This window comes from Heptranchias perlo, chromosome 11 (genome assembly GCF_035084215.1).
Source record: "Heptranchias perlo isolate sHepPer1 chromosome 11, sHepPer1.hap1, whole genome shotgun sequence".
Taxonomy (NCBI): Eukaryota; Metazoa; Chordata; class Chondrichthyes; order Hexanchiformes; family Hexanchidae; genus Heptranchias; species Heptranchias perlo.
Genome location: NC_090335.1, coordinates 2,714,786 through 2,858,964, shown reverse-complemented (window position 1 = coordinate 2,858,964; position 144,179 = coordinate 2,714,786). Strand labels below are relative to the sequence as shown.

Below are 144,179 nucleotides of genomic sequence, written 5' to 3'. Positions count from 1 at the left end.
CAGTCCATAAACCAGCACCGAGCCCAGCACAGTCCATAAACCAGCACAGGGCCCAACACAGTCTGTAAACCAGCACCGAGCCCAACACAGACCATAAACCAGCACCGAGCCCAACACAGTCTGTAAACCAGCACCGAGCCCAACACGGTCCATAAACCAGCAACGAGCCCAACACAGTCTGTTAACCAGCACCGAGCCCAGCACGGTCCATAAACCAGCACCGAGCCCAACACAGTCCATAAACCAGCACAGTCCATAAACCAGCACCGAGCCCAGCACAGTCCATAAACCAGCACCGAGCCCGACACAGTCCATAAACCAGCACCGAGCCCAGCACAGTCCATAAACCAGCACCGAGCCCAACACAGTCTGTAAACCAGCACCGAGCCCAAAACAGTCTGTAAACCAGCAACGAGCCCAACACAGTCTGTTAACCAGCACCGAGCCCAGCACGGTCCATAAACCAGCACCGAGCCCAACACAGTCCATAAACCAGCACAGTCCATAAACCAGCACCGAGCCCAGCACAGTCCATAAACCAGCACCGAGCCCAACACAGTCCATAAACCAGCACAGTCCATAAACCAGCACCGAGCCCAGCACAGTCCATAAACCAGCACAGTCCATAAACCAGCACCGAGCCCAGCTCAGTCCATAAACCAGCACAGTCCATAAACCAGCACCGAGCCCAGCACAGTCCATAAACCAGCACAGTCCATAAACCAGCACCGAGCCCGACACAGTCCATAAACCAGCACCGAGCCCAGCACAGTCCATAAACCAGCACCGGGCCCAACACAGTCTGTAAAACCAGCACCGAGCCCAACACAGACCATAAACCAGCATCGAGCCCAACACAGTCTGTAAACCAGCACCGAGCCCAACACGGTCCATAAACCAGCAACGAGCCCAACACAGTTTGTTAACCAGCACCGAGCCCAGCACGGTCCATAAACCAGCACCGAGCCCAACACAGTCCATAAACCAGCACAGTCCATAAACCAGCACCGAGCCCAGCACAGTCCATAAACCAGCACCGAGCCCGACACAGTCCATAAACCAGCACCGAGCCCAGCACAGTCCATGAACCAGCACCGAGCCCAACACAGTCTGTAAACCAGCACCGAGCCCAACACAGTCCATAAACCAGCACCGAGCCCAGCACAGTCCATAAACCAGCACCGAGCCCAACACAGTCTGTAAACCAGCACCGAGCCCAACACGGTCCATAAACCAGCACCGAGCCCAGCACAGTCTGTAAACCAGCACCGAGCCCAACACGGTCCATAAACCAGCACCGAGCCCAGCACAGTCTGTAAACCAGCACCGAGCCCAACACAGTCCATAAACCAGCACCGAGCCCAGCACAGTCCGTAAACCAGCACCGAGCCCAACAAAGTCCATAAACCAGCACCGAGCCCAGCACAATCCATAAACCAGCACCGAGCCCAACACAGTCCTTAAACCAGCACCGAGCCCAACACGGTCCATAAACCAGCACCAAGCCCGGCACAGTCCGTAAACCAGCACCGAGCCCAGCACAGTCCGTAAACCAGCACCGAGCCCAGCACAGTCCAGAAACCAGCACCGAGCCCGACACACTCCATAAAACAGCACCGAGCCCGACACAGTCCATAAACCAGCACCGAGCCCAACACGGTCCATAAACCAGCACCGAGCCCGACACAGTCCATAAACCAGCACCGAGCCCAGCACAGTCCATAAGCCAGCACCGAGCCCAACACAGTCTGTAAACCAGCACCAAGCCCGGCACAGTCCGTAAACCAGCACCGAGCCCAGCACAGTCCGTAAACCAGCACCGAGCCCAGCACAGTCCATAAACCAGCACCGAGCCCGACACAGTCCATAAAACAGCACCGAGCCCGACACAGTCCATAAACCAGCAACGAGCCCAACACGGTCCATAAACCAGCACCGAGCCCGACACAGTCCATAAACCAGCACCGAGCCCAACACAGTCCATAAACCAGCACCGAGCCCAGCACAGTCCGTAAACCAGCACCGAGCCCAACACAGTCCATAAACCAGCACAGTCCATAAACCAGCACCGAGCCCAGCAAAGTCCATAAACCAGCACAGTCCATAAACCAGCACCGAGCCCAGCTCAGTCCATAAACCAGCACAGTCCATAAACCAGCACCGAGCCCAGCACAGTCCATAAACCAGCACAGTCCATAAACCAGCACCGAGCCCGACACAGTCCATAAACCAGCACCGAGCCCAGCACAGTCCATAAACCAGCACAGGGCCCAACACAGTCTGTAAACCAGCACCGAGCCCAACACAGACCATAAACCAGCACCGAGCCCAACACAGTCTGTAAACCAGCACCGAGCCCAACACGGTCCATAAACCAGCAACGAGCCCAACACAGTCTGTTAACCAGCACCGAGCCCAGCACGGTCCATAAACCAGCACCGAGCCCAACACAGTCCATAAACCAGCACAGTCCATAAACCAGCACCGAGCCCAGCACAGTCCATAAACCAGCACCGAGCCCGACACAGTCCATAAACCAGCACCGAGCCCAGCACAGTCCATAAACCAGCACCGAGCCCAACACAGTCTGTAAACCAGCACCGAGCCCAACACAGTCCATAAACCAGCACCGAGCCCAGCACAGTCCATAAACCAGCACCGAGCCCAACACAGTCTGTAAACCAGCACCGAGCCCAACACGGTCCATAAACCAGCACCGAGCCCAGCACAGTCTGTAAACCAGCACCGAGCCCAACACGGTCCATAAACCAGCACCGAGCCCAGCACAGTCTGTAAACCAGCACCGAGCCCAACACAGTCCATAAACCAGCACCGAGCCCAGCACAGTCCGTAAACCAGCACCGAGCCCAACACAGTCCATAAACCAGCACCGAGCCCAGCACAATCCATAAACCAGCACCGAGCCCAGCACGGTCCATAAACCAGCACGGAGCCCAACACAGTCCATAAACCAGCAACGAGCCCAACACAGTCTGTTAACCAGCACCGAGCCCAGTACGGTCCATAAACCAGCACCGAGCCCAGCACGGTCCATAAACCAGCAACGAGCCCAGCACAGTCCATAAACCAGCACCGAGCCCAGCACGGTCCATAAATCAGCACCGAGCCCAGCACGGTCCATAAACCAGCAACGAGCCCAACACAGTCTGTTAACCAGCACCGAGCCCAGCACGGTCCATAAACCAGCACCGAGCCCAACACAGTCCTTAAACCAGCACCGAGCCCAACACAGTCCATAAACCAGCACCGAGCCCAGCACAGTCCTCAAACCAGCACCGAACCCAGCACAGTCCATAAACCAGCACCGAGCCCAACACAGTCCATAAACCAGCACCGAGCCCGACACAGTCCATAAACCAGCACCGAGCCCAACACAGTCCATAAACCAGCACCGAGCCCAGCACAGTCCGTAAACCAGCACCGAGCCCAACACAGTCCATAAACCAGCACAGTCCATAAACCAGCACCGAGCCCAGCTCAGTCCATAAACCAGCACAGTCCATAAACCAGCACCGAGCCCAGCACAGTCCATAAACCAGCACAGTCCATAAACCAGCACCGAGCCCGACACAGTCCATAAACCAGCACCGAGCCCAGCACAGTCCATAAACCAGCACAGGGCCCAACACAGTCTGTAAACCAGCACCGAGCCCAACACAGACCATAAACCAGCACCGAGCCCAACACAGTCTGTAAACCAGCACCGAGCCCAACACGGTCCATAAACCAGCAACGAGCCCAACACAGTCTGTTAACCAGCACCGAGCCCAGCACGGTCCATAAACCAGCACCGAGCCCAACACAGTCCATAAACCAGCACAGTCCATAAACCAGCACCGAGCCCAGCACAGTCCATAAACCAGCACCGAGCCCAGCACAGTCCATAAACCAGCACCGAGCCCAACACAGTCTGTAAACCAGCACCGAGCCCAACAGAGTCCATAAACCAGCACCGAGCCCAGCACAGTCCATAAACCAGCACCGAGCCCAACACAGTCTGTAAACCAGCACCGAGCCCAACACGGTCCATAAACCAGCACCGAGCCCAGCACAGTCTGTAAACCAGCACCGAGCCCAACACGGTCCATAAACCAGCACCGAGCCCAGCACAGTCTGTAAACCAGCACCGAGCCCAACACAGTCCATAAACCAGCACCGAGCCCAGCACAGTCCGTAAACCAGCACCGAGCCCAACACAGTCCAAAAACCAGCACCGAGCCCAGCACAATCCATAAACCAGCACCGAGCCCAACACAGTCCTTAAACCAGAACCGAGCCCAACACGGTCCATAAACCAGCACCAAGCCCGGCACAGTCCGTAAACCAGCACCGAGCCCAGCACAGTCCGTAAACCAGCACCGAGCCCAGCACAGTCCATAAACCAGCACCGAGCCCGACACAGTCCATAAAACAGCACCGAGCCCGACACAGTCCATAAACCAGCACCGAGCCCAACACGGTCCATAAAACAGCACCGAGCCCGACACAGTCCATAAACCAGCACCGAGCCCAACACGGTCCATAAACCAGCACAGTCATTAAACCAGCACCGAGCCCAGCTCAGTCCATAAACCAGCACAGTCCATAAACCAGCACCGAGCCCAGCACAGTCCATAAACCAGCACAGTCCATAAACCAGCACCGAGCCCAGCACAGTCCATAAACCAGCACAGTCCATAAACCAGCACCGAGCCCAGCTCAGTCCATAAACCAGCACAGTCCATAAACCAGCACCGAGCCCAGCACAGTCCATAAACCAGCACAGTCCATAAACCAGCACCGAGCCCGACACAGTCCATAAACCAGCACCGAGCCCAGCACAGTCCATAAACCAGCACAGGGCCCAACACAGTCTGTAAACCAGCACCGAGCCCAACACAGACCATAAACCAGCACCGAGCCCAACACAGTCTGTAAACCAGCACCGAGCCCAACACGGTCCATAAACCAGCAACGAGCCCAACACAGTCTGTTAACCAGCACCGAGCCCAGCACGGTCCATAAACCAGCACCGAGCCCAACACAGTCCATAAACCAGCACAGTCCATAAACCAGCACCGAGCCCAGCACAGTCCATAAACCAGCACCGAGCCCGACACAGTCCATAAACCAGCACCGAGCCCAGCACAGTCCATAAACCAGCACCGAGCCCAACACAGTCTGTAAACCAGCACCGAGCCCAACACAGTCCATAAACCAGCACCGAGCCCAGCACAGTCCATAAACCAGCACCGAGCCCAACACAGTCTGTAAACCAGCACCGAGCCCAACACGGTCCATAAACCAGCACCGAGCCCAGCACAGTCTGTAAACCAGCACCGAGCCCAACACGGTCCATAAACCAGCACCGAGCCCAGCACAGTCTGTAAACCAGCACCGAGCCCAACACAGTCCATAAACCAGCACCGAGCCCAGCACAGTCCGTAAACCAGCACCGAGCCCAACACAGTCCATAAACCAGCACCGAGCCCAGCACAATCCATAAACCAGCACCGAGCCCAACACAGTCCTTAAACCAGCACCGAGCCCAACACGGTCCATAAACCAGCACCAAGCCCGGCACAGTCCGTAAACCAGCACCGAGCCCAGCACAGTCCGTAAACCAGCACCGAGCCCAACACAGTCCATAAACCAGCACCGAGCCCGACACAGTCCATAAAACAGCACCGAGCCCGACACAGTCCATAAACCAGCACCGAGCCCAACACGGTCCATAAACCAGCACCGAGCCCGACACAGTCCATAAACCAGCACCGAGCCCAACACAGTCCATAAACCAGCACCGAGCCCAGCACAGTCCGTAAACCAGCACCGAGCCCGGCACAGTCCATAAACCAGCACCGAGCCCAACACAGTCCATAAACCTGCACCGAGCCCGGCACAGTCCATAAACCAGCACCGAACCCAACACAGTCCATAAACCAGCACCAAGCCCAACACAGTCCATAAACCAGCACCGAGCCCAGGACGGTACATAAACCAGCACCGAGCCCAGCACGGTCCAAAAACCAGCACCGAGCCCAACACAGTCCATAAACCAGCACCGAGCTCAACACAGTCCGTAAACCAGAACCGAGCCCAGGACGGTCCATAAACCAGCACCGAGCCCAGGACGGTCCATAAACCAGCACCGAGCCCAACACGGTCCATGAACCAGCACCGAGCGCAACACGGTCCATAAACCAGCACCGAGCCCAACACGGTCCATAAACCAGCACCGAGCCCAACACAGTCCATAAACCAGCACCGAGCCCAACACAGTCCATAAACCAGCACCGAGCCCAACACAGTCCATAAACCAGCATTGAGCCCAACACAGTCCATAAACCAGCACCGAGCTCAACACAGTCCATAAACCAGCACCGAGCCCAACACAGTCCATAAACCAGCACGGAGCCCAACACAGTCCATAAACCAGCACCGAGCCCAGCACGGTCCATAAACCAGCACGGAGCCCAACACAGTCCATAAACCAGCAACGAGCCCAACACAGTCTGTTAACCAGCACCGAGCCCAGCACGGTCCATAAACCAGCACCGAGCCCAGCACGGTCCATAAACCAGCAACGAGCCCAGCACAGTCCATAAACCAGCACCGAGCCCAGCACGGTCCATAAATCAGCACTGAGCCCAGCACGGTCCATAAACCAGCAACGAGCCCAACACAGTCTGTTTACCAGCACCGAGCCCAGCACGGTCCATAAACCAGCACCGAGCCCAACACAGTCCTTAAACCAGCACCGAGCCCAACTCAGTCCATAAACCAGCACCGAGCCCAGCACAGTCCATAAACCAGCACCGAGCCCAACACAGTCCATAAACCAGCACCGAGCCCAGCACAGTCCATAAACCAGCACCGAGCCCAGCACAGTCCATCAACCAGCACCGAGCCCAACACAGTCCATAAACCAGCACCGAGCCCAACACAGTCCATAAACCAGCACCGAGCCCAGCACAGTCCATAAACCAGCACCGAGCCCAGCACAGTCCGTAAACCAGCACCGAGCCCAACACAGTCCGTAAACCAGCACCGAGCCCAACACAGTCCGTAAACCAGCACCGAGCCCAACACATTCCATAAACCAGCACCGAGCCCATCACAGTCCATAAACCAGCACCGAGCCCATCACAGTCCGTAAACCAGCACCGAGCCCGACACAGTCCATAAACCAGCACCGAGCCTAACACAGTCCGTAAACCAGCACCGAGCCCAACACGGTCCGTAAACCAGCACCGAGCCCAACACGGTCCATAAACCAGCACCGAGCCCAACACAGTCCATAAACCAGCACCGAGCCCAGCACAGTCCATAAACCAGCACCGAGCCCAGCACAGTCCATAAACCAGCACCGAGCCCAACACATTCCGTAAACCAGCACCGAGCCCAACACAGTCCGTAAACCAGCACCGAGCCCAGCACAGTCCGTAAACCAGCACCGAGCCCAGCACAGTCCATACACCAGCACTGAGCCCAACACAGTCCATAAACCAGCACCGAGCCCAACACAGACCTTAATCCAGCACCGAGCCCAGCACAGTCCGTAAACCAGCACCGAGCCCAACACAGTCCGTAAACCAGCACCGAGCCCAACACAGTCCGCAAACCAGCACCGAGCCCAGCACAGTCCATAAACCAGCACCGAGCCCAGCACGGTCCATCAACCAGCACCGAGCCCAGCACGGTCCATAAACCAGCACCGAGCCCAACACAGTCCGTAAACCAGCACCGAGCCAAACACAGTCCATAAACCAGCACCGAGCCCAGCACAGTCCGCAAACCAGCACCGAGCCCAGCACAGTCCATAAACCAGCACCGAGCCCAACACGGTCCATAAACCAGCACCGAGCCAAACACAGTCCATAAACGAGCACCGAGCCCAACACAGTCCATAAACCAGCACCGAGCCCAACACGGTCCATAAACCAGCACCGAGCCAAACACAGTCCATAAACCAGCACCGAGCCCAACACAGTCCATAAACCAGCACCGAGCCCAACACAGTCCATAAACCAGCACCGAGCCCAACACGGTCCATAAACCAGCACCGAGCCCAACACAGTCCATAAACCAACACCGAGCCCAACACACTGTTTACCAGCACTCAGCCCAACACACTGTTTACCAGCACTTAGCCCAACACACTGTTTACCAGCACCGAGCCCAACACACTGTTTACCAGCACTCAGCCCAACACATTGTTTACCAGCACCGAGCCCAACACACTGTTTACCAGCACTCAGCCCAACACATTGTTTACCAGCACTCAGCCCAACACATTGTTTACCAGCACCGAGCCCAACACACTGTTTACCAGCACTCAGCCCAACACATTGTTTACCAGCACCGAGCCCAACACATTGTTTACCAGCACTCAGCCCAACACACTGTTTACCAGCACCGAGCCCAACACACTGTTTACCAGCACTCAGCCCAACACATTGTTTACCAGCACTCAGCCCAACACACTGTTTACCAGCACCGAGCCCAACACACTGTTTACCAGCACCGAGCCCAACACATTGTTTACCAGCACCGAGCCCAACACACTGTTTACCAGCACCGAGCCCAACACACTGTTTACCAGCACTCAGCCCAACACACTGTTTACCAGCACCGAGCCCAACACATTGTTTACCAGCACCGAGCCCAACACATTGTTTACCAGCACTCAGCCCAACACATTGTTTACCAGCACTCAGCCCAACACACTGTTTACCAGCACCGAGCCCAACACATTGTTTACCAGCACTCAGCCCAACACATTGTTTACCAGCACTCAGCCCAACACACTGTTTACCAGCACCGAGCCCAACACATTGTTTACCAGCACCGAGCCCAACACACTGTTTACCAGCACCGAGCCCAACACACTGTTTACCAGCACCGAGCCCAACACACTGTTTACCAGCACTGAGCCCAACACATTGTTTACCAGCACCAAGCCCAACACATTGTTTACCAGCACCGAGCCCAACACATTGTTTACCAGCACCAAGCCCAACACATTGTTTACCAGCACCAAGCCCAACACATTGTTTACCAGCACTGAGCCCAACACACTGTTTACCAGCACCAAGCCCAACACATTGTTTACCAGCACCAAGCCCAACACATTGTTTACCAGCACCGAGCCCAACACACTGTTTACCAGCACTGAGCCCAACACATTGTTTAACAGCACCGAGCCCAACACATTGTTTACCAGCACTGAGCCCAACACATTGTTTAACAGCACCGAGCCCAACACACTGTTTACCAGCACCGAGCCCAACACATTGTTTACCAGCACCGAGCCCAACACATTGTTTAACAGCACCGAGCCCAACACACTGTTTACCAGCACCGAGCCCAACACATTGTTTACCAGCACCGAGCCCAACACACTGTTTACCAGCACCGAGCCCAACACACTGTTTACCAGCACCGAGCCCAACACATTGTTTACCAGCACTGAGCCCAACACATTGTTTAACAGCACCGAGCCCAACACACTGTTTACCAGCACCGAGCCCAACACATTGTTTACCAGCACCAAGCCCAACACATTGTTTACCAGCACCGAGCCCAACACACTGTTTACCAGCACTGAGCCCAACACATTGTTTAACAGCATCGAGCACAACACATTGTTTACCAGCACCAAGCCCAACACATTGTTTAACAGCATGACTCTCCGTGTCACTTGCCCAGTTCAATCCCATCTCAGCCTTGCAAGTACAACCCCTATCTCTGTGTCAGATGCTCACAGGCATGTCACTTAACAGCAGTCAGTGTTCACCTGGCTCACTACCCCAATGATCTGAGAAATTTAAAATAAACTGCAAATGCTGCAAAACTGAAGCAATAACAGAAATTGTTGCAAAGTGTATCTACCTAAAAATGTATTTATTAGCTATCATTTTGAGCACCTATTTAGGCTGACCTGCCCAATCAATTTTCACACACTCTCTCTCTGGACAAAGAGAAAGAGAGCCATTAATACGTTTCAAATTGACCCACCTAAATTATAACACTTTTTCTGGAATTTACACCTGTGTTTTGCAAATATATACAAATCTGTAAATCCACTGCGGTGCCCTTCAGTTGCAAAAGGCATTGAGCGATCCGGTGGACAATGCATGTTTATGGTTAATGGCCACCCTGGCACGAACGAGCTCGTAACATGGCTAAGCAGACAGAGTGATTTCCAAAGAATCATCCACCCAACAGTACAGGGTGCAGGGGTGAGAATAAGCAGCCTCAAATTCTGAAATTCTGCTCTGTAGCTCAGGAACCTTTGAATTAATTCCACAACATTTGAAATGTTGGTTGTTACACATATTATGGCAGTTGCATTTTAATATAATTTTTGGAACTAGATGAATTATTTTAAAACTGTGTATTCAGTGTAATCTGGTCCACCTGCATAATTTTAGCTTTTACACATCAATAACAACAATTTGCGTTTATATAGCGCCTTTAATGTAGTAAAACATCCCAAGGGGCTTGACAAGACTGTAATCAGACAAAATTTGACACCAAGCCACATAAGGAGATATTAGGACAGGTGACCAAAAGCTTGGTCAAAAAGACAGGTTTTAAGGAGTGTCTTAAAGGAGGAGAGAGAGGGGGAGAGGTTTAGGGAGGGAATTCCAGAGCTTAGGATCTAGGCAGCTGAAGGCATGGCCACCAATGGTGGAGCGATGAAAAGCGGGGATGTGCAAGAAGTCAGAATTGGAGGAGCACAGAGATCTCGGAGGGTTGTAGGGCTGGAGGAGGTTACAGAGATAGGGAGGGGCGAGGCCATGGAGGGATTTGAACGCAAGGATGAGAATTTTAAAATCGAGGCGTTCCCGGACCGGGAGCCAATGTAGGTCAGTGAGCACAGGGGTGATGGGTGAACGGGACTTGGTGCGAGTTGGGATACAGGCAGCAGAGTTTTGGATGAGCTTAAGTTTATGGAGGGTGGGAGATGGGAGGCCGGCCAGGAGAGCATTGGAATAGTCGAGTCCAGAGGTAACAAAGGCACGGATGAGGGTTTCAGCAGCAGATGGGCTGAGGCAGGAGTGGAGACAGGTGATATTACGGAGGTGGAAGTAGGCGGTCTTGTTGATGGAGAGGATATGTGGTCAGAAGCTCAGCTCAGGGTCAAAAGGACACCAAGGTTGCAAGCAGTCTCAGATAGTGGCCGGGGAGAGGGATGAAGTTGGTGGCTAGGGAACAGAATTTGTGACGGGGATGGAAGATAATGGCAAAAAAAGACAATGACAAAGACACGTAAATTATAATGACTTAAGTTCTCCCTATTGGGGCTATTTTAGTGCCTGTAGTAACCTATTTATTTTAAATAGTTCCTGCCAGCATTAAAATAGTGCTGATTGGAAAATCTAGATGTCTCTAGTTGTTTATGCCTGGGTGACGATGTAGAGATTAGTTTCTGTTCACAGGTATGAAACCAGGTTATGTTCCGTGATTACTTTAGCTGCCTTAACTGTGTAAAGCTTGTTGTATATACTGGCCCCATGCTCTGGAACTAAACCTCTTCCCCTTGTCATTGCTCTTCTAACCTTGCAAAAGCGCCCACAAACCTTCCCTTTTTGGTAATACCTTGGGCCAATTTTCCTAAATCACCTACCGCTCAGTCAATATTTCCCCTATTTGAAGTGCCCAATAGGCTCATCGAATGTTACAGTACAGAAACAGAAACAGGCCATTTGGCTCATCAATGCTGGGTTGGTGTTTTTCTCCACGAGTGACATAGGCCTTGATTTTAAACCCCGCCACCCCCCCCACCACCCCCAATGGGTAGGAAAGGTCAGTGAGGGGTTAAAATCCCGCAAATGGCGATCCCGCCCCCAACCCGCTGCATTCCCGGGCGCTGCGATATTAACGATGAAGTGTATCGAGGTCGAGGAATCTCGAGATGGGAGGCTCCTGGATATCTGTAAATCGGGGTCCTGTGATGCTATTAGGACGACCCCAGTGTGATTTTAACGAGCGCAGCAAGGGATTCACGCGGGTCACCAGGGGAACGCTGGGGAATTAGATGGTCAGAGAGCTGATAGTAAAGGGGCCATGATGTGAATAAAGCTTCTGCCCTCACAGGGACTCTTTCACTTCACTGAGGGCTGTGATTCTTGGATCTCTGTTTGCTTTGGGTTGTGCTTTTGATATTCTTTTATAAAAATAATGAGAATCTGATAATGGGAGCTGCTTTAGCTACACTCTATTGGAGTGAGGAAGAGGAGGTGGATGAGGAGCAGCAGCAGCGGGGGGCGGGGGGCGGTGAGGAAGGAGCTTCGGCTGGGCCACAGAGAAGGTAGCAACAGAGGGGGCATGCTCACAGAAGGCCTGACCCACCTCACCGTGTACAGCCCGAGTCTCAGCGTCCGGGACCTGTGTGAGGAGCAGTGCCTCAGGAGGCTCCGATTGTCAAGGCAGATGGTCACCGATCTCTGCAGCCTCCTGGAGGAAGACCTCCTGGTGCTGCACTGGGCGGCCGTGCCAGTGACAGTCACCACCACCCTCAACTTTTACACCTCTGGATCCTTCCAGGCTGCCACGGGGGACCGATCGAGGGAGTCTCAGTCAGTCACCCACAAATGCATCAGGCAGGTGACCGGTGCTTTATTTTGCAAGGGTCAGTCAATACATCTCATTCCCAGCTGATGATAACAGTCAGACGGAGAGAGCATTGGGGTTTGCAACTCTGGCTGGCTTTCCACAAGTGCACACACATATCAGGGCACCTCCGACCAGCCAGCAGCCTTTGTGAACTACAATGGATTCCACTCCATTAACGTTCAGCTCGTGTGCAACCACAAGAAGAGGTTCATGCAGGTATCTGCCCGACACCCAGGGAGCTGCCATGACCTCAGTCTTATATCCCCCCATGTTTTGCCCTGGGACCAGTCTTACAGGATGGCTGCTTGGGGACAAGGGATACCCCCTTATACCATGGCTGATGACACCTCTTTGGAACCCCATCACTCCACTCCAGGACGACAGCAGCCACATCACCACAAGGTCCGTCATAGAGCAGGCCATTGGGATGGTAAAGTTGAGGTTCAGGTGCCTGGACAGGTCTGGAGACACCCTGCAATCCTCACCAGCCAGAGTCTCCAGAATCACTGTGACGTGCTGCGTCCTGCGTAACATCACTCAACAGAGAGGACTGGGGGTGGAGGAGGAAGGAGGCCTGCAGGACTCATCATCTGATGAGGAAGAGGATGGTGATGAGAATGCTGGAGGACATGACGCAGGGCGTGAGGAGCATCTTGCGGCCCCAGATGCTAGGGATGCTCACATAGTTTTATTTAAATGAGGCCCTGCCATTAAGATTGGCTGGGCCTCCATGTCCCCAACCGTGCCGGGTTCTTCGCCCACTACCAGGCTCCCCCGCACCCACCCAATAAAAATCAAGGCCTCAGGATCTTACAGCACAGAAGGAGGCCATTCGGCCCATCGTGTCTGTGCCGGCTCTTTGAAAGAGCTATCCAATTAATCCCACTCCCCTGCTCTTTCCCCATAGCCCTGCAATTTTTTCCCTTCAAGTATTTATCCAATTCCCTTTTGAAAGTTACTATTGTATCTGCTTCCATCACCCTTTCAGGCAGTGCATTCCAGATCAGAACAACTCGCTGCATAAAAAAATGTTTCCACATCTCACCTCTGGCTCTTTTGCCGATCACCTTAAATCTGTGTCCTCTGGTTACCGACCCTCCTGCCACTGGAAACAGTTTCTCCATATTTACTCTATCAAAACTATTCATCATTTTGAACACCTCTATCAAATCTCCCCTTAACCTTCTCTGTTCTAAGGAGAACAACCCCAGCTTCTCCACATAACTGAAGTCCCTCATCCCTGGAACCATTCTAGTAAATCTCCTCTGCACCCTCTCTAAGGCTTTGACATCCTTCCTAAAGTGTGGTGCCCAGAATTGAACACAATACTCCAGCTGAGGCCTGACCAGTGTTTTATAAAGGTTTAGCATAACACCTCCTTGCTTTTGTACTCAATGGGGTTAAATTGCGTAGAGCGGGAACGGGAATGGCTGTCCGTGATTAACCCACGCCCGTTGATTGCGATGCAGACACACGGTAAATCTGTCCTGCCTGCTGATTAACTGATTGCTGCCTGCAGCCAGCACCAAACACACTGCTCATTGGCTGCACACCTGAGGAGGGGGCCCGAGATCGGGAGGAACCCACACTATTTAAAGGCATCTCTTAAAGGGGAGGTGGATTGTGGCTGGGAATGCTGTGAGAAACTGAACTGAGAAACTTATCACATAAATGGCTGAACCTGGGAGAGAACCTGCACTGGAGGCCTTGGTGCAGGAGGGGGAGAGGAGGAGGGACAGCCTCTCTCCCCGGGGGGGGGTGGGCAGGAGGGGGAGAGGAGGAGGGACAGCCTCTCTCCCCGGGGTCGGTGGGGGGAGAGGAGGAGGGACAGCCTCTATCCCCCGGTGCGGGGTGAGTAGGAGGGGGAGAGGAGGAGAGACAGCTCTATCTCCGCAGGGGAGGGGGGGCAGGAGAGGGAGAGGAGGAGGGACAGCCTCTATCTCCGCAGGGGAGGGGGGGGCAGGAGAGGGAGAGGAGGAGGGACAGCCTCTACCCCTGGGGGGGGGCAGGAGGGGGAGTGGAGGAGGGTCTGCCTCTATCCCCCGGGGGGGGGGGGGGGAGGCAGGAGGGGGAGAGGAGGAGGGTCAGCCTGGGTCCCCAGGGGCAGGAAGCTTTCACAACACATGATGAGGAGGCAGAGGGAGGAGGTCACAGAGGGGGTGAATGCCAGGAGTGTGGCTCCACGCACCTGCATGCAGTGCAGGAAGAAGTTCAATGATCTGACAAGTGTTGTCAAGGTAAGATCAATCTACAAATAGCGTCTCATAACAGTTGCACCACTCATAGCCTCATCACCTGCTGAATTCTCCCCACCCCAACCCCCACCCGCCTACAATCTCTGTCAATTGACATCAGCCTCTCACATTCAGCATTGTAGAAAACCTCACACCCACAACCCACATCTCACACCCACAACTCACAGCTATTCAACCAGGACAGTCACATCACTCAGACACATCGTAGGACTCTCACTGACACACAGTCCTCTCTTGCAGGAGAAGGTGGAGCATTACAGGAGGCAGCGGACTGTAACTGGTGGAGGAGCAGTGCGGCTTCAAGTACTCTCCCCCCTGGAGGAGACCCTCCTGGCCATCATGGGGAGGGGCAGAGCGGACGTCATGGCCACTGGTGGCGGTGGAGGGATCTCTGATCAGGGTCTCTACAAACCTAATCCCCCTTCTCTCCTCTCCCTCAGCCCACACACTCTGAATGAGAAGCTGCAGATGGTGTGAGCACAGATTTCTTTCTCTCTCCTCTCCCCACAACACAACCCAACTCTTGTCCCTGTTTCATTTCACACCCCAAGAAGTGAAAGCTCCTCAGCCAGTGGAGGAAGAAGAAGAGAGCAATGATGGAGAGACGCCATCACTCGATCTTACACTCACAGCCACCAGCTCAGGGACTGACACTGTGCGTACTTTAGAGGCTGGGATAGAGGAGGGATCTACATGTGGTGAGACACCGAGCACAAGTGCACAGGAGCCGGGGCAGAGGGAAAGGTCACCACAGGTACCAGCTCGTCAGAGGGTGAGGTCACTCACTCGTTCTGCTGCAGAGGACTCAGATGATGACTTCGATGGGCCAGGCTACAGGAGAAGGCTGATGGGCGAACACCCAGAAAGCCTTGGTGCACTGGGAAGCCTGCCGGAGAGCTTGGGCACAATGTCAAGGGGCTTGGAGGAGTCCAGCTGCAACTTGGTGCAGGGCTTTGCTCAGAGTTTGGAGCTCATCCCTTCTCACATGGAACAGGTGGTCACCTCCATCAGCACACCTGTGGAACCCACCATGATGGAGAGTCTGATGATGGATCTGACAGCGTCCACTGCAGCACAAAATGTTGCCTTGAATCTCAGACTGCTGCTATCGTGGCTCTGGGGGCCACTGTTGAAAGGAGCTTCCAGGGCATCAGAGCACTCCAGTAATCCAATTCTCCAGCAGATCACCAGGATTACTGAGACATTCCCCAGGAGAGTGACAGTGGCCCCATAGAACATGAACCTGCTGTCCTCTCTCAGCCTTTCTGCTCCCACCCTGCCACTCCGCCAGTGCCCTTGCTGTTTCCTGTCAGCCCACCAGGCCTGACTGCTGCAGCCCAGGCCGAGATGGTGCAGTCTGAAGGCCGGGCCCTCCCAGCCCAGAGCTGCTCGAGGTCGTCCTCCAAGGCCATCTGCAGTCTCCTCAATTGAAGGCCAGCAGCCTCCCACCACCCAGGCTGCAGCCACTGGGGAAACATCTCATAAGAGCACCAGGATAGGGGAAGGAACGGGGAAGACAGGCTCTAAAGGATTGCACAACGGTGTCTAGTTTCATTTTGTTTGCATAATGCGATGATTATTTTGATAAATTTTGATTGGAATGTGCTTTTGGTGTTGGTCTTTATGTCTGCAGTCAAGTGAGGGAGGAACCAATAAGTGTTGCCAGAGAGAGGACGATGTGATGGTTATTGAGAGAGGAAAGGTAAGGAGGGTGGGACTGCTGGTCAATGGGGAGCTGTGGTTCAGGTCAGTGGAAGCACCCCTCAATCAGCTGGTCTCTTAGACCCCTGGCAGGAAGGGGCTGTCGAGGCTGCTGCCTCTCCTCCTCCTCTTCCACCTCCTCCTCCTCCTCTTCTACCTCCTCCTCCTCCACCTCCCCCTCCCCTCCTACTCCTCCTTCTCTTCCTCCTCCTCCTCCTCCTCCACCTCCTCCTCCTCCTCTTCCTGCTCCTGCTCCTCCTCCTCTTCCACCTCCTCCTCCACCTCCCCCTCCCCTCCTGCTCCTCCTCCTCTTCCACCTCTTCCTCCTCCTCTTCTACCTCCTCCTCCTCCACCTCCCCCTCCCCTCCTGCTCCTCCTTCTCTTCCACCTCCTCCTCCTCCTCCACCTCCTCCTCCTCCTCTTCCTGCTCCTCCTCCATCTCCTCCTCCTTCTCTTCCTGCTCCTCCTCTTCCACCTCCTCCACTTCCTCCTCCTCCTCCTCCACCTCCTCCTCCTCCTCTTCCTGCTCCTCCTCCATTTCCTCCTCCTTCTCTTCCTGCTGCTCCTCTTCCTCCTCCTCCTCTTCCTCCTTCTCCTCCTCAGTTTGTGGGTTTGCAGGTGGCGGTAAGGGCTGCTCCCTCATGATGGCAAAGTTATGAAGCATGCAGCAGATGATCAGTAATCTGGATACCTGCTCAGGAGTGTACTGCAGGGCTCCTTCTGAACGGTCCAGGCAGCGGATGCTTTGTTTGAGGACACTGATTGTCTGCTCGATGATGTTCCTTGTGCAGCATGGCTCTCATTGTAGGCCTGCTGTGCAGGTGTGTGTGGGTTCCTGACCGGAGTCATGGGCTATGTCAGGAGGGGATTACCCTTGTTGCCAGTCGCCAGCCTGTGACTAGGAGAGCTGGTTGGAATATAGGGGGCACAGAGGACTGACGCAGAATGACCGAGCCGAGACTGCTGCCAGGATAGTGGGCACAGACCTGCATGATGCGCTGCCTGTGGCCGCAAACCAGCTGTACGTCGAGGGAGTGGAATCCCTTTCTGTTCATAAAGATTCCCATGGGGAGCTCGCAAGGCAACGTGCGTTCAGTCACCAGCACCTTGCACCCCGGGGAAGCCTGCCATGTGGGTTAAACCTCGTGCTCTCTCCTCCTGCTTCTCGCTGGCAATAGGGAAGGAGATGTAAGTGTTTCCTTTGGTGCACAGAGCCTCGGTCATCTCCCTGAAACACTACGAGCTGAGGAGATGTTGCTAATGTCTCCTGTTACAGCCTGAAAGGAGCCCATCGCATAGAAGTTTAGAGCGACAGTGACCTTGAGGGCCACAGGCAGTGCTGTCCATGACCTGGTGCGAGGCTCGAGTTGTGGCTGCAGCAGGTGATAGAGCTCAGTAATAACCTCCTTGGTGAAACAAAGGCGCCTCGTACATTGCTGCTCACTGAAGCTGAGGTAGGAGAAGTGCTCCCTGAAGACCCTCTGTGGGTATGGCCTCTGCACAGTGCCCTCCTCCTCCTCCTCCTCCTCCCCCCTCTACTGACAGCTTGTCCTGCTCTGTGGTGTCTTCCTTCATGTTCCCACTCATGCTCTATTCCAAGAGGCAGCCCTACCAGGCTGCCATGTCTGGAGGCAGATGATTTGTGCAGCCACAGGACTGCAAGAGCAGCCAGAGCCCGCTCTCTGTAGATTAATTAAACTTCAAACAGCACTGGAACTCAGCCAAAAATACCTAGAATTCGAGCAGCAGCCAAAGTAATAATCCAGCAACTTACCTGTGATCCTGATGATCCCTGTAAATACCGCTGGTGGGGGACCATTCATACTGTTTAGCATCATGTTCTGATGAGTGAGGTCAGCACATGGCATCCGATTGACTGAGACCGTCCAAAATGGCAGTGGGGGCTTCAAATCAGTGTAGCACGCTGATCCACGTCATGACGTTGCTGCTCTGCATGTTGCTGGTGGTCGGTAGGCACGAGCGTTGAGTCCTTTACCAAGATGGCGTGCTGCGCACTCTCCATCGGGATTGAGCCCGTGCATCTTGGATGCCATTTTTGGACCTTAGGTGGCCGCGTAGCGCCTACAAAATGGGTGCTACACGGCCCAATTTAACCTCTGATGTCTCTATTAATAAAGCCCAGGATCCTATGTGCTTTTTTAACAGCCTTCTCGACTTGTCCTGCCACTTTCAAATATTTGTGTACATAAACCCCCTCTGTTCCTGCACCCGCTTTGGTTTCTTAAAGGAGCACCAGTTGATTCCTTGAACTTGAAGAATTTAATAAGACATCCAGATATTCGGTATCCCGCTGTGTGATATCGTGGGGCATTATTGAGGCTCCTGGTAGTAGTTTAAACCAATAATACACCCCTCCCATCAATTGAAAATATTGTTTATTTTGTTTAAAAGATTGAAAATAAGGAATACCCAATCGTTTGTGTGCTAAATCTGTGATTTCTATCAAGTAATAATGTTATTTTACTTGCCTCAGCAGTGATATCGAGGAAGTGCTCATTCTACATGCTAAATAACACTGAAACTGCGTGATCAGGAATGAAACAATAAAGCTATAAAAAATTCCCAATTTGTCTCTGATTTTGCTTTTTTAATGAAGAAAGCATCAATAAAGTCAACGAACAAAACACAGAAAGACTGACAAATAATTAACAGCCGATGAAACCAGCTCTGAATTTCCTGCATTTGGGGAGGGTGGAAGTCAGGATCTGAATTTCCTGGGTGGTGGGGGGTGGGGACCGGCTCTGAATTTCCTGGGTTGGGTGGAGGGGGGGGGGGGGACCGGCTCTGAATTTCCTGGGGGGGCGGGGGGGGGTAACCAGGTCTGAATTTCCTGGGTTGGGTGGAGTGGGGGGACCGGCTCTGAATTTCCTGGGTTGGGTGGAGGGGGGGGGGGGACCGGCTCTGAATTTCCTGGGGGGGGCGGGGGGGGTAACCAGGTCTGAATTTCCTGGGTTGGGTGGAGTGGGGGGACCGGCTCTGAATTTCCTGGGTTGGCTGGGGGTGGGGGGGACCGGCTCTGAATTTCCTGGGTTGGCTGGGGGTGGGGGGGACCGGCTCTGAATTTCCTGGGTTGGCTGGGGGTGGGGGGGACCGGCTCTGAATTTCCTGGGTTGGGTGGGGGTGTAAGTCAGGATCTGTGCCTTTGTGGAGCCAGGAAGTTCTGATGGGGCTGATTTATGGCAGATCACCGCCGGATCCCATTGGGTTTCCGGGCAGGCTGAAGAATTGCCCGATGTGGCAGCCACATGCAAGTGACAGTGTTAGGATGGGATGACTTTCGCCTTCCCTTGAGCATGTGAACCAGTGTTTACAAGGCACCCGTCCATCAAAGCGAAAATACTTGGACAAAGGGCCACTGCTCACTGATTTTGCTTGTGAAGTCTTTTTCTCTAATCTTGGAACTCACTGCAGATGTTGCAGTTCCCCTCCCCCCACCCCAGTAGCCCACCCCCCCCAAATACTCATGAAGCCTTCCCCTAGATTCTACATTGCACTAAGAATACATTCTATTTCAAGAGAATTACTGAGCTAGGATATAAGGGGTGCACATTGGTCTTCCCAATGGGAATCCCATTTTAGATGATCTATGTGCTGGAGGAAGAGAAGCCCAGGAGGCTATAAAGGAAGCCATATTGATCAGGCTGATGAGAGCCAGCTCTACCCATCCAGCAGGATCGTTACACCCAGGTACACTTTCTCAGACCTATCCCAGGTGCACTTTCTCAGGAGGCTGCTTTTCAGTCATGCAACTTAAGAACATAAGGTCATAAGAAATAGGGGCAGGAGTAGGCCACATGGCCGCTCGAGTCTGCTCTGCATAAGATCATGGCTGACCTTCAACCTCAACTCCACTTATCCACCCTATCCCCAATAGGAGGAGATAGTTAGTGTCTAGGCACATTCCCACGAGGGAGAAAGGTAGGGCAACTAAAGCCAGAGCTTCCTGGATGACAAAAGAGACAGTGAGTAAGATGAAGCAGAAAAAAGGGGCGTATGACAGATGTCAGGTTGATAACACAGGTGAGAACCAGGCAGAATATAGAAAGTTCAGAGGGAAAGTGAAAAAGGAAATAAGAGGGGCAAAGAGAGAGTATGAGAATAGACTGGCGGCCAACATAAAAGGGAATCCAAAAGTCTTCGACAGACATGTAAACAGTAAATGGGTAGTAAGAGGAGGGATGGGGCTGATTAGGGACCAAAAAGGAGATCTACTCATGGAGACAGAGGGCATGGCTGAGGTACTAAATGAATATTTTGCATCTGTCTTTACCAAGGAAGAAGATGCTGCCAGAGTCTCAGTAAAGGAAGATATAGTTGAGATAATGGATAAAAATTGATAAAGAAGAGGTACTAGAAAGGCTGGCTGTACTTAAAGTAGATAAGTCACCCGGCCCGGATGGGATGCATCCTAGGTTGCTGAGGGAAGTAAGGGTGGAAATTGCGGAGGTACTGGCCATAATCTTCCAAACATCCTTAGATAAGGGGATAGTGCCAGAGGACTGGAGAATTACAAATGTTACACCCTTGTTCAAAAAAGGGTGTAAGGATAAAACCAGCAACTACAGGCCGGTCAGTTTAACCTCAGTGGTGGGGAAACTTTTAGAAACAATAATCCGGGACAGAATTAACAGTCACTTGGACGAGTGTGGATTGATTAGGGAAAGTCAGCACGGATTTGTTAAAGGCAAATCATGGTTAACTAACTATGATAAAAATTTTTGATGAGGTAACAGAGATGGTTAATCAGGGCAATGCAATTGATGTGGTGTACATGGACTTTCAAAAGACGCATAACAGGATTGTCATCAAGATTGAAGCCCACGGGGCAGTAGCAGCATGGATACAGAATTGGCTAAGTGACAGGAAACAGAGAGTAGTGGTGAACGGTTGTTTTTCGGACTGGAGGGAGGTGTACAATGGTGTTCCCCAGGGGTCGGTGCTGGGACCACTGCTTTTCTTGATATACATTAATGACTTGGACTTGGGTGTACAGGGCACAATTTCCAAATCTGCAGATGACACGAAACTTGGAAGTGTAGTGAACAGTGAGGAGGATAGTGATAGACTTCAAGAGGATATAGTCAGGCTGCTGGCAGATGAAATTTAATGCAGAAAAATGCGAAGTGATACATTTCAGTAGGAAGAATGAGGAGAGGCAATATAAACTAGAGGGAATAATTCTAAAAGGGGTACAGGAACAGAGAGATCTGGGGGTAGATGCACACAAATCACTGAAGGTGGCAGGGCAGGTTGAGAAATCGGTTAAAAAAGCATACGGGATCCTGGGCTTTATAAATAGAGGCATAGAATACAAAAGTATGGAAGTTATGATGAACCTTTATAAAACACTGGTTCGACCACAACTGGAGTATTGTGTCCAGTTCTGGGCACCGCACTTTAGGAAAGATGTAAAGGCCTTAGAGAGGGTGCAGAAGCGATTTAATAGAATAATTCCAGGGATGAGGGACTTTAATAACGTGGATAGACTGGAGAAGCTGGAGTTGTTCCCCTTGGAACAGAGAAGGTTGAGAGGAGATTTGATAGAGGTGTTCAAAATCATGAAGGGTCGAGGCAGAGTAGATAGAGAGAAACTGTTCCCATTGGCGGAAGGGTCAAGAACCAGAGGACTTAGATTTAATTGATTGGCAAAATGACCAAAGTTGACATGAGCAAAAACTTTTTTACACAGCAAGTAGTTATGATCTGGAATGCACTGTCCGAAGGGGTGGTGGAGGTAGATTCAATCATGGCCTTCAAAAGGGAACTGGATAAATACTTGAAAGGAAAAAAATCTGTAGGGCTACGGGGATAGGGTGGGGGAGTGGGACGAGCTGGCTTTCTCTTGCAGAGTGCCGGCACAGATTCGATGGGCCAAATGGCCTCCTTCCGTGATGTAACCTTTCTATGATTCTATGATTCTATATCCCTTGATTCCCCTGGAGTCCAAAAATCTATCTATCTCAGCCTTGAATAAAATCAATGACTCAGCATCTAAAGCCCTCTGGGGTAGAGAATTCCAAAGATTCACAGCCCTCTGAGTAAAGAAATTCCTCCTCACCTCGGTCTTAAATGGCCAACCCCTTATCCTGAGAACATGCCCCCGGAGTTCTGGACTCTCTAGCCAGAGGAAACAGCCTCTCAGCATCTACCCCTTAGAATCTTATATGTTTCAATGAGATCACCTCTCATTCTTCAAAACTCCAGAGATTATAGGTCCATTCTTTTTTTTAATTCGTTCATGGGATGTGGGCGTCGCTGGCGAGGCCGGCATTTATTGCCCATCCCTAATTGCCCTTGAGAAGGTGGTGGTGAGCTGCCTTCTTGAACCACTGCAGTCCATGTGGTGAAGGTTCTCCCACAGTGCTGTTAGGTAGGGAGTTCCAGGATTTTGACCCAGGGACGATGAAGGAACGGCGATATATTTCCAAGTCGGGATGGTGTGTGACTTGGAGGGGAACGTGCAGGTGGTGTTGTTCCCATGTGTCTGCTGCCCTTGTCCTTCTGGGTGGTAAAGGTGATGGGTTTGGGAGGTGCTGTTGAAGAAGCCATGGTGAGTTGCTGCAGTGCATCCTGTGGATGGTACACATTGCAGTACAGTGCGGCGGTGATGAAGGGAGTGAATGTTTAGGGTGGTGGATGGGGTGCCAACCAAGCGGGCTGCTTTGTCCTGGATGGTGTCGAGCTTCTTGAGTGCTGTTGGAGCTGCACTCATCCAGGCAAGTGGAGAGTATTCCATCACACTCCTGACTTGTGCCTTGTAGATGGTGGAAAGGCTTTGGGGAGTCAGGAGGTGAGTCACTCGCTGCAGAATACCCAGCCTCTGACCTGCTCTTGTAGCCACAGTATTTATGTGGCTGGTCCAGTTAAGTTTCTGGTCGATGGTGACCCCCAGGATGTTGATGGTGGGGGATTCGGCGATGGTAATGCCGTTGAATGTCAAGGGAAGGTGGTTAGATTCTCTCTTGTTGGAGACAGTCATTGCCTGGCACCTGTCTGGCACAAATGTTACTTGCCACTTATGAGCCCAAGCCTGGATGTTGTCCAGGTCTTGCTGCATGCAGGCTCGGACTGCTTCATTATCTGAGGGGTTGCGAATGGAACTGAACACTGTGAAATCATCAACGAACATCCCCATGTCTGACCTTATGATGGAGGGAAGGTCATTGATGAAGCAGCTGAAGATGGTTGGGCCTAGGACACTGCCCTGAGGAACTCCTGCAGCAATGTCCTGGGGCTGAGATGATTGGCCCCCAACAACCACTACCATCTTCCTGTGTGCTAGGTATGACTCCAGCCACTGGAGAGTTTTCCCCCTGATTCCCATTGACTTCAATTTTACTGGGGCTCCTTTGTGCCACACTCGGTCAAATGCTGCCTTGATGTCAAGGGCAGTTACTCTCATCTCACCTCTGGAATTCAGCTCTTTTGTCCATGTTTGGACCAAGGCTGTAATGAGGTCTGGAGCCGAGTGGTCCTGGCGGAACCCAAACTGAGCATCGGTGAGCAGGTTATTGGTGAGTCAGTGCCGCTTGATAGCACTGTCGATGACACCTTCCATCACTTTGCTGATGATTGAGAGTAGACTGATGGGGCAGTAATTGGCCGGATTGGATTTGTCCTGCTTTTTGTGGACAGGACATACCTGGGCAATTTTCCACATTGTCAGGTGGATGCCAGTGTTGGAGCTGTACTGGAACAGTTTGGCTAGAGGCGCAGCTAGTTCTGGAGCACAAGTCTTCAGCACTACAGCCAGGATGTTGTCGGGGCCCATAGCCTTTGCTGTATCCAGTGCACTCAGCCGTTTCTTGATATCACGTGGAGTGAATCGAAATGGCTGAAGACTGGTTTCTGAGAAGGTGGGGATATCGGGAGGAGGCCGAGATGGATCATCCACTCGGCACTTCTGGCTGAAGATGGTTGCCTTGTCTTTTGCACTCACATGCTGGACTCCGCCATCATTGAGGATGGGGTTGTTTACAGAGCCTCCTCCTCCAATTAGTTGTTTAATTGTCCACCACCATTCACGACTGGATGTGGCAGGCCTGCAGAGCTTTGATCTGATCTGTTGGTTGTGGAATCGCTCAGCTCTGTCTATAGCATGTTGCTTTTGCTGTTTAGCATGCATGTCATCCTGAGTTGTAGCTTCACCAGGTTGGCACCTCATTTTTATGTACGCCTGGTGCTGCTCCTGGCATGCTCTTCTGTACTTCTCATTGAACCAGGGTTGATCCCCTGGCTTGGTGGTAATGGTAGAGTGAGGAATATGCCGGGCCATGAGGTTACAGATTGTGCTGGAATACAATTCTGCTGCTGCTGATGGCCCACAGCGCCTCATGGATGCCCAGTTTTGAGCTGCTAGATCTGTTCTTAATCTATCACATTTAGCACGGTGGTAGTGCCACACAACACGTTGGATGGTGTCCTCAGTGCGAAGACGGGACTTCGTCTCCACGAGGACTGTGCGGTGGTCACTCCCACCAATACTGTCATGGACAGATGCATTTGCGACAGGTAGATTGGTGAGGACAAGGTCAAGTAAGTTTTTCCCTCGTGTTGGTTCGCTCACCACCTGCCGCAGGCCCAGTCTGGCAGCTATGTCCTTCAGGACTCGGCCAGCTCGGTCAGTAATGGTGCTACCGAGCCACTCTTGGTGATGGACATTGAAGTCCCCCACCCAGAGTACATTCTGTGCCCTTGCTACCCTCAGTGCTTCCTCCAAGTGGTGCTCAACATGGAGGAGGACTGATTCATCATCTGAGGGAGGGCGGTAGGTGGTAATCAGCAGGAGGTTTCCTTGCCCATGTTTGACCTGATGCCATGAGATTTCATGGGGTCCAGAGTCAATGTTGAGGACTCCCAGGGCCACTCCCTCCTGACTGTATATCACTGTACCACCACCTCTGGTGGGTCTGTCCTGTCGGTGAGACAGGACATACCCAGGGATGGTGATGGAAGAGTCTGGGACATTGGCTGAAAGGTATGATTCTGTGAGTATGGCTATGTCAGGCTGTTGCTTGACTAGTCTGTGGGACAGCTCTCCCAATTTTGGCACAAGTCCCCAGGTGTTAGTGAGGAGGACTTTGAAGGGTCGCCTGGGCTTGGTGTTTTGCCGTTGTCGTGTCCGGTGCCTAGTGGTCCGATGCCGGGTGGTCCGTCCGGTTTTATTCTTATTATGATATTTTGTAGCGAGATTTTACAACGGAGTAGCTTGCTGGGCCATTTCAGAGGGCAATTAAGAATCAACCACATTGCTGTGGGTCTGGAGTCACATATTGGCCCAGACCGGGTAAGGACGGCAGGTTTCCTTCCCTAAAGGACATTAGTGAACCAGATGGGTTTTTACAACAATCCGGTAGATTCATGGCCATCATTACTGATACTAGCTTTTTTTATTCCAGATTTTTATTTAATTAATTGAATTTAAATTCACGACTCTGGATTATTAGTCTCGGCCTCTGGATTACGAGTCCAGTAACACAACCAGTATGCTCCCGTACCCTATGAGGTCCATTCGATTGTTCAGAATTACCTGATTGCTCAAGGTTGTCAGCTATTGATTGTATAGAATCATAGAATCATAGAAGTTACAACATGGAAACAGGCCCTTCGGCCCAACATGTCCATGTCGCCCAGTTTATACCACTAAGCTAGTCCCAATTGCCTGCACTTGGCCCATATCCCTCGATACCCATCTTACCCATGTAACTGTCCAAATGCTTTTTAAAAGACAAAATTGTACCCGCCTCTACTACTGCCTCTGGCAGCTCGTTCCAGACACTCACCACCCTTTGAGTGAAAAAATTGCCCCTCTGGACCCTTTTGTATCTCTCCCCTCTCACCTTAAATCTGTGCCCCCTCGTTATAGACTCCCCTACCTTTGGGAAAAGATTTTGACTATCGACCTTATCTATGCCCCTCATTATTTATAGACTTCTATAAGATCACCCCTTAACCTCCTACTCTCCAGGGAAAAAAGTCCCAGTCTGTCTAACCTCTCCCTGTAAGTCAAACCATCAAGTCCCGGTAGCACCCTAGTAAATCTTTTCTGCACTCTTTCTAGTTTAATAATATCCTTTCTATAATAGGGTGACCAGAACTGTACACAGTACTCCAAGTGTGGCCTCACCAATGCCCTGTACAACTTCAACAAGACATCCCAACTCCTGCATTCAATGTTCTGACCAATGAAACCAAGCATGCTGAATGCCTTCTTCACCACCCTATCCACCTGTGACTCCACTTTCAAGGAGCTATGAATCTGTACTCCCAGATCTCTTTGTTCTATAACTCTCCCCAACGCCCTACCATTAACGGAGTTGGTCCTGGCCCGATTCGATCTACCAAAATGCATCACCTCACATTTATCTAAATTAAACTCCATCTGCCAATTTATCAAGATCCCGTTGCAATCCTAGATAACCTTCTTCACTGTCCACAATGCCACCAATCTTGGTGTCATCTGCAAACTTACTAACCATGCCTCCTAAATTCTCATCCAAATCATTAATATAAATAACAAATAACAGCGGACCCAGCACCGATCCCTGAGGCACACCGCTGGACACAGGCATCCAGTTTGAAAAACAACCCTCTACAACCACCCTCTGTCTTCTGTCGTCAAGCCAATTTTGTATCCAATTGGCTACCTCACCTTGGATCCCATGAGATTTAACCTTATGTAACAACCTACCATGCGGTACCTTGTCAAATGCTTTGCTGAAGTCCATGTAGACCACGTCTACTGCACAGCCCTCATCTATCTTCTTGGTTACCCCTTCAAAAAACTCAATCAAATTCGTGAGACATGATTTTCCACTCACAAAACCATGCTGACTGTTCCTAATTAGTCCCTGCCTCTCCAAATGCCTGTAGATCCTGTCCCTCAGAATACCCTCAAACAACTTACCCACTACAGATGTCAGGCTCACTGGTCTGTAATTCCCAGGCTTTTCCCTGCCGCCCTTCTTAAACAAAGGCACAACATTTGCTACCCTCCAATCTTCAGGCACCTCACCTGTAGCGGTGGATGATTCAAATATCTCTGCTAGGGGACCCGCAATTTCCTCCCTAACCTCCCATAACGTCCTGGGATACATTTCATCAGGTCCCGGAGATTTATCTACCTTGATGCGCGTTAAGACTTCCAGCACCTCCCTCTCTATAATATGTACACTCCTCAAGACATCACTATTTATTTCCCCAAGTTCCCTAACATCCATGCCTTTCTCAACCGTAAATACCGATGTGAAATATTCATTCAGGATCTCACCCATCTCTTGTGGTTCCGCACTTAGATGACCTTGTTGATCCTTAAGAGGCCCTACTCTCTCCCTAGTTCCCCTTTTGCCCTTTATGTATTTGTAGAAGCTCTTTGGATTCACCTTTGCCTGATCTGCCAAAGCAATCTCATATCCCCTTTTTGCCCTCCTGATTTCTCTCTTAACTCTACTCCGGCAATCTCTATACTCTTCAAGGGATCCACTTGATCCCAGCTGCCTATGCATGTCATATGCCTCCTTCTTCTTTTTGACTAGTGCCTCAATCTCCCGAGTCATCCAAGGTTCCCTACTTCTACCAGCCTTGCCCTTCACTTTATAAGGAATGTGCTTACCCTGAACCCTGGTTAACACACTTTTGAAAGCCTCCCACTTACCAGACGTCCCTTTGCCTGCCAACAGACTCTCCCAATCAACTTCTGAAAGTTCCTGTCTAATACCATCAAAATTGGCCTTTCCCCAATTTAGAATTTTAACTTTTGGGCCAGACCTATCCTTCTCCATAGCTATCTTAAAACTAATGGAATTATGATCACTGGTCCCAAAGTGATCCCTCACTAACACTTCTGTCACCTGCCCTTCCTTATTTCCCAAGAGGAGGTCAAGTTTTGCCCCCTCTCTAGTCGGGCCATCCACATACTGAATGAGAAATTCCTCCTGAATACACTCAACAAATTTCTCTCCATCCAAGCCCCTAATGCTATGGCTGTCCCAGTCAATGTTGGGAAAGTTAAAGTCCCCTACTATTACCACCCTATTTTTCTTGCAGCTGTCTGTAATCTCCTTACATATTTGCTCCTCAATTTCCCGTTGACTATTTGGGGGTCTGTAGTACAATCCTATCAAAGTAATCTCTCCCTTCTTATTTTTCAGTTCTACCCATATAGACTCAGTGGGCGAACCCTCGGATATATCCCCTCTCACTACTGCCGTGATGTTCTCCCTAATCAAGAACGCAACTCCCCCTCCTCTCTTACCTCCTGCTCTATCTTTCCTATAGCATCTGTACCCTGGAACATTGAGCTGCCAGTCCTGCCCCTCCCTTAGCCATGTTTCAGTAATAGCTATAACATCCCAGTCCCATGTACCCATCCATGCCCTGAGTTCATCTGCCTTGCCCATCAGACTTCTTGCATTGAAATAAATGCAGTTTAATCTAGACTTCCCTTGGTCTTTGCCCTGCTTTCTCAGACCATCTGTCCGGTCATGTTCTGTACACTCTCCCTTACTGCCTTTTGTTTCTGTTACCACTTTATTTCCCACTGACTTCCTGCATCGGTTCCCATCCCCCTGCCACATTAGTTTAAACCCTCCCCAACAGCACTAGCAAACACTCCCCCTAGGTCATTGGTTCCAGTCCTGCCCAGATGCAGACCGTCCAATTTGTACTGGTCCCACCTCCCCCAGAACCGGTTCCAATGGCCCAGGAATTTGAATCCCTCCCTCTTGCACCATCTCTCAAGCCACGTATTCATCTTAGCTATCCTGTCATTCCTACTCTGACTAACCTGTGGCACTGGTAGCAATCCTGAGATTACTACCTTTGAGGTCCTACTCTTTAGTTTAACTCCTAACTCCCTAAATTCAGCTTGTAGGACCTCATCCTGTTTTTTACCTATATCGTTGGTGCCTATATGCACCACGACAACTGGCTGTTCACCCTCCCCCTCCAGAATGTCCTGCAGCCGCTCCGAGACATCCTTGACCCTTGCACCAGGGAGGCAACAGACCATCCTGGAGTCTCGGTTGCGTCCGCAGAAACGCCTGTCTATTCCCCTTACAATCGAGTCCCCGATCACTATAGCTCTGCCACTCTTTTTCCTGCTCTCCTGTGCAGCAGAGCCAGCCACGGTGCCATGAACCTGGCCACTGTCACCTTCCCCTGGTGAGCCATCTCCCCCAACAGTATCCAAAACGGTATACCTGTTTTGGAGGGAGATGACCGCAGGAGCCCCCTGCACTGCCTTCCTACCCTTCCTCTGTCTGTTGGTCACCCATTCACTATCTCCCTCAGTAATTTTTATCTGCGGTGTGACCAACTCACTGAACGTGCTATCCACGACTTCCTCAGCATCGCGGATGCTCCAAAGTGAGTCCATCCGCAGCTCCAGAGCCGTCAAGCGGTCAAACAATAGCTGCAGCTGGACACACTTCCCGCAGGTGAAGGAATCAGGGATACAGGAAGGAGCCCTGAATTCCCACATCCCACAAGAGGAACATGACACGGCTCTGGGATCTCCTGCCATGACTTAGCCCTTAAGTTAGCTTAACAACAACTACAATGTCAAGAGAAAAAAAAGGAAAGAAAAACTACTTACCACTCCCTTTAAGGAGTTTACTCCTTTAAATTGTTCTTAATTTAGAGAATGTTAACTACACTAGGGACCTTGATTCACTAAAAAATAAACGCTACTTCCTATAAGACCTGCAGACCTTCCCTTTCTTTTTACTTTAGTTATTGTCGATAAGTAGAAATACTCACCTGAACCTACTCACACATTGCTCCATGTACCCATGTCGAGTGTGTGGGCAACGCTCCCCGCTGGGAGCTGTACATTTAGAGAATGGAAGCCTTTGCGGTTCATGTAAATATGGGGGTTTACATTTGGGGCACACATTGCCCACACACTCTACATGAAGTTGAGGATGTACTGTGCACCATTTTAAATCCATTAAATGAAAGGATGAAAGATCATGGGCAGTGTGCCTGTGATTTCTTGATATGTGTGGCCCGGGGACAAGGTTCCTGCTGGTAGTGAACATTTGTAAAATTAGAATCACAGAATCATAGAACGGCTACAGCACAGAAGGAGGCCATTCGGCTCATGGGAACCTGAGCGGGGAGTCAGAAGGGAATAAAGTTGAGAGCAGCAAGAGAAGGGAAGACCCAGGGGAAATCTACAATACAAATAGTACAAACAGTTGTTCAAAAACAAGTGAAAGGGAAAAGCATAGAGCAGCGGAAAGAAAGTGTACTTTAGGCACTTTAGGTACTTTAGGCACGACAGATAAAATGAAAACTAGAAGGCGTAAGGCGATTAACCCAGCATCAAAGCTGTGGCAGGGGGTTGGGAACCTGAGCAGGGAGACAGAGGAAAGCGTACCAGGAAGGGACAGAAGGTATGGAGTAAAAGGTAAAGTGTTAAAAAAGGAAAAAGCAGGAACTAAGTGTCACAAAACATATTTGAAAGTTCTTTATCTGAATGCACGTAGCATTCGTAACAAAATGGACGAGTTAATGGCACAAATAACGACGTATGGGTATGATCTTGTGGCCATTACAGAAACATGGCTTCAGGGTGACAACGACTGGGAATTAAATATGCCAGGGTATTTAACAATCAGGAAGGACAGGCAGGAAGGAAGGGGAGGTGGGGTGGCTATGTTAATAAGGGAAGGAATCACTGCAATACAGAGAAAAGATATTGGGACAAAGGATCAGGATAATGAAACAGTTTGGGTAGAGATAAGGAATACTAAGGGGAAAAAAACACTCGTGGGCGTAGTATATAGGCCTCCTAATAGTTGCAACTCTGCAGGAAGAAGTATTAATCAGGAAATAGTCGGGGCATGTAATAAGGGAACAGCTATAATTATTGGGGTTTTAACTATCATGTTAACTGGACAAATCAAATTGGACAGGGTAGCCTTGAGGAAGAGTTTATTGAGTGTATTAGGGATGGATTTCTTGAGCAGTATGTAACTGAACCTACAAGGGGGCAAGCAACCTTGGACCTGGTCCTGTGTAATGAGCCAGGATTAATTAATAATGTCCTAGTTAAGGATCCCCTTGGAATGAGTGACCATAACATGGTTAAATTCCATATCCAATTAGAGGGTGAGAAGGTTGGTTCTCAAACAAGCGTACTGAGCTTGAATAAAGGAGACGATGATGGTATGAGAGCAGAATTGATTAAAGTGGACTGGGAAAATAGTTTAAAGGGTAAGATGGTACATGAACAGTGGTGTTCATTTAAGGAGTTATTTTACAACTTTCAAAAAATATATATTTCACTGAGGAAAAAAGGTTGTAAAAGAAATGACAGCCATCCGTGGCTAAGTAAAGAAATTAAGGATAGTATCCGACTAAAAACACGGACATATAAGGTAGCCAAACTTAGTGGGAGGATAGAAGATTGGGAAGTCTTCAAAAGACAGCAAAAAGTAACGAAAGGATTGATTAAGAAAGGGAAGATAGATTATGAAAATAAATTAGCAAAAAATATAAAAACAGATAGCAAGAGTTTCTACAGTTATATAAAAAGAAAAAGGGTGGCTAAGGCAAACGTAAGTCCTTTAGAGGATGAGACCGGGAAATTAATGGTGGGAAACATGAAGATGGCAAAAATGCTGAACAAATATTTTGTTTCAGTCTTTACGGTAGAGGACACTAAGAATATCCCAACACTGGACAAACAGGGGACTCGAGGGGGGGAGGAGCTAAATACAATTAAAATCACTAAGGAATTGGTACTCAGTAAATTAATGGGACTCAAGGCGGATAAATCCCCTGGACCTGATGGCTTACATCCTAGGGTCTTGAGGGAAGTGGCAGTAGGGATTGTGGATGCTTTGGTAATAATTTTCCAAAATTCTCTGGACTCGGCAAAGGTCCCGGCAGATTGGAAAACTGCTAATGTAACACCCTTATTTAAAAAGGGTAGTAGGCAGAAGGCTGGAAATTATAGACCAGTTAGCCTAACATCTGTGGTGGGTAAAATTTTGGAGTCTATTATTAAGGAGACAGTAGCAGAACATTTGGATAAACATAATTTAATAGGACAAAGTCAGCATGGCTTTACGAAGGGGAAGTCATGTCTGACAAATTTGCTTGAGTTCTTTGAGGATTTAACGTACAGGGTGGATAAAGGGGAACCAGTGGACATAGTGTATTTGGACTTCCAGAAGGCATTCGACAAGGTGCCACATAAAAGATTATTGCTCAAGATAAAGAATCACTGGATTGGGGGTAATATTCTGGCATGGGTGGAGGATTGGTTATCTAACAGGAAGCAGAGAGTTGGGATAAATGGTTCATTCTCGGACTGGCAACCAGTAGCCAGTGGTGTTCCACAGGGGTCGGTGCTGGGTCCCCAACTCTTTACAATCTATTTTAACAATTTGAAGGAGGGGACCGAGTGTAACATATCAAAGTTTGCAGATGATACAAAGGTGGGAGGGAAAGTAGAGAGTGAGGAGGACATAAAAAACCTACAAGGGGATATAGACAGGCTGGGTGAGTGGGCGGAGATTTGGCAGATGCAATACAATATTGGAAAATGTGAGGTTATGCACTTTGGCAGGAAAAATCGGAGAGCAAATTATTATCTTAATGGCGAGAAACTGGAAAGTACTGCAGTACAAAGGGATCTGGGGGTCCTAGTGTAAGAAAATCAAAAAGTTAGTTTGCAGGTGCAGCAGGTGATCAAGACGGCCAACGGAATGTTGGCTTTTATTGCTCGGGGGATAGAATATAAAAACAGGGAGGTATTGCTGCAGTTATATAATAGCCATGATGTGGAGATGCCGGTGATGGACTGGGGTGGACAAATGTAAGGAATCTTACAACACCAGGTTATAGTCCAACAAATTTATTTTAAAATCACAAGCTTTCGGAGATTATCCCCTTCATCAGGTGAATGAGTGAAAAGGTTCTCAAATTGCATATCTTATACTAGGCTGGGACAGCATCACACCAATCAAAAGGTGTCGTTGTTATTCAAACAGGCCAGTCACGGAGAACAGCACGTCCCAGTACACTGGATATACATTGTGTCAATTACACAGACAGACAGAAAGAAACCCAAATGGCAGAGAGAGAGAGAATATTAAAAACATAACTTTTTTTTTTCCCTTTTCGCTGGTGGGGTTACGTGTAGCGTGACATGAACCCAAGATCCCGGTTGAGGCCGTCCTCATGGGTGCGGAACTTGGCGATCAACTTCTGCTCGACGATTTTGCGTTGTCGTGTGTCTCGAAGGCCGCCTTGGAGAACACTTACCCGAAGATCGGTGGCTGAATGTCCTAAGCGTTCTCCAAGGCGGCCTTCGAGACACACGACAACGCAAAATCGTCGAGCAGAAGTTGATAGCCAAGTTCCGCACCCATGAGGACGGCCTCAACCGGGATCTTGGGTTCATGTCACGCTACACGTAACCCCACCAGCAAAAGGGGAAAAAAAAGTTATTTGTTTTTAATACTCTCTCTCTGCCATTTGAGTCTCTTTCTCTCTGTCTGTATAATTGACACAATGTATATCCAGTGTACTGGGACGTGCTGTTCTCCGTGACTGGCCTGTTTGAACAACAACGACACCTTTTGATTGGTGTGATGCTGTCCCAGCCTAGTATAAGATATGCGATTTGAGAACCTTTTCACTCATTCACCAGACGAAGGGGATAAATTCCGAAAGCTTGTGATTTTAAAATAAATTTGTTGGACTATAACCTGGTGTTGTAAGATTCCTTGCAGTTATATAAGGTATTGGTGAGACCGCACCTGGAATACTGCATACAGTTTTGGTCTCCATACTTAAGAAAAGACATACTTGCTCTCGAGGCAGTACAAAGAAGGTTCACTCGGTTAATCCCGGGGATGAGGGGGTGGACATATGAGGAGAGGTTGAGTAGATTGGGACTCTACTCATTGGAGTTCAGAAGAATGAGAGGCGATCTTATTGAAACATATAAGATTGTGAAGGGGCTTGATCGGGTGGATGCGGTAAGGATGTTCCCAAAGATGGGTGAAACTAGAACTAGGGGGCATAATCTTAGAATAAGGGGCTGCTCTTTCAAAACTGAGATGAGGAGAAACTTCTTCACTCAGAGGGTAGTAGGTCTGTGGAATTTGCTGGCCCAGGAAGCTGTGGAAGCTACATCATTAAATAAATTTAAAACAGAAATAGACAGTTTCCTAGAAGTAAAGGGAATTAGGGGTTACGGGGAGTGGGCAGGAAATTGGACATGAATTTAGATTTGAGGTTAGGATCAGATCAGCCATGATCTTATTGAATGGCGGAGCAGGCTCGAGGGGCCGATTGGCCTACTCCTGCTCCTATTTCTTATGTTCTTATGTTCTTATGATTCCGTGCTGGCTCTATGCAAGAGCAATCCAGCTAGTCCCACTCCCCCGCCCAATACCGTAGCCCTGCAAATTTTTTCCTTTCAAGTACTTATCCAAATCCCTTTTGTAAACCATGATTGAAGCTGCCTCCATCACCCCCTCGGGCAGTGCATTCCGGATCCTAACCACTCGCTGTGTAAAAAAGTTTTTTCTCATGTCGCCTTTGGTTCTTTTGCATTAATTCTATGCCCTCTGGTTCTTGACCCTTCTGCCAATGGGAACAGTTTCTCTCAATCTACTCTGTCTAGACCCTTCATGATTTTGAATACCTCTATCAAATCTCCTCTCAACCGTCTCTGCTCTAAGGAGAACAATCCCAGCTCCTCCAGTCTATCCACTTAACTGAAGTCCCTCATTCCTGGAATCATTCTGGTAAATCTCTTCTGCACCCTCTCAAGGCCTTCACATCCTTCCTAAAGTGCGGTGCCCAGAACTGGACACAATACTCCAGTTGTGGTCGAACCAGTGTTTTATAAAGGTTCAACATAACCTCCTTGCTTTTGTACTCTATGCCTCTATTTATAAAGCCCAGGATCCCGTATGCTTTTTTAACCGCTTTCTCAACCTGTCCTGCCACCTTCAATGATTTGTGTACATATACCCCCAGATCTCTCTGTTCCTGTACCCCTTTTAGAATTGTGTCCTTTAGTTTATATTGCCTCTCCTTATTCTTACCAAAATGTATCACTTCACAATCTTCTGTGTTAAATTTCATCTGCCATGTGTCCGCCCATTCCACCAGCCTGTCTATATCCTCTCGAAGTCTATCACTATCCTCCTCACTGTTCACTACCCTTCCAAGTTTTGTGTCAACTGCAAATTTTGAAATTGTGCCCTGTACACCCAAGTCAAAGTCATTAATATCTATCAGGAAAAGCAGTGGTCCCAGTGCCGACCCCCGGGGAACACCACTGTACACCTCCCTCCAGTCCGAAAAACAACCGTTCACCACTACTCTCTGTTTCCTGTCACTTAGCCAATTTCCTATCCATGCTGCCACTGCCCCTTTTATTCCATGGGCTTCAACTTTGCTGACAAGCCTATTATGTGATACTTCATCAAATGCCTTTTGGAAGTCCATATACACCACATCAAACGCATTGCCCTCATCAACTCTCTCTGTTATGTCTTCAAAAAACTCAATTAAGTTAGTTAAACACAATTTGCTTTTAACAAACCAGTGCTGGCTTTCCCTAATCAATCCACACTTGTCCAAGTGACTTCTAATTTTGTCCCGGATTATCATTTCTAAAAGTTTCCCCACCACTGAGGTTAAACTGACTGGCCTGTAGTTGCTGGGTTTATCCTTACACCCTTTTTTGAACAAGGGTGTAACATTTGTAATTCTCCAGTCCTCTGGCACCACCCCCATATCTAAGGATGTTTGGAAGATTATGGCCAGTACCTCCGCAATTTCCACCCTTACTTCCCTCAGCAACCTAGGATGCATCCCATCTGGACCGGGTGACTTACCTACTTAAGTACAGCCAGCCTTTCGAGTTGATCAACTTTTAGCCCATCCAATATCTCAACTACCTCCTCTTTTACTGTGACGCTGGCAGCATCTTCTTCCTTGGTAAAGACAGATACAAAGTACTCATTTAGTACCTCAGCCATCCCCTCTGCTTCCAAGCGTAGATCTCCTTTTTGGTCCCTAATCAGCCCCACCACTCCTCTTACTCTTTATATGCCTGTAGAAGACTTTGAGATTCCCTTTTATGTTGGTCGCCAGTCTATTCTCATACTCTCTCTTTGCCCCTCTTATTTCCTTTTTCACTTCCCCTCTGAACTTTCTATATTCTGCCTGGTTCTCACTTGTATTATCAACCTGACATCTGTCATATGCCCCTTTTTTCCATTTCACCTTACTCTCTATCTCTTTTGTCATCCAGGGAGCTCTGGCTTTAGTTGCCCTACCTTTCCTCACCGTGGGAATGTACCTAGACTGTACCTGAACCATCTCCTCTTTAAAGGGCGCCCACTGTTCAATTACAGTTTTGCCTGCCAATCTTTGATTCCAATTTACCCGGGCCAGATCCGTTCTCATCCCACTGAAATTGGCCCTCCTCCAATTGAGTATTTTTACTCTAGATTGTTCCTTGTCCTTTTTCATAACTAATCTAAACCTTATGATAATATGATCGCTGTTCCCTAAATGTTCCCCACAGGCACTTGCTCCACTTGACCCACATCATTCCCCAGAACCAGATCCAGCAATGCCTCCTTCCTCGTTGGGCCAGAAATGTACTGGTCAAGAAAGTTTTCCTGAACACATTTCAAAGATTCCTTCCCCTCTTTGCCCATTATATTTTTACTATCCCAGTCTATATTAGTTGAAGTCCCCCATTATCACTACTCTATGGTACTTGCACCTCTCTGTAATTTCTCTGCAAATTTGCTCCGCTATGTCCTTCCCACTAGTTGGTGTCCTATAGAATACACCCAGTAGTGTAATGGCACCTCTATTGTTTCTTAACTGTAACCAAATAGATTCTATCCTTGACCCCTCCAGGACACCCTCTATCTCCAGCACTGCAATATTTTCCTTAATCAATACTGCCACCCACCCCCCCGCACTTTGCTTGCTTCTCTTTTCTTTTACTCGCTCATGGGATGTGGGCATCGCTGGCAAGGCCAGCATTTATTGCCCATCTCTAATTGCCCTTAAGAAGGTGGTGGTGAGCCGCCTTCTTGAACCACTGCAGTCCGTATGGTGAAGGTTCTCCCACAGTGCTGTTAGGAAGGGAGTTTCAGGATTTTGTCCCAGCGACGATGAAGGAACGGCGATATATTTCCAAGTCGGGATGGTGTGTGGCTTGGAGGGGAACGTGCAGGTGGTGCTGTTCCCATGTGCCTGTTGCCTTTGTCCTTCTAGGTGGTAGAGGTTGCAGTTTTGGGAGGTGCTGTCGAAGAAGCCTTGGCGAGTTGCTGCAGTGCATCCTGTGGATGGTACACACTGCAGCCACAGTGCGCCGGTGGTGAAGGGAGTGAATGTTTAAGGTGGTGGATGGGGTGCCAATCAAGCAGGCTGCTTTGTCCTGGATGGTGTCGAAATTGTTGAGTGTTGTTGGAGCTGCACTCATCCAGGCAAGTGGAGAGTATTCCATCACACTCCTGACATGTGCCTTGTAGATGGTGGAAAGGCTTTGAGGAGTCAGGAGATGAGTCACTCGCTGCAGAATACCCAGCCTCTGACCCGCTCGTGTAGCCACAGTATTTATGTGGCTGGTCCAGTTAAATTTCTGGTCAATGGTGACCCCCAGGATGTTGATGGTGGGGGATTCGGTGATGGTAATGCTGTTGAATGTCAAGGGGAGGTGGTTAGTCTCTCTCTTGTTGGAGATGGTCATTGCCTGGCACTTGCCTGGCGCAAATGTTACTTGCCACTTATCAGCCCAAGCCTGGATGTTGTCCAAGCCTTGCTGCATGCAGGCACAGACTGCTTCATTATCTGAGGGGTTGCGAATGGAACTGAACACTGTGCAATCATCAGCGAACATCCCCATTTCTGTCCTTATGATGGAGGGAAGGTCATTGATGAAGCAGCTGAAGATGGTTGGGCCTCGGACACTGCCCTGAGGAACTCCTGCAGCAATGCCCTGGGTCTGAGATGATTGGCCTCCAAAAACCACTACCATCTCCCTTTGTGCTAGGTGTGACTCTAGCCACTTGAGAGTTTTCCCCCTGATTCCCATTGACTTCAATTTTACGAGGGCTCCTTGGTGCCACACTCGGTCAAATGCTGCCTTGATGTCAAGGGCAGTCACTCTCACCTCACCTCTGGAATTCAGCTCTTTTGTCCATGTTTGGACCAAGGCTGTAATGAGGTCTGGAGCCGAGTGGAACCCAAACTGAGCATCGGTGAGCAGGTTATTGGTGAGTAAGTGCCGTTTGATAGCACTGTGGACGTCACCTTCCATCACTTTGCTGATGATTGAGAGTAGACTGATGGGGCGGTAATTGGCTGGATTGGATTTATCCTGCTTTTTGTGGACAGGACATACCTGGGCAATGTTCCACATTGTCAGGTAGATGCCAGTGTTATATCTGTGCTGGAACAGCTTGGCTAGAGGTGCGGCTAGTTCTGGAGCACAAGACTTCAGCACTACAGCCGGGATGTTGTCGGGGCCCATAGCCTTTGCTGTATCCAGTGCACCCAGCCGTTTCTTGATATCATGTGGAGTGAATTGAATTAGCTGAACACTGGCTTCTGTGATGGTGGGGATATCGGGAGCCTTGTCTTTTGCACTCACGTGCTGGACTCCGCCATCATTGAGGATGGGGATGTTTGCAGAGCCTCCTCCTCCCGTTAGTTGTTTAATTGTCCACCACCATTCACAACTGGATGTGGCAGGATTGCAAAGCTTTGATCTGATCCGTTGGTTGTGGAATCGCTTAGCTCTGTCTATAGCATGTTGCTTCTGCTGTTCAGAATGCATGTAGTCCTGTGTTGTAGCTTCACCAGGTTGGCACCTCATTTTTAGGTACGCCTGGTGCTGCTCCTGGCATGCTCTTCTACACTCCTCATTGAACCAGGGTTGATCCCCTGGCTTGTTGGTAATGGTAGAGTGAGGAATATGCCGGGCCATGAGGTTACAGATTGTGCTGGAATACAATTCTGCTGCTGCTGATGGCCCACAGCGCCTCATGGATGCCCAGTTTTGAGCTGCTAGATCTGTTCTGAATCTATCCCATTTAGCACGGTGGTAGTGCCACACAACTCGTTGGATGGTGTCCTCCGTGCAAAGACGGGACTTCATCTCCACGAGGACTGTGCGGTGGTCACTCCTATCAATACTCTCATGGACAGATGCATTTGCGACAGGTAGATTGGTGAGGACGAGTTCAAGTAGGTTTTTCCCTCGTGTTGGTTCTCTCACCACCTGCCGCAGGCCCAGTCTTGCAGCTGTGTCCTTCAGGACTCGGCCAGCTCGGTCAGTAGTGGTGCTACCGAGCCACTCTTGGTGATGGACATTGATAGTCCCCCACCCAAAGTACATTCTGTGCCCTTGCTACCCTCAGTGCTTCCTCCAAGTGGCGTTTAACATGGAGGAGGACTGGACTGATTCATCAGCCGAGGGAGGGCGGTAGGTGGTTTCCTTGTCCATGTTTGACCTGATGCCATCAGATTTCATGCGGTCCAGAGTCAATGTTGAGGACTCCCAGGGCCACTCCCTCCTGACTGTATATCACTGTACCGCCACCTCTGGTGGGTCTGTCCTGCCGGTGGGAGAGGATATACCCAGGGATGGTGATGGAAGAGTCTGGGACATTGGCTGAAAGGTATGATTCTATGAGTATGGCTATGTCAGGCTGTTGCTTGACTCGTCTGTGGGACAGCTCTCCCAATTTTGGCACAAGTCCCCAGATGTTAGTGAGGAGGACTTTGCAGGGTCGACTGGTCGTGTCTGGTGCCTAGTGGTCCATCCGGTTTTATTCTAATTTGACTTTTTTTAAGCGAGATTTTACAACTGAGTGGCTTGCTAGGCCATTTCAGAGGGCAATTAAGAATCAACCACATTGCTGTTGGTCTGGAGTCACATATGGACTGGGTAAGGACGGCAGGTTTCCTTCCCTAAAGGAACCGGATGGGTTTTTACCACAATCCGGTAGTTTCATGGCCACCATTACTGATACTCGTATTTTAATTCCAGATTTTATTTAATTAATTGATTGAATTTAAATTCCCCAGCTGCTGTTACAGGATTTGAACTCATGACTCTGGACTATAAATCCAGGCCTCGGGATTACTAATCCAGTAACATAACCACTATGCTACCGTACCCATGTATCTGAGTAACGTGTCTGTCATGGTGGAATAGCTGCCAGTGGGTGTGGCCTTTGAGTTGTGGGTGGGCGGCTTGCAACAGAGGTAATGTGTGAGGGTGAGAGGAAGCATCTGATTGGAAGAGTTGAGTACTGATGGAAAGAGTTTATTGGTATGTGGGTGATGGGGGTGTAGTGTGTGGTGCAGTTGGTGGGAGACACCACTTGACAGTTGACCTCACTCACCTTGACCACTCATGTCAAAGCATTGAACTTCTTCCTGCACTGCATCCATGTTCATGATGCTGTGCGCCTGGCATTGACTTCGTCCCCCGCTGCCTCCCACTGCCATTTGGATATATGTCTGGAGGGCCTCTTGCACCCCCCCCCCCCCCACGGATATAGGATGTCCCTCCTTCTGTCCACCTCTTGCACCAATGCCTCTAGTGTATCAGCAGAGAACCTTGGTGCACGCACTCTCGCAGGCCTGGTACAAACTCAGATTGGCAGATTGGTGAGGTCTGGCATGCAGATTGGAAGATGTGGGATTTAATAGTGCACAACCTTTATTCAATGTTTTAACATAACTCATCGGTGTGTAAACATAGGGACGGGAGGTGCATCTGTGTTTTACATGTGCGATGTCTGATCTCTGTTCAGACTTTGTGCAGACAGCAGACTGTTATTTTTAGCAAATAACAGGTACCAGCTACCTTTAAGAGATTTGAAGAGACAGCCTCCCTTTAAGAGATTGGGGCTCGCCCTGCTGGTGGAAAGTGCAAGTTGCATTGAATTGATGTGCAAGGCCTGGATTCAATGTCGATTGATGGTAAGTACTGAGGCCAGAAGATGTTCTTGTCCTGCCTGCGCAGGGGCCATTGGGTACGGGCCAATAGCAGATCACGCTACTAGCACCCAATAATAGGCTCTATTGAAAAAAAATTTCCCCCTATGTCTCCATATCATAAAAAGGATATAAAGACATTGGAGAAGGTGCAAAAAAGATTCACAAGGATGATACCAGAATTGAGAGGATATCCTTATCAGGAAAGACTAAACAGGCTGGGGCTCTTTTCTCTAGAAAAGAAAAGGCTGAGGGATGACCTGATAGAGGTCTTTAAAATTATGACGATGTTTGAAAGGGTAGACGTAGAGAAAATGTTTCCACTTGTGGGGGAGTCCAAAACTAGGGGTCATCAATATAAGATAGTCACTAATAAATCCAATAGGGAATTCAGGAGAAACTTCTTTACCCAGAGAGTGGTGAGAATGTGGAACTCGCTCCCACAAGGAGTAGTTGAGGCGAATAACATAGATGTATTTAAGGGGAAGCTGGATAAATACATGAGGGAGAAAGGAATAGAAGGATATGCTGATAGGGTGACATTAAGTAGGGAGGGAGGAGGCTCAGATGGCGCATAAACACCGGCATGGACCAGTTGGACCGAATGGCCTGTTTCTGACACGATGTAACTCGATGTAACTCAATATAAAATGGCTGCTGATTCGCTATCAGCAGTTTTACACAATCACACAAACTCAAAATCTCCCCCATTGTGTCATTAGTTTCTAATATAAGTTTGAAAACTCCCATTGGTGATTACTGTCTAAGTTTTGACAGTATTCCCAAGGCTTCTCCTTATGCCCAAGAACAATGAGATATTGGTTAGGTCATTCCTTCTCTCTCAAGCAAGAGGATAACTAAGGAAAGAGTAGGGCCTATTAGAGACCAAAAAGGTAAACTATGTGTGGAGGTGGAAGATGTGGGTATGGTTCTTAATTAATACTTTACGTCTGTCTTCACAAAGGAGAGGGATAATGCAGAGATTACAGTTAAGGAGGAGGAGTGTGAAATATTGGATGGGATAAACATAGTGAGAGAGGAAGTATTAAGGGGTTTAGCATCTTTGAAAGTAGATAAATCGCCAGGGCCGGATGAAATGTATCCCAGGCTGTTAAAAGAAGCAAGGGAGGAAATAGCGGAGGCTCTGACCATCATTTTCCAAACTTCACTGGATACAGGCGTAGTGCCGGAGGATTGGAGGACTGCTAACGTTGTACCGTTGTTTAAAAAGGGAGCGAAGGATAGACCGAGTAATTACAGGCCAGTCAGCCTAACCTCAGTGGTGGGCAAATTATTGGAATCAATTCTGAGGGACAGGATAAACTGTCACTGAGAAAGGCACAGACTAATCAAGGGCAGTCAGTGTGGATTTGTTAAGGGGAGGTCGTGTCTGACTAACTTGATTGAATTTTTCAAGGAGGTGACAAGGAGGATCGATGAGGGTAGCACAATTGATGTAGTCTACATGGATTTTAGCAAGGCTTTTGACAAGGTCCCATATGACAGACTGGTCAAAAAAGTAAAAGCCCATGGGATCCAAGGGAAAGTGGCAAATTGGATCCAAAATTGGCTCAGTGGTGGGAAGCAAAGGGTAATGTTTGATGGGTGTTTTTGCGACTGGAAGGCTGTTTCCAGTGGGGTGCCGCAGGGCTCGGTAATAGGTCCCTTGCTTTTTGTGGTATACATTAACAATTTGGACTTAAACGTATGGGGCATGATTAAGAAATTTGTGGATGACACAAAGATAGGCCGTGTGGTTGATAGTGAGGAGGAAAGCTGTAGACTGCAGGAAGATATCAATGGACTGGTCAGGTGGACAGATAAGTGGCAAATAGAGTTCAATCCGGAGAAGTGTGAGGTAATGCATTTGGGGAGAGCAAACAAGGCAAGGGAGTACACAATAAATGGGAGGATACTGAGAGGTGTAGAGGAAATGTATGTATGTCCACAGATCCCTGAAGATAGCAGGACTGATAGATAAGGTGGTTAAGAAGGCATATGGAATGCTTTCCTTTATTAGCCGAGGCATAGAATATAAAAGCAGGGAGGTAATACTGGAACTGTATAAAACACTAGTTATGCCACAGCTTGAGTACTGTGTACAATTCTGGTTGCAACATTACAGGAAGGATGTGATTGCACTAGAGAGGGTACAGAGGAGATTTACAAGGATGTTGGGAGGACTGGAGAATTTTAGCTATGAGGAAAGATTGGATAGGCCGGGATTGTTTTCCTTGGAACAGAAGAGGCTGTGGGATGATTTAATTGAGGTGTATAAAATTATGAGGGGCCTAGATAGAGTGAATAGGAAGGACCTATTTCCCTTAGCAGAGAGGTCAATAACTAGGGGGCATAGATTTAAAGTAATTGGTAGAAGGATTAGAGCGGAAATGAGGAGAATGTTTTCACCCAGAGGGTGGTGGGGGTCTGGAACTCACTGCCTGAAAGGGTGGTAGAGGCAGAAACCCTCAACTCATTGAAAAAGTACCTGGATGTGCACCTGAAGAGCCGTAACCTACAGGGCTACGGATCAAATGCGGGAGAGTGGGATTAGGCTGGGTGGCTCATTTCTCAGCTGGCGCGGACACGATGGGCTGAATGGCCTCCTTCTGTGCCGTGCATTTTCTATGATTCTATGATTCTTGATTCACCAGAGGTGCACCTCAGTTATTACAAATATTTATTGCTTTAACAATCCACTAAAACCTTTGTAATTTCCCCTTGTGGCTGGAAAATACAGCGGAGAGGGAGAGAAGTGACACTGCTATCAATTGTTTCCACACTTCCATCTGAGAATCCCTACGTGGTCAGTTTTTAGTAAAATATTAAGATGCCTACGTGGCAAAGAAGCAGAATGCAAAATGGTTAGAAAGGGTTAATTAGTTAGTAACTGAGATTGATACAGGTGGCCTGGCCTCCTGCTGGGCCATATGTTTGCGTAGTCAGCAGGGTTGCATGGTCTTAGCAATGTAGAGTCTTTGATGTGATTCAAGGACTGGTCTGAATGTCTCCATGTTTATGGCAGATCAATATAGGTAACGAGCTTAGCCAAAGTTGAAAGACATTCCAGGTTGGGAGATAAGGAACAGAAGGAACAGGGAAGAACATTCCAAGTTGGAAAGTGAGGAAGTATCCCCTTTGATGTCTAACAGCAACATGGTCAGCACATGGATTGTTTATGATTGGCCGGAAATAATGTAACCTCGCATGGCAACCTATGCCCGGCTTATGATTGGTGTTGACCCTCGTTAAGTATGTTCCAACCCTATTCATCTGTATAAAAACGTGTGGATTTCTGTATGTTTTTGTTCTTGCTCTGCCAGCATAGAGGGACTCTATCAGGAGTCCAAATCAATGCTGCAGACTAAGAACCCTGCTATTAAAGTTGTGTTGAACTTTAAAATGTATTCGACTTCAGTTATTACTGAACCAGACTGAGGGGAAAGAATCCGGATCGTCATTTGGTGGCAGCGGTGGGATCTTAACGGTCGTTCACCGAGAGTTCGCGGAGTAAGAGGCGGATTGTCTCAGACACGGAGGAAGGAAATGGCGCCCCGATGTAAGTAGTCTTAATTTACTATGTCGGTTTTCCTCCAATCCGTCAGTCTGATGACGAATCGTCCAATCGCTAACACTCGTGTGGCGTCCTTACAAGATTCAGGTCAGTCTGGCGAATACACAGAAATAGCAGGAGGAGGTCAGTGGTCGAATATCACTGAGGGAATAACTTGTAAGCGGTAGGTCAGTGGTTAATATCACTGAGGGTAGTCAGGGTTTAAGTTCCTGGTGATTGGATATAAACAGGAACTAGTGATAAAACTTAGATGCCGCCAAAAAAAGGCTCAGGAATTAATTTGGAAAAATAACAGAGGTACCTCAGCCAAAGAACTAATTGCTTTATGGAGACAGTACTGTAAAAAAAATATGGATAGAATTAAGTGACTAGACAAATGTTTAAAAGACAGAGACCTGAAAAAGAAAGGTTGTGTTGTTTAAGTGTACTGTCCCTTTAAAAAGCCTGTCTTTGATCAGTGTTTTTTTTGTTGGTGTTGTGGGCCACGCCCCCTTCTTACTGTGTCTTGTGTGTTTTCTTCCTTTGTGTAATGTATCTGTCTTGTCGTGTGTTTAATTCTGATACTGCTGAATTAAAATTGGAGTTATTGAGGTTAAGTGACCTGTTGAATTCTGGTTCTTATAAAGTGTGGGCATGTTAAATTCCAGACATGGGATCTTCAAAAAATTGGCATTTTGAATGTTTATTTTGTGATTGGCTGTGGTTTAAAAAGAGGTTAAAAATTAACGGGATAGATTAAAAAACTATCTGGTATCATTGTGATAGGAAAAGTCGGAAAGCTGGAACAGCTCGGAGCGTTGATTATAATCACATCCACTAAAAGTATGTAAAAAAATAGTGTGCAAAAATATAGTATAAAGCAATCCACAAATGTGAGAAGTAAACAAATCAGTCAAACCTGTGTGAAGTGAAATTTTGAAGGTGGGAACTTAATCTCAAATGGAGAAGGATCAAGTTACTCCTACCACAAGAGCAAGTTAATATTAACCCCTTCCATCCCAAGAAGCCAGAATGTCATGCCAAGAGCAGTTCAACAGATAGAAATGACCCAGTCGGTTGAGAACTGTCTGAGGCTAACCATTACACAGGTGAACATGAGGTAACAATTGGTATAGGTTATATTAGTAAAATTGTCCGAATCACTCGGAAATGCCAAAGGCTACAATTGACTGAGATATAAGTTTTCACGCTACTGTGAAAAATTGATAAGAAAGGAATGTAAAACAAATCATATGAAAAGGAAGCATAGGTTAGACAATTGGAAGTCCATTACTTGAGCTATGTACTGACACAGGGTACTAAACGCCTATCAGTTTTACCCCGCCACAGTATGATAAGGAAGTTTTGACAAGTTCTGGGGCTATTCAATTTTATTTGAAATTAATAGTAGAATACAAGATCTGACCAAAGAGGGGAGACCTTCCATGACAAATTATATAACTCGCATTGAGAATGCTAAGAAAACTCAACAATTAGATCAACACCTCCTAACTCAAGTGTTAAAACAAAGAGCGACATGGAATGGAGGTGGACATCGTAAAAAGAGATAGGCAAATATGGAGACGTAAAGATCTGTGATAAGTGATATAGCAACTGCCTTTGCCTCGGTTGTTAACACCATTGATTTGACAACATTAGATCAAAAGGTCAGAGATTTAGGGTCTCGCATTAAAGATATATTAAAAGATAAATGAAAATACAGATAAGGAATTGTCTGAGGATCAAATGCTGACCATATATTTGCAAAGGATAGCTACAGTGCTAGAAACACATGCCCAAACCATTAATAAATTAATAAAAGAGGAATATAACGTATCTTAGCAGGCGGCTGCTAATGATATCTGCTTAATGTGGTTACATCTTGAAAACACAGAGATTAGGACTTGGACTTGGAGTTAGAAATTCCAGTCTGTGGGAGAGACCGTGTTTATTTCAGACAGGCTGCGTGCTTCAGAGAGAGAGCAAGAGTGGAACTGGGCAATTTCTCTCTCCTGTTTTGTTTTATAAATTTGTTTTGGGTATAGGGATTATTCCTTTGGATAAATAAATAATAAATGAAGATTTGACAAATTAATCACTTGGGCTCTCAAGAAGAGCCGCAATGGATTTTCTGTGTTTCTTTTAAAACAGGTGACCCTGGTTTTTTTTTGGGACCACGTGAGTGTTGATGGTGCAGGATTACCAAGTGTAGTTACAAAGTTACGGTGCAACCTTTGCTGGAGAAATTTGGTGCAGGAAACGATCCAGTGGTGTTAAAGATTTAAGACTTTAGCTGCAGACATCAGCGGATACCAAATGTCACAGCGTGGTGATATCAACCTGATTCTCTTCTTTTGAAAACATTTTGATTTGTTTTGTTTTAACCTATTTGTTGTCTTCCGAGACAGAATGCTCGAGGTGGGGAGATATGGGAATTTCTCTAAAGTCATTGAATTGGGCATGATAAAAAAATCAATCTGGCATAAATATACAATCTAGTGGAAGTCAGGAAAGTGTAGTTGAAAATAGTAAATTGATAGCTTTCTTGTGTAGATATTTGTGTCCTTGCCTATAATGAATAATGAGAAAACTACACTCAAAAGCCTGGCCACTACTAAAAACATTAACCAATGAACTAAATATTTACTGACCCACCCTTGGTGCTCCTCCTTGTCTTGTGACTCACTTTTTGACTTTTCCTTGAATTTTTGATTCCTCGCACGGCTCCCTTTATACCCGACTCACCCCCTTCCCCCGAGCTTTATACTCGGCCCCTTCCCCCGAGCTTTATACTCAACCCCTCCCCCCGAGCTTTATACTCGGCCCCTTCCCCCGAGCTTTATACTCACCCCTTCCCCCGAGCTTCATACTCACCCCCTTCCCCCGAGCTTCATACTCGGCCCCTTCCCCCGAGCTTTACACTCACCCCCTTCCCCCGAGCTTTATACTCACCCCCTTCCCCCGAGCTTTATACTCGGCCCCTTCCCCCGAGCTTTACACTCACCCCCTTCCCCCGAGCTTTACACTCGGCCCCTTCCCCCGAGCTTTATACTCACCCCCTTCCCCCGAGCTTTATACTCGGCCCCTTCCCCCGAGCTTTATAGTTAGTGTTTTAGTGATTGGTTAGTGTTTTTAGTGGTTAGTGTTTCAGTGATTGGTTAGTGTTTTAGTGTTCGATAAACAGTAAATTACCTTAAAGCTAAACAAACAGTTTAAATGACTGTAGTTAACATGGCAGGACAGCTGGGACCTGTCACATGCACATCCTGAGCCATGTGGGAATTCCACAATACTTTGTGTGTCCTGGAAAACCACATGTGCAGGAAGTGCCGCCAACTGCTCGAGCTCGAGCTCAGAGTTTCTGAGCTTGAGAGGCGGCTGGCGTCAGTACAGTGCTGAGAGTTTAATGGATAGCATGTTTCAGGAGGTGGTCACCCCTCAGTATTGATTACCAGTGGAGTGCACCTCAGGGGAGTGCAGTCAGCAGCAAATCCACAGCACTGTGGGAGACTCAGCTGCACAGGGGGGCAAAAGAAATGCAGTTGTTATCGGGGATTCGATAGTCAGGGGGATAGACAGGTGTTTATGCAACCGCCAACATAAATCCTTCATGGTGTGTTGCCTCTCTGATGCCAGGGTAAAGGACATCACTGAGAAGGTACTCTTTTGAGAGGGGAAGTGGAACAGCCAGAAGTCGTGGTCCATGTGGGAACCAATGACATAGGATGGGAAAGGGCCGAGGTCCTGCAGTTAGAGTTTCAGGAGCTAGGGAGGAAGTTAAAAAGCAGGACCTTAAAGATAGTAATCTCTGGATTACTCCCACTATGCTAGTGAGTATATGAATAGTAGCATAAGACAGGTTAATGCATGGCTGGAGCAATGGTGCAGGAGGGAGGGTTTTAGATTCCTGGGGCATTGGGACCTGTTCAAGATGGCCGAGCTGCAACCAATGTCCTCACGGGGAGGTTAACCAGTGCTGTGGGGGAGGGTTTAAACGAATGTGCCAGGGGGATGGGCACCAGGATGAAACATTAGAGAGGAGAAACAAGGTCCACAGAGGACTGGGAGGGACAAGGAGCACAAGAGTAAAGAATAGTTCAGAAATAGGAGGGATCAGACAAGGGGCAACTGTGAGGCAGTCTACGATGAGATTTGAGTTCATGTGTGTAAACGCACGGAGTGTGATAAATAAGGTTGGTGAGCTGCAGGCTCGAGTCACCACATGGGACTGTGATATAGTGACAATAACAGAGAGCTGGGTCAAAGAAGGGGAGGATTGGGTATTTAATATTCCCGGCTACAAGATATTCAGGAAAGATAGGGAAGGAAATAAAGGAGGGGGGCAGCAGTATTGATCAAAGAAACTATTACAGCACTGGAAAGGGATGATGGAGTTGAGGGTCATAGACAGAATCGATTTGGTTAGAATTAAGGAACAATAGAGGAGCTATTACACTACTGGGTGTATAATATAGGCAACAAATAGTGGGAAGGAGATAGAGGAGCAAATTACAGAAAGATGCAAGAACTATAGAGTAGTGATAATGGGGGACTTCAATTATCCTAATATAAACTGGGACAGTAACAGTGTGAAGGGCAAAGAGGGGGAGGAATTCCTGAAATGTGTACAAGAGAACTTTCATGAACAGTGTGTTTCCAGCCCAACGAGGAAGGAAGCAATGCTGGATCTAGTTCTGGGGAATGAAGTGGGGCAGGTGGAGCATGTTTCAATGGGGGAGCATTTGGGAAACAGTGATCACAATATCATTAGGTTTAGAATTGTTATGGAAAAGGACAAGGAATAATCAAAGTGAAAAACTTTAACTGGAGGAGGGCAAATTTCAGTGAGTTAAAAAGGGATCTTGCCCAGGTGGATTGGAATCAAAAATTGGTGGCAAAACATTAATTGAACAATGAGAGGCCTTCAAGGAGAAGCTGGTTCAGGTACAGAGTAGACACATCCCTACGAGGGGGAAAGGTATTTAAAGCTAGGGCATCTAGAGCTCCCTGGATGACTAAAGATAAAGAGATTAAAATGAAACAGGAAAAGGAGGCTTATGATGAATGTAAGGTTCATTATACAGTAGAGAACCAGGCTGAATACAGAAAGTAGAGGGGAAATCTAAAAAAGGGAATAAGAGGGGCAAAGAGAGATTAGTTGCTAACATAAAAGGGAACCCAAAAGATTTTTATAATGATATAAATAGTAAATGGGTCGTCAAAAGAAGGGTGGGGCTGATTAGGGACAAAAAAGGAGATCTTCTTGTGGAGGTAGAGGGCATGGCTGAGGTACTAAACGATGACTTCACATCGGTCTTCACTAGAGAAGAGGATGCTGCCAGTGTAAAGGAGGAAGTAGTAGTGATATTGGATAGGATAAAAATAAAGAGGAGGTACTTAAAAGATTGGCAGTACTCAAAGTAGAAAAGTCACCCGGCCCGGATGGGATGCATCCTAGGTTGCTGAGGGAAGTAAGGGTGGAAATTGCGGAGACTCTGGCCATAATCTTCCAAACATCCTTAGATATGGGGACGGTGCCGGAGGACTGGAGGATTGTAAATGTTACACCCCTGTTCAAAAAAGGGGAGAGGGATAAACCCGACAATTACAGGCCAGTCAGCCTAACATCGGTGGTGGGAAACTTTTAGAGACAATAATCTGGGACAAAATTAATCGGCACTTGGAAAAGTCTGGGCCAATAAATGAAAGTCAGCACGGATTTGTTAAAGGAAAATCGTGTTTGACTAACTTGATTGAGTTCTTTGATGAAGTAACGGAGAGGGTTGATGAGGGTAGTGTGGTTGATGTTGTGTATATGGACTTTCAAAAGGCTTTTGATAAAGTGCCACATAATAGACTTGTTAGCAAAATTAAAGCCCATGGGATTAAAGGGACAGTGACAGTGTGGATACAAAATTGTCTCAGAGACAGAAAGCAGAGAGTAGTGGTGAACGGTTGTTTTTCAGACTGGAGGGAAGTATACAGTGGTGTTCCCCAGGGGTCAGTATTAGGACCACTGCTCTTTTTGATATGTATTAATGACCTGGACTTGGGTATAGAGGGTATAATTTCAAAGTTTGCAGATGACACGAAACTTGGGAATGTAGTAAACAATGTGGAGGATAGTAACAGACTTCAGGAGGACATAGACAGACTGGTGAAATGGGCAGACACATGGCAGATGAAATTTAGTGCTGAGAAGTGGGAAGTGGTACATTTTGGTGGGAAGAATGAGGAGAGGCAATATAAACTAAATGGGACAATTTTAAAGGGAATGCAGGAACAGAGAGACCTGGGAGTGCACGTACACAAATCTTTGAAGGCGGCAGGACAAGTTGAGAAGGCTGTTAAAAAGCATATGGGATCCTGGGCTTTATTAATAGAGGCATAGAGTACAAAAGCAACGAAGTTATGCTAAACCTTTATAAAACACTGGAAAGGCCTCAGCTGGAGTATTGTGTTCAATTCTGGGCATCGCACTTTAGGAAGGATCAGGGTCTTAGAGAGGGTGCAGAGGAGATTTACTAGAAAGTGCCAGGGATGAGGGATAAAAACAGAAAATGTTGGAGAAACTCAGAAAGTGAGGCAGCATCTGTGGAGAAAAAGAGTTACTGCTTCAGGTCGAAGAATTTCGTCAGAACTGGAAGATGTTACAGAGTTTAAGTTTTTAAGCAAATACAGAGCCATGGGAAAGGGGGGAGGAAAGAACAGAAGGGAAGGTCTGTGATGGGGTAGAGGGCAGGAGTGATTAAATAATGAAAGGGATGATGGTGCAAGGAAAGGAGGGTGGGTCTGGAGTAGCCGTGAATGGCAACAGCAGAACCATTAGTATCAGAAGGTTTAAAATAGATATGGAAGAGGACACAGACCACTCTAAAGTAAAAATGCTCAATTGGAGGAGGGCCAATTTCAGTGGGATGACAACTGATCTGGCCCGGGTAAATTGGAATCAAAGATTGGCAGGAAAAACTGTAATTGAACAGTGGGCGGCCTTTAAAGAGGAGATGGTTCGGGTACAGTCCAGGCACATTCCCACGATGGAGAAAGGTAGGGCAACTAAAGCCAGAGCTCCCTGGATAACAAAAGAGATAGTGAGTAAGATGAAATGGAAAAAAGTGACGTATGACAGATGTCAGGTTGATAACACAAGTAAGAACCAGGCTGAATATAGAAAGTTCTGAGGGAAAGTGAAAAAGGAAATAAGAGGGGCAAAGAGAGAGTATGAGAATAGACTGGCGGCCAACATAAAAGGGAATCCAAAAGTCTTCTATAGACATGTAAACAGTAAACGGGTAGTAAGAGGAGGGGTGGGGCCGATTAGGGACCATAAAGGAGATCTACTCATGGAGGCAGAGGGCATGGCCGAGGTATTAAATGAGTACTTTGCATCTGTCTTTACCAAGAAAGAAGATGCTGGAAAGTCTCAGTAAAGGAAGATATAGTTGAGATACTGGTTAGGCTAAAAATTGATAAAGAAGAGGTACTAGAAAGGCTGGTTGTACTTAAAGTAGATAAGTCACCCGGTCCAGATGGGATGCATCCTAGGTTGCTGAGGGAAGTAAGGGTGGAAATTGCGGAGGTACTGGCCATAATCTTCCAAACATCCTTAGATATGGGGGTGGTGCCAGAGGACTGGAGAATTGCAAATGTTACACCCTTGTTCAAAAAAGGGTGTAAGGATAAACCCAGCAACTACAGGCCGGTCAGTTTAACCTTGGTGGTGGGGAAACTTTTAGAAACAATAATCTGGGACAAAATTAACAGTCACTTGGACGAGTGTGGATTAATTAGGGAAAGCCAGCACGGATTTGTTAAAGGCAAATCGTGTTTAACTAACTTGATTGAGTTTTTTGATGAGGTAACAGAGAGGGTCGATGAGGGCAATGCAGTTGATGTGGCGTATATGGACTTTCAAAAAGATAAACTGCCACATGGTAGGCTTGCTATTAAGATTGCGGCCCATGGAATAAAGGGGGCAGTAGCAATATGGATACAGAATTGGCTAAGTGACAGGAAACAGAGAGTAGTGGTGAACGGTTGTTTTTCGGACCGGAGGGTGGTGTACAGTGGTGTTCCCCAGGGGTCGGTGCTGGGACCACTGCTTTTCTTGATATAGATTAATGACATGGACTTGGGTGTACAGGGCAAAATTTCAAAATTTGCAGATGACACAAAACTTGGAAGGGTAGTGAACAGTGAGGAGGACAGTGATAGACTTCAAGAGGACATAGGCAGGCTGGTGGCACGGGCGGACACATGGCAGATGAAATTTAATGCGGAAAAATGTGAGGTGATGCATTTTGGTAGGAAGAATGAGGAGAGGCAATATAAACTAGAGGGCACAATTCTAAAAGGGGTGGAGGAACAGAGAGATCTAGGGGTATATGTGCACAAATCGTTGAAGGTGGCAGGGCAGGTTGAGAAAGCGGTTAAAAAAGCATACGGGGTCCTGGGCTTTATAAATAGAGGCATAGAGTACAAAAGCAAGGAAGTCATGATGAACCTTTATAAAATACTGGTTCAGCCACAGTTGGACTATTGTGTTCAATTCTGGGCACCGCACTTTAGGAAGGATGTGAAGGCCTTGGAGAGGGTGCAGAAGAGATTTACTAGAATGATTCCAGGGATGAGGGACTTAAATTACGTGGATAGACTGGAGAAACTGGGGTTGTTCTCCTTCGAACAGAGAAGGCTGAGAGGAGATTTGATAGAGGTATTCAAAATCATGAAGGGTCTAGACAGAGTAGATAGAGAGAAACTGTTCTCATTGGCTGAAGGGACAAGAACCAGGGCATAGATTTAAGGTGATTGGCAAAAGAACCAAAGGCGACATGAGAAAAAACATTTTTACACAGCGAGTGGTTAGGATCTGGAATGCACTGCCCGAGGGGGTGGTGGAGGCAGATTCAATCATGGCCTTCCAAAGGGAACTGGATGAGTACTTAAAATGAAAAAATGTGCAGGGCTATGGGGATAGGGCAGGGTGGTGGGACTAGTTGGATTGCTCATGCATAGAGCCCACGTGGACTTGATGGGCCGAATGGCCTCCTTCCGTGCTATGATTCTATGATTCTTTGATTCATTACCAGCACTTGCTGTCCAAAAAAATGGGTCAGTGGTTATGGTCTGAAGTTATTGAAACCAGTGTTGAGTTCAGAAGGTTGTAAAGTGTCAAATCAAAAGATGAGGTGCTGATCCTCGAGCTTCCGTTGAGCTTCATTGGAACAGTGTAAGAGACCGAGGACAGAGAGGTCAGAGTGGGAGTGGGACGGGGAATTAAAATGGCAAACGACTGGTAGGTCGGGGTCACGTTTGCAGACAGGGTGGAGGTGTTCAGCAAAGCGATCACCCAGTCTGCGTTTAGTCTCCCCAATGTAAAGGAGACCGCATTGTGAGCAGTGAATACAGTGTAGTAAATTGAAAGAAGTGCAAGTAAATCGCTGTTGCACCTGGAAGGAGTGTTTGGGACCCTGGATAGTGGGAAGGGAGAAGGTGAAGGGGCAGATCCCCATATTCCCTAATTCCCCCTAATTCCTGGGATGAAATGAGGAGATATTGGGTAGAATGGGCCTATACTCTCTGGAGTTTAGAAGAATGAGAGCTGACTTCATTGAAACATATAAGATTATGAGGGGGCTTGACAGGGTAGATGCTGAAAGGTTATTTCCCTTGGCTGGAGAGTCTAGAACTAGAGGCAGGATAAGTGGTCAGCTATTTAAGACTGAGACGAGGAGGAATTTCTTCACTCAGAGGGTTGTGAATCTTTGGAATTCTCTACCCCAGAGGGATGTGGATGCTGAGTCATTGAAAATATTCAAGGCTGAGATTGATAGATTTCTGGACTCTAGGGGAATCAAGGGATATGGGGGTCGGGTGGGAAAGTAGAGTTGAGTTTGAAGATCAGCCTTGATCTTATTGATTGGCAGAGCAGGCTCGAGGGTCCATGTGGGCCCTGTGGGGGTGGGGGGGGGCAGTATGGCCTACTGCTGCTCCTATTTCTTATGTTCTTATGTTTTTAGATGTTGCATCTCCTGTGCTCGCACGGGAAGGTGCCATGGGGAGGAGCGTGGGTGTTGGGGGTGATGGAAGAGTGGACCAGGGTGTGGCAGAGGAGCAGTCCCTTTGGAATGCTGAAAGGGGAGGGGAGGGGAAGATGTGTTTGGTGGTGGGATCGCGCTGGAGGTGGCGGAAATGGTGGAGGATGAGACGTTGAATGTGGAAGCTGGTGGGGTGGAAGGTGAGGACAAGGGGGACAGAGCCAGCACAGGTAGCATGGGTCGAATGGCCTCCTCCAGTACTGTATCTACTATGATACTATGATAGATTGGGGCATTGCTTTCCCTGTGTCCTCTGACTTTCCAGCAATATTAAACTCTGGACATAGATATTTACAGAATACAATTCACCAAATAAATGAATAAAACAGCTTTGGTACAAACTTGACAACTCCTATATACAAGTACGCACTGAAGAAATCTGTGATAAACACATTTTATGCACTGTGCATTTTAAACTTTGCAGTGAAATCTCTCTGTCTTATGCAACTCAAATAATATACTGTTAGGTAAGCAAAAGTCTGAATTATCTTGTGTGTGCAAACAAGGGCAATTAGACTTTGGACTGCAGAGTGGGTTTTTGTGTACTTTCAGTTTTAAAATGCTTGGGTGGGATTTTAACTTCAGGTGCACCCTCTGAAAATCATCAGCTATTCTGCAGGAATTACTGATGATTGTTCCTGCCAGTTGTATTATGGAATAGCGAGGGCTGCAGCATGGGAAGTCTTTACATTAGGACAGGACTAGATGGAAGCGGTAAACTTTGGCAGGAAAAATCAGAGAGCAAGTTATTATCTTAATGGCGAGAAACTGGAAAGTACTGCAGTACAAAGGGATCTGGGGGTCCTAGTGCAAGAAAATCAAAAAGTTGGTATGCAGGTGCAGCAGGTGATCAAGAAGGCCAACGGAATGTTGGCTTTTATTGCTCGGGGGATAGAATATAAAAACAGGGAGGTATTGCTGCAGTTATATAAGGTATTGGTGAGACCGCACCTGGAATACTGCATACAGTTTTGGTCTCCATACTTAAGAAAAGACATACTTGCTCTCGAGGCAGTACAAAGAAGGTTCATTCGGTTAATCCTGGGGATGAGGGGGTGGACATATGAGGAGAGGTTGAGTAGATTGGGACTCTACTCATTGGAGTTCAGAAGAATGCGAGGCGATCTTATTGAAACATATAAGATTATGAAGGGGCTTGATCGGGTGGATGCGGTAAGGATGTTCCCAAGGATGGGTGAAACTAGAACTAGGGGGCATAATCTTAGAATAAGGGGCTGCTCTTTCAAAACTGAGATGAGGAGCCACTTCTTCACTCAGAGGGTAGTAGGTCTGTGGAATTTGCTGTCACAGGAAGCTGTGGAAGCTACATCATTAAATAAATTTAAAACGGACATCGACAGTTTCCTGGAAGTAAAGGGAATTAGGGGTTACGGGGAGCGGGCAGGAAATTGGACATGAATTTAGATTTGAGGTTAGGATCAGATCAGCCATGATCTTATTGAATGGCGGAGCAGGCTCGAGGGGCCGATTGGCCTACTCCTGCTCCTATTTCTTATGTTCTTAAATACATAGATGACATGTTTTTCTCTCAGAAGTGTGAGAATAACAAGCTGTCAGTGCTCATAGGAACAGTTCAAACATTACTACCCCACAGAATCATTTCTAGGCTGTAGAGAGCAACTTTTTGGAGGATAACAATAACATTTTTTCACTTCCAAAAAATGAATATAATTTTATTCCAAAAGTGCTGACAATTACAAAATCTCCTGTGGTGTTTGTTGAGAGTTTATTTGTTTGGAGGTATTTTCTCCTCTACCTTGGCCTTTGTACAACAGTCCAAATAAAAGAGTGAACGGGTGACCTGTCCCAGATCTTGGCCAATGTGACCTGACAAACTCATTAGGAACCAAACAGGAGCAGCCTGGGAATGACTCTCTCTCTCTGGGCGAGGTGGTGTTGGGACCTGCTTGTTGTCTGCCTTTGGCCCACTCACCAGGTGTGGAGGAATGTGGGCTTGAACATGTCTCACACCTCTCTTTGGAACGGCACACTGGGATTACCCTGAAATGTTCTGTGTACATTACACAGTAAATCGTTAGAAATGGATTGGAATGCATTTTACACATGTTACAGGAAAGAAAGCTGAAAAAAGCCTTGCGGTTTCCAAATGGTTAAGTAATCGATGAATTTGTCCTCTCTTGTGTTTGCGTGACCTCACAGTATTGAATCTGTCTGCATGTGATCGTCAGAACTTTGGTCAGCCCAGTAACATCCAAACAGCCAGCTTTATGAAGCAGCAATTTGTGTTGAGTATAACCACAAGTGCCAGAAATTTCAGTGGATTAAATTGTAACTCCGTCCAGAGGATCTAAGTTTTCATTGATATTGAAGGAGCTGAATGCATCGCAACAGTTCGTCAGCAGAGATTTCTCATTAGGCTCCGTTTTAATTGTTTTTAATTTGCCTTTGGAGCAATCATGACTTATCTAAGAAACACGGCTGCTCTGATTGGCGTGTTTGCTTTGTGCTGCTTCATCACATTTGTGGTGTTGATTGTTAAGGATGATTTTACGAATATAGTGGAAGACCGGATCAAAGAGGTAAGAAACCGCAGAACTGTCGAAGTTTAGCATCATACAGAGGCCGCCTCATATATTGTTTATGTTTAAGACATTTTACATATTTATGCAAAAATAATTCACATAATGTGATGTAAAATTCACAAGATATTTAACATGTGTAGTTGCAGTGTTGGTCAAGTGGATCATGTTGGTTCAGAAGAGATAGCTCCAGCTTGACCAATCTCCTTAATCTCATTGAGGAAATGATAACACAAATACACTGTGGTGAGTTATGTTAGGTGCTTAGACTTTGAAAAGACATTTGATAAAGTTCCCACACAAAAGTTAAGATCAAAGCTGCGTGAACTGAGGGTAAAACTTGGCAATGGATAAGAAATTGCCTGAGGGGTAGAAAATAATGCGTGCTGGTCAGGGGAAAGACGGCGGAGTGAGGGGAAGTACTAAGTCGGGTGCCACAGAGCCTAGTGTTGGAACCACTGCAGCTTCTCATTTACAGCCATGACTTGAATTCAGAATCACAATGCAAATTGGTCAAATTTGCAGATGAAACCACACTAGGAGGGGCAGTGGAATCAAACGAAACAGCTCAGGAGTAATAGAATGAGTTACACAAAGTGGGCCAAACAATGGCAGATTTAATGCAGATAAATATAAAGTATTGCACACTGGAAGGAAAAATGGGTGACATTGATACAACAAGAACAAAAACTTATCTTTCTATAGTGCCTTTAATGTAGTAAAACATCCCAAGATGCTTAACAGGAGCGTTATCAAACAAAATTTAACTCAGAGCCACATATGGAGATATTAGGACAGGTGACCAAAAGCTTGGTCAAAGAGGAAGGTTTTAAGGAGCGTCTTACAGGAAGAGAGAGAGGTAGAGAGGTTTAGGGAGGGAATTCCAGAGCTTAGGATCTAGACTCCATGAATGGTGTTGAAATAGTTGAGGATGATGATGAAATAGACCCCATGAATGGTGTTGAAATAGTTGAGGATGATGATGAAATAGACCCCATGAATGGTGTTGAAATAGACCCCATGAATGGTGTTGAAATAGACCCCATGAATGGTGTTGAAATAGCTGAGGATGATGTTGAAATACACCCAGGAGTTTTAGTAATTAACATGTCCATCCAATGCAAAGCAGCAATTGATAAAGCCGATCGAATGTCGAATAACTGTGCTCTGGTCAGTCCGCGCCTTGAGTGCTGTATCTGGTTCTGGTCAACAAGCAACAGGAGAGATATTAGAGTGCCGGAGGCAGTACGGAGAGGAGCCATGAGGCTCATCTCTAATGTTAGGAGCCTGAGTTATGAGGAAAGGCTGGAGGGAACGTCACACCCATTTTGTAAGCATAAAATGGACGCCTAAGAGTCCAATATGGCGGGTGAAGTGTACACGCCGTCCTGCGCCAGAAGTGCGCTGCCCGCCTCTGTAGGTGTCTGCAGCACGTGCCGGAACTATTCAGGGAGCTCATTATAATAAAATAAGGATCTTATGCTGGTCTGCCTCAGCGCCTGCCTTGCCCTGTGATCAACTGGCCCAATAATTCATGGTGCCAACAATTAGGAAGGACCCTGTAGGAGGGTCATTTAAAGGGCTCATCCACTCTATACAGGTTGGTTGCTGGTTTGTCCTCTTTGGCTCCTAGTTAATTTCTGGGCCCTTTTTTTGTCTATTTTCTGCACTACACAAGTGAATTCAGACTTCTGGGAACAACTTTGCTGGACTGCTTTTGTCAGATTTGGGGAGAGTTTATTCCAGTCACAGGTGGTCTGACAGGTCTCCCTTTGGGGCTGGAGGATGAGGAGGAGCAGCCAAGAAGACAGGAGAGATCAGGGGCAGCTGGGAGAAGAGGGAGGAGGAGGGCACTGCGTGGGAGGCCATACCCACAGCGGGTCTTCAGGGAGCATTTCCCCAACCTCAACTTCACTGAGTAGCAATGTACGAGGAGCCTTCGCTTCACCAAGGAGACTGTCACTGAGCTCTGTCACCTGCTGCAGGCACAGCTCGAGCCTCGTAGCAGGGCATGGACAGCACTGCCTGTGATTCTCAAGGTCACTGTGGTCCTGAACATTTATGCCACTGGGTTGTTCCAGGCTGGAGCAGGTGACATCAGTGCCTATGGTACTAACAAGGGTACTGGCGGAGTGAGTGGTAGGGACACAGGCATACTGTCACTCTGAGAGAGGACAGCAGGTGCCTCTCCCACGGTGCCAAGGCCACTCTCCTAGGACTGTGCCTTAACACTCCTACTGCTCTGCACGAGAACAGAGTGCAGGAGTGAGGTGACGCTCTGGAAACCTCTGGAAACCTCTGTCAACACTGGCCCCAGAGCCAAGGTGGCAGCTGCCTGAGCTTCCATGGCAGCAGTGTGAGTTATCAGGAGAGCAGGATGGGGTGGGCACCGCTGTGGTGTTGATAGAGCTGACCACACGGTCCATGTTGGATAGAATGGTCTCCATGTTCTGTGTGAATCCTTGACACAAGTTGGAGCTGGCTCCTCGATCTCTGCACCTTGTATTTCCCGTTGTCTGCCCATCAGCCTCCGTCTGTAGTCTGGGTCCTGGAGGTCAGTTTCTGAGTCCTCGCCAGCTGTGCTGGTTTGTGATCTCGCCCTCTGGCGAATTGGCACCTATGGTGTCCATCCCCTGCCCTGGCTCCTGCCCACTTGTGCCCGATGATTGGCCATGTGAAGACCCCTCCCCCACCAAAGTGCGTGTGGTTCCAGTCTCTGAGCTGGTGCTTGTGGGGGTCAGATCGAGTGACGGTGCATCTTCAGGAAGGCTGGTCTCCTCTTCCTCAAGTGGCAAAGGGACTTCCACATCTTCATCACCTGAAATGAAAGAGACCAGGGGTAGCTTGTGGTGTGAAGGGAGAGAGAGAGAGAGAAACGGCAGGTGAAAGCATCTCCCGTTTGTCCTGCAGAATGTGAGATAGAAGTAAGATGGGAAAAGAGGATAAGGTGTGAAGAAACCCTGCGCAACGTCTCCTCCAGCGCTGCCGGTCGCCACGGCATCGACTCCCCCCCCCGGCCCGTGATGCCCAGCACATTATCTTCAAGGAGTGAAAGGGAGTGTTGGTGGCTTGTGGCCTCTCCAGTCTCCGTCTGCTGCATCATGTTGTGCGCGACCTTCTCCTGCAAGAAAGGATTGTGTTTGTGACAGCCTAATGAGCTGTTTTGAGAATGTAGCTCTCATAATAAAATCATGCAGATGTTGTCGAATAGTTAGTGTGTAGTGTATAAGATGTGAGGTGTGGGTTGCAATAGTGCTGAGAGTTTGCAGTGCAGAATGTGTGAGTATAAGGAGGAGATGGAAGAGTGAAGTCTGGTATAGTGATTGTAGGAGGGTGAAGGGAGTGGGGGAGGGGAGTATTGTGAGTAGTGAGGCTGGAGGTGGTGGAGGTTTGAGTGGAGAGTGAGAGAGGTGAGAGGTAGGTTTCTTACCATGACAACTCTGGTGAGATCATGTCGAAAACTTAATTACCTATTATACACAATGCATTAACTTCAAACACTTAATTTAGACAAGTAAGAATTTATTAAGAAACTTGTACAATTTGGAAGGTAGCTCAAGCAACGGTTGAGACTACGACTTCAATTCAAACAAAGAAACGGTTATCTTTTATACACTTAGTTCAGTAATGTCTGTCTATCATTGAATATGGGTGTACATGTACACTCTCAGTGGTCAAGTGGTTCGTCAATCAAAAGATAGGGAACCCACCCAACTGACATCCATAGCTCATTCCTGCTTTGGCACGTAGGCTTTGCAGGCATGAGAGAACACTGCCTTCCTAAATTCCGAAGCTAGCTGATCACAGGGCTGAAGTCAGTATCAAGGCTACATGGCCTCTCTTAAAACTGTATTCTCATTATTTTATAAGCCAGCATGTCCTTATCTATAGGGGGGAGGGATGGAAGGCCAGACAGTACCAAGCACCTGCACAGCCAACTTAATTATCAACATACTAAGGACAATTGTGTCTTTCTGTGAGTGTGTATGAAATTGTAACTACCCCATGTATGGGAGTCAAGGAGTTAACATTGGTCAAATACCCATCATGCTGTTCTCTTTTATGGTCAAGTAACTGTTCACGTATTTCTACATTAATGTGATCTTTATAGTTTTCCACATTGGTCTTTATAGTTTTCCACAATCATTGAACTTTTTCCTGCATTATTGTCATGTCCTGAGTGCTAAGCTCCTGGTATTAACTCCTCTTCCCACTGGTGGTGGAGGTGTTGCCTGGAGGGCTTCCTGCCTCCTGGGGGGAACAGGATCTCCCTCCACCTGGCAGGGCCTCTGAAGGTGGAGACCTAATCTATAGCTTTTGCAGCCATTTTTCTCTTCAGAGACAATGGCCTAGAAATTTGACCAAGCAGCGGCTGTTTCTCAGCCTTCTAAGCCTCCAATATGGAGGGCAGGAAGCACACACTCATTACAAGCTAAAAGTGTGCTGCCCACCATATTGGAATAGGCAGTGGAGGCCGCCAATGAAAAGGTAAGTCATTTATTTTTTCCTTACCCTAATGTGAAGCCAAGAAGAGCAGGAGTATACACTTCCCCCCTCCTCCCTCCCCCCTCCCCCGCTCCCCTGCTCCCCCCCAGGACCTGCCTGTGGTCTGGCTCTCTGATTTTGCGAAGGCCCCAGTCAATCAGTTGTATCAGGATGTCCAATTGGTGTCTGCAGCTCGCAGTTTTATGGAAATGAGGCCCAAGGCCCACTTTGGCACGAACCACGGGCCACCATGGCTCGGGCACGCGTTTCAGGCACGCCGCCTACTTTGTGATGGTTTCCAGCGCAAAACCAGTTCCATTCCTGGAATTACAAGAAACCTAATTAATGGACATCTTGTACAGGACATCATCAATAAGAAATCCAGAGTTTACAAAGAAAGATCCAACCAAAGCACTTGAAAGTTCAACCAACCACTGATATCAATTAAACCACTGAGTGATTACCAGTTCGTATAATCAGCCCCAAGAGCTCCACTTTTAATGCCCTGTCTTCACACACTTTGTGGTGATCATTTGGAGGGCTGATAATGAAAGAGAAAGGATCATAATTGGGCATCATCAAAACTGGCACTGCTAATTCCAATCAATTCTCCAAACTTGTAATATTGGGCCAGATCTTGCTGGAGTGGGCATCTCACGACGTGCCCCATTAGTTAGACTTTCTCCTCACCCTTCAGCTCAAAAATTTTTTTGCCCTGTAATCTGCTGGAAGTGCGAGCTGAAAATGGGTGATGACAGCATTGGGGCATCTGGGACCTTAGTGAACGACGGGACCAACAGGGTATCTCCTTAATCAATGAGATTAAAGGATTGAGAAATAAACAGAGGAACGATGGAGAAGGAGGGTGAATTAATGTCAAATCAGGTACAGAAAAAGAAATAAAGAGAGGGAAAGAAAGATTGGATTAAGAGAAAGAGGGAAAAAAGACAGAAAGGAAAAGAAAGAAAAAAAATGTAAAAGTTAAAAATTTGACCTCTTTGAAATCTCTAACATCAATTTACGACATGAAGGAATGAGATTGAATGGTTTAAATTGTTCCCATTCTGGGCTAGAGAAATTGGCATAGAATTAACAATTATCACATCATTAAAAGGGTACTTACGCTGTTAAGTTCCAGCCCTAACTTTCTGTGGTGAGTTTAATGGACAACTAATGTGCACATTCAGCAAGTTCCTAAAAATAACGGGGAGGTTAAGGTTGAGATGCCGTTTGCGTGAGGCAAACACTGAAGGGGCGTAAATCACATGTCACTAAGCTTCGGCTCAATTTGTGTACAGCTAAGATCCAAACTACTCTCAATGCACTGTTTTGGGAAAGTCCTGTCAATGGGGGGAGATGGGCCACCACACCTAGTCCTGGAGGGACCCTGCTGTATTTTCCTGGTTTATCCTTTGCTCACTAGAAATATTTGTTGCTCATTTGTTACATTTGTACTGAGTAAGCTCTGGTGGTTACTGTTAACAATTAACAAATCATGCAAAACAATAAACAGCAAACATCAAGTTCAAATTATCCCAGTGCTCAAATGTACTTATACTCTGTTGAAAAAGTTAACCAAATCACATTTTTTGGCATCATTTCTGGTGCTGTCAGATTATTGTGCAGATTGCAATCAAGTACAGCTGAATTCTGGTGTATTAGTCAAAGATTCATAACTTTTTTCTCTATACCTACCTAAAAATATTGCAATTTGTACATCAGTGCAACCTTTTTAAATTGCTGACTGCAAAATGTAAATTATGGATGTGATTTTCAATCAAGATTTAATTCTACAGTAATTAGTTTTACAAAAAAATGGATTCAAGTTTACAACTGAGTCCAGCACTTACACTATCACACGCCACTGTTACTGAAGCCACCTGTCCTAAGGGCAAGTATTGGGGTTAAATCGCATGGTATGACAGTATCTTAACGTTAATTAAAGTAAGTTCGAATGTTCAAAAAGTGGGTTAATGTCTTAGTTAGATTAGAGAACAAAGGAATTTCAAGCAATCACATTGTCATTCATGTACACTAATACCAAATACTGCCATTTCACACTATATGTTTTAGTGAGACAGCATCATTTTGAAAATGTGAGTCCATTTAAATGAGGAATAATGGCAGGACTCTGCTCAAAAAAAATAATGTGTGTGAACGTTGCACACCATTGTTAGTGTGGAAATTGGCCAGAAACTTGTGGTAAGTAAGAAATACCCAGTGAATTGTGAATTGCCACAAGCTGTGGATGATTTGCGTTGCTCTGCTGTTAGCCTTACGAAAACAACATCTCACGCTGAACCTCCCTGTGATTTTCATGAACTTGCTGGATTTGTACATGAATTGCCCATTAAGCTCTCCATAGAAAGTTAAGTCTAGTAATTAATAGCGTAAGTACCCTTTTAACAACTTGATAATTGTTAGTGATTGCTAATCAACCTCTCTGGCCTAGAAAGTGAACAATTAAAAGTTTGGAGTCTCATTCCTCCAGGTAGTGAATTAAACAATTCACTACCTGGATAGTTCAAAAACATCAATTTTTTAATTTTTAATTTTTTTTTACTGCCAATCAACCTCTCTGGCACTAAAGATTAACTGTTACACGTGAGGAGTCTCATTCCTTCAGGTTTTAATTGTTGGAGATTTTAAAAATGCCAAATTTAAAATTAAAACTTTTTTTAAAGTTTTCCTCTCTGTCTCTTTTTTCTCTCTTAATCCAATTCTTTCTTTATTTCTCTTTCTGTACCTGATTTGACTCTAATTCCTCAATTTCCTCCTCAGTCCCTCCTCTGTTTATTTCTCAATCCTTAAATCTCACTGATTAAGGAGATAGACCATTGGTCCTGTCGTTCACTAAGGTCCCAGATGCCCCATTGCCCTCACCATGCTGTTATCAGCTCACACTCCCAGCAACTTGGTGGGCAGAACATTTTCGAGTTGAGGGGCGAGGAACAAGTCTCACTAATGGGGCACGCCGTGAGGCTCCCCACCTGCAAAATCCGGCCTGATCATTCAATGTTGAATTTTTATACATTTTAATCAATTTATTGCTGACTTTCAATAAACCACATTCAGCATTTGTATAAAGTGGATGGACAATGACATGATTATTGAAGTAATGATGTTATCCCATTGCCAATCATAATGTGTAGCAGTCCGAGCTCTCCCTGGCAGTCGACATGTTTCATCATGACCTGAGTTTTTAAAACAGCTACCTCTTTTTTTTATTCGTTCATGGGATGTGGGCATCGCTGGCGAGGCCGGCATTTATTGCCCATCCCTAATTACCCTCGAGAAGGTGGTGGTGAGCCGCCTTCTTGAACCGTTGCAGTCTGTGTGGTGATGGTTCTCCCACAGAGCTGTTAGGAAGGGAGTTCCAGGATTTTGACCCAGCGACGATGAAGGAACGGCGATATATTTCCAAGTCAGGATGGTGTGTGACTTGGAGGGGAACGTGCAGGTGGTGTTGTTCCCATGTGCCTGCTGCTCTTATCCTTCTAGGTGGTAGAGGTTGCGGGTTTGGGAGGTGCTGTCGAAGAAGTCTTGGCGAGTTGCTGCAGTGCATCCTGTGGATGGTACACACTGCAGCCACTGTGCGCGGGTGGTGAAGGGAGTGAATGTTTAGGGTGGTGGATGGGGTGCCAATCAAGCAGGCTGCTTTGTCCTGGATGGTGTCGAGCTTCTTGAGTGTTGTTGGAGTTGCACTCATCCAGGCAAGTGGAGAGTATTCCATCACACTCCTGACATGTGCCTTGTAGATGATGGAAAGGCTTTGGGGAGTCAGGAGGTGAGTCACTTGCCGCAGAATACCCAGCCTCTGACCTGCTCTTGTAGCCACAGTATTTATATGGCTGGTCCAGTTAAATTTCTGGTCAATGGTGACCCCCAGGATGTTGATGGTGGGAGATTCGGCGATGGTAATGCAGTTCAATGTCAAGGGGAGGTGGTTAGACTCTCTGTTGTTGGAGATGGTCATTGCCTGGCACTTGTCTGGCACGAATGTTACTTGTCACTTATGAGCCCAAGCCTGGATGTTGTCCAGGTCTTGCTGCATGCGGGCTCAGACTGCTTCATTATCTGTGGGGTTGCAAATGGAACTGAACACTGTGCAATCATCAGCGAACATCCCCATTTCTGACCTTATGATGGAGGGAATGTCATTGATGGAGCAGCTGAAGATGATCGGGCCTAGGACACTGCCCTGAGGAACTCCTACAGTAATGTCCTGGGGCTGAGATGATTGGCCTCCAACAACCATTACCATCTTCCTTTGTGCTAGGTATGACGCGAGCCACTGAAGAGTTTTCCCCCTGATTCCAATTGACTTCAATTTTACTCGGGCTCCTTGGTGCCACACTCGGTCAAATGCTGCCTTGATGTCAAGGGCAGTCACTCTCACCTCACCTCTGGAATTCAGCTCTTTTGCCCATGTTTGGACCAAGGCTGTAATGAGGTCAGGAGCCGAGTGGTCCTGGCGGAACCCAAACTGAGCATCGGTGAGCAGGTTATTGGTGAGTAAATGCCGCTTGATAGCACTGTCGACGACACCTTCCATCGCTTTGCTGATGATTGAGAGTAGACTGATGGGGCATTAATTGGCCGGATTGGATTTAACCTGCTTTTTGTGGACAGGACATACCTGGGCAATTTTCCACATTGTCGGGTAGATGCCAGTGTTGTAGCTGTACTGGGACAGTTTGGCTGGAGGCGCAGCTAGTTCTGGAGCACAAGTCTTCAGCACTACAGCTGGGATGTTGTCGGAGCCCATAGCCTTTGCTGTATCCAGTGCACTCAGCCGTTTCTTGATATCACGTGGAGTGAATCGAATTGGCTGAAGACTGGCTTCGGTGATGGTGGGGATATCGGGAGGAGGCTGAGATGGATCATCCACTCGGCACTTCTGGCTGAAGATGGTTGCAAACGCTTCAGCCTTGTCTTTTGCACTCACGTGCTGGACTCTGCCATCATTGAGGATGGGGATGTTCACGGAGCCTCCTCCTCCCGTTAGTTGTTTAATTGTCCACCACCATTCACGACTGGATGTGGCAGGACTGCAAAGCTTTGATCTGATCCGTCGGTTGTAGAATTGCTTAGCTCTGTCTATAGCATGTTGCTTCCACTGTTTAGGATGCATGTCGTCCTGAGTTGTAGCTTCACCAGGTTGGCACCCAATTTTTAGGTACGCCTGGTGCTGCTCCTGGCATGCTCTTCTACACTCCTCATTGAACCAGGGTTGATCCCCGAGCTTGTTGGTAATGGTAGAGCAAGGTTACATATTGTGCTGGAATACAATTCTGCTGCTGCTGATGGCCCACTGCGTGTCATGGATGCCCAGTTTTGAGCTGCTAGATCTGTTCTGAATCTTTCCCATTTAGCACGGTGGTAGTGCCTCACAACACGTTGGATGGTATCCTCAGTCTGAAGGACTGTGCGGTGGTCACTCCTACCAATACTGTCATGGACAGATGCATTTGCGACAGGTCGATTGGTGAGGACGAGGTCAAGTACGTTTTTCCCTCGTGTTGGTTTGCTCACCACTTGCCGCAGGCCCAGTCTGGCAGCTATGTCCTTCAGGACTCTGCCAGCTCTGTCAGTAGTGGTGCTACCGAGCCACTCTTGGTGATGGACATTGAAGTCCCCCACCCAGAGTACATTCTGTGCCCTTGCTACCCTCAGTGCTTCCTCCAAGTGGTGCTCAACATGGAGGAGGACTGATTCATCAGCTGAGGGAGGGCGGTAGGTGGTAATCAGCAGGAGGTTTCCTTGCCCATGTTTGACCTGATGCCATGAGATTTCATGGGGTCCGGAGTCAATGTTGAGGCCTCCCAGGGCCACTCCCTCCTGACTGTATATCACTGTACCGCCACCTCTGGTTGGTCTGTCCTACCCTTGGGACATTTGGAATGTTGGATCCTATTCAAAGTGACTTAATGCAAAACCTGCCCCAGTTTTCCTGAATTTGAATGTATTATCCTGCATGGATCCATTTCATTAATCCTTTGGAAGGTTTGTAAATTGAGTGCTCTGAGCAGAGACCTCGCTGGCGAAGGAGAAAAAGTTGGAAAAGGTGACAACCTGAATACGGGTAATTTTACCTTGGGGCAAGGGTGTTAAACGGGCAATGTTGGACCAGCCGCCCGTTATACTCTCGCCCGTTATACTCTCGCCCGTTATACTCTCGCCTGTTATACCCCCACCCATTAGACACCCACCCATGAGACACCCACCCATTATACACCCCACCCGTTGGACACCCGCCCATTATATACCCGTCCATTTTACACCCCCACGTTATATACCCGGCCATAACACACCACGCCTATTATACACACCCCATTACACACCCCGCACTTTATACACACTGCCTGTTGTACATCCCGCCCATTATACACCCTCCTGTTGTACACCCGCCCGGTTGTACACCCGCCCCGGTGTACACCCGCCCCTGAGACCATTATGCACCCTCCCATTATATATCGCGCCCATTATGCACCCGCCAATTATACACACTGCGTGGTTTACACATCACCCATTTTTTTTTGTGTTTTAGGCACCCTTTTAAAAGTGAGGTTTGTCTCGTTTTCTTTTTTCTTCTCTTTAGGCAGCCCTTTTGTTCTCCCATTATACACCCCGCCCACTGTACATTCTCCCATTATACACCCCGCCCACTGTACATTCTCCCATGATACACCCCGCCCACTGTACATTCTCCCATTATACACCCCGCCCACTCTACATTCTCCCATTATACACCCCGCCCACTGTACATTCTCCCATTATACACCCCGCCCACTATACATTCTCCCATTATACACCCCGCCCACTCTACATTCTCCCATTATACACCCCGCCCACTGTACATTCTCCCATTATACACCCTGCCCACTCTACATTCTCCCATTATACACCCCGCCCACTCTACATTCTCCCATTATACACTCCGCCCACTCTACATTCTCCCATTATACAGCCCGCCCACTCTACATTCTCCCATTATACACCCCGCCCACTCTACATTCTCCCATTATACACCCCGCCCACTCTACATTCTCCCATTATACACCCCGCCCACTGTACATTCTCCCATTATACACCCCGCCCACTCTACATTCTCCCATTATACACCCCGCCCACTGTACATTCTCCCATCATAAACCCCGCCCACTCTACATTCTCCCATTATACACCCCGCCCACTCCACATTCTCCCATTATACACCCCGCCCACTCTACATTCTCCCATTATACACCCCGCCCACTCTACATTCTCCCATTATACACCCCGCCCACTGTACATTCTCCCATTATACACCCCGCCCACTGTACATTCTCCCATTATACACCCCGCCCACTCTACATTCTCCCATTATACACCCCGCCCACTCTACATTCTCCCATTATACACCCCGCCCACTATACATTCTCCCATTATACACCCCGCCCACTGTACATTCTCCCATTATACACCCCGCCCACTCTACATTCTCCCATTATACACCCCGCCCACTCTACATTCTCCCATTATACACCCCGCCCACTGTACATTCTCCCATTATACACCCCGCCCACTCTACATTCTCCCATTATACACCCCGCCCACTCTACATTCTCCCATTATACACCCCACCCACTGTACATTCTCCCATTATACACCCCGCCCACTGTACATTCTCCCATTATACACCCCGCCCACTCTACATTCTCCCATTATACACCCCGCCCACTATACATTCTCCCATTATACACCCCGCCCACTGTACATTCTCCCATTATACACCCCGCCCACTATACATTCTCCCATTATACACCCCACCCACTATACATTCTCCCATTATACACCCCGCCCACTATACATTCTCCCATTATACACCCCGCCCACTCTACATTCTCCCATTATACACCCCGCCCACTATACATTCTCCCATTATACACCCCACCCACTGTACATTCTCCCATTATACACCCCGCCCACTGTACATTCTCCCATTATACACCCCGCCCACTCTACATTCTCCCATTATACACCCCGCCCACTGTACATTCTCCCATGATACACCCCGCCCACTGTACATTCTCCCATTATACACCCCGCCCACTGTACATTCTCCCATGATACACCCCGCCCACTGTACATTCTCCCATTATACACCCCGCCCACTCTACATTCTCCCATTATACACCACGCCCACTCTACATTCTCCCATTATACACTCCGCCCACTATATATTCTCCCATTATACACCCCGCCCACTATACATTCTCCCATTATACACCCCGCCCACTGTACATTCTCCCATTATACACCCCGCCCACTCTACATTCTCCCATTATACACCCCGCCCACTCTACATTCTCCCATTATACACCCCGCCCACGATACATTCTCCCATTATACACCCCGCCCACTATACATTCTCCCATTATACACCCCACCCACTGTACATTCTCCCATTATACACCCCACCCACTGTACATTCTCCCATTATACACCCCGCCCACTATACATTCTCCCATAATACTCCCCGCCCACTCTACATTCTCCCATTATACACCCCACCCACTGTACATTCTCCCATTATACACCCCACCCACTGTACATTCTCCCATTATACACCCCGCCCACTATACATTCTCCCATTATACACCCCACCCACTGTACATTCTCCCATTATACACTCCGCCCACTATATATTCTCCCATTATACACCCCGCCCACTCTACATTCTCCCATTATACACCCCGCACACTCTACATTCTCCCATTATACACCCCGCCCACTCTACATTCTCCCATTATACACCCCGCCCACTCTACATTCTCCCATTATACACCCCGCCCACTCTACATTCTCCCATTATAAACCCCGCCCACTGTACATTCTCCCATTATACACCCCGCCCACTATACATTCTCCCATTATACACCCCGCACACTATACATTCTCCCATTATACACCCCGCACACTATACATTCTCCCATTATACACCCCGCCCACTATACATTCTCCCATTATACACTCCGCCCACTGTACATTCTCCCATTATACACCCCGCCCACTCTACATTCTCCCATTATACACCCCGCCCACTGTACATTCTCCCATTATACACCCCGCCCACTGTACATTCTCCCATTATACGCCCCGCCCACTGTACATTCTCCCATTATACACCCCGCCCACTGTACATTCTTCCATTATACACCCCGCCCACTGTACATTCTCCCATTATACACCCCCCCACTATACATTCTCCCATTATACACCCCGCCCACTCTACATTCTCCCATTATAAACCCCGCCCACTGTACATTCTCCCATTATACACCCCGCCCACTCTACATTCTCCCATTATACACCCCGCCCACTGTACATTCTCCCATTATACACCCCGCCCACTGTACATTCTCCCGTTATACACCCCGCCCACTCTACATTCTCCCATTATACACTCCGCCCACTGTACATTCTCCCATTATACACCCCGCCCACTGTACATTCTCCCATTTTACACCCCGCCCACTGTACATTCTCCCATTATACACCCCGCCCACTATACATTCTCCCATTATACACCCCGCCCACTGTACATTCTCCCATTATACACCCCGCCCACTATACATTCTCCCATTATACACCCCGCCCACTATACATTCTCCCATTATACACCCCGCCCACTATACATTCTCCCATTATACACCCCGCCCACTATACATTCTCCCATTATACACCCCGCCCACTGTACATTCTCCCATTATACACCCCGCCCACTATACATTCTCCCATTATACACCCCGCCCACTCTACATTCTCCCATTATACACCCCGCCCACTCTACATTCTCCCATTATACACCCCGCCCACTATACATTCAACCATTATACACCCCGCCCACTGTACATTCTCCCATGATACACCCCGCCCACTGTACATTCTCCCATTATACACCCCGCCCACTGTACATTCTCCCATTATACACCCCGCCCACTATACATTCTCCCATTATACACCCCGCCCACTGTACATTCTCCCATTATACACCCCGCCCACTATACATTCTCCCATTATACACCCCGCACACTCTACATTCTCCCATTATACACCCCGCACACTCTACATTCTCCCATTATACACCCCGCCCACTCTACATTCTCCCATTATACACCCCGCCCACTGTACATTCTCCCATTATACACCCCGCCCACTATACATTCTCCCATTATACACCCCGCACACTCTACATTCTCCCATTATACACCCCGCCCACTATACATTCTCCCATTATACACCCCGCCCACTCTACATTCTCCCATTATAAACCCCGCCCACTGTACATTCTCCCATTATACACCCCGCCCACTGTACATTCTCCCATTATACACCCCGCCCACTCTACATTCTCCCATTATACACCCCGCCCACTGTACATTCTCCCATTATACACCCCGCCCACTCTACATTCTCCCATTATACACCCCACCCACTCTACATTCTCCCATTATACACCCCGCCCACTGTACATTCTCCCATTATACACCCCACCCACTGTACATTCTCCCATTATACACCCCGCCCACTATACATTCTCCCATTATACACCCCGCCCACTGTACATTCTCCCATTATACACCCCGCCCAATGTACATTCTCCCATTATACACCCCGCCCACTGTACATTCTCCCATTATACACCCCGCCCACTGTACATTCTCCCATTATACACCCCGCCCACTGTACATTCTCCCATTATACACCCCGCCCACTCTACATTCTCCCATTATAAACCCCGCCCACTGTACATTCTCCCATTATACACCCCGCCCACTCTACATTCTCCCATTATACACCCCGCCCACTGTACATTCTCCCATTATACACCCCGCCCACTGTACATTCTCCCATTATACACCCCGCCCACTGTACATTCTCCCATTATACACCCCGCCCACTGTACATTCTCCCATTATACACCCCGCCCACTCTACATTCTCCCATTATACACCCCGCCCACTGTACATTCTCCCATTATACACCCCACCCACTGTACATTCTCCCATTATACACCCCGCCCACTGTACATTCTCCCATTATACACCCCGCCCACTATACATTCTCCCATTATACACCCCGCCCACTCTACATTCTCCCATTATACACCCCGCCCACTATACATTCTCCCATTATACAGCCCGCCCACTCTACATTCTCCCATTATACACCCCGCCCACTCTACATTCTCCCATTATACACCCCGCCCACTGTACATTCTCCCATTATACACCCCGCCCACTGTACATTCTCCCATTATACACCCCGCCCACTGTACATTCTCCCATTATAAACCCCGCCCACTGTACATTCTCCCATTATACACCCCGCCCACTATACATTCTCGCATTATACACCCCGCCCACTCTACATTCTCCCATTATAAACCCCGCCCACTCTACATTCTCCCATTATACACCCCGCCCACTCTACATTCTCCCATTATACACCCCGCCCACTCTACATTCTCCCATTATACACCCCGCCCACTGTACATTCTCCCATTATACACCCCGCCCACTGTACATTCTCCCATTATACACCCCGCCCACTGTACATTCTCCCATTATACACCCCGCCCACTGTAAATTCTCCCATTATACACCCCGCCCACTCTACATTCTCCCATTATACACCCCGCCCACTATACATTCTCCCATTATACACCCCGCCCACTATACATTCTCCCATTATTCACCCCGCCCACTATACATTCTCCCATTATACACCCCGCCCACTACACATTCTCCCATTATACACCCCGCCCACTATACATTCTCCCATTATACACCCCGCCCACTATACATTCTCCCATTATTCACCCCGCCCACTATACATTCTCCCATTATACACCCGCCCACTGTACATTCTCCCATGATACACCCCGCCCACTGTACATTCTCCCATTATACACCCCGCCCACTGTACATTCTCCCATTATACACCCCGCCCACTCTACATTCTCCCATTATACACCCCGCCCACTATACATTCTCCCATTATACACCCCGCCCACTATACATTCTCCCATTATTCACCCCGCCCACTATACATTCTCCCATTATACACCCCGCCCACTGTACATTCTCCCATTATACACCCCGCCCACTGTACATTCTCCCATTATACACCCCGCCCACTGTACATTCTCCCATTATACACCCCGCCCACTGTACATTCTCCCATTATACACCCCGCCCACTATACATTCTCCCATTATACACCCCGCCCACTGTACATTCTCCCATTAGACACTCCGCCCACTATACATTCTCCCATTATACACCCCGCCCACTGTACATTCTCCCATTATACACCCCGCCCACTGTACATTCTCCCATTATACACCCCGCCCACTCTACATTCTCCCATTATACACCCCGCCCACTGTACATTCTCCCATGATACACCCCACCCACTATACATTCTCCCATTATACACCCCGCCCAATGTACATTCTCCGATTATACACCCCGCCCACTATACATTCTCCCATTATACACCCCGCCCACTATACATTCTCCCATTATTCACCCCGCCCACTGTACATTCTCCCATTATACACCCCGCCCACTATACATTCTCCCATTATTCACCCCGCCCACTGTACATTCTCCCATTATACACCCCGCCCACTATACATTCTCCCATTATACACCCCGCCCACTGTACATTCTCCCATTATACACCCCGCCCACTGTACATTCTCCCATTATACACCCCGCCCACTGTACATTCTCCCATTATACACCCCGCCCACTATACATTCTCCCATTATACACCCCGCCCACTATACATTCTCCCATTATACACCCCGCCCACTATACATTCTCCCATTATACACCCCGCCCACTGTACATTCTCCCATTATTCACCCCGCCCACTCTACATTCTCCCATTATACACTCCGCCCACTCGACATTCTCCCATGATACACCCCGCCCACTGTACATTCTCCCATTATACACCCCGCCCACTGTACATTCTCCCATTATACACCCCGCCCACTCTACATTCTCCCATTATACACCCCGCTCACTGTACATTCTCCCATTATACACCCCGCCCACTCTACATTCTCCCATTATACACCCCGCCCACTGTACATTCTCCCATTATACACCCCGCCCACGATACATTCTCCCATTATACACCCCGCCCACTGTACATTCTCCCATTATACACCCCGCCCACTATACATTCTCCCATTATACACCCCGCCCACTGTACATTCTCCGATTATACACCCCGCCCACTATACATTCTCCCATTAGACACCCCGCCCACTATACATTCTCCCATTATACACCCCGCCCACTATACATTCAACCATTATTCACCCCGCCCACTATACATTCTCCCATTATACACCCCGCCCACTCTACATTCTCCCATTATACACCCCGCCCACTGTACATTCTCCCATTATACACCCCGCCCACTCTACATTCTCCCATTATACACCCCGCTCACTGTACATTCTCCCATTATACACCCCGCCCACTCTACATTCTCCCATTATACACCCCGCCCACTGTACATTCTCCCATTATACACCCCGCCCACTATACATTCTCCCATTATACACCCCGCCCACTATACATTCTCCCATTAAACACCCCGCCCACTATACATTCTCCCATTATACACCCCGCCCACTATACATTCTCCCATTATACACCCCGCCCACTATACATTCTCCCATTATTCACCCCGCCCACTATACATTCTCCCATTATTCACCCCGCCCACTGTACATTCTCCCATTATACACCCCGCCCACTGTACATTCTCCCATTATACACCCCGCCCACTATACATTCTCCCATTATACACCCCGCCCACTCTACATTCTCCCATTATTCACCCCGCCCACTGTACATTCTCCCATTATACACCCCGCCCACTATACATTCTCCCATGATACACCCCGCCCACTATACATTCTCCCATTATACACCCCGCCCACTGTACATTCTCCCGTTATACACCCCGCCCAAAATACATTCTCCCATCATACACCCCGCCCACTCTACATTCTCCCATTATACACCCCGCCCACTCTACATTCTCCCATTATACACCCCGCCCACTCTACATTCTCCCATTATACACTCCGCCCACTATACATTCTCCCATTATACACCCCGCCCACTATACATTCTCCCATTATACACCCCGCCCACTCTACATTCTCCCATTATACACTCCGCCCTCTGTACATTCTCCCATTATACACCCCGCCCACTATACATTCTCCCATTATACACTCCGCCCACTGTACATTCTCCCATTATACACCCCGCCCACTCTACATTCTCCCATTATACACTCCGCCCACTGTACATTCTCCCATTATACACCCCGCCCACTATACATTCTCCCATGAGACACCCCGCCCACTCTACATTCTCCCATTATCCACCCCGCCCACTGTACATTCTCCCATTATACACCCCGCCCACTATACATTCTCCCATTATACACCCCGCCCACTGTACATTCTCCCATTATACACCCCACCCACTATAAATTCTCCCATTATACACCCCGCCCACTATACATTCTCCCATTATACACCCCGCCCACTATACATTCTCCCATTATACACTCCGCCCACTGTACATTCTCCCATTATACACCCCGCCCACTATACATTCTCCCATTATACACCCCGCCCACTATACATTCTCCCATTATACACCCCGCCCACAATACATTCTCCCATTATACACCCCGCCCACTCTACATTCTCCCATTATACACCCCGCCCACTATACATTCTCCCATTATACACTCCGCCCACTGTACATTCTCCCATCATACACCCCGCCCACTATACATTCTCCCATTATACACCCCGCGCACTATACATTCTCCCATTATACACTCCGCCCACTCTACATTCTCCCATTATACACCCCGCCCACTCTACATTCTCCCATTATACACCCCGCCCACTCTACATTCTCCCATTATACACCCCGCCCACTCTACATTCTCCCATTATACACCCCGCCCACTCTACATTCTCCCATTATACACCCCGCCCAATATACATTCTCCCATTATACACCCCGCCCACTGTACAATCTCCCATTATACACCCCGCCCACTCTACATTCTCCCATTATACACCCCGCCCACTATACATTCTCCCATTTTACACCACGCCCACTATACAATCTCCCATTTTCCACCCCGCCCACTGTACATTCTCCCATTATACACCCCGCCCACTGTACATTCTCCCATTATACACCCCGCCCACTGTACATTCTCCCATTATATACCCCGCCCACTATTCATTCTCCCATTATACACCCCGCCCACAATACATTCTCCCATTATACACCCCGCCCACTGTACATTCTCCCATTATACACCCCGCCCACTGTACATTCTCCCATTTTATACCCCGCCCACTATTCATTCTCCCATTATACACCCCGCCCACAATACATTCTCCCATTATACACCCCGCCCACTGTACATTCTCTCATTATACACTCCGCCCACTGTGCATTCTCCCATTATACACCCCGCCCACAATACATTCTCCCATTATACACCCCGCCCACTGTACAATCTCCCATTATACACCCCGCCCACTATACATTCTCCCATTATACACCCCGCCCACTGTACATTCTCCGATTATACACCCCGCCCACTATACATTCTCCCATTAGACACCCCGCCCACTATACATTCTCCCATTATACACCCCGCCCACTATACATTCTCCCATTATTCACCCCGCCCACTATACATTCTCCCATTATACACCCCGCCCACTCTACATTCTCCCATTATACACCCCGCCCACTGTACATTCTCCCATTATACACCCCGCCCACTCTACATTCTCCCATTATACACCCCGCTCACTGTACATTCTCCCATTATACACCCCGCCCACTCTACATTCTCCCATTATACACCCCGCCCACTGTACATTCTCCCATTATACACCCCGCCCACTATACATTCTCCCATTAAACACCCCGCCCACTATACATTCTCCCATTATACACCCCGCCCACTATACATTCTCCCATTATACACCCCGCCCACTATACATTCTCCCATTATTCACCCCGCCCACTATACATTCTCCCATTATTCACCCCGCCCACTGTACATTCTCCCATTATACACCCCGCCCACTGTACATTCTCCCATTATACACCCCGCCCACTATACATTCTCCCATTATAAACCCCGCCCACTATACATTCTCCCATTATACACCCCGCCCACTCTACATTCTCCCATTATACACCCCGCCCACTGTACAATCTCCCATTATACACCCCGCCCACTATACATTCTCCCATTATACACCCCGCCCACTGTACATTCTCCGATTATACACCCCGCCCACTATACATTCTCCCATTAGACACCCCGCCCACTATACATTCTCCCATTATACACCCCGCCCACTATACATTCTCCCATTATTCACCCCGCCCACTATACATTCTCCCATTATACACCCCGCCCACTCTACATTCTCCCATTATACACCCCGCCCACTGTACATTCTCCCATTATACACCCCGCCCACTCTACATTCTCCCATTATACACCCCGCTCACTGTACATTCTCCCATTATACACCCCGCCCACTCTACATTCTCCCATTATACACCCCGCCCACTGTACATTCTCCCATTATACACCCCGCCCACTAGACATTCTCCCATTATACACCCCGCCCACTATACATTCTCCCATTAAACACCCCGCCCACTATACATTCTCCCATTATACACCCCGCCCACTATACATTCTCCCATTATACACCCCGCCCACTATACATTCTCCCATTATTCACCCCGCCCACTATACATTCTCCCATTATTCACCCCGCCCACTGTACATTCTCCCATTATACACCCCGCCCACTGTACATTCTCCCATTATACACCCCGCCCACTATACATTCTCCCATTATAAACCCCGCCCACTATACATTCTCCCATTATACACCCCGCCCACTCTACATTCTCCCATTATTCACCCCGCCCACTATACATTCTCCCATTATACACCCCGCCCACTATACATTCTCCCATGATACACCCCGCCCACTATACATTCTCCCATTATACACCCCGCCCACTGTACATTCTCCCGTTATACACCCCGCCCAAAATACATTCTCCCATCATACACCCCGCCCACTCTACATTCTCCCATTATACACCCCGCCCACTCTACATTCTCCCATTATACACTCCGCCCACTGTACATTCTCCCATTATAAACCCCGCCCACTGTACATTCTCCCATTATACACCCCGCCCACTATACATTCTCCCATTATACACTCCGCCCACTGTACATTCTCCCATTATACACCCCGCACACTCTACATTCTCCCATTATACACCCCGCCCACTCTACATTCTCCCATTATACACCCCGCCCACTGTACATTCTCCCATTATACACCCCGCCCACTGTACATTCTCCCATTATACACCCCACCCACTGTACATTCTCCCATTATACACCCCACCCACTGTACATTCTCCCATTATACACCCCGCCCACTATACATTCTCCCATTATACACCCCGCCCACTGTACATTCTCCCATTATACACCCCGCCCACTCTACATTCTCCCATTATACACCCCACCTACTGTACATTCTCCCATTATACACCCCGCCCACTATACATTCTCCCATTATACACCCCGCCCACTCTACATTCTCCCATTATACACCCCGCCCAATGAACATTCTCCCATTATACACCCCGCCCACTGTACATTCTCCCATTATACACCCCGCCCACTGTACATTCTCCCATTATACACCCCGCCCACTGTACATTCTCCCATTATACACCCCGCCCACTCTACATTCTCCCATTATAAACCCCGCCCACTGTACATTCTCCCATTATACACCCCGCCCACTCTACATTCTCCCATTATACACCCCGCCCACTGTACATTCTCCCATTATACACCCCGCCCACTGTACATTCTCCCGTTATACACCCCGCCCACTCTACATTCTCCCATTATACACTCCGCCCACTGTACATTCTCCCATTATACACCCCGCCCACTGTACATTCTCCCATTATACACCCCGCCCACTGTACATTCTCCCATTATACACCCCGCCCACTATACATTCTCCCATTATACACCCCGCCCACTGTACATTCTCCCATTATACACCCCGCCCACGATACATTCTCCCATTATACACCCCGCCCACTGTACATTCTCCCATTATACACCCCGCCCACTATACATTCTCCCATTATACACCCCGCCCACTGTACATTCTCCCATTATACACCCCGCCCACTCTACATTCTCCCATTATACACCCCGCCCACTATACATTCTCCCATTATACACCCCGCCCACTGTACATTCTCCCATGATACACCCCGCCCACTGTACATTCTCCCATTATACACCCCGCCCACTGTACATTCTCCCATTATACACTCCGCCCACGATACATTCTCCCATTATACACCCCGCCCAATGTACATTCTCCCATTATACACCCCGCCCACTATACATTCTCCCATTATACACCCCGCCCACTGTACATTCTCCCATTATACACCCCGCCCACTCTACATTCTCCCATTATACACCCCGCCCACTCTACATTCTCCCATTATACACCCCGCCCACTGTACATTCTCCCATTATACACCCCGCCCACTGTACATTCTCCCATTATAAACCCCGCCCACTGTACATTCTCCCATTATACACCCCGCCCACTCTACATTCTCCCATTATACACCCCGCCCACTCTACATTCTCCCATTATACACCCCGCACACTCTACATTCTCCCATTATACACCCCGCACACTCTACATTCTCCCATTATACACCCCGCCCACTGTACATTCTCCCATTATACACCCCGCCCACTCTACATTCTCCCATTATACACCCCGCCCACTCTACATTCTCCCATTATACACCCCGCCCACTCTACATTCTCCCATTATACACCCCGCCCACTGTACATTCTCCCATTATACACCCCGCCCACTGTACATTCTCCCATTATACACCCCGCCCACTGTACATTCTCCCATTATACACCCCGCCCACTGTACATTCTCCCATTATACACCCCGCCCACTGTACATTCTCCCATTATACACTCCGCCCACTGTACATTCTCCCATTATACACCCCGCCCACTCTACATTCTCCCATTCTCCACCCCGCCCACTATACATTCTCCCATTATACACCCCGCCCACTATACATTCTCCCATTATTCACCCCGCCCACTATACATTCTCCCATTATACACCCCGCCCACTATACATTCTCCCATTATACACCCCGCCCACTATACATTCTCCCATTATACACCCCGCCCACTATACATTCTCCCATTATTCACCCCGCCCACTATACATTCTCCCATTATACACCCCGCCCACTGTACATTCTCCCATGATACACCCCGCCCACTGTACATTCTCCCATTATACACCCCGCCCACTGTACATTCTCCCATTATACACCCCGCCCACTCTACATTCTCCCATTATACACCCCGCCCACTGTACATTCTCCCATTATACACCCCGCCCACTGTACATTCTCCCATTATACACCCCGCCCACTCTACATTCTCCCATTATACACCCCGCCCACTATACATTCTCCCATTATACACCCCGCCCACTATACATTCTCCCATTATACACCCCGCCCACTATACATTCTCCCATTATACACCCCGCCCACTATACATTCTCCCATTATACACCCCGCCCACTGTACATTCTCCCATTATACACCCCGCCCACTGTACATTCTCCCATTATACACCCCGCCCACTGTACATTCTCCCATTATACACCCCGCCCACTATACATTCTCCCATTATACACCCCGCCCACTGTACATTCTCCCATTATACACCCCGCCCACTATACATTCTCCCATTATACACCCCGCCCCCATGTACATTCTCCCATTATACACCCCGCCCACTCTACATTCTCCCATGATACACCCCGCCCACTCTACATTCTCCCATTATACACCCCGCCCACTATACATTCTCCCATTATACACCCCGCCCACTGTACATTCTCCCATTATACACCCCGCCCACTATACATTCTCCCATTATACACCCCGCCCACTCTACATTCTCCCATTATACACCCCGCCCACTCTACATTCTCCCATTATACACCCCGCCCACTATACATTCTCCCATTATACACCCCGCCCACTGTACATTCTCCCATTATACACCCCGCCCACTGTACATTCTCCCATTATACACCCCGCCCACTCTACATTCTCCCACTATACACTCCGCCCACTCTACATTCTCCCACTATACACCCCGCCCACTGTACATTCTCCCATTATACACACCGCCCACTATACATTCTCCCATTATACACCCCGCCCACTGTACATTCTCCCATTATACACCCCGCCCACTGTACATTCTCCCATTGTACACCCCGCCCACTCTACATTCTCCCATTATACACCCCGCCCACTGTACATTCTCCCATTATACACCCCGCCCACTGTACATTCTCCCATTATACACCCCGCCCACTGTACATTCTCCCATTATACACCCCGCCCACTGCACATTCTCCCATTATATACCCCGCGCACTGTACATTCTCCCATTATACACCCCGCCCACTCTACATTCTCCCATTATACACCCCGCCCACTCTACATTCTCCCATCATACACCCCGCCCACTCTACATTCTCCCATTATACACCCCGCCCACTATACATTCTCCCATTATACACCCCGCCCACTCTACATTCTCCCATTATACACCCCGCCCACTCTACATTCTCCCATCATACACCCCGCCCACTCTACATTCTCCCATTATACACCCCGCCCACTATACATTCTCCCATTATACACCCCGCCCACTATACATTCTCCCATTATACACCCCGCCCACTCTACATTCTCCCATTATACACCCCGCCCACTCTACATTCTCCCATTATACACCCCGCCTCCTGTACATTCTCCCATTATACACCCCGCCCACTGTACATTCTCCCATTATACACTCCGCCCACTCTACATTCTCCCATTATACACCCCGCCCACTCTACATTCTCCCATTATACACCCCGCCCACTCTACATTCTCCCATTATACACCCCGCCCACTCTACATTCTCCCATTATACACCCCGCCCACTCTACATTCTCCCATTATACACCCCGCCCACTGTACATTCTCCCATTATACACCCCGCCCACTGTACATTCTCCCATTATACACCCCGCCCACTCTACATTCTCCCATTATACACCCCGCCCACTCTACATTCTCCCATTATACACCCCGCCCACTATACATTCTCCCATTATACACCCCGCCCACTCTACATTCTCCCATTATACACCCCGCCCACTGTACATTCTCCCATTATACACCCCGCCCACTCTACATTCTCCCATTATACACCCCGCCCACTCTACATTCTCCCATTATACACCCCGCCCACTGGACATTCTCCCATTATACACCCCGCCCACTATACATTCTCCCATTATACACCCCGCCCACTATACATTCTCCCATTATACACCCCGCCCACTATAGATTCTCCCATTATACACCCCGCCCACTATACATTCTCCCATTATACACCCCGCCCACTGCACATTCTCCCATTATACACCCCGCCCACTCTACATTCTCCCATGATACACCCCGCCCACTCTACATTCTCCCATTATACACCCCGCCCACTCTACATTCTCCCATTATACACCCCGCCCACTATACATTCTCGCATTATACACCCCGCCCACTATACATTCTCCCATTATACACCCCGCCCACTATACATTCTCCCATTATACACCCCGCCCACTATACATTCTCCCATTATACACCCCGCCCACTATACATTCTCCCATTATACACCCCGCCCACTATACATTCTCCCATTATACACCCCGCCCACTCTACTTTCTCCCATTATACACCCCGCCCACTCTACATTCTCCCATTATACACCCCGCCCACTGTACATTCTCCCATTATACACCCCGCCCACAGTACATTCTCCCATTATACACCCCGCCCACTCTACATTCTCCCATTATACACCCCGCCCACTGTACATTCTCCCATTATACACCCCGCCCACTGTACATTCTCCCATTGTACACCACGCCCACTGTACATTCTCCCATTATACACTCCGCCCACTCTACATTCTCCCATTATACACCCCGCCCACTCTACATTCTCCCATTATGCACCACGCCCACTGTACATTCTCCCATTATACACCACGCCCACTCTACATTCTCCCATTATACATCACGCCCACTGTACATTCTCCCATTATACACCCCGCCCACTCTACATTCTCCCATTATACACTCCGCCCACTGTACATTCTCCCATTATACACCACGCCCACTCTACATTCTCCCATTATACACCCCGCCCACTCTACATTCTCCCATTATACACCACGCCCACTCTACATTCTCCCATTATACACCCCGCCCACTCTACATTCTCCCATTATACACTCCGCCCACTGTACATTCTCCCATTATACACCACGCCCACTCTACATTCTCCCATTATACACCCCGCCCACTCTACATTCTCCCATTATACACCACGCCCACTCTACATTCTCCCATTATACACCCCGCCCACTCTACATTCTCCCATTATACACTCCGCCCACTCTACATTCTCCCATTATACACCCCGCCCACTCTACATTCTCCCATTATACACCACGCCCACTCTACATTCTCCCATTATACACCCCGCCCACTCTACATTCTCCCATTATACACCCCGCCCACTCTACATTCTCCCATTATACACCCCGCCCACTGTACATTCTCCCATTATACACCCCGCCCACTCTACATTCTCCCATTATACACCCCGCCCACTCTACATTCTCCCATTATACACTCCGCCCACTGTACATTCTCCCATTATACACCCCGCCCACTATACATTCTCCCATTATACACCCCGCCCACTCTACATTCTCCCATTATACACCACGCCCACTCTACATTCTCCCATTATACACCCCGCCCACTATACATTCTCCCATTATACACCCCGCCTACTGTACATTCTGCCATTATACACCCCGCCCACTATACATTCTCCCATTATACACCCCGCCCACTGTACATTCTCCCATTATACACTCCGCCCACTGTACATTCTCCCATTATACACCCCGCCCACTGTACATTCTCCCATTATACACCCCGCCCACAATACATTCTCCCATCATACACCCCGCCCACTGTACATTCTCCCATTATACACCCCGCCTACTGTACATTCTCCCATTACACACCCCGCCCACTCTACATTCTCCCATTATACACCCCGCCCACTCTACATTCTCCCATTATACACCCCGCCCACTGTACATTCTCCCATTATACACTCCGCCCACTGTACATTCTCCCATTATACACCCCGCCCACTATACATTCTCCCATTATACACCCCGCCCACTGTACATTCTCCCATTATACACCCCGCCCACTCTACATTCTCCCATTATGCACCCCGCCCACTGTACATTTTCCCATTGAACACCCCGCCCACTGTACATTCTCCCATTAAAGACCCCGCCCACTGTACATTCTCCCATTATACACCCCGCCCACTGTACATTCTCCAATTATACACCCCGCCCACTCTACATTCTCCCATTATACACCCCGCCCACTGTACATTCTCCCATTATACACCCCGCCTACTGTACATTCTCCCATTATACACCCCGCCCACTGTACATTCTCCCATTATACACCCCGCCCACTGTACATTCTCCCATTATACACCCCGCCCACTGTACATTCTCCCATTATACACCCCGCCCACTGTACATTTTCCCATTATACACCCCGCCCACTGTACATTCTCCCATTATACACCCCGCCCACTGTACATTCTCCCATTATACACCCCGCCCACTGTACATTCTCCCATTATACACCCCGCCCACTCTACATTCTCCCATTATACACCCCGCCCACTGTACATTCTCCCATTATACACCCCGCCCACTGTACATTCTCCCATTATACACCCCGCCCACTCTACATTCTCCCATTATACACCCCGCCCACTGTACATTCTCCCATTATACACCCCGCCCACTGTACATTCTCCCATTATACACCCCGCCCACTCTACATTTTCCCATTAAACACCCCGCCCACTGTACATTCTCCCATTATACACCCCGCCCACTCTACATTCTCCCATTATACACCCCGCCCACTCTACATTCTCCCATTATACACCCCGCCCACTCTACATTCTCCCATTATACACCCCGCCCACTGTACATTCTCCCATCAAACACCCCGCCCACTGTACATTCTCCCATTATACACCCCGCCCACTGTGCATTCTCCCATTATACACCCCGCCCACTGTACATTCTCCCATTATACACCCCGCCCACTGTACATTCTCCCATTATACACCCCGCCCACTATACATTCTCCCATTATACACCCCGCCCACTGTGCATTCTCCCATTATACACCCCGCCCACTGTACATTCTCCCATTATACACCCCGCCACTGTACATTCTCCCATTATACACCCCGCCCACTGTACATTCTCCCATTATACACCCCGCCCACTGTACATTCTCCAATTATACACCCCGCCCACTGTCCATTCTCCCATTATACACCCCGCCCACGGTACATTCTCCCATTATACACCCCGCCCACTATACATTCTCCCATTATACACCCCGCCCACTATCCATTCTCCCATTATACACCCCGCCCACTATACATTCTCCCATTATACACCCCGCCCACTGTACATTCTCCCATTATACACCCCGCCCACTATACATTCTCCCATTATACACTCCGCCCACTGTACATTCTCCCATTATACACCCCGCCCACTGTACATTCTCCCATTATACACCCCGCCCACTGTACATTCTCCCATTATACACCCCGCCCACTGTACATTCTCCCATTATACACCCCGCCCACTATACATTCTCCCATTATACACTCCGCCCACTGTACATTCTCCCATTATACACCCCGCCCACTCTACATTCTCCCATTATACACCCCGCCCACGATACATTCTCCCATTATACACCCCGCCCACTGTACATTCTCCCATTATACACCCCGCCCACTGTACATTCTCCCATTATACACCCCGCCCACTGTGCATTCTCCCATTATACACCCCGCCCACTGTACATTCTCCCATTATACACCCCGCACTCTCTACATTATACACCCCGCCCACTGTACATTCTCCCATTATACACCCCGCCCACTGTACATTCTCCCATTATACACCCCGCCCACTCTACATTCTCCCATTATACACCCCGCCCACTATACATTCTCCCATTATACACTCCGCCCACTGCACATTCTCCCATTATACACCCCGCCCACTCTACATTCTCCCATTATACACTCCGCCCACTGTACATTCTCCCATTATACACCCCGCCCACTATACATTCTCCCATTATACACCCCGCCCACGGTACATTCTCCCATTATACACCCCGCCCACTGTACATTCTCCCATTATACACCCCGCCCACTATACATTCTCCCATTATACACCCCGCCCACGGTACATTCTCCCATTATACACCCCGCCCACTATACATTCTCCCATTATACACCCAGCCCACTCTACATTCTCCCATTATACACCCCGCCCGCTCTACATTCTCCCATTATACACCCCGCCCACTCTACATTCTCCCATTATACACCCCGCCCACTCTACGTTCTCCCATTATACACCCCGCCCACTCTACATTCTCCCATTATACACCCCGCCCACTCTACATTCTCCCATTATACACCCCGCCCACCGTACATTCTCCCATTATACACCCCGCCCACTCTACATTCTCCCATTATACACCCCGCCCACTCTACATTCTCCCATTATACACCCCGCCCACTCTACATTCTCCCATTATACACCCCGCCCACTCTACATTCTCCCATTATACACCCCGCCCACCGTACATTCTCCCATTATACACCCCGCCCACCGTACATTCTCCCATTATACACCCCGCCCACTGTACATTCTCCCATTATACACCCCGCCCACTATACATTCTCCCATTATACACCCCGCCCACTGTACATTCTCCCATTATACACCCCGCCCACTGTACATTCTCCCATTATACACCCCGCCCACCGTACATTCTCCCATTATACACCCCGCCCACTATACATTCTCCCATTATACACCCCGCCCACTGTACATTCTCCCACTATACACCCCGCCCACTGTACATTCTCCCACTATACACCCCGCCCACGATACATTCTCCCATTATACACCCCGCCCACTATACATTCTCCCATTATACACCCCGCCCACTGTACATTCTCCCATTATACACCCCGCCCACAATACATTCTCCCATTATACACCCCGCCCACTGTACATTCTCCCATTATACACCCCGCCCACTGTACATTCTCCCATTATACACCCCGCCCACTATACATTCTCCCATTATACACCCCGCCCACTCTACATTCTCCCATTATACACCCCGCCCACTCTACATTCTCCCATTATACACCCCGCCCACTCTACATTCTCCCATTATACACCCCGCCCACTCTACATTCTCCCGTTATACACCCCGCCCACTCTACATTCTCCCATTATACACCCCGCCCACTATACATTCTCCCATTATACACCCCGCCCACTGTACATTCTCCCATTATACACCCCGCCCACTGTACATTCTCCCATTATACACCCCGCCCACTGTACATTCTGCCATTATACACCCCGCCCACTGTACATTCTGCCATTATACACCCCGCCCACTCTACATTCTCCCATTATACACCCCGCCCACTCTACATTCTCCCATTATACACCCCGCCCACTGTACATTCTCCCATTATACACCCCGCCCACTCTACATTCTCCCATTATACACCCCGCCCACTCTACATTCTCCCATTATACACCCCGCCCACTCTACATTCTCCCATTATACACCCCACCCACTGTACAGTCTCCCATTATACACCCCGCCCACTCTACATTCTCCCATTATACACCCCGCCCACTCTACATTCTCCCATTATACACCCCGCCCACTCTACATTCTCCCATAATACACCCCGCCCACTCTACATTCTCCCATAATACACCCCGCCCACTATACATTCTCCCATTATATACCCCGCCCACTCTACATTCTCCCGTTATACACCCCGCCCACTCTACATTCTCCCGTTATACACCCCGCCCATTGTACATTCTCCCGTTATACACCCCGCCCACTGTATATTCTCCCGTTATACACCCCGCCAACTCTACATTCTCCCGTTATACACCCCGCCCACTGTACATTCTCCCGTTATACACCCCGCCCACTGTACATTCTCCCATTATACACCCCGCCCACTGTACATTCTCCCGTTATACACCCCGCCCACTGTACATTCTCCCATTATACACCCCGCCCACTCTACATTCTCCCATTATACACCCCGCCCACTGTACATTCTCCCGTTATACACCCCGCCCACTGTACATTCTCCCGTTATACACCCCGCCCACTGTACATTCTCCCATTATACACCCCGCCCACTGTACATTCTCCCGTTATACACCCCGCCCACTGTACATTCTCCCATTATACACCCCGCCCACTCTACATTCTCCCATTATACACCCCGCCCACTGTACATTCTCCCATTATACACCCCGCCCACTGTACATTCTCCCATTATACACCCCGCCCACTGTACATTCTCCCATTATACACCCCGCCCACTGTACATTCTCCCGTTATACACCCCGCCCACTCTACATTCTCCCGTTATACACCCCGCCCACTATACATTCTCCCATTATACACCCCGCCCACTGTACATTCTCCCATTATACACCCCGCCCACTGTACATTCTCCCATTATACACCCCGCCCACTGTACATTCTCCCGTTATACACCCCGCCCACTCTACATTCTCCCATTATACACCCCGCCCACTGTACATTCTCCCATTATACACCCCGCCCACTGTACATTCTCCCATTATACACCCCGCCCACTGTACATTCTCCCATTATACACCCCACCCACTCTACATTCTCCCATTTTCCACCCCGCCCACTCTACATTCTGCCATTATACACCCCGCCCGCTATACATTCTCCCATTATACACTCCGCCCACTGTACATTCTCCCATTATACACCCCGCCCACTATACATTTTCCCATTATACACCCCGCCCGCTATACATTCTCCCATTATACACCCCGCCCGCTATACATTCTCCCATTATACACCCCGCCCAATATACATTCTCCGATTAAACACCCCGCCCGCTATACATTCTCCCATTATACACCCCGCCCACTATACATTATACACCCCGCCCGCTATACATTCTCCCATTATACACCCCGCCCACTATACATTATACACCCCGCCCGCTATACATTCTCCCATTATACACCCCGCCCACTATACATTCTCCCTTTAAACACCCCGCCTGCTATACATTCTCCCATAATGCACTCCTCCCATTATACACCTACCCATTATAAACCCTGTCCATTATACAACCCACCCATTATACACCCTCCCATTATATACCCGGCCTATTATGCACTCTCCCATTGTACAACCTGCCTATTTCCACCCTGACCGGTTTACACCCCGACCGCTACACATCCCACCATTCTACACCCACCCATTATATACACTCTGCCCATTATAAATGCTGTCCTTTATATAACACCACCCATTATATACCCCACCCATTATGTACCCCACCCATTATACACCCCACCTATTATTCACCCTCCCATTATATACCCCGATTGTACACTCCCTCATTATCCAACCCGCACATTATGCATTCTCCCATTTACTCCCGCCCATTATATACCCCGCCCATTATATACCCCGCCCACTATGTACCCTGCTCATTGCATACTCCACCCATTTTATACCCTGCCAATTTTACACACATTATATGCCCTGCCCCGCATGTGCCCTGCCCCTTATACACCTCTCCCATCTTCCTTTTCATTGACTTCAATAGAAATCTTCAAAGATCCGACATCTCCCATTTTATACTGTTGCTCAAAGTTATAATGATCCTCTGAGTGTTTTTTTTTGGATGAGAATAGAATGATTGGTGTGATGGTGGGAAAGTCTGTAGCGTTAACCATCTTGCCCTTTTAGTTCAAGGACAGACAGAAAAAAAAGAAAGTAAGAAAATGTATTTGTCAGGGATTATCTCACTTAGAAACTGCATTTTCTGCTGTGGAAATTCCATGTTTCAATCAGATTATTGGATAAAATTTTATATTGGAAAATCCTACAGCTATTGAAGTTCCAATTGAATTGATGACCATAATATAAAGTGTACAATTTTTGTTCTAAAGTTTCTGAACCTATCTCTGCAGCAAGCAAAGCTGAAGATGAACAGCGAGGCATATAAGAACTGGAAGGACCCGCCTGCCTCTGTGTACCTACAGTTCTTCATGTTCCATGTTGAAAACCAATTACAAATACTTGAGGGTGAGCGGCCCATCGTGAGACAAATTGGACCATATACGTACAAGTAAGGGCTACACTCCTGACCACATTCACTGCTGTTAGATTACCAATCAATTTGATGTATTGATAAGTACAGGTCCAATCATATCATTTTATCATGGTATCATAGTAGGTCCAGCACAAAAGGAGGCTATTCAGCCCATCGTGCCTGTGCCGGCTCTATGAAAGAGCAATCCGATTAGTCCCACTCCCCTGCTCTTTCCCCATATCCCTGTAAATTTTTTCCCTTCAAGTATTTATCCAATTGCCTTTTGAAAGTTATTGTTGAATCTGCTTCCACCGCCCTTTCAGGCAGCGCATTCCAGATCATAATGACTCACTCTGTAAAGAAATGTTTCCTCATGTCGCCTCTGGCTCTTTTGCCGATCACCTTAAATCTGTGTCCTCTGGTTACCGACCCTCCTGCCACTGGAAACAGTTTCTCCTTATTTACTCTGTCAAAACCCTTCATGATTTTGAATCTATCACCTCTATCAAATCTCCCCTTAACCTTCTCTGTTCTAAGGAGAACAACCCCAGCTTCAACACAATACTCCAGCTGAGGCCTAACCAGTGTTTTATAAAGGTTCAGCATAACTTCCTTGCTTTTGTACTCTATGCCTCTATTAATAAAGCCCAGGACCCCATGTGCTTTTTTAACAGCCTTCCCAACTTGTCCTGCCACCTTCAAAGATTTATGTATATAAACACCCAGGTCTCTCCATTCCTGCACTCTCTTTAGAATCGTACCATTTAGTTTCAATACACTCTAATAATTATACTTACAATCTGTTAAAACACAGAGTTACTCTTGATTTTTCAGAGATTTCTGTTTTTATAAATGACCACACGTGTTATATTCTGTTATGGTCGAGTTGTACCTTGAAAAGTTCTTAATGGCAATTATGTAGTTCATGACATTGATCTTTTATGCACTGGAGAAAGTGCAAAAAACATTCACAAGGATAATACCAGGACTGAGAGGATATACTTATCAGGCAAGGCTGAACAGGCTGGGGCTCTTTTCTCTAGAAAAGAGGGGACTGAGGGATGACCAGATAGAGGTCTTTAAAGTGTGGGGGGAGACCAAAACTAGGGGCCATAAATATAAGATGGTCACTAATAAATCCAATAGGGAATTCAGGAGAAACTTCTTCACCCAGAGAACGGTTAGAATTTTTTTTTTTATTCGTTCATGGGATGTGGGCGTCGCTGGCGAGGCCGGCATTTATTGCCCATCCCTAATTGCCCTTGAGAAGGTGGTGGTGAGCCGCCTTCTTGAACCGCTGCAGTCCGTGTGGTGATGGTTCTCCCACAGTGCTGTTAGGAAGGGAGTTCCAGGATTTTGACCCAGCGACGATGAAGGAACGGCGATATATTTCCAAGTCGGGATGGTGTGTGACTTGGAGGGGAACGTGCAGGTGGTGTTGTTCCCATGTACCTGCTGCCCTTGTCCTTCTAGGTGGTAGAGGTCACGGGTTTGGGAGGTGCTGTCGAAGAAACATGTTGAAGAATGTGGAACTTGCGACCACAAGGAGTAGTTGAGGTGATGCATTTAAGGAGAAGCTCGATAAACACATGAGGGAGAAAGGAATTGAAGGATATGTTGATAGGGTTAGATAAAATAGGGAGGGAGGAGGCTCATGTGGAGCATGAACAACGGCACAGGCCAGTTGGGCTGTGTATTCTATGTAATTCTATATAATTCTATGATTCTGGAAATCACCCAAAATGTACTTCCATTGAAGATGTGGGGGTTGGTTTTAACTCGGTGAGGTATTAGTGTATCAGGGGGCTGCACTCGGGGTCTGAAAGCAAGTGAGACCCGGCCAATTTTAATGGCCATGCCTCATTAGATTATGATCGGCCAGCCGGCAGATTCCACCCGCCCACCGACACGGCACAGTTTCTGGCGGGAGTCCGGAGCTGCTATTTAAAGGGTGAATGTACCTCTTAAAGGGAGGTTACATTCACTCAATTTCAAGACTGCTTTTGGCTTCAGGGATTTCTTTGGTGCTTCTTGGAGATGACAGCAAAGAGGGGTACGGTTGCTCTCAGGTTTTCTGGAGCCTCCCTGGCTGTGTTGCTTGCAGCAATGAGGGTCAGGAGGGAAGTGCTATTCCCACAAAGTGGCAAGAGGGTGCTTAGAGCATCAGCAAGAGAGTTTGGTTGGAGGTGACAGAGGAAGTTAGCAGCAGGAGCATCATCCCGAGGACCTGGACCCAGAGGCATAAGAGATTCAATACATCACTAGATCAGTAAAGGTCAGTACACCTCCTCCTTTCCCCATCTCGAGCATTTACCTGCTCACAGTCCCTCTCTTCCCTCCTCCATTCAGGCCAATGACCATCCCTGTATCACTTCCCTCACCACCAATCACAAGGACACACTCTCCCACCTCTCCTGCTCACACCTAAGTTACATAGATCAGCTGCTCGCTGCCTTCGCTGCTTCCACTAATGCCATTCTCTTCTCACTCGCTTTCAATTACAGAACCTGCACTCCTTCCTCAATTCTCACTCAAGAAACTCACTTCTCACTCCAGGCATCCACATTCTCCTACCATCTTCCTTCTTTTCCCTCTCAGCTTATGCATTACATACACACGCCCCACACATCTCCACTTGCCTTCTCAGTAGCCACTCATAACTCTCTACTCAGCTTCTGTAGGAGAAGCGAGGTCACAACACAAGGGAAAGAAGTAAGACCGAGGGGTTAACCACCCAACACCCTGCCCAGGTGGGGCAAGACGCACTGGAAATGAGTGGGGCTTCCAGAACAATGACCGTTGGAGACACAGGGTTGATGGGTTGATGGGTCTGCTGAGCATGGTGACTGGGCATCACTTGGACCCTTTCATGCACCATCAGCATGTACACCTTCAGCCCAATTGAAGACCTCAATCAGCATGGTAACCCCACAGTTGCAGGATGTGGACTCCTCCATAGTCTCGGATTGAAGGTTGGTGGTTGAAGCCTTTGGCAGGCCTTCCAATGCCTCATGTAGTCACTGGTGTCCCTCTGGCATTTCTTTAAATGGCCGAGTCCATCATGTGCAAATGGTCAGCCTCTCATTGCCATCCTAGCTCTTGTCCCTTTCCTCTAGGTCCTTCTCAGCAGCAAGAACCCCCCTGAAGAACCTGCTAAAGACACCTCAGAGGAGGACATCCCCCTGAGGACCCACCGTCACTCACTACATCTCCCCCAAGCATCAACGCAGACATTGGCAGGCAGGGGGACAGAGATATTGAGTTAGCGGGGCCTGCACCTGGTGAAACACTCAGCACAAGTGAGCAAGAGCAGGTATTGGTGGCAGGGACAGCCCAGGAGACAACTCTCCGCAACAATGTTCTCTCCTAACTCTGCTGAGTGGGACACAGATTCCGGCCTCCTGGGCTCAGCCATTTAAAGAGATGCTTGAGGGACACCAGTGGCTTGCAAGAGCGAAATTCAATGGGTCGGAGCGTCCGATTTTAACTTGATTGCCTTATTAAATTTTTCCTTCCGGGTTTGATGTCTCCAAGCTGGAACAGCGGGCATGATGCACACCCCTATGATGCGATCTCAAATCGACTTCTTAAAGGACCAATGCAAAAATGGAATTAGGAGGTTTTGGAGGGAGATGGTGAGAGTCAGTGAACATGGATTCAGGATGAACAAGGCCAGCACCCAGATTTAATGATGCTTCCCTTGACTTACTGCTGGGTGCAGTCAGGAAGAGGAGGGAGATAATCTTCCCCAGCAATGAGAGGAAGAAACCTGCTGCTCTCACCAAGAAGTTTGGAGGTGGCTGAGGAGGTGAGCAGAAGGAGCAGTGCAGGAAGCGGTTTAATGACCTCATCAGGTCAGGAACAGTGAGTACAGTTACTGATTCACCCGCCTCCTGTGTTCTACCACACTCCTCCCCCCTCACTCTGTGCTGACACGCCTACTCCACCACATCACTCCTCCCCCCTCACTCTGTGCTGACACGCCTACTCCACCACATCACTCCTCCCCCCTCACTCTGTGCTGACACGCCTACTCCACCACATCACTCCTCCCCCCTCACTCTGTGCTGACACGCCTACTCCACCACATCACTCCTCCCCCCTCACTCTGTGCTGACACGCCTACTCCACCACATCACTCCTCCCCCCTCACTCTGTGCTGACACGCCTACTCCACCACATCACTCCTCCCCCCTCACTCTGTGCTGACACGCCTACTCCACCACATCACTCCTCACACCCACTTCACTTTCAGCAGCTCCCGTCCTTCACTTTCTTTGCACTTCCTCACCTCCCCATTTATCCATCCCCCGCTGCCACTCTCCCCAATCCTGGTGCAATGTGATGCATCTGTCTGATAGTCACCCTCTGATGCATCGTTTCATTGTCAGTCAATTCACCCAATGCACTGCATCCATCGGGTGAATACGGGACCGTCAGTCACTCACAGGTCTGTTCTTTCGCCCCTTGTCGGAGAAGAGAGCGCAAATCACAAGAGAGAGGATTAGAACTGGAGATGGACCTTCTCTAATAGTCCAGATAACAGATGCAGAGGAGGAGGCCATGGAGATAAGTGGGACATCGGTATCCCTGTCCATCGAAGATAGAGAGACAGGGAATCCATGGATGCCTGGTGACAGAATTAAAAATATCTCTGGCACACAGGCTGACTTTATTTCATCAATGACTGAACTCTGAGAAACCTGAGTATGGCGATTGTCAAGATTGTTACTTTGCCAGGACTAATTCATATCTGTTTCCTTTGTCTTCTAGGGCTTTTATTCATAGACATACAGTCTGTGGACATGCCTGATGATGATTCCTCAGAGGAGCTCCTTCCTTCTGAGGGTGCACCGTCACATGACATCCAGCCATGGACCAGCACTTCGGTGGGTCCAGTTACACGGTTAGTTGGGTTGTCACCTGGTGATTCACAACTCACAAGTGATCACGAGCAGACACTGGTGGAAGGGGCAGCTGTGGAGAGTCCTCGTCGAGGGCTCACTCCTCTCCAAGCTCTGCTCAGCTGGACACAGATGTTGAACCCTGAGGGACCATCGTTGAGAATGAGAATGATTGAGGTACAGCTGCAGCTTTTGTAAGGTTCTGGAAAATGTGCCACGTACACTCTCCACAATAGTGGAGAGGATGGAGGAGTCCAGCTCCATCGCTAGTGGATTGGTGTCACAGGTAATTGCGAGAATGTCTGCCATGGAGAGAGTGGCCGCCTCCAATGAGCTTCAAGCATGGCTCCCAAATGAGTCCATTCAGGCCATGATCACGGCAGTGCAGGAGATGTCTGCCTCCTTCAACAGGATGACAAATACCTTATCCGTGGTCTTACAACACATTACTGATCTGCACCAAGCTGCTCCCCAGCAGAGATGTGGGAGTGATGTGGCCCTGGCCTGGGAGACGGATGATGGTAAGGAAACATGGAAGTGGGAACTCTACCAAAAGCACCCCCATGTCTCACGTGTTGTCCTCTGCCCACCCCCCATCAACCCTCCTCTCCTGATGGCCGAGTCTGCCCCTGCACAGGTGCAGGTGGAGCAGTCTTTGGCGGGGCCCTCACGGGCTCCAAAACCCAGAGGTGGTCGGCCGAGAGCATCTCAGCAGTCAGGGCAGGGATCTGAGAAACCTGCCATTACCTGCGCTGAAGTCACAGGGATTGCACCATGTAGGAGCGGCAGGGAATACCAGTTAAAGCAACTGTAGTTCAGAGGGGACGCACGAGGATGTTTGACAAAATGTTATGTTAAGTTTCCTTTTTTTATAACGGCACATAAAATATATTGATTTACACCACTCCCCCCTGGTGCCATTATTGTGTCCCGAGGGGGAACTCACCCTTTCATTTACTTCATGATTGAATGCAAACATATTGGTGGGGGGTGGGGGAGTTGGTGGGGGAGTTGGTGGGGGGTGGGGGGGTGGGGGAGTTGGTGGGGGTGGGGGGGTGGGGGAGTTGGTGGGGGTGGTGGGGTGGGGGAGTTGGTGGGGGTGGTGGGGTGGGGGAGTTGGTGGGGGTGGTGGGGTGGGGGAGTTGGTGGGGGTGAGGGGGTGGGGGTGAGGGGGTGGGGGAGTTGGGGGGGGTGGGGGAGTTGGTGGGGGTGAGGGGGTGGGGGAGTTGGTGAGGGGGTGGGGGAGCTGGTCGGGGGTGAGGAGTTGGGGGGTGAGGGGGTGGAGGAGTTGGTGGGGGGTGGGGGGGTGGGGTTGGGGGGTGAGGGGGTGGGGGAGTTGGTGGGGGGGGGTGGGGGAGTTGGGGGGGGGTGGGGGAGTTAGTGGGGCGTGGGGGAGTTGGAGGGGAGGTCGTGGTTGAAGTGGGCCAGAGTATTTTAATTTTAATTTTTTCCAGTGTGAATCACCAGCTGATCCTTCGAGCTATTAGGGCATCCCTGGCAACCCGGGCACCAATGTACACAGCTAGTCTGGCGATGGGTGCCCCATCTTCATATTGCTCGTCTTCCTCCTCCTCCTCCTTCAATCAGAAAATGATTGACGAGTGCCTTTGTCTTCCTCCTTCTGTCACCCTCGATGCTGTGCTATGTTGTGAAGGACGAAGCACACCATGATTATTCTGTCCACCCTCGCTGGCGAGTACTGAAGGGTGCCCCCAGACCTACCCAGGCACCTAAAGCACATCTTCAACATGCCGATGGTTTGCTCAATGATACACCTGGTGGGCATGTGGCTCTCGTGGAATCGCTTTTGTGCCTCGTTGGTGGGATTCCTCACAGCTGTCATGAGCCAAGTTTGAAGGGGGTGTCCCTTATCTCCAATAGGCCGGCCGCTTGGTGTCTCCTGGTTGGAAGGGGTCTGGAATGTTGGACTGCCGCAGTATAAAAGCATCATGACCACTCCCAGGGAATTTGGTGCAGACCTGCATGAATCCCTCCTTGTGGTTTCACACCAGCTGTGCGTTGATGGAGTGAAATCCCTTGTGGTTGATAAAAACTCCTGGTTGCTGTGGTGGTCCTTGGATTGCCCCGTGTGAGCAATCGATCTCACCCTGCTCCTGTGGGAAGCCAGGCAGAGAGGCGAAACCGACTGCCCCCTCATTCCGGTCATTGTCATCACAGGAGAAGTTGATATAATTCGATGCCCTGGCAAACAATCCACCCATTACCTGCCATATACATTTATGAGCAGTGACTGACACACCCTGGAGATGTCTTCGGGTGCGCCCTGCAAGGAGCCAAAGGCAAAGAAATTGAAGGCAGTGGTGACTTTAATTACAATGGGTAATGTGTGGCCACCAGGCCCAGCCGAGAGCAACCCTTCCTCGAGGGGGCTGCAGGTGATCTTCCAGAATTCCCGAGATTCTAGAACGGTCCCAGCGGATTGGAAGGTAGCAAATGTAACCCTGCTATTCAAGAAAGGAGAGAGAGAGAAAACAGGGAACTACAGGCCAGTTAGCCTGACATCAGTCGTCGGGAAAATGCTGGAATCCATTATTAAGGAAGTGGTAACAGGGCACTTAGAAAATCATAATATGATTATGATGTGGAGATGCCGGTGATGGACTGGGGTTGACAATTGTAAACAATTTTACAACACCAAGTTATAGTCCAGCAATTTTATTTTAAATTCACAAGCTTTCGGAGATTTTCTCCTTCCTCAGGCATTTGCCTGAGGAAGGAGAAAATCTCCGAAAGCTTGTGAATTTAAAATAAAATTGCTGGACTATAACTTGGTGTTGTAAAATTGTTTACAATAATATGATTAGGCAGAGTCAACGTGGTTTTATGAAAGGGAAATTGTGCTTGACAAATTTATTAGAGTTTTTTGAGGATGTAACTAGCAGGGTAGATAAAGGGGAACCAGTGGATGTAGTGTATTTGGATTTTCAAAAGACATTTGATAAGGTGCCACATAAAAGGTTGTTACACAAGATAAGGGCTCATGGGGTTGGAGGGTAATATATTAGCATGGATAGAGGATTGGTTAACGGACAGAAAACAGAGAGTAGGATAAACGGGTCATTTTCAGGTTGGCAGGCTGTAACTAGTGGGGTGCCGCAAGGATCAGTGCTGGGGCCTCAGATATTTACAATCTATATTAATGACTTAGATGAAGGGACCGAGTGTAATGTATCCAAGTTTGGTGATGTTACAAAGCTAGGTAGGAAAGTAAGCTGTGAGGAGGACACAAAGAGTCTGCAAAGGGATATAGACAGGTTAAGTGAGTGGGCAAGAAGGTGGCAGATGGAGTATAATGTGGGGAAATGTGAGGTTATTCATTTCAGTAGGAAGAATAGAAAAACAGAATATTTTTTAAATGGTGAGAAACTATTAAATGTTGGTGTTAAGAGAGACTTGGGTCTCCTTGTACACGAAACACAGAAAGTTAACATGCAGGTACAGCAAGCAATTAGGAAAGCAAATGATATGTTGGCCTTTATTGCAAGGGGTTGGAGTACAAGAGTAAGGAAGTCTTACTGCAATTACACAGGGCTTTGGTGAGATCACACCTGGAATACTGCGTACAGTTTTGGTCTCCTTATCTAAGGAAGGACATACTTGCCTTAGAGGCGGTGCAATGAAGGTTCACTAGATTAATTCCTGGGATGAGAGGGTTGTCCTATGAGGAGAGATTGAGTTGAATGGGCCTATACTCTCTGGAGTTTAGAAGAATGAGAGGTGATCTCATTGAAACATATAAGATTCTGAGGAGGCGTGACAGGGTAGATGCTGAGAGGATGTTTCCCTTGGGTGGAGAGCTGAGAACTGGGGGACATAGTCTCAGGACAAGGGGTTGGCCATTTAGGCCTGAGATGAGGAGGAATTTCTTCACTCATTGGGTCGTGAATATTTGGAATTCTCTACCCCAGAGGGCTGAATATGTTCAAGACTGAGATCGGTAGATTTTTGGACTCTAGGGGAATGAAGGGATGTGGGAATCAGGTGGGAAAGTGGAGTTGAGGTCGAAGATCAGCCTTGATCTGATTGAATGGTGGAGCAGGCTCGAGGGGCCGTATAGCCTACTCCTGCTCCTATTTCTTAAGTTCTTATGTCTGCGACCACCTAGCAACTCAATCTGCACCTGTGTTGGCACTGCTTCTCAGAGAGGTCCAGGAAGCTCAGTCTCTGTCTGTAGACCCTCTCACGTGGGTAGTGCGTCCTTCGACCTCAGCCCCTCTGTTGCTCTCCTCTCTGCTGCTCTACATTCTGTTCTCCAGATCTGTGTCATCCAGGTCTGTGTTGTGCCCTTCTTTCTTGTGCCCCTCTCTCTCGTGCCCCTCTCTCTCGTGCCCCTCTCTCTCATGCCCCTCTCTCTCGTGCCCCTCTCTCTCTCGTGCCCCTCTCTCTCTCGTGCCCCACTCTCTCTCGTGCCCCACTCTCTCTCGTGCCCCACTCTCTCTCGTGCCCCACTCTCTCTCGTGCCCCACTCTCTCTCGTGCCCCACTCTCTCTCGTGCCCCACTCTCTCTCGTGCCCCACTCTCTCTCGTGCCCCACTCTCTCTCGTGCCCCACTCTCTCTCGTGCCCCTCTCTCTCTCGTGCCCCTCTCTCTCTCGTGCCCCTCTCTCTCTCGTGCCCCTCTCTCTCTCGTGCCCCTCTCTCTCTCGTGCCCCTCTCTCTCTCGTGCCCCACTCTCTCTCGTGCCCCACTCTCTCTCGTGCCCCACTCTCTCTCGTGCCCCACTCTCTCTCGTGCCCCACTCTCTCTCGTGCCCCACTCTCTCTCGTGCCCCCCTCTCTCTCGTGCCCCTCTCTCTCTCGTGCCCCTCTCTCTCTCGTGCCCCTCTCTCTCTCGTGCCCCTCTCTCTCTCGTGCCCCTCTCTCTCTCGTGCCCCTCTCTCTCTCGTGCCCCTCTCTCTCTCGTGCCCCTCTCTCTCTCGTGCCCCTCTCTCTCTCGTGCCCCTCTCTCTCTCGTGCCCCTCTCTCTCTCGTGCCCCTCTCTCTCTCGTGCCCCTCTCTCTCTCGTGCCCCTCTCTCTCTCGTGCCCCTCTCTCTTGTGTACCTCCAGATCCCACTGGAGCATGACGTCACTGCCGTGGATGGTGATTGTTTTCCACGTCCGATGTCCTATCGAAAACATCCATGGTGCCCCCAATCCTGATCTTGTCCATTTGAAATTGCCTCTGAGCTTCTGAAACACATCTATGATCACAAGAACTCGCTGCAAAAAGGGAAATGACAAAGCAACTGTGAGCTCTGAGTCTTTATTCATATCGGACAATCAGAACTTTAAACACAACCATGAAGTGCCGATCGATCTCACCTCCATTTCACTGGCGAGTTTCCTGGAAACCCATGCTGGAGGCCTTAAATTCAAATGCCTCATTAGCATGTGATAACGATCGACCCGACTGTGATAACGATCGACCCGACTGTGATAACGATCGACCCGACTGTGATAACGATCGACCCGACTGTGATAACGATCGACCCGACTGTGATAATAATCGACCCGTGTGATAATGATCGACCCCTGTGATAATGATCGACCCGTGTGATAATGATCGACCTGCGTGTGATAATGATCGACCCGTGTGATAATGATCGACCCCTGTGATAACGATCGACCTGCCTATGATAACGATCGACCTGCCTGTGATAATGATCGAACTGCGTGTGATAATGATCGAACTGCGTGTGATAATGATCGAACCGTGTGATAATGATCGACCCCTGTGATAATGATCGACCTGCCTGTGATAATGATCGACCTGCGTGTGATAATGATCGACCCGTGTGATAATGATCGACCCCTGTGATAATGATCGACCCGTGTGATAATGATCGACCCGTGTGATAATGATCGACCTGCGTGTGATAATGATCGACCCGTGAGATAATGATCGACCCGTGTGATAATGATCGACCCGTGTGATAATGATCGACCTGCCTATGATAATGATCGACCCGTGTGATAATGATCGACCCCTGTGATAATGATCGACCCCTGTGAAAATGATCGACCCCTGTGATAATGATCGACCCCTATGATAATGATCGACCCGTGTGATAATGATCGACCTGCCTATGATAATGATCGACCCGTGTGATAATGATCGACCCGTGTGATAATGATCGACCCGTGTGATAATGATCGACCTGCCTGTGATAATGATCGACCTGCGTGTGATAATGATCGACCTGCGTGTGATAATGATCGACCCCTGTGATAATGATCGACCTGCCTATGATAATGATCGCCCCGTGTGATAATGATCGACCCGTGTGAAAATGATCGACCCGTGTGATAATGATAGACCCGCCTGTGATAATGATCGACCCGTGTGATAATGATAGACCCGCCTGTGATAACGATCGACCCGTGTGATAACGATCGACCCGTGTGATAATGATCGACCCGCCTGTGATAATGATCGACCCGTGTGATAACGATCGACCCGTGTGATAATGATCGACCCGCCTGTGATAACGATCGACCCGAGTGTGATAACGATCGACCCGTGTGATAACGATCGACCCGTGTGATAATGATCGACCCGCCTGTGATAATGATCGACCCGTGTGATAACGATAGACCCGCCTGTGATAACGATAGACCCGCCTGTGATAACGATAGACCCGTGTGATAACGATCGACCCGCGTGTGATAATGATCGACCTGCGTGTGATAATGATCGACCCGCCTGTGATAACGATAGACCCGCCTGTGATAACGATAGACCCGCCTGTGATAACGATCGACCCGCGTGTGATAATGATCGACCTGCGTGTGATAACGATCGACCCGTGTGATAACGATCGACCCGCCTGTGATAACGATCGACCCGTGTGATAACGATCGACCCCTGTGATAATGATAGACCCGCCTGTAATAATTGTAAGGGGAATAGACAGGCGTTTCTGCGGCCGCAACCGAGACTCCAGGATGGTGTGTTGCCTCCCTGGTGCAAGGATCAAGGACGTCTCGGAGCGGCTACAGAACATTTGGAGGGGGAGGGTGAACAGCCAGCTGTCGTGGTGCACATAGGCACCAACGATATAGGTGAAAAAGGGGATGAGGTCCTAAAAGCAGAATATAGGGAGTCAGGAGGTAAATTAAAAAATAGGACCTCAAAGGTAGTAATCTCAGGATTGCTACCAGTGCCACGTGCTAGTCAGAGTAGAAATAGGAGGATATTTCAAATGAATACGTGGCTAGAGGAATGGTGCAAGGAGGAGGGATTCAAATTCCTGGGACACTGGAAACGGTTCTGGGGGAGGTGGGACCAGTACAAACCGGATGGTCTGCACCTGGGCAGGGCCGGGACCGCTGTCCGAGGAGGAGTGTTTGCTAGTGCTGTTGGGGAGGGTTTAAACTAAAGTGGCAGGGGGTTGGGAACCTGAGCAGGGAGAGAGAGGAAAGCGTATCAGGAAGGGACAGAAGGTGTGGAGTAAAAGGTAAAGTGTTAAAAAAGGAAAAAGCAGGAACTAAGTGTCACAAAACATATTTGAAAGTTCTTTATCTGAATGCACATAGCATTCATAACAAAATGGACAAGTTAACGGCACAAATAACTACGTATGGATATGATCTTGTGGCCATTACAGAAACATGGCTGCAGGGTGACAACGACTGGGAATTAAACATGCCAGGGTATTTAACAATCAGGAAGGACAGGCAGGAAGGAAGGGGAGGTGGGGTGGCTATGTTAATAAAGGAAGGAATCACTGTAATACAGAGAAATGATATTGGGACAAAGGATCAGGATAATGAAACAGTTTGGGTAGAGATAAGGAATAATAAGGGGAAAAAAACACTAGTGGGCGTAGTATATAGGCCTCCTAATAGTTGCAACTCTGCTGGAAGAAGTATTAATCAGGAAATAGTCGGGGCATGTAATAAGGGAACAGCTATAATTATGGGGGATTTTAACTATCATATTAACTGGACAAATCAAATTGGGCAGGGCAGCCATGAGGAAGAGTTTATTGAGTGTATTAGGGATGGATTTCTTGAGCAGTATGTAACTGAACCTACAAGGGGGCAAGCAACCTTGGAGCTGGTCCTGTGTAATGAGCCAGGGTTAATTAATAATGTCCTAGTTGAGGATCCCCTTGGAATGAGTGACCACAACATGGTTACATTCCATATCCAATTAGAGGGTGAGAAGGTTGGTTCTCAAACAAGCGTACTGAGCTTGAATAAAGGAGACTATGATGGTATGAGAGCGGAATTGATTAAAGTGGACTGGGAAAATAGATTAAAGGGTAAGACGGTACATGAACAGTGGTGTTCATTCAAGGAGTTATTTTACAACTTTCAAAAAATATATATTCCACTGAGGAAAAAAGGTTGTAAAAGAAATGACAGCCATCCGTGGCAAAGTAAAGAAATTAAGGATAGTATCCGACTAAAAACAAGGACATATAAGGTAGCCAAACTTAGTGGGAGGATAGAAGATTGGGAAGTCTTCAAAAGACAGCAAAAAGTAACTAAAGGATTGATTAAGAAAGGGAAGTTAGATTATGAAAATAAATTAGCAAAAAATATAAAAACAGATAGCAAGAGTTTCTACAGCTATATAAAAAGAAAAAGGGTGGCTAAGGCAAACGTAGGTCCGTTAGAGGATGAGACCGGGAAATTAACGGTGGGAAACATGGAGATGGCAAAAATGCTGAACAAATATTTTGTTTCAGTCTTTACGGTAGAGGACACTAAGAATATCCCAACGCTGAACAAACAGGGGGCTCTGGGGGAGGGGGGTGGGGGTAGGAGCTAAATACGATTAAAATCACTAAGGAATTGGTACTCAGTAAATTAATGGGACTCAAGGCGGATAAATCCCCTGGACCTGATGGCTTACATCCTAGGGTCTTGAGGGAAGTGGCAGTAGGGATTGTGGATGCTTTGGTAATAATTTTCCAAAATTCTCTGGACTCGGCATAGGTCCCGGCAGATTGGAAAACTGCTAATGTAACACCGTTATTTAAAAAGGGTAGTAGGCAGAAGGCTGGAAATTATAGACCAGTTAGCCTAACATCTGTGGTGGGTAAAATTTTGGAGTCTATTATTAACGAGACAGTAGCAGAATATTTGGATAAACACAATTTAATAGGACAAAGTCAGCATAGCTTTACGAAGGGGAAGTCATGTCTGACAAATTTGCTTGAGTTCTTTGAGGACATAACGTACAGGGTGGATAAAGGGGAACCAGTGGACGTAGTGTATTTAGACTTCCAGAAGGCATTCGACAAGGTGCCACATAAAAGATTATTGCTCAAGATAAAGAATCACTGGATTGGGGGTAATATTCTGGCATAGATGGAGGATTGGTTATCTAACAGGAAGCAGAGAGTTGGGATAAATGGTTCATTCTCGGACTGGCAACCAGTAGCCAGTGGTGTTCCGCAGGGGTCGGTGCTGGGTCCCCAACTCTTTACAATCTATATTAATGATTTGGAGGAGGGGACCGAGTGTAACATATCAAAGTTTGCAGATGGTACAAAGATGGGAGGGAAAGTAGAGAGTGAGAAGGACATAAAAAACTTACAGGGGGATATAGACAGGCTGCGTGAGTGGGCGCAGATTTGGCAGATGCAACACAATATTGGAAAATGTGAGGTTATGCACTTTGGCAGGAAAAATCAGAGAGCAAGTTATTATCTTAATGGTGAGAAACTGGAAAGTACCGCAGTACAAAGGGATCTGGGGGTCCTAGTGCAAGAAAATCAAAAAGTTAGTATGCAGGTGCAACAGGTGATCAAGAAGGCCAACGGAATGTTGGCTTTTATTGCTAGGGGGATAGAATATAAAAACAGGGAGGTATTGCTGCAGTTATATAAGGTATTGGTGAGACCGCACCTGGAATACTGCATACAGTTTTGGTGTCCATATTTAACAAAAGACATACTTGCTCTCGAGGCAGTACAAAGAAGGTTCACTCGGTTAATCCCGGGGATGAGGGGGTGGACATATGAGGAGAGGTTGAGTAGATTGGGACTCTACTCATTGGAGTTCAGAAGAATGAGAGGCGATCTTATTGAAACATATAAGATTGTGAAGGGGCTTGATCGGGTGGATGCGGTAAGGATGTTCCCAAGGATGAGTGAAACTAGAACTAGGGGGCATAATCTTAGAATAAGGGGCTGCTCTTTCAAAACTGAGATGAGGAGAAACTTCTTCACTCAGAGGGTAGTAGGTCTGTGGAATTTGCTGCCCCAGGAAGCTGTGGAAGCTACATCATTAAATAAATTTAAAGCAGAAATAGACAGTTTCCTAGAAGTAAAGGGAATTAGGAGTTACGGGGAGCGGGCAGGAAATTGGACATGAAGCTGAGTTCGGATCGGTCAAGGCCCTGTGGGTGGCGGAGTGGGCCCAGGGGCTGAGTGGCCGGGTCCTGCTCCTACGTCTTGTGTTCTTTAGATTTGAGGTTCGGATCAGATCAGCCATGATCTTATTGAATGGCGGAGCAGGCTCGAGGGGCCGATTGGCCTACTCCTGCTCCTATTTCTTATGTTCTTATGTTCTTATAATGACTGACCCGCCTGTGATAATGACTGACCCGCCTGTGATAATGACTGACCCGCCTGTGATAATGACCGACCCGCCTCCATTGAGTGCATTACTCACACGCAGCCAAATGCATCTCTTTTAAAAATGGAAGTGGGCGGATTGGCGTTGAGTTGAGACTTTTCCAATTTTAACCTTGCCACCATCCCCAACCCACCCATCCTTGGGGGTTAAAATTCCTCCCCACCCCCCCAGGACTCTGACTGCAAGAGGCATTGTTCTCAGCTTTACCGGAAGGGAACAAGCTGCCCACCTGAAGTCTTGCTCAGTAAGAGAATCCTTTGCTTCTCTACTCGCACGGTAACTTGCTGGCCACTTTACCTCTGCCTCAACTCTGCCTCACCTGAGCCCAGCTGCTCCTCATCAGAGGATGAATTTTCATACTCACCTGACTCCTGCAGCACCAATCCTTTCTGTTTGGCAATGTTGTGTAGGGCGTAGCAGTCCACTATTATTCGAGACATTCTGGCCAGACCATAATTCTACGAGCACCCTCCACCTATCAAGGCACCTGAAGCGTTGCTTAAGAGCCCAGTGGTGAACTCGATGACTCTCCTTGCGGTGGTACAGCTGTCGTTGTACCTGATCTGCTGAGGTGTGGTGGGACTGTTAAGCAGTTTCATTAGCCTTTGTCCTGGAGCAGGCATCCCTGAACATCCGTGCCAGGTTGGAACAGTGGGGGGATATTTGACAAGTCAGGAGTGTGATGGAATACTCTCCACTTGCCTGGATGAGTGCAGCTCCAACAACACTCAAGAAGCTCGACACAATACAAGATAAAGCAGCCCGCTTGATTGGCACCCCATCCACCATCCTAAACATTCACTCCCTTCACCACCGGCGCACAGTGGCTGCAGTGTGTACCATCCACAGGATGCACTGCAGCAACTCGCCAAGGCTTCTTCGACAGCACCTCCCAAACCCACGACCTCTACCACCTAGAAGGACAAGGGCAGCAGGTACATGGGAACAACGCCACCTGTACATTCCTCTCCAAGTCACACACCATCCCAACTTGGAAATATATCGCCGTTCCTTCATCGTCGCTGGGTCAAAATCCTGGAACTCCCTTCCTAACAGCACTGTGGGAGAACCTTCACCACACGGACTGCAGCGGTTCAAGAAGGCGGCTCACCACCACCTTCTCAAGGGCAATTAGGGATGGGCAATAAATGCCGGCCTCGCCAGCGACGCCCACACCCCATGAACGAATAAAAAAAAAGACAAATGAATCATAGCAGCTGTCTGGGAAGTGGGCACAGACTTGCAAATTTCTCTTGGCGTGGTCACATACAAACTGTACGTTAGTGGAGTGAAACCCTTTGCAATTCATGAAAGGTCCCAGGGTGGGCTTCCTGCCCTCCATATTGGAGATTTAGCCCCCAAAAAATGGGCACCGCACAGCCAAGTTTCTGGACCAGTGCCTTTTGAAAATGTTTGGTCGAGCTTTTTATCTTGTTTTAGGAGGAGAAGTTCTACAATTCTAGAATCCGCATATGGCACAGTAATGTATTTGACAAGATTAATGTCATCATATCTTTGGCAAACCTTTCTCTGTTTGTTTACGTACAGTTACAGAGCCCCATGAAGATGAAATGCTTTAATTAACTCCACTGGAATCATGGAGTAATGGGTATGTGGGAGGGTGTTATATTGTAGCAGCACAATGAAGTTAAGTAAAGCAATTTATCTTCACTTCAGCTGCCACATTGTAACATTCCCACTTACCCATTACTCTGTGGTCCCTGTTTCATTATATTTTGCATTAGCATCAATTATATTTTGTTCCAGTTACTGCTGTAGTGAGAGTTTGAACCGCTATACACAAAAAATATAACTTTTACTGGGGAAGAAGAGCAGGAGTGGTGAGTGGAAAAATATACTACTTTTAAAATTAATTAGCAGTGATATTTTAAAAGGGGTGCAGGACCAGAGAGACCTGGGGGTGTGTGTACACAAATCTTCGAAGGTGGCAAAACAAGTTGAGAAGGCTGTTAAAAAAGCATATGGGATCCTGGGCTTTATAAATAGAGGTGTAGAGTACAAAAGCAAGGAAGTTATCCTGAACCTTTATAAAACACTGGTTTAGGCCTCCGCTGGAGTATTGTGTTCAATTCTGGGCTCCACACTTTCGGAAGGACGTCAAGGCCTTGGAGAGGGTGCAGAAGAGATTTACTAGAATGGTACCAGGGATGAGGGACGTCAATTGCGTGGAGAGACTGGAGAAGCTGGGATTGTTCTCCTTAGAGCAGAGAAGGTTACGGGGAGGTTTAATTATGAGGGGTTTTGATAGAGTAAATAAGTAGAAACTGTTTCCACTGGTAGGAGGGTCGGTAACCAGAGGACACAGATTTAAGATAATTGGCAAAAGATCCAGACAGTATAGGGCAGGAGCTCACAGTAAAGATTTGAATCGCCCAATCTCATAAAATAGTATTTTCCGAGTTCTTCACTCACTGCCATCAAGGTCCCCGTCACTTTGTGCTAGGTCTGGAAAGTCAGTGGTTTTGTGTTTTAACCGTGTGCACTGTATCTGCTTGAATATCCAGCTCTGTTGCCAGTTCATCCTTTTCTAATTCATTTTTTGCAAATTATTTAATTTTCAATTCCTTCCCTTTTTTCTTTGCCCATTTATTTCTCTTTGGAGCGTGTTGATCTTAGTCTGGGCCCAAGACTCTTTACCCACAGGGACCTCACTGCTGAGCCTATCCTGTCCTCACTTTATTGTCCACAGATACACACTTTCCAGCAGCGGTCCCTGGACAAGGTCGTGGGCTGGTTTTTCCCAATCCCAATCCTGAGGTATTGAGACCAGTTGGAGTACACTCACCACTCCCTCTGCCCCTGCTGAGAACAGCTAATGCCTAGGGTTCGCAAAATTAGGAACATAGGAGCAGGAACAGGAAGAGGTCATTCAGCCCCTCGAGCCTGTTCCGCCATTCAATTAGACCATGTCTGATCTGTATCTTAACTCCTTCCACCCGTCTTACTACCGTAGCCATTAATACTCTTGCCTAACAAAAATTACTGGGTCTTTGGGGGACTCATCCATCTTCACTATATTTATGGCCTTATGATCTATTCTTGGGTATCTGCCAATGTCATTCTGTAACTGATCATTGAAAGGTATGTGAGAATTAATGGCCTGGGATCTCTCTCTCTCCCTTTGAGCAAGCATCCAGTCTCTGCTTGACATACCTGCACGAAACAAGGCATCTCACCACAAGGCAATTTTTTGTCTGTGTTAGTGTAGCAAAATCAGAATTGCATTCTACATAGAATTACACAGACTGTTACAGCACAGAAACAGGCCATTCGGCCCAACAGGTCAATGCTTTTGTTTATGCTCTGTAGGGGCCTCCTCCCACTCCTCTTCATCTAACCCTATCAGCATATCCAATTCCTCTCTCCCTCATATATTTATCTATCTTCCCCTTAAATGCATTCTTTATACATGAGTTTATGATTTTGAAGTATGCAAAACATAATTTGCTCCACATGGGGAATTGTGAATACAATTCCTATCATTGTGATCTGAATGATGATGTCACCTTCGATATCTGGGGTAATACGATGTGGCCTTAAGGACTGATGCCGCCTTTAGATTGCAATGAGTGGAAGGTCCAGTACTGCCTCTGTGTTCCTTGTATTCACACATTCAAAGCTTTTAACTTTTCTCGCATGACCTAGTGTGATCTAACAGCCCCCAACCAATCTCATTTCAAACAGGGAGATCAGGCACAGAACTAACGTATCATTATTTGACAATGCCACGATATCAGCTGTTACTCCCAGAACCTTCATATTCGAACCACTGATGTCAGTAGGAGACCCGAAAAATGACTCCGTTACAACAATCAACATTCCATTTATTGTAAGTAATATAATTTATTTATATAATGTGTATGATAATTAGTGTCTACGGCACATGATCAGTCCAAGAAATACGAGTATAAGGGTGAGAATGGGATAAAAAAAAGTACTTCAGAATGCATTAATGTTTTGAGTGTTCCTCCTGGCATGAGCGGTTACTGGCCCTTACTGTTCCTGTAGTCAAATATTTTCCAGGAATTGTTCATTTTGTACTTGTTTCAGGCCCATAAAGCCACTTTTTGACCCAAAACCCCTTTCTATTGACCATCAGCAGGAGACTATCATGTGCTAGCTCCCATATTCCTATAACACAGAGTTGAAGCCCACACATTAATTTCCTCATACTGTTTTCTCAGACTTATTTGGGCACATTGTTTAGATGGGATTGGAGTTTTACCCCAATATAAGGGCTGTGATTTTTTTTATTTATTCGTTCATGGGATGTGGGTGTCGCTGGCGAGGCTGGCATTTATTGCTGATCCCTAATTGCCCTTGAGAAGGTGGTGGTGAGCCGCCTTCTTGAACTGTTGCAGTCCCTGTGGTGAAGGTTCTCCCACAGTGCTGTTAGGAAGGGAGTTCCAGGATTTTGACCCAGCGACGATGAAGGAATGGTGATATATTTCCAAGTCGTGATGGTGTGTGACTTGGAGGGGAACGTGCAGGTGGTGTTGTTCCCATGTACCTGCTGCTCTTGTCCTTGTAGGTGGTAGAGGTCGCGGGTTTGGGAGGCGCCGTCGAAGAAGCCTTGGCGAGTTGCTGCAGTGCATCCTGTGGATGGTACACACTGCAGCCACTGTGCGCCGGTGGTGAAGGGAGTGAATGTTTAGGGTGGTGGATGGGGTGCCTATCAAGCGGGCTGCTTTGTCCTGGATGGTGTCGAGCTTCTTGAGTGTTGTTGGAGCTGCACCCATCCAGGCAAGCGGAGAGTATTCCATCACACTCCTGACTTGTGCCTCGTAGATGGTGGAAAGGCTTTGGGGAGTCAGAAGGTGAGTCACTCGCTGCAGAATACTCAGCCTCTGACTTGCTCTTGTAGCCAGAGTATTTATATGGCTGGTCCAGTTAAATTTCTGGTCAATGGTGACCCCCAGGATGTTGATGGTGGGGGATTCGGTGATGGTAATGCCATTGAATGTCAAGGGGAGGTGGTTAGACTCTCTCTTGTTGGAGATGGTCATTGCCTGGCACTTGTCTGGCACGAATGTTACTTGCCACTTATGAGCCCAAGCCTGGATGTTGTCCAGGTCTTGCTGCATGCGGGCTCGGACTGCTTCATTATCTGAGGGGTTGCGAATGGAACTGAACACTGTGCAATCAAAACACTTTCCCCATTTCCTTTTCCAGGCTCTGCTGCGAATGCTAAAGTACAGTGGGATGGTCAAGAAAATCGGCGCGTCAATTTTATTTACCTTGAGGAGCAGAACACTCTTTCATACTCGCAGTGTGGATGAATTGCTGTGGGGTTATGAGGATCCAATACTGAAACTTGGTCATAAACTGCTGCCAAGCTTTATCAAAGACTGCCGATTTGGACTTTTCTATGGAGTGAGTAACCTGCGCATTGGAGCAGGTTTCAAACAACCCAAAATAAATCAGTGGAATAAAAATAGTTATTGCTTTTACCAGGGAGTTTAATAATCACTAGTAAAACTCCTGTGACATTGCTCCTGTGTAGTGTGGGAACTGGAGGGTGGTGTATATTGTTTACCGAAGCCCCGCAGATACAGAGAGTACAGGAGGATAGTAAGTGGGTGGCCATCCGGGCAGGCTGTGCAGGAATCCTCCGCAGGTTACCAGCGAGGGTGACGGCACCTCGGGGGGAGTGTAGTCTAGAGAATATCCACGGTACCGTGGGGCAAAGGACTGCACGAGGGGCACAGTGAAGTGTAGAAATGTAGTTGTTATCGGGGATTCGATAGTCAGGGGGATAGACAGGCGTTTCTGCAACTGCCGATGTGTTGCCTCCCTGGTGCCAGGGTGAAGGATATCAGTGAACAGGTGCAGGACATTCTGTGGAGGGAAGGGGAACAGCCAGAGTCGTGGTCCATGTTGAAACTAATGACAGCATTTAATACATTTTCAGATGAATGGAACAAATGATGGGGAATATGTATTCAACACTGGCAAAAACGATTACATGGAATTCACCAAAATAATAACCTGGAAAGGACAGAAGTAAGTAACTGTTCTTAGTTACAATTATCCGAAATAAAATGTGATAGTAATTTTGCAGGAACAGACTGAGAATAAATTTATCGATGTAAATTCAATTTATATTGGATGCATAGTAGATTCTTGGTGCTGTGCTGCTGTTGACACGATCGAAATGAGAACGCCACCTTGCAGACCTGTAGATTTGCATTCATCTAGCACCTTTCACCACCTCAGGACATCCCAAACCGCTTTACAGCCAATGAGGTACTTTTTGAAGTGTAGTCACTGTTGTAATGTAGGAAACGCAGCAGCCGAGTTGCGCACAGCAAGATCCCACAAACAGCAATGAGATAAATGACTAGATAATCTGTTTAATGATGTTGCTTGAGGGTTAAATATTGGCCAGCACACTGGGAGAACTCCCCTGTTCTTTGAAAATTGCCATAGCATCTTTTACATCCACTTGAGAGGGAAGATGGGGCCTCAGTTTACTGTCTCATCCAAAAGGCAACACATCCGACAGTGCAGCACTCCCTCAGTACTGCACTGGAGTGTCAGCCTGGATTTTGGGCACAAGGCTCTGGAGTGGGATTTGTACCCATTCTACCTCAGAGGTAAGAGTGCTATCACTGAGCCACAGCTAACACACTGTTTGCTGATAGAATTATGTGGATGTGGCATTCAAATAAGATAAAAATGAAGTATAACACAAGTATTAATGTCAAACCCATGGGCCGTGAGCTTTATACAGTGACAGAATCCAGTTCCATGAGTACCACAGGATTATATCCCATTTAGAATAAGAATGAATTCCAATGGCTCACTTGTTGCTGAATCTGCCCCATTTACATTGTGAGGTGGATTAAGCAACAATGGGACGATTTCTGTATGTGTGGCTGTTGAGAGGTTCTGACCGTCTTTTCAACATGGTGAATCTACATGGGACTTTCTCCGCTGTTAGGAGATGGACTGTGCAGGCAAAATCACCTTGCTGGCCTGCGTGAGTGGTCCAACACGACCATTCATCTCCGCAGCCTCCAGAAACCAGCAGCCAGAGGCACCCCAGAAAACCTGCTCCCGCCGGGGATGGGGACGGTTTAGCAGCCTCAAATTTAATGGTACTGTTTCTCTTATAATCACAATTTAACCACACCTTTTATTGAAGAGAAACAAAATACTGTCATATGCACAGGATTAAAGTTATCGATATTGATACCTCTGCTGCTGTTCCCTTTATACTTTTTAATGACTCACTTTAAAAGCATTCTGCTGGTTCTGGGAAGGTTGGAGAGGACAGGCTAAAAGGGTTAAATTACAAGGTCAGGTTGCATAGACTAGGCCTGTATTCCCTTGAGTATAGAAGATTAAGGGGTAATCTAATTGTGGTGTTTAAGATGATTAAAGGATTTGATAGGGTAGATAGAGAGAAACTATTTCCTCTGGTGGGAGAGTCCAGAACAAGGGGGTATAAACTTAAAGTGAGAGCTGGGCCACTCAGGGGTGATGTCAGGAAGCACTTCTTCACACAAAGGATAGTGGAAATCTGGAACTCTCTCCCCCAAAAAAGCTGTGAAGGCAACTGAAAATTTCAAAACTGAGATTGGTAGATTTTTGCTAGCCAAGGGTATTAAGGTTACAGAACCGAGGCGGGTAGATGGAGTTAAGATACAGATCAGCCATGATCTGATTGAATAGTGAAGCAGGCTCGAGGGGCTGAATGGCCTCCTCCTGTTCCTATGTTCCTATATTCCAACTATGTAGTGATGTAATGTGAATTGCGTTGAACAATGTAGGGGCTGATAATGCAGGGCCGGAGGTGTGGCAGTAAGATTGCTACTCTTTCCTCTCCCGACATGAGTTGACCTCTCGCTATAATACATAATATTGCATCACTCTCAGAGCAGAGGTACACATTAACCAGGGCCAGCAGCTTTTAAAGGCATACTGGTCACCATCAGCTGTACTGCTAATGAGGGGTAGGAAACGACTGTAACAAGATGAGGACAATAACGGGCACACTGGAGATGTGGCTTTGGAGGTTGTGGTGCCACAACTGCTGGAGATAAAGGTGACCATCCCTCTCTGAACAGTAGCATGGGAGCAGCCTGGATAGAGGTAAGAAAAGTATGAATGATGTCTCGCCTGTGACCAGATCACGGAAGCAGGTGAGGAAGTAATTTGCTGGTCTCTAAAAGTTTGCCAAAGTTTTGCCACATTTTTGCTTGACCTTAGAATATTGCCTTACAATGCAAGCTAACTGCACTTTACTGTAAGCTCGGTGGAGTATCACAGAGAGAAAATGCACAACTCTCTGGCAATTGTTTACCAACTTTCCAAATGCACTTGCATGTCAATGTCTTAATGCTGCATCCAGTATTGGTTCCATGTCAATACATTAGCCCTGTTGTTAGGGAATGGATGCTTTCACTTATATATTTATAAGTTATTCCTCAATATAATATTGTTCAAATGCATTTATCGGCATTCATAGGAATTAAACATACAATGATAACCATTACTAACAATAATTACACATATACAATGATAATCATTACTAACAATAATTACACATCTACAATGATAGCAATTACTTACAATAATTACACATATACAATGATAACCATTACTAACAATAATTACACATATACAATGATAATCATTACTAACAATAATTACACATATACAATGATAACCATCACTAACAATAATTACTCATATACTCATATGTGTACTTCTGATACAATGTAGCGGAGAATTCACACATCTCAGTTCTTGAGCTCGAGGGGATGGGCTGGCCGAGCTTTGTTGAATTCTGAAGTATCAAAACTGACACGTGAGAATCTGCATGTTTCAAAGTATTACCTCATCCAGTTAGCTGGACTTCAGTTTTAACAAGAATAGCTCCCAATAACTTGACATACTTCCTAATTTTCCAGATCTATGGCAGGTGGCTTTTCAAGGCTAAAACTAACAGAGACAGTTTTGTGGCCTCTCCTTATCAGCAAAAACACTGTCTGACTGGAATACCTTTTACCAACTGAACATTGCTAACAGGAACTCACTTAAAAGCTAACGTTAATATAGAGAATGTAACCATTTCCTTCCACTGTACCCCATGAAATATGACAAAGAACAAAGACAAAGCATACGACCAACATGAGGGCCCTGCTATTCACAGGGAGGCTGGGAGGGAGCACACTTGTAGCGGGGGGGCGGCGGTGGAGTGGGGTGATGGGGGGTGCGGAGGTGGAGGTCTTGGCAAATTTAATGGCAGGACCTCATTATCATTTTTTATTCCGTTTCCCTCCCGGCAGCCGGCCAGATTGAAGGCTGTGATTGCCGGGAGGGAAAGCCAGCGAGAGGAGGGGATGGTCTCCAGCAATTGGAGCTCAGGAGCGGGGCTTGGTGGGGCGGAGAGAGAGCCCGGCAATCGGGAGGGTGAGATCGGGGGTCGGAGATCGGAGATTGGGATGTGGGGTTCAGCCGATTGCGGCAGTGAGGAGAAGCCGCGATTGGCAGAGGCTTTCCTTGAGGGGTCGGGGGGAGCCCTCCTGCTCATACTGGTTGACTGATAACTGGAGTCCTCTTCTGCTGTTTGTTGGATCAAGGTCTCTTCTTCATCTGTTCAATCGCAATGGCCCTTTACAGGGCAAGGTTGTGTAAAATGCATTCGGTTGCAATCACCTTGGATACCTAGACTGGCTTGACCTGACCTGATCTGACCTGACCTAACCTGTTTGCTTCCTCTGATCTGGCCCTTCTTCCTCCAGAACTAGCAAACAGAGAGGGATGGGCAGTGGGATACCCTAAGTCATACTTAGGCGGAACTCAATCAAAGTTTTCTCAGCTAATACCCACAGATAACAAATGGAGTGAAGCTTTAAGAAGGCGTGAATAGCTTTAGCAGTGAAAGCCAAGGAAACCATTAAATAAACAATGAAATTGCTTGGCCAACATGCAACTACTTGATACAACTATGAAACAGACCCCACTTTAACTAACAGGAGCCACCATAGGTGGATAGGTCAATCATCTAGACCCCTTTACCTATGGACTCCAAGTACTAGCAGACATCCAGCAATAATCATGTAGTCCCTTATCACATCAAAACATCTCCAACACATTTCACACAACGAGTTACTCTGAAGTGTAGTGACTGTGCAGGCAAACGAGGTAGTCATTCTGTGCCAGCAAGTGTCACACACAGCAATGATTGAATCCATTTATTTGGTGATTGTAGCACACACTGTGCAGGCTATGTGCAGTCCCTCGGTGCTGGCCAATATTCCTCCTTCTGTGGAAGAACTGGGTTGAGACGACACAAACTCTTTCAGCAATTGGCTGTAAAGTCGTCAACTATTCCTGTAGCTTCTCACACACGACAAGGGAAACAGAAAGATTTTGTTGGTAAAGTAGGAGGTGGTCTTCGGTTTTTGGGGTTAAGGCATATTGTTGGAATTATGTGGAGGAAAATTTGCTGTGATCCAACCAACACTTTACCTAACTTGGGTGTGCTTCATGTTAACATTTGCTGCAATAGAACACTTTTCCAATCCATAGTAATAATGTCCCTCACCTTGATGCGCACAGAATTCGTCAAGACAAAGAATTGAATGACTGACACCATGTTGAATATTTTCTGTTGGACAGATCCTTAAGCTGGTGGACATCAAATTCTTCCAACATGATAAATGGAACTGATGGGGCTAGCTTCCACCCATTGATAAAGAAGGATGAGACCCTCTACCTTTTTGCATCTGATATTTGCAGGTAATTGCACAAATGTAACATGAGTACTGTGTACAGATCTGGTCTCCATATTATAAGGATATCGAGGCAATGGAGAAAGTGCAAAAAAGATTCACAAGGATGATACCTGAACTGAGAGGTTATACCTATCACGAAATATTGAACAGGCTGGGACTCTTTTCTCTAGAAAAGAGAAGGCTGAGGGGTGACCTAATAGAGGTCTTTAAGATTATGAAAGTGTTTGATAGGGTAGACATAGAGAAGATGTTTCCACTTGTGGGAAAATCCAAAACTAGGGACCATAAATATAAGATCATCACTAATAAATCCAATAGGGAATTCAGGAGAAACTTCTTTACCCAGAGAGTGGTTAGGATGCGAACTCACTACCACAAGGAGTAATTGAGGCGAATAATGTAGATACATTTAAGGGGAAGCTCGATAAACACATGAGGGAGAAAGGAATAGAAGGATATGGTGATCGGATGAGATGAAGAGTGGTGGGAGGAGGCTCATGTGGAGCATAAACACCGGCATAGACTAGTTGGGCCTGTTTCTGTGCTGTACATTCTATGATTCTGCTGCGCAATCTGCCCCGTGGGAAATATTAGTGAATGTCAGAAACTGAGCCTTTCAGGAACGTTTAGATCCACCAATAAAAATTCTATTTTTTAAGAAACAAAATCAAAAATTCACACAAACAGACCCAATTTACTTTGTTTAATCCTTCTCCATATTTCACAGTTTTCTCCCCTCTTTAGATTGCTCAGTTTAGAAAGAAATCTCATTTCAGGTTTCTGCTAATGCTGCCCTTGAAACCTTGTCAGGGATATGTGAGAGCAATTTAGATTGAGTTGTTTTTGTTTTGCTGTGCCCCTGTGGGTAAACATCATGGACCAGAGTGTCTGGGCAAATAACATCGAGTTTAATGGTACCCCGCCATTGTTAATGTGTAAACTGTAGGGCAATTTGTGGCGAGGGAGAGATGCCGTGAACTGCGAGCAAATTGCTGGACCATTTGCGCCGATCCGCTGTTAACCTCGCAAAAACGACAGCTCGTCCTCAACCTCCCCATAATTACCCAGAAACTGCTGGATTGTGGCATAAATACCAAATAAACTTGCAGCAGAAAGTTAGGGCTGGTACTTAACAGCATAAGGACACTTTTAATGAGGAGATTTATGTTCCTGCAATGCCGTTCAATCTCTTCGGCCTAGAAAGGGATCTATTTAAACTGTGGACTCTTATTCCTACAGGCAGTAAATTGTTCCTAGAGGTTTTTAAAATATAAAGTTTTACATTTTTTTTATTACTTTTCCTTTCTGTCTCTTTTTTCTCTCTCTTTTAATCCAATCTTTCTTTCCCTCTCTCTATTGCTCTTTCTGTTCCTGGTTTGACTGTAATTCACCCAATTTTTTTCTTCGTCGTTTCTCTATTTCTTTCTCTTTCCTTAAATCTCATTGATTAAGGAGATGCCCTGTTGTTCCGGTCATTCCCGTAAGGTCCCAGAGGCCCCATTGCCCTCGGCATGCCGTTATCAGCTCGCACTCCCAGCAACTTTGTGGGCAAAAACTTTTAAAGCCTAGATGTGCACGAACAAGTCTAACTAACAGGGCACATCACGAGATGCTCCACTCCAGAAAAATCTGGCCCAACGAATCATCTTAAAAAGGCTGAACAAACTTGCTGAGTGTGATTCGAACGGCAAGGTTTGACTGATTAACCTGTTCTGCTCAGAAATCTGTTGGGAGCTAGAACCATTGCCTGTATTCCTCAGGTATTGCTCCACAAATATGAGGCTGTGGAGGGGAGGGCAACTTAACCCTGAAAAGAAATTACTTTAAAATTTCCCTTCTTCACACAGGTCTTTGTATGTGATGTTTGAAAAGGAGCTGGAAGTGAAAGGAATCAAAGCATATCGATTTGTTATTCCGAAAGAAATTTTTGCAAGTGACCATCCCGATAATAAAGGATTTTGTCCGTCAGAGAACTGCCATTCATCAGGAGTTCTGAACATCAGCATCTGCAGACAAGGTCAAGCATTTAAATACTGTTATCCTGCACGGTCAGAGGGCCACACACAACTGGTAGTGTCATCTGCTTTTTACAAGGGCTAAAGACTGGATCACTAAGGAGTAGCACAAGCACATTCTTGTTGTCTGAGTGTTTCAGATCAGGTAGATGACACTGGCCCTTTACTGTATATGTCGACTTCTTTTCACACACAAAGTGATCCTGACCATCTCTATAAAATTGATGGGTGTTTCAGTAGGCAGCACTCGCCCAATGGCACAGCTGGTACTGTGTACTGATTGTGTGGAGTATCACAAACACAACCTAGTGCCAACATTCTTTTGCACATTGTGTTGAAGTCCTGGAATCCGATCATTGTGTCATCCAGTTGTTTGTATTATAATCACACGCTGTGCTATTAGAAATCTAAAAGTAATCTGCACCAAGGGATTTTAGGGTCACAAGGCACCTTCTCATGATTGATCAGCTTTGTCTCTGATTGGATACCTTGATGGATCTCCCACACAACAAAAGCGGAAAACCCTTATTAATAAGGAGACAGAGTGCCTCAAACATTATTTTTCACAATGAATGATCTTAAAAAGATGGAACACACTTGCTGAATGTGTGTCTAACAGCATGGTTTGACTTTCTGCATCCTGATTAATCTGTACTGCTCAGAATTGAGCTGATAAGTAGAACCATTTCCAAAACTCTTCAGGTACTGCTCCACATTTGAGTCTTTGTGCTGCACTCCAAATAAGGAGAGAGGACCAATGCTATAAACATACACAAGAGCATAAGAGAAAGGCCTTTAGCCCACCAAAACTCATCCTTCCAGTGCACCAGCTTCTCCAACGATATTTTGAACATCTAAAACGTTTTTCTCTCCATCACTCAGCCTGGTCCCGATGTGTGTTACACTATTTGAGAATATACAGTTGCACTGATTCAGTGTTTTAATGAATACTTGGGTAAGAAGCTGAGTCTGACAAATGTCGCAGCGGTTGGTTTATGGTGGTGACTGTCTGTTTTGGTTGGTTTATGGTGGTGATTGTCAGTTTGGGCTGGTTTATGGTGGTGACTGTCTGTTTTGGTTGGTTTATGGTGGTGACTGTCTGTTTTGGTTGGTTTATGGTGGTGACTGTCTGTTTTGGTTGGTTTATGGTGGTGACTGTCTGTTTTGGTTGGTTTATGGTGGTGACTGTCTGTTTTGGTTGGTTTATGGTGGTGACTGTCTGTTTGGGCTGGTTTATGGTGGCGACTGTCAGTTTTGGTTGGTTTATGGTGGTGACTGTCAGTTTTGGTTGGTTTATGGTGGTGACTCTCTGTTTTGGTTGGTTTATGGTGGTGACTGTCAGTTTTGGTTGGTTTATGGTGGTGACTGTCTGTTTTGGTTGGTTTATGGTGGTGACTGTCAGTTTTGGTTGGTTTATGGTGGTGACTCTCTGTTTTGGTTGGTTTATGGTGGTGATTGTCAGTTTGGGCTGGTTTATGGTGGCGACTGTCTGTTTTGGTTGGTTTATGGTGGTGACTCTCTGTTTTGGTTGGTTTATGGTGGTGACTGTCAGTTTGGGCTGGTTTATGGTGGTGACTCTCTGTTTTGGTTGGTTTATGGTGGTGACTGTCAGTTTGGGCTGGTTTATGGTGGTGACTCTCTGTTTTGGTTGGTTTATGGTGGTGACTGTCAGTTTTGGTTGGTTTATGGTGGTGACTGTCTGTTTTGGTTGGTTTATGGTGGTGACTGTCAGTTTTGGTTGGTTTATGGTGGTGACTCTCTGTTTTGGTTCGTTTATGGTGGTGATTGTCAGTTTGGGCTGGTTTATGGTGGCGACTGTCTGTTTTGGTTGGTTTATGGTGGTGACTCTCTGTTTTGGTTGGTTTATGGTGGTGACTGTCAGTTTGGGCTGGTTTATGGTGGCGACTGTCTGTTTTGGTTGGTTTATGGTGGTGACTCTCTGTTTTGGTTGGTTTATGGTGGTGACTGTCAGTTTGGGCTGGTTTATGGTGGTGACTCTCTGTTTTGGTTGGTTTATGGTGGTGACTGTCAGTTTGGGCTGGTTTATTGTGGTGACTCTCTGTTTTGGTTGGTTTATGGTGGTGACTGTCAGTTTTGGTTGGTTTATGGTGGTGACTGTCTGTTTTGGTTGGTTTATGGTGGTGACTGTCAGTTTGGGCTGGTTTATGGTGGTGACTCTCTGTTTTGGTTGGTTTATGGTGGTGACTGTCAGTTTGTGCTGCTTTATAGTGGTTGCTGGTGGTGACTGGCTGGTGATGGCTGGTTACTGGTGGTAGCTGTCCAGATGAAGCCGACCATGCCATCTCCCAAGACAAGAGTCTGAGAGCTTCACGACAAGCCCTGTGGTCTTCTCCTCGATGAGGGTGTGGTATAAGTTTGGGGAAGCAACTCCAGTGGGCTGCCTGTGGCAGACATTGTGTCAAATTGTCCTGCAAAAAGATGGAGTGACTGAGGGAAGGGCTCGCAGTTGAGGAATGTGTGCCAAGTGGTATGGGTGGAGTAAGAGATGTGGGTATGAGGTTGTTAAAATAGAGGAGGGGGTTTTAGAGTAGCCCGTGTCGGTAATTGCTGTGAGGGGAGCTTGGTAACCACAGTGCAAGTTGTCAAGTTGGAGCCCCCTTAACTGGAGAGCATTGTGATGGGTTAGATAAGAAAGTTTTGCTTTAAGAGGGTGAGGACCATGCTGATGCTCAGGGTGGGCAAGGGAGAAATGGGAGAGATGTGCAGTGTGTTACTTTGCCTGCCCAGCTGAGAATGTTGTACTTCTTGCAACCTTGTTCTTCAGTCCTGGGGGTGAGGGAGTCAGCTCTCAGAGCCAGGTCTGGGGGTGAGAGATGTTTTGCTCAGTGGCAGTTCTGGGGGTGAGGGAGTTGGGAGTCAGTGCCAGTCCTTGGGGTGAGGGGGTTGGCACGCAGTGTACGGCACAAAGGGAGGCTATTCGGCCCATCATGTCCTTGCCAGTTGAGAAAGAGCTACCCAGCTTAATCCCACGTTCCAGCACTTGGTCCGTAGCCCTGTAGGTTACTGCACTTCAGGTGCACATCCAGGTACTTTTTAAATGAGTTGAGGGTTTCTGCCTCTTTCAGGCAGTGAGTTCCAGACCCCAACACCCTCTGGGTGAAAAAAATTCTCCTCAGCTCCCCTCTAATCCTTCTACCAATTACTTTAAATCTATGCCCCATGGTCACTGACCCCTCTGCTAAGGGAAATAGGTCCTCCCTATCCACTCTATCTAGTCCCCTCATAATTTTATACACCTCAATTAAATCTCCCCTCAGCCTCCTCTGTTCCAAAGAAAACAACCCCAGCCTATCCAATCTTTTCTCATAGCTAAAATTCTCCAGTCCTGGCAACATCCTCGTAAATCTCCTCTGCACCCTCTCTAGTGCAATCACATCCTTCCTGTAATGTGGTGACCAGAACTGTACACAGTACTCAAGCTGTGGCCTAACTAGTATTTTATACAGTTCTAGCATAACCTCCCTGCTCTTATATTCTATGCCTCGGCTAATAAAGGAAAGTATTCCATATGCCTTCATAACCACCTTATCTACCTGTCCTGCTACTTCAGGGATCTGTGGACATGCACTCCAAGGTCCCTTTGTTCCTCTACAACTCTCAGTATCCTCCCATTTATTGTGTATTCCCTTGCCTTGTTTGCCCTCCCCAAATGCATTACCTCGCACTTCTCTGGATTGAATTTCATTTGTCACTTTTCTGCCCACCTGACCAGTCCATTGATATCTTCCTGCAGTCTACAGCTTTACTCCTCAAGGCCAATTTTTGTGTCATCTGCAACCTTCTTGATCATACCCACTACATTCAAGTCCAAATCATTAATATATATCACAAAAAGCAAGGGACCTAGCACTGAACCCCACTGGAAACAGCCTTTCAGTCACAAAAATGCCCGTCGATCGTTACCCTTTGCTTCCTGCCACTGAGCCAATTTTGGATCCAACTTGCCACTTTCCCTTAGATTCCATGGGCTTTTACTTTTTTGACCAGTCTGTCAAAACCAGACCTTGTCAAAAGCCTTTATGAAATCCATTTAGACTACATCAAACACGTTACCCTCATCGTCCTTACCTCCTCAAAAAATTCAATCAAGTCTGTGAGATACAACCTTCCCTTAACAAGTCCAAGCTGACTGTCCTTGATTAACCCGTGTTTTTCTAAATAACAAGTTGTGCTGTGCCTCAGAATTGATTCCAATAATTTGCCCACCACCGAGGTTAGACTGACTGGCTTATAATTACTCGGTCTATCCCTCAGTCCATTTTTAAACAACGGTACAATGTTAGCAGTCCTCCAATCCTCCAGCACCATGCCTGTAGCCAGTGAGGATTGGAAAATGATGCTCAGAGCCTCCGCTATTTCCTCCCTTGCTTCTCTTAACAGCCTGGGATACATTTCATCCGGGCCTGGCTATTTATCTACTTTCAAAGATGCTAATCCCCTTAATACTTCGTCTCTCACTATGTTTATCCCATCCAATATTTCACACTCCTCCTCCTTAACTGTAATCTCTGCATCGTCCCTCTCTTTTGTGAAGACAGACGCAAAGTATTCATTCGAATTGTACCCACATCTTCCACCTCCACACATAGTTTACCTTTTTGGTCTCTAATTGGCCCTACTCTTTCCTTAGTTATCCTCTTGCACTTTATGTATTTATAAAACATCTTTGGGTTTTCTTTGATTTTATTTGCCAGTATTTTTTCATGCCCTCTCTTTGCTTTCCTAATTTCCTTTTGAATTTCACCCCTGCACTTTCATAAGAACATAAGTACCTAAGAATTAAGCCGCATGGCCCCTCAAGCCTGCTCCACCATTTAATCAGATCATGGCTGATCTTCGACCTCAACTCCACTTTCCTGCCTGATCCCCATATCCCTTGGTTCCCCTCGAGTCCAAAAATCTATCTATCTCAGTCTTGAATATATTCAATGACTCAGCATCCAAAGCGCCATGGGGTAGAGAATTCCAAAGATTCACAACCCTTTAAAAGAAGAAATTCTTCCTCATCTCAGTCTTAAATGGCCGACCCCTTATCCTGAGACTATGCTCCCTAGTTCTAGACTCTCTTGCTATGGGAAACAACCTCTCAGCATCTATCCTGTCAATCTTATATGTTTCAATGAGATCACCTCTCATTCCTCTAAACCCCAGAGAGTATAGGCCCATTCTACTCAACCTCGCCTCATAGGACAACCCTCTCATTCCAGTAATTAATCTAGTGAACCTTCGCTGCACCGCCTCTAAGGCAAGTATATCCTTCCTTAGATAAGGAGACCAAAACTGTACGCAGTGCTCCAGGTGAGGTCTCACCAAAGCCCTGTACAACTGTAGTAAGACTTCCTTACTTTTGTACTCCAACCCCCTTGCAATAAAGGCCAACATGCCATTTGCCTTCCTAATTTCTTGCTGTATCTGAATGCTAACTTTTTGTGTTTCTTGTATGAGGACACCCAAGTCTCTCTGAACACCAACATTTAATAGTTTCTCACCATTTAAAAAATATTCTGTTTTTCTGTTCTTCCCACCAAAGTGTGGAGATGCCGGTGATGGACTGGGGTTGACAATTGTAAACAATTTTACAACACCAAGTTATAGTCCAACGATTTTTATTTGAAATCTACAAGCTTTCGGAGGCTTCCTCCTTCCTCAGGTAAATGTTCAGGATCTCCTTGAAGCCTACGCATTTATACATCACTGAACAATACATGGTGTTTACAGACTGCCCCTGCAACTGCCCGTTGCCAAGGCAATCACCGTGTTCAGACAGAGAGGTCACCTCTCTGTCTGAAAACACCATGTATTGTTCAGTGATGTATAAATGCGTAGGCTTCAAGGAGCTCCTGAACATTTACCTGAGGAAGGAGGAAGCCTCCGAAAGCTTGTAGATTTCAAATAAAAATCGTTGGACTATAACTTGGTGTTGTAAAATTGTTTACAATTGTCCTACCAAAGTGAATAACCTCACATTTCCCCACATTATACTCTATCTGCCACTTCTTGCCCATTCACTTAACCTGTCTATATCCCTTTGCAGACTCTTTGAGCCCGATGTTACCAGGGCTGCGGGTTCTCGGCGGGGGGGGGCTATCGGGCGCGTGGGTAACGTGCCCGGTGAAATTAGTCAGTTTGCCGCGCGATTGTAGGATCCAATCCACTAATTGGATCCACATACCTGCTCCTCCGGGTTCCCCACTGCTGATCTGCGCATCGGGCGGGCTGCGCATGCGCAGTAAGATCTGTCAGCTGAAGGAGCTCTATTTAAAGGGGCAGTCCTCCACTGACAGATGCTGCAACAAATAGCAAAAATTACAGCATGGAGCAGCCCAGGGGGAAGGCTGCTCCCAGTTTAATGATGCCTCACTCCAGGTATCAATACATGGGGTGAGGAGGAGGGGGAGGACAGAGATCTTCCACCCGGCGTGCGGGAGGAAGCGGCCTGCCTCTGCCACCAGGAAGGCCTGGCTCGAGGTGGCAGAGGAGGTCACCAGCGCAACCAACATATCGTCCTCCTGCATACAGTGCAGGAGGCGCTCCAATGACCTAAGTAGGTCAGCCACAGTGAGTACACTTACTCATTCCCCTACACTCCGTCTGCCACATCACTGCCCCCACCCCACATCTCCTTCTGCACTGCCAACACTACTCTGTCACATCACCCCTCACACCCACTCAAACCTCATCCTCATCTTACCTGCACTTACTCACCTCCCCAGTACTCATCCCACCACTACCACGCAACCCAATCCTCATACAATCTCATGGCTCTATCTCATACTCACCCTCTCGTGCATCTCTTTCACGGCCAGCCTCACTCAACCTGCCACTACCTGTGCTGCAGCCACAGGGCATGCATCACATATGTGCAGTAGGAAGCGTAAGGCAAACGTGTCATGAGCATGAAGGGGATGCACAAGGGTGTTTGAGGGTTTGTCATGGGTGTTACTTATATTGAATTTCTGACCAACTCACATCACATATTATATTGGCACCACTACTGCCATGTCTTTGCGAATCTTGTCTGGTTTGTGCAATAATGCCCTCTCCTGAGGATCACTATGAGGACCCACAACTGATGCCACCCATTGTGTCACTGCAGAGTGGGTGTAGGTGTATTTTCAGGAATCTTTTACACAGACGACTGAGAGAAGTCGGCGATGTCCCTGGTGGCACCCTGGAAGGATGCGGAGGAGAAGTTGTTGAGGGCAGTGGTGACTTTGACAGCGACAGGTAAGAAGATGGTGCTCGGGCCAGCTGGGAGCAGCTCGGCATGAAAGAGGCTGCAGATGTCCACGACTACATGTCGAGTGACTCTGAGCCTTCGTGTGCACTGCTGCTCAGAGAGGTCCAGGAAGCTGAGCCTCGGTCTGTGGACCCTGTGGCGAGGGTAGTGCCCTCTGCGACACATCTCTCTCTGTGGTTGCCCTCCCTCCTGCTGTTCAGGTGGATGTGTCACAGCACTCTATTGTGGAGCTCCACGTGTCAGAGGCGGACGGTGTGGATGGCGAGGCTGGTGAGGCTGGTGATGCTGCTCGCCCTCCGAGGAGGTCATGACTGCAGCTACGGCGGCCCCCATCCTGAAGATGTACATCTGAGGGGGTCCGCAAGGTAGGTACATGTCTCCGGACCCCGGGGTAAGTGTGCAAGTTGGTGACTTTTCTTGTCAGGAGGAGGGTGGTGGGGGCCAAACTTTGTCCCAAGTGACAGAGTGGCCTCCTGCAATGAGTGAGGGTCTCCCCCAACCCCCCCACATGTCAAATGGACCTTTGTAGCTGCCACAGGCTAACAGCTGCAACACATCCATTTGACCTGGGAGTGTTTCCCCCAGTGTGGGAAACAGTCCCAGTTTGCTCTAAAATCCCACATAATCCCTTAATCAGGTCAGTTAATGACCTGAAATACCTCAATAAATACCTTCAAGTGGAACCCCGCTGGCTTTAATTGCCTGCGGGATTCCCACCAGCGGGGGCTGTGCGCGCACGCCGGCGCGTCAGCGGGGAACCCGGAAGTGCGTGGGTTTGGGGCAGGCTCCGGTACCGCGCCGGGATTCTCCGATTTTTGGAGCCCCCCCCGCCAGGAACGCACCCGATAGCGGGTGGTAAAATTGAGCCCTTTGTGTTCTCCTCACAGCTTACTTTCCCACCTAGCTTTGTATCATCAGCAAACTTGGATACATTACACTCGGTCCCTTCATCTAAGTCATTAATATAGATTGTAAATAGCTGAGGCCCAAGCACTGATCCTTGCGGCACCCCACTAGTTACAGCCTGTCAACCCGAGAATGACCCGTTTATCCTACTCTCTGTTTTCTGTCCATTAACCAATCCTCTCTCCATGCTAATATATTACCCCCAACCCCATGAGCCCTTATCGTGTGTAACAACCTTTTATGTGGCACCTTATCGAATGCCTTTTGAAAATCCAAATATACTACATCCACTGGTTCCCCTTTATCTACCCTGCTCGTTACATCCTCAAAAAACTCTAATAGATTTGTCAAACACGATTTCCCTTTCATAAAACCATGTTGACTCTGCCTAATCATATTATGATTTTCTAAGTGCCCTGTTACCACTTCCTTAATAATGGATTCCAGCATGGACTCCACAAATGGATTTCTATACTCCTCTAGGCTTATTGGGCTCCATTTTAGCACCCGCTATCGGGTGCGTTCCTGGCGGGGGGGGCTTCGAAAATCGGGGAATCCCGGAGCGGGTCGGGAGCCCGGCTCCAACCCGCCCACTTCCGGGTTTCCCACAGACGCGCCGGCGTGCGTGCGCGCGCAGCCCCCGCATGTGGGATCCCGCAGACAATTAAAGCCGGCGGGGTGCCACTTGAGAGTATTTACTTAGGTATTTCAGGTCATTAACAGACCTGATTAAGGGAATATGTGAGGAGGGGTGGGATTTTAGAAACAACTGAGACTGTTTCCCGTACTGGGGGAAACACTCCCAGTTGAAATGGATGTGTTGCAGCCATCAGCCTGTGGCAGCTGCAAAGGTCCATTTGACAGATGGGGGGGGGTGGGGGGTGGGGGAGACCCTCACTCATTGCAAGAGGCCACTCTGTCACTTGGGACAAAGTTTGGCCTCCACCACCCTCCTCCTAACAATGAAATTCACCAACTTGCACACTTACCCCGGGGTCCAGACACATGTACCTACCTTGCGGACCCCCTCAGATGTACATCTTGCGGATGGGGGCCGCCGTAGCAGCAGTCATGACCTCCTCGGAGGGCGAACAGCATCACCATCCACGCCGTCCACCTCTGACACGTGGAGCTCCACAACACAGTGCTGTGACACATCCACCTGTACAGCAGGAGGGAGGGCAACCGCAGAGAGAGATGCGTCGCAGAGGGCACTGCCCTCGCCACAGGGTCCACAGACCGAGGCTCAGCTTCCTGGACCTCTCTGAGCAGCAGTGCACACGGAGGCTCAGAGTCACTCTACGTGTAGTCGTGGACATCTGCAGCCTCCTTCATGCCGAGCTGCTCCCAGCTGGCCCGAGCACCATCTTCTTACCTGTCGCTGTCAAAGTCACCACTGCCCTCAACAACTTCGCCGCCGCATCCTTCCAGGGTGCCACCGGGGACATCGCCGATGTCCCTCAGTTGTCTGCACAAAAGAGCCCTGCAAATACATCTACACCCACTCTGCAGTGACACAATGGGTGGCATCAGGTGTGGGTCTTCATTGTGATCCTCAGGAAAGGGCATTATTGCACAAACCAGACAAGATTCGCAAAGACGTGGCAGTAGTGGTGCCAATATACTATGTAATGTGAGTTGATCAGAAATTAAATATAAGTAAAAACCATGAAAAACCCTCAAACACCCTTGTGCATCCCCTTCATGCTCACGACACGTTTGCCTTACGCTGCCTACTGCACATATGTGATGCATGCCCTGTGGCTGCAGCACCGGTGGTGGCAGGTTGAGTGAGGCTGACCGTGAAAGAGATGCACGAGAGGGTGAGTATGAGATAGAGCCATGAGATTGTATGAGGATTGGGTTGAGTGGTAGTGGCGGGATGAGTACTGGCGAGGTGAGTAAGTGCAGGTAAGATGAGGATGAGGTTTGAGTGGGTGTGAGGGGTGATGTGATAGAGTAGTGTTGGCAGTGCAGAAGGAGATGTGGGGTGGGGGCGGTGATGTGGCAGATGGAGTGTAGGGGAATGAGTAAGTGTACTCACTTTGGCTGACCTACTTAGGTCATTGCAGCGCCTCCTGCACTGTATGCAGGTGGGCGATATGTTGGTGGTGCAGGTGACCTCCTCTGCCACCTCGAGCCAGGACTTCCTGGTGGCAGAGGCAGGCCACTTCCTCCCGCCCGCCGGGGGGCAGATCTCTGTCCTCCCCCTCCTCCTCACCCCATGTATTGATACCTGGAGTGAGGCATCATTAAACCTGGGAGCAGCCTTCCCCCTGGGCTGCTCCATGATGTAATTTTTCCTATTTGTTGCAGCATCTGTCAGTGGAGGACTGCCCCTTTAAATCGAGCTCCTCCAGCTGACAGACCTTACTGCGCATGCGCAGCCCGCCCGACGTGCAGATCAGCAGTGGGGAACCTGGAAGACCAGGTAAGTGGATCCAATTAGGCTGCGATCACGCGCGGGGCAGACTGATTTCACCAGGCGCGTTACCCACGCACCCAATAGCCCCCCCGCCACGAACCCACAGCCTTGGCAGTATCGAGCCCATTATGTTATTCGAGAATGAAGTGAAAGAGCTAAGCACTGTTCCTCACGTGTTTGTCCCCCAGTCTGCCGGCTACACAGAAATTCCCAGGTAATTCAGCTGCTTACATCCATTTTACACCAATGCTCGCACCAATGGGTTTACAAATGAGCAGACCCAGGAAACTTGTGTGTAGTTCACTTTAGAGGATACTAGTGAGCGCAGTGTTTTTAAAAGTGCCAACGGTGGTGTAACTCGTTTTGAGGAAATTCTAAGCCTCTGCTTGTTGTATGTAAAATGATGCGTTTGCAGAAAATGAAACAAATTCTTGCTCTGATCTCTCTTTTAAAAAACACCTCTCTTTTTTGATTTCGGTACTCCAGGGGCCCCTGTTTTCATATCACCTCCTCATTTTTACAACGGGGATCAGAAGTTAGTGAATGACATAATCGGAATGAAACCTAATATGGAAGCTCACCAATCATTTCTTGATATCGAACCAGTAAGTGGAAAAAAAGACCTGTTTGTGCTGTATATTGTGCACCAATACCTTTCTAAAACATGCCATTTAAGCTACTCTACTTGAATCCACCTCCCTCCGATGAAAGAATTATGAGCCAGATAATTATGCTGCAACTGTAGGTTTAGAATCGTAGGACTACAAACGTTTACGGCATAGAAGGAGACCATTCGGCCCATCATGTCTGTGCTGGCTCTTTACTACAGCAGCCCTCAACTAACCCAACTGACATTCTCACCTCTCATCTTCCTCTGCGTGAAATATTTATCCAGTTTTCTCTTCAAACTTCAGTTACGTGGATAAACTGGAGAAGCTGGATTGTTCTCTTTAGAGCAGAGAAGGTTGCGAGGAGATTTGATAGAAGAATTCAAAATCACGAAGGGTTTAGATAAAGTAAATAAAGAGAAACTATTCCCATTGGCGGAAGGGTCGAAAATCAGGTCACAGATTTAAGGTGATTGGCAAAAGAACCAAAGGCGACATGAGGAAAAACTTTTTTACACAGCAAGTAGTTATGATCTGGAATGCGCTGCCTGAAAGGGTGGTGGAGGCAGATTCAATCATTGTTTTCAAAAAGGAATTGGATAAATACTTGAAGGGAAAAAATTTGCAGGGCTTCGGGGAAAGAGCAGGGGATATAAACTAGAGGGCACAACTCTAAAAGGGGTACAGGAACAGAGAGATCTGGGGGTGTATGTGCACAAATCATTGAAGGTGGCAGGGCAGGTTGAGAAAGCGGTTAAAAAAGCATACGGGATCCTGGGCTTTATAAATAGAGGCATAGAGTACAAAAGTATGGAAGTTATCATGAACCTTTATAAAACACTGGTTCGGCCACAACTGGAGTATTGTGTCCAGTTCTGGGCACCGCACTTCAGGAAAGATGTGAAGGCCTTAGAGAGGGTGCAGAAGAGATTTACTAGAATGATTCCAGGGATGAGGGACTTTAGTCACGTGGATAGACTGGAGAAGCTGGGGTTGTTCTCCTTGGAATAGAGACGGTTGAGAGGAGATTTGAAGTATGAGACAGGAGAATAGAGGCATGCAAAATCATGAAGGGTCTGGACAGAGTAGATAGAGAGAAATTGTTCCCATTGACGGAAAGGTCAAGGACCAGAGGACATAGATTTAAGGTGATCGGCAAAAGAACCAAAGGAGATATGAGGAAAAACTTTTTTACACAGTGAGTGGTTAGGATCTGGAATGCACTGCCCGAGGGGGTGGTGGAGGCAGATTCAATCATGGCCTTCAAAAGGGAACTGGATAAATACTTGAAAGGAAAAAATTGGCAGGGCTACGGAGAAAGGGTGGGGGAGTGGGACTAGCTGGATTGCTCTTGCATAGAGCTGGCACAGACTCGATGGGCCGAATGGCCTCCTTCAGTGCTGTTACCTTTCTATGATTCTATGAATGGGACTAGCTGGATTGCATTTACAAAGAGCTAGCATGGGCTCGATGGGCTGAATGGCCTCTTTCTGGCTGTAACCATTCTATGATTCTCTAGTATTATATAACAATGTCCACAAGCTTTACTTCCTGCTGTTAACATTTAACATTGAAATTGGTTGCATAAACAGTTATAAGTGAATTTGCTATACAAACACCTACCTGTAACAATGTACCTACATGCCTCGTGTCAATAGAGGTCATTGTACGCAGCCTCCTTTTCTCATCACCCAGCTGTGGCGATTGTTCCAGACCAGCTCTTATCTGCCTCTCGTGGCCTCCTCCTGCTCCATCTTCCATTGTCATCTCTCACAGCCTTCAGTCTGTTACATGCTGCCAGCTGTAGCTCAGTGGGTAACACTCTCGCCTGAGTCAGAAGGTCATAGGTTCAAGTCCCACTCCAGAGACTCGAGCACATAATCTGCTCTGACACTCCAGTGCAGCACTGAGGGAGCCCTGCATTGTTGGAGGTCTCATCTTTTGGATGAGATGTTAAACTGAGCCTTGTCTATCATCTCAGGTGGATGGAAAAGATCCCTATTTGAAGAAGAGCAGGGGAGTTCTCCCCGGTGTCCTAGCCAATACTTATCCCTCAACCAACATCACTAATAAAACAGATTATCTGTCCATTATCACATTGCTGTTTGTGGGATCTTGCTGTGCACAAATTGGTTGCTGCGTTTCCTACATAACAACAGTGAGTACACTTCAAAAGTACTTCACTGGCTGGAAAGTTCTGGGACGTTCTGAGGTTATGAAAGGCGCTACATCAATGCAAGTTCTTTCTTTCTTCCATGTTCACTTCCACATTTTCATTGACAGCTGTGTAATTCTCTTGGTCACCTCTTGCAGCCTCCCGCTGCTATCCCTAATACACTGATTGACGCTCCCTTCTCATTCCTGCCTGCCCCTGCACTTTCCAGACTATCTTCCCACTTTGTTGGCCAGCTCTTGCGGCCCCCCACTGCCTCTCCTTCTTATTGTTCCCTGTCACAGCAGCCACTTTGCTTGTGTCCCCATAAACATTGTGCTCCAAAAAGAGAAATGATAAAGAAACAAATGTACCTGAAATAACCTTGTGTTTTCATTATTCACAGATGACTGGTATACCTATCAGAATAGCCAAGAGAATGCAGATCAATATTCATGTTGAGTCTATGAATTACATTACGTAAGTTGCTCACTTTGCTCTCTGAGATATCTGGTAGCTGTGGTTGCTTATTTTAGAATGAATGTAAGTATTTCCCAATATACTGACTGAGGGATTTACTGAGGACATCTATGCTTCTTGAGAATCTGCTTGAATTATGAGATTCAATTTCAAAAACTTATATTAAATAGTACTTTCATTTATACTGATCACATTTAAATGTCTCAAAATGCTTCACACAATGAATGATTGCAGAATTTGCAGGAGCAGGGTGTGCCCCGTTAGTTAGACATTTCCCTGCACCCTTCAGCTCAAAAATTGTTTGCTTTGTAACGTGCTGGAAGTTGTGAGCTGATAACAGGGTGAGGGCAACGGGGCACTAGTGGGGCCTTAGTGAACGATGGCACCAACAGGGTATCTCCTTGAACAATGAGATTTAAGGATTGAGAAAGAAACAGAGGAACGATGGAGGAGGAAATAGTGTGAATTAGAGTCAAATCAGGTACAGAAAGAGGAAGAAGCAAATGGTGCAGCGATGTAAATCGACCAGCAAGTTCTGGACATTCACAACTCACGGCCTGAACCTGCTGGCCGATTTGCACATTAATAACGGCATACGTCATTAACACACTGTTATTTTCCAGCAAGATCCTGCCCATTCTAAAGGCAGAATGCCGTTTCAGTCAAATGGATGCCATTTCTTGGAAGGTGAAATAGGAAAAAAGTCCTAAACACATTAAAGTGACATAATATACAAACCACAAATGAACTTGTATCATTTTATAAACAGTATATGATGCACAAAGTAAATTGCAACCACTTCCACAGTGCATTAGGGCCCAGGCATGGCCATAGTGGACAAGGATACTGTTGATGATTGTCAGCTGGATGGGTAGACCATTCGCTGGGGGCTGGGATCCTTACCACTTGATTGTAGATAACCCTGCGAGCCAAATGTCTAATGGGTGAGTTGGTGTTGGATTGACACCAAGTTCACTTTTGATTATTGTACGTAAATTGTGATCTCACCGCCCCAGTTGTGAAATAAAAAAGAGTTTGGATGATGAATCCTGTCATAAGTGTTGGGATCGACCAGCCAGGAAGCTCTGCCACTAACCCTACCAGAATATCCAGGATCAGGGCCTGAGCTGGTGGCTACCTGCACCATTATGGGCACATCTGGGGCACCAACCAGTGCAGGGGATTGGGGCATTGCAGCCCTCGGGGCTAAAAGGGTTAAATTATGAGGACAGGCTGCATAGACTAGGCTTGTATTCCCTCAAATATAGAAGATTAAGGGGTAATCTAATTGAGGTGTTTAAGATGATTACAGGATTTGATAGGGTAGATAGAGAGAAACTATTTCCTCTGGTTGAGGAGTCCAGAACAAGGGGGCATAACCTTAAAATTAGAGCTAAGCCGTTCAGGGTAGTGGAAATCTGGAACTCTCTCCCCCAAAAAGTTGTTGAGGCTGGGGGTCAATTGAAAATTTCAAAACTGAGATTGATAGATTTTTGTTAGGTAAGGGGATTAATGATTATGGAACCAAGGCGGGTAGATGGAGTTAGGTCACACATCAGCCATGATATAATTGAATGGCAGAACAGGCTCAAGGGGTTGAATGGCCTCCTCCTGTTCATATGTTCCTATTTGGGCTGGACAAAACAATTAAGACAATGGGGCTGGTCTCTTACCTGCAGCTTGTCCATTTCTTTGGAGACCCAAGCCAGCATCCAGGCCTGGACCCTCAAGTGGGCCCCACTTCTACTGTCTGTTGGGCCAATATTCCTCCTTTCACCCGATGTACCGGCTGATCCTAGGCTGGAGCCGAGGAAACTCCCACTCTGGGCGTCCCCTTCCCATGGCCATGCCCTCTTTGTTGTACAAGACCATGTTTGGGGCAGATGGAAATTCCACCCCAGGAATCTCAGTGACAGGGCCAGGATCTGGGTTATCTGGTTCCTAGTCTTGTCTTAGACCAGTAATGCACCATAAAGCCCACTGATTTTTGGGGCCTTCATCTCAACATTAGATCTTAATCCCAGCAAGATCTATCCTCTCTAGGTGTTGGAATGTTGGGTGTGCTATTGTTTGAAACAAAAGGAATGACCCCATTATCATCTTATAATACTCAGCCAGCCTAGTATTGGCATCAACATTCAATTCAGAACTATGGAACAAACTGACTCATTTTGGTGATTAAACCTTAAACAATTTTCTTGTTGCTGTAATGAGTAGAAGCAATTGCGAGTATCAGAACTTCTTATGTGCTGTGGATTGTCACAAACATTTAATCCCAGGTATTCTAATGCATCATTTTCAATATATTTGTTTACAGTCAAACTGGTCGAATAAGGACAATGATTTTACCAGTTATTTTTTTAAATCAGGTAGGTTACATGATTTGTTAGGTTGCATGTTAAACATATGTGATGTGTGTAATTACTGCACTAATGTGGCATCTCCCACTTCCATTTTCTATGCCAGCTATCCTATCTTCTTTCTGAGTGAGATTGACAATTTGTGACAATTTGTGACAGTTTAGTCAAACATGGCAAAATAAGTTCACAACAATTTGCAACTCTATAGCACTTCTCGTTAGAAAGACTTCTAAAAGCATTTTAGTTTCAGGAGGACAAGAAAAAGCTCTGAGCAGGAAGGTGAAAGGGAGAAATGGAGAGTGTCAGGGTGAGGGATCAAATAACTGGCTAAAGAGAAAGGTTTTGAAAACAGGGAAAGAAGTGGCAGGCAGAGGAAACTGGGTATATAGTTTAGAGAGCAATAGTGCTATGTCTGAGTGAGCAGAGACAGTGGGAAGTGAGAAACAAGGAGAAGTTTGAGCTGGAGGAGCAAAGAGCACATGCAAAGAGGGGCGAGGCCATGGAGGGATTTGAAACTTTTGAAGCCAACTTGCTGGAAGATGGGAAACCAGTGGAGTTTGAAGAGTTAGGGAGTTAGTGCAGGTGAAGTTGAGGAATCAAGCATTTGGGATGAGTTGAAACTTGAGTCTGGTTGAGGCAGGAAGAGTGTTGAAGAAGTCAAGCCTCAAGATGACAAAGGCGTGGACTAGGGTATTGTCAGCAGAGGGGGTAATATGGGGCAGAGATGTAGAGGTAGAAGGAAGCATTTTTTGTAGCAAAGCTAAAGTAGGAAAGTAAGCTTAGCTTAGAGTCAAGCAGCACAGCAAGCTTCCATAGTTCCTGACTCAGCCTGAGGTGACAGCCATGATGGAGCTAAGGCTGCAGGTAAGTAGGAGAGGTGGTGGGAACCAAAATAATGGCTTCAGTTTTGTTGATGTTTGAGTTGGAGGAAGGTTTGGCTAATCCAAGTCTTAATGTTGGATGTGCTATTGGAAAGGGAAGTAACAGCTTTTATATCAATAAGGAGGCTGAGAGATAGAGCTGGGTGTCGTCACTATACATAGAATTACATAGAATGTACAGTACAGAAACCAGCCATTTAGCCCAACAGGTCTATGCCGGTGTTTATGCTCCACACGAGCCTCCTCCCTCCCCTCTTCATCTAGCCCTGTATGGAGGCTGACCCCCATGCTTCTGAATGATAAAACCAACAGGAAATATGTGAATATTGAAGAGGAGGGGACCAAAGGTTGACACCCGGGGTATTTTTTGAGTATCCCTGTGATGACCGTATTGCCACACAGGAGAAACCATGAAGGAAAATATAGTTACTGCATTGCACCTGGTATGAATGCGACCAAGTAGGAGAGAGATGTTGAGAGAGGTTGGATGTCTCAATGGTGTCAAAAGTGGCAAAAAGGTTGAGGAGGATGAAGAGAGACAGCCAAGGTCACAGTTTGATGGGATGCCATTGGTAATTTATGGCCAGTGCAGTATTAGTGCTTTGGAAACCAGATTGGTGGCTCTCAAATAAGGAATGGTGCAAGAGATACAAACATAGTGGTGAGGCAACAGTCTATTTCATGACCTTGTAAAGAAGGGAAATATTGGAACTAGAGAAATGGTTGAAGGGAATGGAAGGGTGTAAAGGGTGAGTTTCTTGAGTGTGATAATGATATCGTTGAAGGAGGCATAGACACTGCCAGAAGAAAGAGATAGGTTGAGCACAAAATCTAGGCTGCCACTTCAGTGCACTACTGAGGGAGTACTGCATTGTCGGATGTGCCGTCTTTAAGACGAGACATTAAATCGACATGTCATCTGCCCTCTCAGCTGAAGGGGTGAAACTGGGACATCTGGAGCTGTGATATTTGGGGATAAAGGGAGCAGGTAATAAGCCTTATCATAGGATGAATGTGTTGAGAGCTGAGGGGCAGTTTAGAGGGGCAGAAAAAGTAGAGTTGGTGGGGGGGGGGGTTGATTGAATGGAAGGCAGAAGGGAGAATTGGAGATGGGGGAGGCAGTGGCAACTATGTGGATGGCTAGGGGTCCATGAGTTTGTCACATTTAGAGTTTGAGCTGAGGATAGGAGTGTAGTCAGTTTTGGTTAATGGGAAGGTGTGAAGGTACATGTCAATTAAGGAGCTGGTGATGCACAACTGGTTGATTGGCAAGGGAGTTTGAGCTTGTGACCTAAGAGGCCATGGAGGTGGTCTATATACCAGGGTGAACGGTACAGTGGGAATCATCAGTGAACTGAGAGGCTCAAGAGCATTGAAGGTGGAAGAATACAATTGTGAAAAAGATCTAATGAGATATTGATGCCATCATAAGTGGTAGACCAAAGTAGGATGTTAATTGTATCCATGTGATTTATATCAATTAGTGTTAATTGTATTCAGGTGGTGCGCATCAATTGGGGACTCTCTTGTATCCATTTATAAGAGAGCTTATCCAGGGTGTGGAGTGTGTGATGTTGATCTCTGTGAATAAAGGCCTGGAAGCAACTGAAGACCAGGCTCTAGTAGTCTATCCTTCACCACCTGGCTATCCTGTTTATAACAGAGGGGAAGGTCAGAATTAGAGAAGCCATTTGAGAATGAACTTGGACTTCTTTTTCTCCAATATTACTTTAATTCAAATAATATTCTACAAATTTCATCGTGACAAAAACTTGCTGGAAATAAAATTAAATTGTCCCATCTCATGAACTTCACGGTGTATATTACATAACACAGGATGACATGTGCTTTAAGCATTTAATCATGCAGTGAGTGAACTGCGAATGTTCAATGTTGTTACTGGGTGAAAGGCGTGAGAAGGTTTTCCCTTGCTCAGCAATGCCATCTTTAATCTTTGTGCAGCACAAATTTCACCAAAAAATCAAACTGTTGTAAAATAGTGATGGCATTAACCCCATTACATGGCAACTAATGTTATTAATGCTGTGGTTTTATTTGTCGTTTCATAAGGCTATAACATCCTTTTTTTTCTTGGTGTTGTTAGGAGAGGGATAATTGGAGTTCAGGACACTCCAAGGTGGCCACATGCTGCTTTTGAGGAACTGTTTTGTATAGTGTGTGGGAAGGAGTGATTGGCTGAAACTGTTAATGACAGAAGAACAAACTTGGATTTATGTAGCACCTTTCATGCCCTCGGGACGTCCCAAAGCCCTTCACAGCCCATGAATTATTTAATGATGTTGGTTGAAGGATAAATATTGGCCAGAACACCAGGGAGAACTCCCCTGCTCTTCTTCGAATAATACCACAGGATCGTTTACCTGAGAGGGCAAACTGGACCTCGGTTTGACATCTCATCTGACAAACCTCCGACAGTGCAGCACTCACTCAGTACTGCACTGGAAAGTCTTGCTTAAGACTCTAGGGTGGATCTTGACTCACTACCTCCTGACCCCAGGGAAGTGTGCTACACTGAGTCATGGTTAACACAAGATTTTCACCTCCCCCTCCTCCTTTAAAACCCTCCTTAAAACCCAGCTTTTAGTCTCCCCTCCTAATATCCTCTACTTTGGCTCGGTGTTGATTTTTGTCTGATCCCACCTCTGTGAAGTGCCTTGGGACGTTTTTCTGCATTAAAGGCCCTATATAAATACAAGACCTTGTTGTTATGTCGTTTCAAGTAAAATTGCAGCAATATGCCCAGATATAGAAATAAAGTCAGACTGGTGAACATTTATTACAGCATTTTATACATTTAAGATTTAAGGGGATTTAAGATTTTAACCTTCATAACAAGGTTCATCTCGTGATGTAGAGGAGCAAAAATAGGCACGAGATCCAGAGCAAAGTGTGCTACCTGTACCTGTATACCGTATCGAATGAAAAATTGTAACCAGCGGTATATGTAAACAGCCTGAATAAGTAGTTGGATTCTCGTAATTGTGGTTTATGTTGGACAGGTCATAATCACAGTGGTTTGTAGTCAGCATTTAAAATCACATAGCCAAACATTTCTAGCAACTGATAGAGAACTTAAAATGTAAACCTGGGGTCAAGCCAAGGTCAGCAGTGACTGAAAGGGGTAATGTATACTTGCCCCTTGTATACTAGAGCACTGTGATATTGTGTTGTACTTTTCCCCCATTTTTCTATTAGCACGCCGTAATTGATGACAAATCAGCAGCCAAACTGAAATGGGCACTTCATAAAATAAATGTGGTGACCTACATTCCTTATATGATCCTGTGGATGGGAATATTCCTTTGCCTGACTTGTGTTATCCTAGTCCTCGTTTCAGGCAGACACAAAAAGAATAAGGTACATTTATATTTGTTACCAGAATTATTTATCTTATTTTGCTGCGACACATAATTCAAGATTTATTTCTTGCATTGTACATCAAAAGCTTATTTATTGATCAGTCAGAGATAAAGATAATTCAGTATTCCAGGTGACTGACAGCATGACAGTGAACAGCACAAGAACTCTTGACTTGAGATTGCATTATTACATTTTGTTTTCAAAGGATTTATTTGAAGGTCAATATGATTTTAAATATTGTCATAATTACATGTTACTGACTTGAAATAACTGTACATGTACAATCTCTTCCTTTGTTACTTTAGGAATTTACACCTGTAATGTCAAAGCTGTCGAGTGCTGAAACACACTGAAGTAATGAGGGAGATCCAGACCCGTGTGTTGCTTCAGTTAAACAGACACTGTATTCAATAATTCAGTTTATGATTTTGACAGCTTTACAGTGTGACAGACAAAAATGTAGCCTTCGATTGACCAAATGTATAATATGACTCAGGTTAGCAATAATTTTGAAATATGATCCTTTAGATTCTCCACACACTGCTATTACTGTTACCAATAGAGGGCACACTGGGATGAATTCACTGTTAAAATAATACTCGTTAAAAAAAAAATAAACAATCATGCTGAAACAATAACAATGCTATGATTGGATGCTTGGTATAATCACTTTAAGTATTTATTTTTATTTTTAATTGCTAACTTTGTGAAATTTCCATTGCTCACCCAACTATTGCCTTTAGTTTCAAGTCTGTGGGGTGGAGTTTCCCAAGGAGCTTGAAATTGCACTCGTTACCACAGGCTTCAAGCTTCTGCCTCGTGTTCAAGCTTCAAGTTATGTGGAGAGACTAGAGAAACTGGGGTTGTTCTCCTTAAATCGAGAAAGTTAAGTGGAGATTTGATAGGGGTGTTTAATATCATGAGGGGTTTTGATAGAGTAAATAAGGAGAAACTATTTCCAGTGGCAGAAGGGGACACGGAGGACACAGATTTAAGGTGATCGGCAAAAGAGCCAGAGGGGAGATGAGGAGAAATATTTTTACGCAGCGAGTTGTGATGATCTGGAATGCACTGCCTGAAAGGGTGGTGGAAGCAGATTCAATAATAACTTTCAAAAGGGAGTTAGATAAATATTTGAAGGGGAAAAAATTACAGGGCTATGGGGAAAGAGCAGGGGAGTGGGGCTAATTGGATAGCTCTTTCAAAGAGCCGGCACAGGCACGATGGGCTGAATGGCCTCCTCCTGTGCTGTATAATACTACGATTCAATGATTCTATGAACTAATTTGCATAACCACAAATGTAAAATCTTCCACGGACCAACTCAATCGGGCAGCGTAATAGAACGCAATCATTTCTTTTGTTCTTTTCATTAAAAAGTATTCCTTGATGTATTTACGAGTGGTAACCTGCTCCAGTTTTATTAATACTGCATTTATTAATGGGTTTATCACAAAAAAATAAGCATTTTTAATAAGGGTGTCTGGTCCTCCACCTGTGAGTAACCTGATTTAAAATCACTGAAAATGACTTTAAAACTATACTGAACCATTTATTGGTTTCACTGGTGTACTAGTCAGTTCCTTAGTACATTAAATATTTTTTGATATGGACAAACTTTGTCTCTCATGCCCGTGCGCCTGAGTGTAATTTGAAGAATCTTCCTGAACCAGCGCCATCGGCGAATCTCGCAATGTCGACCTGGGGGCATGGCCAGTTTTGTGGGCAGGGTCTGATCTGGGCAAATTGAATCTTAAACCAGCGGAAAAGATCACAGAAAACACGAGTGTTAGTGGTCTTAAGCGCAACTCACTTCCTTTTAAAATTCCCCGATCTTTTGCACTGGTTCGACTGATTACCCACAATTGTGCGATATTGCTGGCTGCAATATACAGCGGGTAAAAGGGAACGATTCACTCCCTTCTGGTACTGTACGGCCCCGTGTGTGTCTCAGTGTCAGCTCCTGTACATGTACAGTACACAGTGGGTAAAAGGGAACGATTCACTCCCGTCTGGTACTGTACGGCCCCGTGTGTGTCTCAGTGTCAGCTCCTGTACATGTACAGTACACAGTGGGTAAAAGGGAACGATTCACTCCCATCTGGTACTGTACGGCCCCGTGTGTGTCTCAGTGTCAGCTCCTGTACATGTACAGTACACAGTGGGTAAAAGGGAATGATTCACTCCCGTCTGGTACTGTACGGCCCCGTGTGTGTCTCAGTGTCAGCTCCTGTACATGTACAGTACACAGTGGGTAAAAGGGAATGATTCACTCCCGTCTGGTACTGTACGGCCCCGTGTGTGTCTCAGTGTCAGCTCCTGTACATGTACAGTACACAGTGGGTAAAAGGGAATGATTCACTCCCGTCTGGTACTGTACGGCCCCGTGTGTGTCTCAGTGTCAGCTCCTGTACATGTACAGTACACAGTGGGTAAAAGGGAATGATTCACTCCTGTCTGGTACTGTACAGTCCGTGTGTGTCTCAGTGTCAGCTCCTGTACATGTACAGTACACAGTGGGTAAAAGGGAATGATTCACTCCCGTCTGGTACTGTACGGCCCGTGTGTGTCTCAATGTCAGCTCCTGTATTTCTGCAGTACACAGTGGGTAAAAGGGGAACGATTCACTCCCATCTGGTACTGTACGGCCCGTGTGTGTCTCAGTGTCGGCTCCTGTACATGTACAGTACACAGTGGGTAAAAGGGAATGATTCACTCCTGTCTGGTACTGTACAGTCCGTGTGTGTCTCAGTGTCAGCTCCTGTACATGTACAGTACACAGTGGGTAAAAGGGAACGATTCACTCCCATCTGGTACTGTACGGCCTGTGTGTGTCTCAGTGTCAGCTCCTGTACATGTACAGTACACAGTGGGTAAAAGGGGAACGATTCACTCCTGTCTGGTGCTGTACGGTCCGTGTGTCAGCTCCTGTATTTGTACAGTATACAGGTAGAATGGGATAGAGATAGAGAGAATGAAACAGGGAGAGACAGACAGGGAAAGAGAATGAGACGGAAAAAGAAAAAGGGAATCAGACAGACAGACAGACAGAGTGAGTGAGTATGGGAGAGAGAGAGACAGAGGGAAAGAGGGAGACAATGAGACATAGCGTGAGAGAAAGTGAGATAGAGTGAAAGAGGCACAGAGCAAGATACACAGAGCGAGAAAGACAGAGAGAGACAGATAATGGCAGAGGGTGAGAGAGAGAGAGAGAAAAGCAGACACGGAGACAAAAGTTGGGGAAAAGAGAGAAAGAAATTCAGAGGGAGAGGGAAACAGAGAGGGAAACAATGAGAAACAGAGGAGGACTGAATGAGACAGAGGGTGTGAGAGAGAGAGTGAAACAGAAACAGAGAAATGGACTGGTACAAACTCAGATTGGCAGATTGGTCGGGTCTGGTATGCAGGCTGGAGGATGTGGGATGTACTATTAAGAAATATTTATTC

General features: G+C 47.6%; 1 protein-coding gene across 1 annotated transcript; it reads left to right on the top strand.

The window, feature by feature from the left end:
- Window positions 1–57,390: 57,390 nt before the first annotated feature.
- Window positions 57,391–141,373, top strand: LOC137327046 (lysosome membrane protein 2-like). The gene is made up of 12 exons (XM_067992431.1): window positions 57,391–57,820; window positions 91,877–92,034; window positions 111,200–111,344; window positions 112,688–112,888; window positions 113,427–113,518; window positions 118,148–118,267; window positions 120,111–120,280; window positions 131,357–131,475; window positions 134,037–134,110; window positions 136,428–136,479; window positions 140,568–140,729; window positions 141,038–141,373. The coding sequence occupies exons 1-12, from the start codon at window positions 57,698–57,700 to the stop codon at window positions 141,083–141,085; spliced, it is 1,464 nt and encodes a 487-aa protein (XP_067848532.1). The 5' UTR covers window positions 57,391–57,697; the 3' UTR covers window positions 141,086–141,373.
- The last annotated feature ends 2,806 nt before the right edge of the window (window positions 141,374–144,179 follow it).

Bases quoted from the DNA above. Each gene is read 5' to 3' on its own strand.
- LOC137327046 (XM_067992431.1), top strand. From the start codon at position 57,698: ATGACTTATCTAAGAAACACGGCTGCTCTGATTGGCGTGTTTGCTTTG. The intron at 57,821-91,876 runs GTAAGAAACCGC...CTATCTCTGCAG, and splicing joins TGGAAGACCGGATCAAAGAG to CAAGCAAAGCTGAAGATGAA. The intron at 131,476-134,036 runs GTAAGTGGAAAA...CATTATTCACAG, and splicing joins CATTTCTTGATATCGAACCA to ATGACTGGTATACCTATCAG.